The sequence below is a fragment of the Eucalyptus grandis genome, chromosome 6, assembly GCF_016545825.1.
Source record: "Eucalyptus grandis isolate ANBG69807.140 chromosome 6, ASM1654582v1, whole genome shotgun sequence".
NCBI lineage: Eukaryota > Viridiplantae > Streptophyta > Magnoliopsida > Myrtales > Myrtaceae > Eucalyptus > Eucalyptus grandis.
The window spans coordinates 19,347,916-19,482,176 of NC_052617.1; the positions used below are offsets into that span (position 1 = coordinate 19,347,916).

The window sequence follows — 134,261 nt, forward strand, 5'->3', positions numbered from 1 at the left end:
ATGGATAAGTTTGTTGTGGAATCTGACTGCTTGACCATTATGGATGCCGTTGATAATCCTGCCCGACGGCCATGGGAACTCAGATCGATTTTCAAAGAAACCCTGGAGTTGCTACTTTGGTGCCCTAATCTCCAACTTGTACACTGCCATAGAGAAGCTAATGCTATTGCAGACTAGGCTGCGAAGGCCCATCGAGCCTCCCTTCTCCCTCCAAATCGGGTTCTTCATCCTCCTCCTTTTCTGCAAGATATTGTGTATTCTGAACTTAATGTAACTTCTATGCTGAGTCCTAGGATTCTGTGGAAAAAAATCTGGACCATGCGTATAGCTCCAAAAATACAAATATTCCTATGGTCAATATGCCAAAACACCATTGCTTCAAAAGACAATTTATTCAAGAAATATATCATCTCTGAACCTTTATGCCAGCTATGTAAACAGAGACTTCCAGAAACATTAGAGCATTTATTTCTATTATGTTCATAGACTACAGGCATCTAGGATCATCCACAAATCAACATAGATATCCAGACTACTTCGGTTACTCGATTAGAAGTTTGGTTGACAGAAAAGGCTCAATTGCCGAAGAACTTACCTGCTCTGGAGCTAATCGCCAATATTCTCTAGCAAATCTGGCGAACGAGGAATGGTTTCATCTTCTGTGGCCATCCTCTAGATCCCTCTTTAGCAGTGGAGACTGCACTAGTACAGACTCGACTTTATCAGGTTTCGCCCTCTCTCTCTTCAACACGATCTATAGGACAATAGCAACAGAATCAGTTCTGGCATCCACCGAAACCAGGAACTTTAAAATGCAATATTGATGCCTCCTTTCGGCCAGGAAGTACACATGGATCGATGGCTTCGATTTGCAGAGATCAGTATGGTAGACTTACCGACGTTTATACCACTCGATTTTCAACTGCATCAGTTATGATTGCGGAATTCTAGGCTCTTACTTTTGCGCTCAGACATCTGTTGAGCCAAGGGCTTCATCACGCTCCGATCACTCTTGAATCAAACTGTAGTACTGTTGTTGCTGCTGTCAACAGTGAGGGACCACCGCCATGGGAGACTCGTGTTTTGCTTGCGGAGGCAACTCATTCCCTTTCTTTTTTCCCAAACCTAGTTGTTAAGTTCTGTAGGCGAGAAACAAACCCTGTGGTTCACTGGGCTGCTAAGGCCCAGCTTTCCAATTTCTCGGGCCACGATTGGAACATAGATCCGCCTTACTTGTTGCTAAACCTTGTAAATGCCGACACTTTAACGTCTGGTTGTAAGCTTCCGAAGTTATAATGAATTTCTAGTTTTCGACCAAAAAAAAACTTCTATGCTGAGAACTTAATATATGTGCTGTTTCAGACCCAAAAAAAAAACATACGGGGAGTCATTTATGAAATTCGCGAGCTCATCACAAAAGATTTCGTTGCTTTAGGGTGTTTTCTCTTCCAGCACGATGGGCCTGGCATATCTCATTTCTCATCAAAATCAGCATCTACAACCTCTCCTCCAACATTCTCTCCAACAATAATAAATTGTTCCGAAATAGAAGGGCTATTTTCAAGTCAATAATGGTCTATCCTCTTCTCTTTTCGGGTGAACAATGGTCCATCTTGGCGAAAACGTCCTTCTCAATATCGGTCTTATGAAGTGCAGAATGAGATGGCACAGGGGGGATTGGAAAATTTGTGGGTCGTCACCTAATCTCAAATTCTAGATCCCTCCTGTCGTCGACCGGATAGCAAATGCAGCAAACCGACGGGGTACTAATTATATCTGCCTACTGCCTAGTTCTCTTCTTCTTTTACAGTTCTCAGTGTGATAGACTTCTAATGCTTACTAGTCTCGAATCATATCAAATCATAGGAGACATTATTATCAATATTTGACTGACTTTTGCTTTCATTGACCAAATAATACCACCTCTTGAATACTGAGTGAAGCACATGATGCTCGTCCGAATCATCGGTTAAACTCGTTTCCTCTTTTTCATTGCTCTTGTGTTGAATGTAGAGATTGTTGGGCAGGGATGAAGAACTTTAAATATTATTTCTCAGGAGAAGAAATCTTACAAATGAAAAAAAGGTTGCCTCAGTCGTTATGTATTAGAATCTTGCCAGTCATTCAAATCTAACTCGCTCGTTCTCTTACGCACACACAGCTGATGTCAGCGCGCAAATGCACCCATCTCACTCTCTTGGAAATGAAAGCATCATCCTCTTAGGGAAGCTCCAAGCTAGAGGAGTCCCAAATGCACAAGGCTGAGAACGAGTGTCTTTGCTATTCAATTGAAGGCCAACTTTATTGAGAGGTTTACTCCTGCTAGGGAGCCTAGGGAGAAATTTAAGAACATGCAAAGTACCAAATGTTCCGCTCTCTCTTTTCATTAATTCAAGGGCACGGCCACAGAGGCTGGCGGCTAACAATCCGAGGCTTGCGAAGTGCTTTAGCAGGTCCTATAAACCGGTTTAAGGCTAGCTTTCATGGAGGTTGTCTTCCTCTAAGCGTTCATAAACTATGGTTTTGGAAAAGTTCTCTCCTAGTCTCTTTGACCTCTTTTAACATATTGAGAAAGTTGTCTTTATATTCTTGTGAAGTGGGTCAATTAGTTTCCAACAATGTAATGACTGAATGTTCATAGATATGCAATTAACTTGCAATTGGGAATCTCAATGAAAACTGTATTTTTTTTTTTTTTTTATTGTAGTGATTTCGTCTTCTTTTCTTTTTTACAATCGATGGGTATAGGCATGGAGATCCAATTATCTAGATAGTGATCCTGATCTAGAGCAGTTAGCATGAAATTAGTAGAATTTGAACATGTGTTTTCCTATTTTTAACTAGAAATCGTCAACTCCTTAACCAAGTGTGCCAACCCTCGAGATTGAATTGAATTGATTTTTCTTCACCATATGTCAGGGGTATATTGAGGGAAATTTGCCCAGAGGCCAATTAAACTTATAAATGAGTTTATCTACCCCATATCGTGTAAGGGTTTATGTAATAGATCTTAAAGAGACTCTTTGCATAAGCAATCTAGAGAGCCCAGGAAGAGAAAGGAAAGCAACTTGGCTGGCTTCTACTTGCACTTTTTTGGGGTGGACGGAGCTTGGGTAACTACCATCTGGCGCTTACTATATAAGAACTAATAATAACATTTGTATACCTAATTTGGTCTACACTAACGTAGCATAGCTTTCTCTGCATGTCTATGTTCCTGTTTCTAGGGGCCTGGGTCCATTATTTCGTAGAAGGAATCTTTTGTTCCGGGGGAATAATATAGTAAAGCAGTTGTAATTTCTATTTTTCTAATGATTATCAAGCCAATCTTTGAGTAGCTTAAATCCCAGGCTCATGAAAGGCTCCACTTACACCATACCATTCGTAGGTTAATTTATGAGCCCGCTTCCTCCTCATGTATAAGAAGAAAATACAGTGTTAAACTAAATACAAAACCTTAAGCAGTCAACGCTACCATGTTCTCACCAGTTTCTAGTTCACAAGCTAAGCTTACAAACCCAAATATATCGAAGCCTCTAAAACAAAGTTTAACTTTGCAGTCGAGGTTGGACCTTCTCGTCTTTATAGCAACCATCTAGGTAGCGACGAGGTGTGCTATCGAAGGGAAAAATCAACCATACTCAACGAATCTAGAGTTTCGAAAGTCTTACTGTCACTTTGGATCATATTTGAGAATAGGCATACCCCCATGCATTGCACAGACATGCTCTATGCTTTATTTCTGTGCCAATTCTAATTGACGATGAATAAAGAAAATCGAAAGAAGATGAATGGATCTCAGTTTGATAATATAACAAAATGTGTATATAGATCTAGCTCGTTGTTGTTGGCTGATAAATGGAAATCAAGACTTCGTGCAAAGATATACTCCAAAGCCTTGCTCACCAGATTTGAAGTCAGAGAAGAAGTTTCATATCATTTAATCACTGCACAGACTAAACTTGCAGCTAAAAGTACAATTAGTTACCGTACTATTTGTAGAAATCATCAACATATTCTGTTTACTTAGGGACTGCATAAAACAAATTAAAAGTTTATGAATCATATTACACATTGGATGAAGTTTAATGATCATTTGTCTCATTTCCCCAAGTAATAACTATCTTAATAAAGTTATGGTAGCAACAAGCTAGAATTTGCCGTGTTTTCCTCCAATTGTGATCAGAAAAAATTTCTCTCTCACTCTTTAATAGGTGGGTTACATGCGTAAGTACATACCACAGGTAATTTTAAGATAGACATGGTACATAAAAAATGAATTTCCAACCTAACCCTCCAAACACTACGGCACAAATAAACATTACCATAAAGACATCATAACCCAGAAATCCTTTTTTATCTCATGTGTTAGTTGGGAGCGTCACAAACTGCTACACTTAAAGCATTGACTTACGCATCAATGTCGTTTCCTAGTCCAAGAACACACCGTGCAAGTCGAATTCTAGAGGTGACCCCTGCCCTTCATCTCAAACGGGTTATTAATATGGATCGCATGACGCAGCATTTTGTTTGGCGTGGTACTCAGCTAATATCGACACTTATGTCCCTGTGTTGTTCTAATGCTATTTGTAACGAGCTGACCGATTTCTATGGACCAAGTTCCCCTAAAAGAAGTAGTTTAATGTGATCCCTCCGGCTGGTCAAGGCTTAGGAATGGTCAAATGTATGGATCAAGCCATAAGAGCTCCCTCCCATCAGATGTACAACGTCGGGGTATCACACTTGCCCCCGGTGAACGTCCCTCCACCAAACCTGAGTTACTACTCCTCATGCTTTTTACATCCGTCTCTAAACCTTTCTCTCTTGGGTTTGTCTCAGGTCATCGTTGATAAACGATGCAGTCTAGATCTTAGCTTGAGAGATGGAGGTGCTCAAGTAGGCACAACTTATTGGCCCTTGTCCACCCGTTCTCTCTGTGTGACACATTTCCTAACAGCTTAAGTTTTTTGGGAAAATGGTTTACCTAACATGGTATTTGCAACACGGTGCAAAAGGTTCAAATCTCGACACATCCTCTCGTCTTCCTCATGACTATCACTCGCATTATTCTGCATAGTAAACTATACTTTTTTATCTGTTTGATGAGATGACATCCACATCTTATATGTCAAGTAAGTGAGAAGGACCTGCGTTCGCCCCGGAGGGAGTGCTAACAAAGAGACATGGTATAAATACATTAATGACACCTTTCCTATTCGTTTAAGGTTTTGGAAAAACCAATTGTTCGATTACACACATGAAAACTTAACCTAACGAAAATTTGCCATCCATTAAAATGACCCCAATCCTAACTCCTTTGCTTTCTTCTCTCTTTGCCTTCTACCGCAATCGCTCACAGCCACACCGATCCATACGCCGCCGGCCTTTCCCCGGCACAGCGGCTAGGGCCAGCTCTGACAAACGCCCACACAGACGACAGACTCCCAAATATTTTCGCCGACAATTAAACAAGAAGAGCTAAAGAAATTCAATCAAGCATCATCTCTCTCTCTCTCTCTCTCTCTCTCTCTCTATATATATATATATATATATATATATAGATAGATAGATATAAATAACATCCGAAACAAAATCCAGTTTTTCTAGGCATGGCAAAACGACGTGCAACTTCCGATGCAGCACAAGGAAATAACTGCAAAGAAAGCGAGGTGGTCATTCTAAAGCGCGACGTCTTCATCGGTTTGAGGTCAAAAGTAAATGTATTGACACAGACATTGCAGCGTTACGGATCGTTCCCACAGGCTTCACGTATCTATCCACGTTCTAAATGTAGCAATCTAGGAAGGGGCCATTAAAATCCCTACCCTCATGGCTCTTCTCTCTCTCAGTCTAGTCACGATTCCAATTCAACATGCCAACATGCACCCAATTCCCATTTTTCACAGAGAGAGAGAGAGAGAGAGAGAGAGAGATGTTTGAACACATGATTATTGATTATCACCATACTAACGAGGACTTTCATTGAAGAATGAGAGAGAGTGGGGGGTGATTTTGAATTCATTGCGTGGCGAAACACGAGACCTAACCATGCACATCTCATTCTCATCCGGCAAATGAACGGAGAAACTGGGATAAAGTTGCTTCGAGTTCAACACCAGCCAGAAAGCAGAACTTAATTGTCGATTGATTACCCAAGAAAGAGAAAATCGACCATAAAGATGCAATATATCTAATGCACCGATCGGCTTTTGATACCGTGGAACGAATTAGTGGTAAATTAAAGGCGCTTTAGGCAAAGAAAAATGGCATCATCATCCATATTTAAACATGAAATGAAGACGTTACACTGCTAGAAAGTCAAACTTGAATCTACTTAAACTAAGAACGTTACAATAGAGTCCGGACAAGGACGAATGCATGAGATAATCATCAGATTCCGAAAGATTATTCTTGAATTTTTTAGGAGTTTGCCTCATCTAATCAAAGTTCAAACTCATAGGTATAAGCTTCGATGCCATGGTAGAGTTCTGCAATTTTCGCCGTTGATGGATCTAAAATCTCGAGACTTTTGGATGGAAAAATAGTCGATAATGCTGAGCGATGAACCTTCCAGTAATTACCTTGGGGGCGGGAAGAATTGCGTGCCGGCCATGAAAGCATTGAGTGGAGTCGCATAAATCGAAGGGTCCAGCAATGTGGTGGCCAGGTTGCCTGTGGCAGCGGCGGTTGTGGCTGCAGCAGAGGTGGAGCCTGGCGCGGCTGTTATCAGATTAAGAGGCTGATGAGATCCACCGCCGCCACCAGAAGAACTCTCACCTGCCGAACTGAAGCGGCTCTCGGGCCCTTGATCATAGAGAATCCCCCTAAAAACATGCCCTCCAATATTGACAGCCGTTTGATAAGCGAACTCCTCGTCGGTGTCATCCATTGCGCTTACTCTCAGGCATCGGAAAACGGCGGATGAATTGATCTCCGGAGGGAGTGCCTGTCCCACTTCCAACCCTAATTATATCACACACATTCAAGCATAGTGTCCACAGTTAGAAATTCGTAGGATCGATCATAACAAGAGCAAGGCTCGATCGCAATCATCCTTATTTTGAACTTTTCTCGTAAGTTTTACCAGCAAACAGTAGTAGAAGCTGAGAACAATGATTCCACAGGCTCACATGCAAGTAGGGTTACATGATGAATACTTAAGTAAAGCTAAAACTTCTCAAAATTGACCAAACACTGACGAAGTTTTTATTTTTTATTTTTTTGTTCTTTTACCATCTAACAGAACTGGAATGTTAAATTTCTTCATGGATCCTTCCAAGATCTAATCCCCAAATCCTTAAATACAGCATGGCGTAATATCTTCCTTGATCGGCAAATCTGAAATGAGCATCGAGCATACTGCAAGATCAATACTTAAAACATTCATTCCCTAGTATCGGCGCAATGCTTCTTGAAGTGCACTTTATCTAACAAGAACTCGGATAATGCTGGTGCAAAATGTGTATGTGTTCAAAGATCACAAATTGTTTCGAATCGCAAAGTATAAAAGAGAAAAAAGTCAAGAGCTCTTGCTATGGGAAAAAAATCCCACAAAATCTCTGTTTCCCTCTCGAAACCAATAGAATTACCCGAGGTAGCGATGGGGAACGGCGGGGCAGCGGCGACTTCGCCGTCTCTCTGCCTCTTGAAATAATGGTCGAGCTGAAACGGCTGCTCTTGCCGCAGCGGCTGTTGCTGCTGGTGGTGGTGCATGACGGCGGCGGTGGCGAGGTGCTGCTGCCGCTCGCGGCGCTTGGCGGCAGGGACCCACGTGCTCTTGACGTGGGTCGGGCATTCGAACCCTCGGCTCTTGCAGCAAGTCCTGCACCTCAAGTGGACACAGTCCTTCTTGGCTTGATTCCCGCAATCTTGGCAATTTATCCCTCCTCCTCCTCCTCCTCCTTCTCCTCCGTGCCTCATCATCATCGTCAGTAGCTCCGGAGATCGCGAACTAGGGCCTGCTCCAAGCGAAAAGAAGCCGTCCGCGCTCTGATGGTGGTGGGGCTGGTGATACCACTGGCTCTGCGGCCATAGCTGCAAGATCTCCTGCTCCTCCTCCGCCTCCTGATGGTGGTTGGACGGCCCGTGCAAGAGGGTGTTCGTATCCTCCACCGGTTCTTGATCCTGGTGAGCTGACGGGGGTGCTAGCTGGCTTAAAAAGAAAACCTCAGCCATTTCTTGCACGTAGTGGCGACGGCAGAAGCTGAGAGCGATGATGATGATGATGGTGATGATGATGATGGTGATGATGATGATGATGCCCTCAAAAGTGAGAGGCGATCCATGACATACACACACTCACACAGAGAGAAGAGAGAGAGAGAGAGAGGGAGAGAGGGAGAGAGAGAGGGGAGGGGTTATTAAATGGGTGTGCTTGAGCCCGTGACTAGAGAACAGCGATGATCTTATGAAGTTTCTTAGGTTGTTGTTTAGCCTGGTTTAGGTTTCGTTTCGCTGGTTTGTTGTGGGATCGGTCTTGTTGCGGTGGTGGTTGCTGTTGTTGCTGTTGTTGGGGTTGGGATTGCTTTCTGTTGTTGCAGCTTTTTGGGCGAGTGATGGCCCCTGTTGGGACATGGGAGGAGGGTTTTTTAAGGTGCAGACAGACAGAGAAAGAGCAAGAATTTGACTTTAGAGAGAGAGAGAGAGAGAAGGAGAAGGTGAAGGAGAAGGAGAAAGAGGAGAAGGGGAGGGGATCGATGCAATTATGGCACGGAATTACAGCCTGCAAACGCCGCCATGGCGACTCTCGCAGCCCCCACTCTTCGCTCCCTCTCTCTCTCTCCTCCGCACACTCTCATTTATTGCGACTCCAGAGACTGCCTCCCCCTCTCTCTCTCTCTCTCTCTCTCTCTCTCTGTCTTCTCTCTCTCCGCGTTGAAAAAGGTTTGGGAATGAGACAATCGGGAGCATGTGAGGGGGAGGCGAGAAAGGAAAAAGTGGGGGATGAACAGTGGGTTTGCTCCCGAATGGAGGAAATATCCCTCGCCCGCCTCGGACCATGCGAATTCAGTATTCTCATGAAAACGGGCGCTCAAATGCGGGACGATTCGCACATGAAACGGTGCTGTGGTGGCTATCGTCCAGAATTGCCATGGAATTAGTGTATCAACAGCGACGTCTATGTGACTATCTTGGGCATTACCCATTTTATACGACGGTCCAATAAACACCTAACGTGTTTTTTGGAATGTTGAAATAAGTCGGTCTGAGAAGTATTTTCGGTACTAGTGAATCTTTAATCTTTAGGTGGGGAACAATGAATTCCTTTGCCTCAAATGAGGAAAACTTTTTCCATCTTGGTTGTGTTCTCTTATTCGATTGTCCATCATAAAATATTATAATAAAATATCGTAATTTCATTTTCTCGGATTTATTCAGCTACAGTTGCTATCATAATGTCACTTTGCTAAATACCTCGCCATACTTTCAGCACTGTTGATGATACCTCGGCCACCATCACCAACCCGGCCTGAGTTCCCCCAATGAGACCTTTGAACCAATATGAGGTCAATGTACTTGTATCAATGATGTCGTACTTTTACGCACACGAAACAGAGAGGAGGTCGGCGGTAGACATGGTCATATTTCAAGTACTAGCGATTAAGGTAGAAGCAGCCCCATCAAAATCGGCAGCAACGACGGAAGTGGCCTTGACGTTAGAAGCGGCGGCGATAGGCGGTGTCGACGGTGAGAAGGGACAAATGATCACGAGGATAGACACCGATTGACCACCTACAATATTTGGTCATTTCAGACTCCATTTGGTTCTTAGAGAGGGGAAAGAGAGGTTGTTCTAAGTTTTTTCCTTTGTATGTATTTCATTGCTTTTCATGATTAATACTCAATACCAAATAAAGGAAAACGTAAAAAGTTTATTTCCTAGTCAATTGATACTCAATATCAAATGAGGGAAAACCAATCAATTAATTAAACAAATTTCGTTTAAAACTATATATTTCAACATAAACTTTTCACGAAACAAATATATATGCATTTAAATTTGAATACATACATAAGCATATACTGAATATTGGAGATGTAATCGAGTGGACCCAACAAAGTAGGAGAGTTCGACATGGAAATTGCGTAGGTGGTTGCTACTCGATTCAGACACAAGCTCGACTAAATGATCTCACATGAACAGATTATCCCACCACACGTCGGCGTCGAAATTCCTACGCTAGAAGCGTTACAATTATTACCGAAATGGGTACGAAAAGGATAAGCAAAAATCAATGAATATGCTTGCTATATGGAGGCATATCGGAGTTTTTAAACCATCTATTTCTTCTCTGGGCCGGAACTAAATCAAGCTAGCTTCAATTATTGCAGCCAAAAATGCCAGCATTTCGGCCAAAAATGCCAGCATTTCGGCTTCACGGTCCTTTACCACCTAATAAACCATACTATATACACTAGTCAGAAATTCTTGGGCATGCTTTTCGGAAAACTAGCATTGCACTATGCAAAAAGGCTCAAAGAACTCATCGCGAGACGGTTTATGAGTTCGAGTGCACCTCAAAGAAAAGGTTATCTCGGGGCAACTTAGTAGCTCGATTATTGGAGATCTCATTTATGATTTAAGAGATTGATCCATTCAACAACTGGTCATCCTTATAGAGAAAAAAGCCACTAATATAATGAGCATATCCTCAATGAATAAAGAGGGTGAAAAACACCAAAACTGATAAAAGACCTAACTACGAAATCGGCGTGGATGCAGTATTATGGTTGTCTTTTTTCCCTTGACATGTCTACGTTAAACCTAACGATAGTCTCGTCATCTTCAAAAGGAAAAAAAGGAAAAAAAAAAAATTACTTTTCTCGGTCGTTTTCTAGTTGAATGAAAGACAGGGCTCTTCTTTGTCAAACTGAGGTTTAGGGTTTGTAGGTCATGCTTCCGGAACTGGTTGACAAACCCTAGTCTTTAACCAAAAAGAAAATTTAGAAATTCGAACGCTGCGATAACAAGAAAGCTTGTCTTGTCACAAGAGAGAATCTTGCGGCTAAGATGGTGTGCGATTGAGACTGATTGAATAGTGATCAACACGAGATATAGCATAGGTTGATGATGATCATCGATGGACCTAGGCGAATCCTACTAAATTGATGGTGCTTTGCGTAGCAATAGCATAGTTGAATTTTAATAAGAAGCAGCTGCCCTCGAGTATTCTTGCGGTTCTTTACCATTGATTCGCACCCTGTACTAAATCAAGCCTAAAGCCGAGATTTTTCCATTTGAATGAGACGGTCCGATGATTTTTCATTGTTCTTTTTTTTTCAAATGTTCTCTCTTGGTTTGATTAAAGGATACCGAAGGTTAATTAGAGAAGCTTTAATTAAGATGTGTCCATGGCCTACATGATGTACACATTTTTAGGGCCATCGCCTACGTATTCCTGTGCTTTGTTCTTGAAAGTAATTAAACTCAACTTCAAGTTTTCTCAACCGAAGAAAAAGTTCCCCCAATGTCACTAGAAAATCATATAGGCAGATGTGATGAATCGATAATAGAGTGATTAGTTGCAATATGTTTCGTTAGAGTGTTGAATTTGACATGGTCTTGCTAAAGCATATAAACATATAATCTATGCATTCATCTATAACAGCTAAATTTTTGGTGGTGATGTAATTTCGTAATCTCTATGCTATGTTTGATGTACAGCGTTTTGCACTAGAATTTCTTTGAACCAGTTAATTACGTTCTCAAGATTAATTCCCTTACGTCTGTCTTAAATCAAATCTTAACTTACCTATAAGGAGCATTGGAGGATATAAATGTTGACCTAAAATTTGATAAAGATGAGCTGGCTATGATTAAGCCCTAATGTTGTCATGTATAGCTCATGTCCTTTTCACCTCTCCAAGAACGATAGACATTACAAGGTCTGCACGCAAAACAAGTTTAACGGGTCATTTCTTGAAATGATATTGATTGTTGAATATAATTCGCTTATTGAAAGGTCGAGCAGCACGGTGTTTGTCAACCTGAAATTGCTTATCCTTTTTCAATTATGGCTTTCTTTTAAGTCATATTTTGACCGTCGATCAATGTAATAGAAAATTCAAGAAAAAAAAGTGCTACAGGAGTGAAAAGGTAAGGCTCTCGACACTATCTGTGCATCAAGTAGCAATGTTACTATGGTCACACTGATCTTGATGGACGCACTTTATATCAAGTCCATTAAGATTCCCTCTGGAAAAAACAAAAAATAAAAGAGCTCCTTTGATTTTTCCCTTCACGAAATGTGACTCCGGGAACATAATGATGATTTTATACTTCCAATTCGAACGGTTCAAAATCTCTGCTTTAGTTTACATGATTAGGAATATATATTATAAAATTCACTTTCCTTTTTTTCACCTCTTCTGGTAAGGTTCTCCTCCTCATTTCAAGTGAGCAACTGTCTTATCAAAACTTTAATTTCCAACTATTTGAGTATGATGCGGAGTACATTCATAGACAATTTGACATGATGAGAAATCCCGAAGCACGCAAACCCTATTTTATGGGCCCTTCAAAGCTTATAAAGAAGGAAACATATAGCTGGGTATAAAGGGATATGGGTGAAATTGAACTCGAAATGTATGATTCTGATACTAATTTAGTTCGAATATAGGGTTTTGGCCTGCAAACGGAACTCGGACGGTTCTATTGAGAAGATAAATAAGATGTTCTAGAGAGATTCAAATATATGATCTCCTACTCTAGTACTATCTAAAGTTGAGGGAATTGTTCCTCTTCTTTGCATTATTAATAGAACTACCATTTTAGACCAAAAAAAAAAAATTTTGAGGGAACTGTGTTTTGTCTAAAAATTTAAGTTAACTGAAAATATCACGCGAAATATATTTTATGCCTTGACATATCCTCATGTATTCAACTAAACAACATTTTAGTTACTCTTTCTCCATTTTTGCTTCTAAATGTGCATTATGTTAGGGGAGTAGACTCATAAATGGCTTGATAGAGTTGATCACAATTAATACACGAGTTTTGTTTATGGATCGTAGATGCGAATCCTGCTTTTTCTTACTGCATGATTAACTTGATCTAGTAATTCAACCAGATAACTTTTCTAATTTTCCTTACTTAATGTGACCTTCATTGTGGCCATATTACAGAATCGTTAACATAGGGTTTTTCACCCAAAAAAAAGCACTAACTTTCCTTCAGAGCGAATCTTGGCCCCATCTTCTGAGTATGAAAAGCAATAAATTTCACGGGAAGATAGCTTGGCCTAAACTTTCAAGTGTTTTGTAAAGAGGGACAAACTTTTTGGTTAGGGACAATTTTTGCCACGGTTAGAATTTCGGTCAAAATTTTCATACATAACACTTGAGGTGACAAAAGAATGCTGACATGGCAAGGCGAATACCATGTTAGCAGAAGTGGTTTCATAAACCATCAAAATGATGTCATCTTCCCTCATATAATGTGAACATTTTTTTTCCAACCAAATGAGTAGAACGACGTCGTTTCTAAGTTAATTAATGGGGCTTCAAAAGCCCGCGGAGAGACGGAGGGGCGCTTAGGGTTCTTTACAAAATTGGATGGAAGATGGCATCGGGGAAGTTATTGTAAATGTGCTCTGATTTTGAGAAGAACCCATAGCTCGAATTCGTGTATCCCTTCTCTTTCAATCCAAGTTGAAGTCCTATCATTTCACTCAGAAAAGACATCATTTTCATTATATGAGAACGATGATGTCGTTTTGATTATCTATGGAAATCATGCCTGTTGACATGGCACTCGTTGTTTGCCATGTCAATGTTTGTTTTTTCACCTCAAATACCACGTATTTACATTTAATTAAATTTCTAACAGTGGTCGAAATTGTTGATGCCATTTTATGTTTCATTTGATATTTGGGTCAAACTTGGTCCAACAATTAAAAGTTGGTTCTTTTTTGTTTTCTTTGTTTTGTGAAGAAGCCCTTTTTAACATGTGCTCTAAAGGCACTAATTAACGTGAGAGAGTATCTTACAAGATAAGTTTTATAGTTTAATTTGTCATTACTCATAGGCATAAGCTTAAAGATCAACTAGATGCAAGTCCATGGAACATCTTACAAAACCCTTGGGCCGATTAAATACAGGCCTTTTGCTTGTACAGATGATCCTAACGTATAGTGGTTCACATATAGTTAGATTGATTCGAATAAGTGATCTCTAATTCTTGAACTAGAAATCCACCGATACCCCGGGTCATCCAACCCTGCCAAGCTGGGATTGAAAGCAAATCTATTGCTTACGCATTAAGCAAAACACGCGATTAGTCAAGCGTTATATGCCACATAAAGAAAAACTTACCTTTATTGATTTTGAATATGAAAATAAGCACCTCACATGTAAGTTTTGGGGGGCGATGGGAGTGTAATAATAAGATAAAGATACCTCCTCAAATAATGAATAAAAGCCATTATTATCATCGCCGAATTTCATTCCAAAAGCAATCACGTGACCAGCTCTAATTATTATTATGGGCACAATAAACTATATATCGGCTTGTCATTACGTCTAAACATTTGTACGGACTCCCCACCAAAGTCTAATAATTCCGCCGCACGAAAGGCCTTGAAAAATCTGAGATTAACCCGTGGCCTAATGACTGATTAGCCTTGTAATTATGCATATACTAATGGAAGTCCGGTCAAGCGAAAGAGGGAATCATTTGAACTTTACCTTATGATAAAGGGGCAATATTAGGGGCCCGAGGCAAAAGCAAAAACAAAAGGTCCCTTGTTGACCAACCCACATAGTCGTATGTTCAATAAATAAATAAATAAATAAATAAAATTACCATCTAAAGAAGCGGCTCTTAGAGTACTTATCATTATTAAATCTTATCTTACTCCATGAGTCAGCAAATTTGTATAATATATATCATAGTTGATGTTGATATAAGTTGCTTTTTCGAATGTTAAATAAATATGTTTGTTTTTCGACGGTTTAAACTTTTTGGAATGACTATTTGTTTAATATTGCTTTTAAAATATGGGTCATGATCTTTTTAGCGTATGATCATTTGTTGGATATATATGTATATGTATATGTATATGTATATGTGAGGTTTGACTTACAAGTAAGAGAAAATAATTAGTTGGATGGTTGCTTAAATTCCCTTGATTAGCATAGCCCCCACCCCTAGATTTTGAGAAGTTACATGTATTATTCCCTAAAATTCAGATTTTTTGTTGAAGTGGCCAATTTTGCTATATTCACATAATCATTAAATGTTGCGTGAAATGGACACACTTATCTTTTCTGACCTCCATAATCTATACTTTATGGTTACTAAAATAAAATGAAAAAATAGAGAGGATGCATGATTGATGAAGTCGATTAATAAAATTTAATAGAGGCTCATTTGATCAAGAAAACTAAATGGTTAGACAGAAAGAAAAAATAGTGACTGTAACAAAAATCAAAGTTTAAAGGTGTGATCTACAAATTTCTTAAAAATTCTGGACAATTGCGCGATTGTGCCAAAGTTGGCAGGATTCTTCGTAAATTTCAAAGCACTGATGTAATTGTGCAGCCAAAGTTTGGGGAGATTTTGAGCAAATAACCCTGTCGAGAAATATGCGTAATATATATCGCCCCAACTTAAATTTTGCACGAAAGGCCTCCTCCCGGATGTTATCTCCTTCGAATTTTCGATCTCAAATGACGTTATGTTATTAATAATAAAGTGTCTTTTCATAAGAAAGTAATAATAATAATAATAATAATAATAATAATAATAATAATAATAATAATAATAATAATAATAATAAAGTGTCTATGATCGCAAGCTTTTCCTCCCAACATTTAAAGAAATTAGAAAAGAGGTAATTGCAAGACCATAGCATACAAAAGGCAATCGTCAACAGTCTTTTCCTCTTTTCCTCTATGAGGAGAAAGAAAATCCCAATGGAGTTGCTTTAACCTTGTAATTGCATTATATTTGCCTTTGAGCTACCTACTCAGCAACCCGTGACTTCTTTATGTCAACTCTCAATTTGCCACGTACTCGTGATTCTATGTAAAATTTTATGGGATCGTGACTAATAGCTCTAAAAGCTTAAACTAGTAGATAATGACATGATTAATATTAAATGTTTTGGCATGCCCTTATATGTAGACTAAACTTGAGATTACGCCTTTGAATTACATATTTCAAGGGGGGGAAAATGAAGGGTTTGAAAAGATTTAAATTCAAAACCTCTCATTTTGATATCATATAAAATTTTGTGAAATTATTGTCCACTAATCTGAAAGCTAAAACTAGTAAATACAATTAATATTCACTTAATCTGTCATTTTAAATGATTTGACCTATGAGAGTTTGTGTAGGATTGTTAGAGTCTCGGTGTGATTTTTCTAATAATAAAATTCTTCACTACTTTAGGGGAAATAAGAAAAAGCATAGCATAAAAGCATCATGGATTGTTTTTTTCCCCCTTCTTTTGTCGTAATAAATAGATAATTGACGAAACTATTCAACTTTTTTTTGCTGGTTTTCGAGTTCGGCTTGATCTGGATTTTGACCCGGCCCAACAGGCCTGTTTGGTTTAGTTTGGTCATGGTACAAAAGAAAGTCGTTGGCTACCAACGCACTTTCTCACTGTCATGTCATGCATTATAATAAAATGATGCTAAATAAATCAGAAATTGACCTATTAAAATAATTTGTAAATTGATGCGATGGATTGTCGTTATTTGTTGCTACTTAATTTGCGAATGCTTCTGTGAAATAAAAATGTAACAAGTTCTTACTTGCAGACCTATGTTTGTCTTATCATTTCGATAAATGATTGTCCTTTTTTTTTCATGACACAAAATTTAATTTCTAATACCCTCGTAGTTCAAAGGGATTTTTATGCAAAGATGCCTATTTGGTAATCATTTCAATAGATTTTCATCGCAACAACATTAATTAATCTTACATCAACTTATAGTCTAGAGCAATTCTATGAAAACCTCAAAAATCTAATTAAATAAAGCGTTTGAAGAGATTCCATCCAATATGTCAACAACGTGTGTATAGTGGAAGCGGTAAAGGGACACCGATGTGGTTTTTCTTGGATCTGAATTTTACCGGACATGATTTGGACTCCACCCGACTACTAAAAGACCAATACAATAAAAAAGCAAAGCGCCTAGGCACATCAATCGTGCGTTCCTAAGGTTAATGCGTTGCACGAGGTAATTCACAAAGTAAAGATCTAATGAGGCAAAAAAAAAAGGAAGAAAAAGAAAGGACAGATCTCTCAAATTGAGTGAAAGTTTAATTTTAATATGATTGGATTTACTTTCCCAATAATAAAGTGCTAACATGTGGATCGAGCCGGTGCCGAAAGCTTTGAGAGGACATAAATTAAAGAGGATGAAAGAGAGGAAAAAAAATCATAGTAAAATAAAAATAAAAAAGGCCCAAAAAATGTCGTGTGGCTCTTTTTAACTCTCGAGCCCTGAGCTTTGCTTTCTATCCGCCGAGAATCGAAGGGCCCAAAATTTCCTGTCGGAACTCTCTTGCTAGTGTCATTACTTGGTAATTGTTAGGCATGTTCGTTCACACGTCTAAATATATAAGAAATTTGTTTTTCTCTTCTTCTTCTTCTTTTTTAAACTTTCCCACCAAAATTAAAATATTATTTAAATTCCAGAAATTATTTTATATATATATAAAAAGAGCGTTTGCGAACCAATGTACTCTTTCCAGATACTTGTTTGACACTTCATAGTCATCTAGTTTCAAGACCTATATTTTGCATCCTCTACTTTTCTTTTTCAAGTTTGCACTTCAAATAATGAAAGTTAAACAATTTATACTATTGCATCTTGTAGATGCTATAGATCTAAAGTTGCAGAGTTTAACTCTTTTTATTTTTACTTTAATGATCAAAACATAGCTTTAAAAAAAAATGTGATAAAAGAAAGCATGTATTGCGATAAAGTCGAGGCTGCCAGTTAAATTTACCCTCTTAAATTAACTCTAAGATCTAGGCTAATCTATAATAATGTGTATGATTAGCAATCAAGATAGCTAGTTAGCAAGGCCCTATCCATAGACTCAACTATTCTCATGCAATAGATCCAACTTTAAAATTTGATCAAGTCGATTGGCTATTTTATTCTTTAAGAAGAAGCGCAAAGCTCTTTCATTGTAAAAATGAAAATGGGGAAGTAATTCGTCTTCATTGAGGAGGCCAACTTAGTTGATATAAAACAACAAAGATATAACTAATTTGAGATATTTTTTGACAGCCAAATAAAAAATAAAAACACAATATTAGTCCTTTTAAAGTTCAAAAAGCAATGCAATTTAGTTTCTTCTTTCAACATCATCGGCCTAATCTGACAAAAAAAAAAGGTTATCAGCCCAAAATAATCATTAATGAAAGAGACAAAACCAATGAAAATTTTATGAAGTTTTCTCAATTCAGCGGTGGCAGACTAAAGGGGGTCAGTCATCGCCCGGACCCCATCTACCAAAATCTTTTTATATCGTTAGCAAACAAAGATTTTAAAAGCAATTATTCCAAAAAATTTAAAGTTAACAAAGTTCTTTTCTCGCTTTCAAATCTCAAATTCCTGATCCGTCGGGCGGGACGGCCAATTGAGGATCGGGATAGGGACGAAAATGAAATCTCCTTTAAAAAATCCTAAACAAAACGAAAACATACACACCAAAAAAAACTTGTCTTGAAGCTAAAATCCCCTTCAAAAGCAGGTAGAGTTTGGTTTGGCCTTTACTAGAGAGATTGGAAGCATCTTCTTGTCCCTCGCGACAGCACGTCTCGTATCAATTCTGTCTCTCCCGAAAGACAAATCCGATCCTTAGAAAAATCAGGTGTTGGGCTCCTTTCCTCTGATTTCGAGCCCACGATGATGTTTGAGGAAATCATTGAGCTAGGCTAAAAATTTCGTAGCTCCAAGGGCGGGCTTATGATCATCTTTTAGTGCCATTGTCGGCACACATGATTGTAAGATTTGTGAGCTCTAACTTTACCATAAGTACATGAAAATCTTTTTTAAGGAATTGTTAATTTGACAATAATGATATATTTTCATGAGTTTATGTTACGTGGGTGTTTTTATTTCACGGAAAATTTCATGATAAAGGGAAATTGTTTTCGTAAGAACCATTTTCAAGGGAAACGGTTAATTTTTATTTGTTTGGCAATTTAGGAAAGTGTTTTCTTTCTTATCGGAAGGGAATTTTTTTTCCAATTTAAATTTGTTGTTTTCAGTTTATGAGAGACGTTTTTCCACAAACTGATTAGTTTTCCGTCGTCCAAACACCGAAAGTCAAAAAAAATCTCTCGGAAATAGTGAGTCAAAATGAGAGCATAGGGCTACAAGTGAAAAGAAATCATATGAATCATTGGTGAATCTAACAAAATCTGACTGTCTGATCAATGGACCATAATCCAAGCAAATATTTTTAGCCCTATTGAACCCATGGCAAAGCCCTTTAGATCACATATATTAGCGTGCAATACTATCTTGCACCAACTCATTCGATTGTTTTAAAGTAGTCTTATATATAGACTTGTCTTAAAACACATGATGCCCTAGAGGAAATCGCCCTCGGTCCATAATAGGAACAGCTTCTGATAAGAACAAACTTAGCTGCTGAATAGGATGACATAACAAAGTCCTAAACTTCGACATACCAATGAAGTCAGGATTCCAGATGGAATCGGCCCTTAGACAGAATGAATAGACAATATGAGGACGTCGGAAGGGTTTCCGACGCCTTCGTCTCACTCGAGCAAAGGGTAGGTCGTGATCTCCGATCCTCCTCCGCTAGTAAGATTGGGCTGGTCCGGTTGCAGGCGCAGGGTGTACAAGCGAGCGGCGGCGGCGGCGTCTGTATACCCGATCACAGCCTCGTAATCCCTGCCGTTGTCGACCATTCCGAAGTGCGGGTCGTCCTCCCTCAGATGCTTGATCAGATTGGTCTACACAAAAGAGAGAAAACTGATCGCCTTCAATCATTTTTCCATCAACAGAATCAGTAAATGAAGACGGCTGATTCATGTAAATTGGCCGTTTTCGGACATAACTAGCAGGTGTTTCTACAGACAACGAAGAAAATAACATCATCAACCAGGTTTATATTAGCCAGGAAGCTTTAATTACCCAGTCTTGCAGGAGACTTTTGTTTATTTCCTCAGCATTCTTTTTCTGCAGTGAGCACCAACCAAGACAGGATCAGGCGAAATAATCGCTTATATATCACAAATGACTAGTTATCAATTCTAGGAAGTAAGAAACTGTACATCCTTGGACATATGTTTCTTTAGAAAAATCGATCAAATTGGACCGATAACGGGAAGATTAGCATGATCTTTCCGCAAAAGAGAGACGCAAATCGGCTACTCAGGAGAATATAGGGCTTACCTTCTTCCTGGCGGTGTCGATTTGATTGCCGAGCGTCTTGTACTGTTTTCCACGAACAAAAACATTTTAGACCTTTAAGCAATATGAATTCAAGGGAGGAGAAAAGGCTAATAGTTGCATCATGCAATATCTGAAATTGCTACTTCAATCCATTACGACCTATTTTCAAAATTTTAACTAACTTATAATTAATCCAACCCACTAAATATGAGCTTAAAAGTGAGCCTATGACTCATTTTGCTACCTCTAAAAATTATAATGACTTGTGATCCGACATCATCTTAAAATGACCATTTTCTTCTCAAACTACAAATTATTTGGAATTCGGTCCACAATGTATACACAATAGAACATATGCCGTGATACTATCACCGGAAATGAATAGTTTCGTATATAACATGACAATGCACATTTGACGATTATCGATTGGTTACTTTAACAGTGAGGTTCATGCCTGCATGGATTATCCAATAGGTGAAAGCCTAATACTTGGTAAAGTAATTGACTTTTTCAATAATATGACTTGGTTATACTCGATAAAAAGATTGCATGATTAGTAGATTATGTAAACCACGTCTATCTTCATCATTGATAATGTGAGCCACATAATGAATCCCACACAATCGATGGTTGAAATTATATTGATTTACATGATTTATGGACCATACAACAATCTTGTCCAATATGCTTATATAACATTCTCTTCATTAATTAATTGCTTAGTTTTCTGAGGTAGTGAGTTATAGGGACAAATAGCATAACACGTCCTTTGTGAGTTTCATTCTGGATTTTACCATCGTTTGACGCATCAGCTCCTACATCAAACAAAAGTAATCGCAGTTTCTCTTTTTAGCTACGAGGTATGGCAACAAGAAATCCAAATCTCAACTCAAACATCGCAAATCGAAAACCCGTTACGAAACGTTTGCATTATAGTCACTCAGCAAACATGGTTTCTTCCACCTGGGTCCTTGTATATATCGTCTAGACTCCAACACAGTCCTTTTGATAAAAGAGAGAATCGGGTACCTGACCATTAAGTTTTAGCCAAAAGTTGAAAGATCACCCACAAATTTTGCCAGGTTCCATTTCTCATTCTCTCTCTCTCTCTCTCTCTCTCTCTCTCTCACACACACACACACACACAACGCTAGTCAATTAATGGATAATCACCGAATGTTTAACGTCCAAACCAGAAGGAATTAAATAATAAATATTAATGAGTTAACTGACTAAGCATGCAACGCAAGCCTTTGCTTCCTATGCTGCGTGAGAATTAATTCTTGATGAGAGAAATTGGACAAGCACGCTAGAATATAGGCAAAGCAAACCAGCTAATGACCATGTCAGTGAAGTAGCCCGTTTGGAGCTCTTTGAGCACCCGACGTGATAAAAATTCTGAAAGCCAAACCAGCGATTTTAGGGTCAATCACGAACCTTCCGTTCACGGATCAGGCTAACGGCGTTGTCCATATCTTGCTCAAGACCGCACAATTCCGATAAGCTCATACCATTCAGTCCTTCCCCGAACCTCCTCCTGCGCAATCATTTTTACCCAACAAACACAAACACGGTTAACCCGTCAATGACAAGCTCAACCTCTAAAAGTTACGGGAGAAAAATTTGACTAAGGTAAATGGAACAGGATCTTCTTTTTACCTGACCTCCAGCTGAAGCTTCTTGTTCACCTCCTTCAGCTTCCTCAGGTTCTCTTGCATCTTCTGATGAAAGTGCAGAGAATGCGATTTAAAACAGACTTTCACAAGCAAAGGAATCGAGCTAACAGCCCAAGTACACATGCATGTGAATATTTGTTCTGCATATTTTAAGAGGGGGAAAATCAGCAAGATCTAACCTCATAGTGAGAGCTCCAGAGATCAACCTCGAGCGCCTGCTGATACTGATCGTACATCTTCTTCGTTCTAAAACATTACAGCAGGAAAAAAAGAAAGAAGGAAAACCAAAAGCAAAAGCAAAAGGTCAACATCTGAGTCAAACAAATCTAGGGTTTTTTTGTTCCTCAGAAAGAGATGACTGAAGGAAGAAGAATCAAGAAAAAGAGTAGGGTTTTGTACGAGGTGGAGGGGCTGATGTACTCGTGGAGCTTGCCGGTGCTGGAGATCATGATGATGGAGACCTTGGCGTCGCAGAGGACGGTGAGCTCGTTCGCCTTCTTGAAGAGCCCGTTCCGTCGCTTCGAGTAGGTCACCTGCCGGTTCGTCGTGTTCTCTATCAGCTTGATCTGGATCTTCCCCCTCGCCATCTCCCTACCTCCTCTCTCTCTCTCTCTCTCTCTCTACTCTATCTCTTTTCTCTCTCTCTCTCTCCTGCGACCTCGAAATGAAGAAGAACAAAAACCACCGAGCTAAAAGAGAGAGAGGGAGTTCAGAAGAAGGAGGGGAAAGGGAGCTTTCTTTTCTTACCGTAAACGGAAAGGGCCACGCCAAATTGGTGAAAGGTGGTGTACGAAGTGACGAAACATAGTAAGTGCCATGTTTGCAGTTTCCGGGCTTCCTTGATTTGAAACGCATTTCCACCTTCACCGCTGCCCGGCCGTCCGACCCCAGACCCAGCTGGCGCATCGCACGGTTCACGGACCATGTGGGTCTCAGACCATTCCCCGCCGTCGATCCCGCGGGTCTCGCCTCGGGGATCATGCGATCGACGGTCCGTAGGGTCTGAAAATTCGGTGCAGTATATTTTTTTTCTCTCGATCACTGAATAATGGACGTGTTTTCGTATGCCTCTTGTAGCCTTCCTCGTAAATGCATACGGTTGAGAATAGAAAGAGGGTTGTGTTTTGAATTTTTAGAACACCGATTACATTCTTTGCAAGAAAAGCTAATCTACCGATAATTGTAACACTTTTTTTTTATATGATTGCTTAGCAACAAATTTGTCAACATACTCCTAGACTATACCGGAGGGTTTCTTAATAACTCGAGAAATTGTCTCTTGGAATTTGGTGATTCTTGAACGACAAATCACATCAACTGTTCATCAGGAACTCTTCAGACATGGCTCCGTTTGTTTGGTAGGGATCATTAAAAAAGCCCCACGAAATCCTTGGTGGAGTAACTTGATGCAGTTCAACTTTTTGCCTCCTCCTCGTCCTCCTTGTTCCTCAGACAAAAACCTGGATGTGATCGATGTTGTAAGCTAATTCCATTTGTCTGTGGGATTTTGATTTGACATCATTTCCTTTTGGGAGTTGACAGAAACGGCGGACCAGAAGGGGGGAGAATCGGGAACCCCAGTTACCAGCCGAGGAACACCTCTCCGTCGTCTTGTGATTTTGTGGGACCTGATCCTTAGCCCTTCATCCAAACTTTTCCATTTGATTTTTCCAGACTTCCGAGAGCAAACCCTATCGCGACTATAGTAGTCCAGCTATTTTCTTTTTTGTATTTCAATACGACCTTTTGTGAGATTTTTTGAAGCTTCATTAACTTGAACTTGAAGCTCCTTCAAAATCTTAATCCGCTCGAGTACAGAGATATCTAGTCAAGACCAACGAGGTCGCTAAATCTTAATATTAATCTTGATAGATGGGCAGAGTTATTATGACACAAGCTAAACATGTCATAAATTAAATGAGACCCTTATAATACGCCTCAATGTGGTAGCTAAATCGACTAAATGAGTTAGGGCTCCAAACAGTTGGGTTTCTATCGAAATTGAAGCCTAGTCAAAGCATATCGAGCCTTTTGTCCAATGAATAGTGACTGAGGATCAAAAAATAAAACGATAGGGAAATGTTTAAAACATCGGAAACATATAATTACCGTCTCGAAGGTCCGTAATTACCAAGACAAGTGAAGTGAAGGGGCTTTTTCCTAATCATCCAGCACCATCAAAGCCAAAGGTCTGAAGCACCGGGAAAACAGTCGGTCCTACAACTGCATCAGCATCGGCAGTCCACGACCATCTCCACGCGAGGTAACAATGCCAAAGAGCACGAGCTAATTAAAGGTTTGCTCTCTCCATGTCTCGAACTCATGATCACGTGACCGACAAGACAAGCACACGACCGCACAGAGCAATAACATTCGGGGGACAATCGAAGGTGTCCACCCATCTCCATCTCTGTATCTTCAGCAGGGCCCTAGCTAATTAGCAGCAGGGCAACTTAAGCAGCATATAATAGGCCTCCGCTGTCGTCCACATCCTCTTCCAGGGTAAAACCGGACCTGCATGCCATCGGTCCATGCATTCCTGAAGCAGAAAGCTCCCTGGGGACTTGAAGGCTAAAGAAACAGCTAAAGCCTAAAATTGTCAAATGGGCAAATAGCCTGAAGGAGTAGCTGTAGCAACAATGCCTTGGTTTTGGCGCATCGTACGAACTCGGTTTTGCGACGGTGTTAACGTTGTTTAGTATGGAAGTGTAGTCATTTCGCCTCCGTGCGTCAAGTCTAATCGCATCCTCCTAAGCTCTAATCACAAACTGCGCCCATCAAAAGAAGATAGGGGATAAAACAAAAGGTCTCGTCGCCAAGTTTTGAAGCCGGCTTCTCACTTTTCCCCTCGAAAATAAAGTCTCTGTCCAAGCCCAAGTGAGTTTACTTGCCGACTGTCGAAGCCCAGTACAAACATCGTTCGAATTGTGGTGAAGTTGCGACCCAAAAGCTTTGAGCGCGGTGAAGTTGCGACCCAAAAGCTTTGAGCGCGAAATGCGTTTTTGTTCAAAAATTGTCGGCAGGGAAAAAATAGAAAAAATGTTTCTGTTTCGAGGAACAATTTTTACTGAGAAAGATGCGTTTGGTAAATTTATTCGGGAATAAAAAATGAATAGAAACACGTTTAGTAAATTATTTTTTTTGTTTCTTTTAATTTTTTAATATTTTATTTTATTTTTCATTTTTTCCTTTCTTTTTTTTTTTTTTCTTTCACCGGTCGGCAAGCGCCTAGCCACGGCTGGAGCGCCCAGCCACGGCGAGGCTCGGCCTCGCCCGGATCCGGTGAGGCCGTGCCTCACCAATGGCTAGGCGAGGCCAAGCGTCACCGACCCCCGGCGAGGCTCGACCTCGCCGGATTTGGGTGAGCTCGAGCTTGCCCGACCATGGCGAGGCTCGCCGGGGCCGGCGACGCTCCGGCGAGGTCGCTAACCCTCGACGGCGGCGTCGCCATGGCCGAGGCCGGCGAAAGAAGCCAAAGAAGAAAAGAAAAGAAAAAAAGTGTTTATGGAGCAAGAAACAATTTTTTTTTGTTTCTTATTTATGTTCTTTTTGTGTTCCAGGAACAAAAAATCTGATTTTGAACAAAAACGCAAATAAACGAGTTTCTATTCTTTTTTTGTTTTTGGGAAAAAAAAAATTATGTTCATAAAAAAAAAAAAGAAGAAGAAGGAAAACATGCAGGCCCTTTGCTGCTCATCAGGCCCATTTACCAAACCGAGAGTCTACTACAGATCCCTCGTAAGACCCCCACGTTGCGTTGTGTTGAACTCTGTTAAGAGTTAGAACCGTTAACGTTAAACCCCGTAGAACGCGAAAGAGACCACGTTCGCTTTCCGGTCAAACTCCAAAGGAAAACTGCTCCCAAATCTGAAAATCGAAACTTGTCGGATCGTACGGAGCAGTCAGCCTAGAATCAGGAATCCGACTGACCATCTCACCGCCATCCCTCTTGTACTCTCTCTTACCTTGATCCCGATCCAAGTTCATGCACGAGAGATGTCGCCGCATTCAAGCTCACTCGTTCTCTTCCTCCTCGTTCTCGCGCTCGCGCCGTTCTGGCGAGTCTTGATTCCGGTCGATTCAAGAACTCATCCCGGAGACGTTCGAGTCCTCCAAGCTTTCAAGGCCGCGATCGACCCGAAGTCCGTATCTCCCGGATCCTGCGTGAGCTCCTGGGACTTCTCCGTCGACCCTTGCGACCGCGTCTTCAGCGACCGCTTCACCTGCGGCCTCCGTTGCGACCTCACCGTCTCCAACTCCTCCCGCGTCACCGAGATCGCCCTCGACTCCGCCGGCTACTCCGGCTCCCTCTCCTCCGTCCCCTGGGACGGCGGCGTGCCTTACCTCGAGACCCTCGACGTCTCCTACAACGCGTTCGCCGGCTCCCTCCCCGGCTCCCTCGCCCGCCTGACTAGCCTCCGCCGGCTCCGGCTGTCCCGGAACTCGCTCTCTGGCCAGCTCCCCGCCTCGCTCGGCTCGCTCGCCGCCCTCGAGGAGCTCAGCCTCGACGGCAACAACTTCCGCGGGGGCATACCGTCGAGCTTCAACCGTCTGGCGAGCTTGAAAAGGCTCGAGCTCCAAGGGAACAACCTCTCGGGCGAGCTGCTGTCCGATCTGGGCTCGCTCGAGAGCCTGCATTTCCTCGACGCGAGCGACAACCGCTTCTCCGGCGGAGTCCCGGCGGCTCTCCCTGCGTCGCTGGTGGAGCTCTCGCTCAGGAACAACCGCCTGCGAGGAGACCTCCCGGAAATCGTCGGCGGAGCGGCGAGGCTCCTGCAGGTGCTGGATCTGAGCCGGAACGAGCTGACCGGTGCTGTGCCGGCGGCCCTATTCGAGCACCCGTCCCTTGGGCAGCTCACGCTTTCGCATAACAACTTCACGTCCTTGCACGCGCCGCCCTCGGCGGGTGCGAACAGCAGGTCTGCCGATTCATGTTGTCGTATGAAATTTGAATTTTTATCATTTCAAAATATTATACCTTCAACGCGCTAATCAAAAAGATATTGAAATTCTTCCTTTAATTTATCAATATTTATCTAAAAAATTCGATGTCCCTACTGAATAGCAGGCTGGTGGCCGTGGACCTGAGCTACAACAATCTCCGGGGGCTATTGCCGGGGTTCATGGCGGCAATGCCGAGGCTGTCGGCGCTGTCCCTGGAGCACAACATGTTCACGGGGATGATACCGTCGCAGTACGCGCTCAGGGTGAGGGAGGCCGCCGCCGGCGGGACGACGGCGATCGGGAGGCTGCTGCTGGGCGGGAACTACTTGTTCGGGCCTATACCGGGCCCGCTGGTGGGCCTGAGGCCCGGGTCGGCGAACGTGAGCCTGGTGGACAACTGCCTGTACCGGTGCCCCGACGAGTTCTTCTTCTGCCGGGGCGGCGATCAGAAGTCCCCGGCGGATTGTAAGAGCTTTAGCCCCACCATTCCTTAGACAAAAATCAGAGTCTGATAAAAGATTGAATTGGTAGATTTGGGTTCATAAGTTGGTGTATTCGATCGGGGATAGTTCATACGGCTTATATTTTGCAATATCCTGGTTGATGGGTTGATATGCAACGGTCACCGACATGTCAGACACGGCACGTGAGCCCGATCCGGAGTGACAAGCACGTGCGTTCTTGCTCGTAGATAATTATTGTCCTCTCTGATGGATCTTATCAAAGATATACGTATTTTTAAGACGGCGTCGTATCTACTCATGGAAACTCGAGAACGCATTATTATAATTATTGTTGTTGTTAAGTCCCATGTGCAGCATGCTTGCATTGCCGGTGGGCGACCTCATCGCATTTAAGAGCCATCACATGGTCCATTTATGTTCTCCGATCCGACGGTCAAGAAAATCTTCCGGCTGCAAGGGAGTTCACCGAAAGACTTCTCTCAAAACGACGAGGCGTCGATGATCATAGGCCGTTGATCGCGGGGGTTTTAGTTTTGCCGTCGGGCCCATTGCAATGCAACTATAAGTTTATGATTACGTTCTTACATACCTTGAGAAGAGGGTTGCTTCTACGATTAATAATGATTGTAACATAACTATTTTTTGATCCATTTTGCTCCACCTGTCCATCCTCCACCTCATGTAGATAAACCCCTAGCTCCTCTCTCTCTCTCTCTCTCTCTCTCCTCTTTGCTTGCCCCGCTATGACACTTTGGATTAATTAACACGGAAAATTGTTTGATTCAGTCTATCATATTCTGAACATACTTAGTATTGGAGTTCTAATGCTAAACAAGGTTGTTCCGTTTCAAAATATGTCTTGTGAGTTAATTTCAGTTCCATACATATAATCTAGGAACATTTGCTCCCTTTTGGGTGTGCAATTCAATTCATTTCCACCCTGTTTGCCAGTCTAGAATCCTGCCGGGAGTTGCACATTGTTCGACCCTCTCATCGTGGCGATTACTCCCCACCCTTGATAGTCTTGGATTTTACTCTCAACCTCAACTAACCCGCGTCGCCGCTTATAGTCTCGGTATCATCCGCCATCTGAGTTTGAGATTGGTAAGCTTACGACCGCAGTAGACACGAGCTCACTGAAATACCACAACTCTGCCCAAGGTTGGCGTGGCTTTGCTGGTTCGAGTCTCGCAGCAAAATTCATGCAATGCGAAGCGCCTTCTGAAGCCTGATCGCCCAAAAAGGCGAGAGGCCTTAAACTCAACAGCCCAGAAAGAAATCCAAAGCATCTAGGCCCAGACTAACTTGACAGGGCCACGTCTTCCCGTTTTCTGAACTTCCACTCGATTGCTTAGCAATCAATCACTTGGGCTTAGGCCCCCATTTGGTATACATGAATGAGGTGATCGAATTATAAAAGAAATCGGAATGAATTACAACGTATCGGAATGAGAATTAATGTAAAAAGTATTGCAATTGGCAACGCCTCGAACTAAAAAACTTGTCTTATTATGGTTTCAGTTTTAATCTTTCAAATTGTTATTTTTGATAGCTATTACTGTATCCAATTGTTCTATCAAATTTTACCATATCTCGAGATTAAATAATAATCCACTGGTATGCTTGCCTTCATTTTATCCATTCCCATGGATTCTCACTCATTCCCACCTCTCCCATATTAGTGAAAATGCAGGTTTTACATCGATTTTCATTCTCAATTTCTATTTTCATTTTGCCTCGTTTCAACTTGTCAAATGGTATCAAGAAAGGGAACGGGGCTTCCATTAACATTATGACAATTTCATTCTCAATATCCAAATCTGTTTTACACATAAGATTGTGCGGATCAAAAGGATTCAAAGACCTCTGGTGGTTTTTTATGGGTGAGTAATTTTTAACTAACAATTCCATAAACTTTTCTTCTTTCTTAACGCAACAAAGCATTTGCAAGTTGCTTCGCCAAGTTCAAGCAAGTATCAACCTAAAAGCTTGGTGGGTTTATTCGATCTCAACAAGATCTAGCTTCATCCCCCATCTTAATAAATCATTTTCTAGGTCGAAAAATGAGAGGGTTACACGTGCAATATAGTAATGTTTTAAGGCATGGTTGTCCATATTATTGGGTCCCCACGGAGAGACGTGAAGGCCATGTCCCGTATCAAATGCATCAATTTCTTGAAGCCCATGCCCATCCCCATCTTTTGAGGAGAAATTGGTCATCTTTCTAGGAGTTTCCTCTTGGCAATTTTTTTTAATGAAATCAGAGTGCACGTAAGTGGTCCATGAAATTGGTCAGGCTGATCCGAAACCCAAGCCATTATGGGCTTTGACCACTCAAAGTTAGTGAAAAACAAACTTTTAAGTGATTTCGAAACGCGTCATTCCATTAATATAAGATAATCCTTACATGTTGGTACTATGAGTTTAATTATTTTTTCATAGAAAGATAACAGCTCCCGTTTGGTAAATTGATTTGACAGACGAGAGTAGATAAATTCTTTAGACGTCTGCAAATCGGATTTCTTTTCGAATATTCCTTTCTTGGATTTGCTATTTTTCTTGCGTTTAATAAAGAATAATATCCACTGGTGAGAATAACACACAGCGCGAGGTAATGAGAAAGGTGTTTTGTGCATTGATTACACTACCGATTGATATAATCCACTAATCACATTATCCAAGTTGATGATGTGTCTAAGTTTTAGAAATTCTCAAATTTAATTGATCAAGTTTTTTCTTGGCTATCCAACATTCAAGGGATAGAAAAAAGGAAAAAAAAGAGAACGATACATTTTCAATCATTTTCAATCCATCGCTAGTAGTCACCAATCACGACCCTCCATTAAGAGTCGGCCATTCCCAGACTTGGAAAACCATTGACCAACTAATAATGCTTTCGCCAAACATAATCTCTTAATCCAACTTGAAAATGAAAGATGATTACACATTTTATGTATCTTAAAAGAAAAATCAATTCCAGACACAAATCATTGTGACTTCTAAGTTCTAACTTCCGAAAAGGTTGCTCGCTCATTGAGATTTATAATGATTTCATACCTTATCTTAACTACTCGACCTTAACACATCAATAAATATCTAATCGAACACAATAGAAAAGTAGAGTCACGTTCGCATCATATTGACTGAGCTTCGGTATTCATTCATTTTGTACGGTCGAATGTCTCATCCGTACTAAGCAAGATCTAGAAGTGGTGACGCAATTAATCTTTTGATTAGTTAAATACAGAAAAGGGGTCATGTTGCATAAACCCATTACTAGAAAGTTCAATTTGGATAATCGATGTCGAGGTAATCGAGATTTACATGGCAAATGCAAAACACTCACCTTTTCGCATTTAAAGAAAGCAAAGGACAACTTCCTTCCTCTCTCTCTCTCTCTCTCTCTCTCGAAGTGGTAGCTGGGACCTTGTTGTCGTTAAAAAGGGTTTTCCATCCTCTCAATCCAACGCATCCTTAATCCGCACAATTCTTTTTATTGTTATTATTATTATTACTGAAGATAACGAGGTAGCTAATTGCTTGCTGGCTCCAAATTATTTTATTGCCACTTAGACCATGAAAAATGCTATAAGTAATTTACTTATATACCTTGCAATCTGTCCCCTCCATGATGCAATTATTGGACCGTCGTCGAGGATAGCCGAGCGTCGTAATTTAATATTTTTTAATTGAATACCTAGAGTATCCTAATTCGTGATAAATTATTTTAATTGAGTGCCCAGAATAGTCTAATTTCATGTGCTCTCTGCTGGGGTGTATGCAGGGTTGCTGCATCTGAGCGCCCATGTCTATCCTCTTCAAGTATGTATATTTATATTCATATATACATATAGGGGCTATTTTAATTTCTTTGTTTTATGGAACAACATGTATGCTCATGACCCGTGAACTTCCTTTTAAAATAGTTACTTAGTGCAACTTATTCAAGAATTTATGATTGGAATGGAATGCGGCGGTTGATTTTGGTCAACGGATATCATAGATATTAACCTCTTTATAAATGGAAGCGCTCGCCAACTTTACGTCTTTTCCAAGCATCTTGATAAATACATAATTAGCAGCTTACCTAGAATAGTTTGCACATATCTCCGGCTATGTTGATCTTCCTTGATTTTGTTGGTTCTTAGGAAATTTTTCATCAATTGAAGACCATAGGTATATAGATAAAAAAAAAAATAAGGGAGGGACAAGGAGGGCAATAGAAAAAAAAGGCCTTCAAATGCGATAAGAGTTGAATTAGATACATTGCCAATGATGACTATTCTACGTAAGTTCATCATTAGGTTCTTTTCCCGGGGTAAAATCCGATGGTCATGGTGCAGTAACTGAGTGGAGCATTAAGATCATTGAATGTACCGACAAGCCAAAGCAAATAACAAACTAGCTTAAGCATTGTGGTCTTATATTTGCTTTGCACGCGATCTGGTCATCATTTTGACCAATTATTCCAACTAGGATTCACATTGGAGAGATTTTCTTTATTCAACGCTATGACCTATGGTGTCTACGGTCAAAGCGCATTTAGGGCTATTGATTACGATATTAAAGAATAATTCGAATCAAGAAGCAAACAAGGCAACACGTAACACAATGTGATAAGTGCTCAACTTGCACAAAAGCATGGGGTTGATTGTGCTTATAGGATCGCACATATTTTTGCACGAAGCAAACCTACCAACTGATAAAATAAAAAAATTACCGGAAAAAAAAAAAAAAAAAAAAAAATCTGGTCGCACTTTGAAAAAGCTGGGTAACTCAGATGATAATAATAATAATAATAATAATAATAGGAAATAAAATTGATATAATAATAAGATATTCCGTCCATTATTGCTGCCGGGAGTGGACAGTGCGATGCCGACTTCCCCTTTTTTCAACCCCACTACCGCTCCTCAGATCTTCTGAAAATCGTGAACGGAGGGAATCAATCACGTTCACATCCATCTGCTGCGGTCACGTTCAGATGACCGAAAAAAGCGATTTTCGTCTTCTTGCGGAAAGGGGATGGGGCCCACCACTTTGTTTATAATTCTGAGATTAGTGGATTTGAAGCAGAAATCTGCCCCCGATAATTTCCCATTAATTTAATCATTTAGCTGTACCATCATCCCCCGTTTTTCTTCGCAAAGCGAGAGGACTAGGTGGCAGCAATCGTTTCGTTGCTTGTACGAAGCTAACAGGTTTTTCCGCGTGTATACATCGTGGAAAGCAGCTTAATCGTGTGATTTAATTGCGCAAATGGTACGTCCAAGAATAGATTAGTCAGCAAATGATGGTACCACATGCCCCTTTCTCTCCAAATCAATGGAGCTATTGGCTACGGAATGAGGACCAATGTGATGCCCCGAGGGGTTAAGGTGGCATGACGAGAAGGGCTGTTTATGACTTTTGATTATGGTGATTAATGACTTTGTTTAATTGATTAGGTAGGGCAAAAGGACTAATGAAAGATGCTAGCAGAGGTAATTGAGTTGAATTGACCGATTGATACCTACTATTTTGTAATAAACCACGTGATTTCAGCTCTCTTTTAACCAGTTGATTCGATGTCGGCAGAACAGAAATCAAAATTAAAGGGTAGTGTCTCCATTTATCTAAAGAAATCGTCAAGAGAACACGAGTGCCATGTTTTAAGAATATCTAACAAAGTAATCGAAAGAAGTGACAATTGACAAGTCGGCAGTCCGATGATTAATTGACGAGACATTTACATGACTTGCTCCTTCAAAGTAATGATATGTGAATCACATCATCATGATGATACGAATAAAGTCACTAACATTGTGTTTCGTGCACAAGGGTTTATATCTTGAATGATTTATGCCTTGTAATCCATTTAATCAATTTGGCATATTGGAATTTTAATATTGCGACATGATTATCAAAATGTTTTGTGCCGGGTTTCAACCTAAATTTGACACAACGAAATGGTGATACGAAAGCACGAATTGCCGGTGAGTATTACCAAATCCTCACCTAAGTGGTGCTCGAGCGACGCACATCCCATGCACCCCCGCACACAGGTGCACGTACAAAAGTGCGCGCTTTCACGGGGACTCAATCGAACAAATGAACAAAATACATGTGCAAAACGGGGCGAGAAGAGAACGACGATGAGTCATATCTTGTACGCGTCCATAAATCCCGTCAATTATGTTTAATGGAAGGAGGGTATTCGTGCGAATTTTTAAAATTTCAGGGAGTGCGTGGAAAGTTTCAACAACTAATCAGCAGAAGGAGAAAAAAAATTGCAACTCTGGTAACTTAGGCAGTGGAGGGCCCCGTCTTGGCCAATTTGTCCTTTCTGTTTTCTATCCTACTTCGTAATTCTCATCGAGAATTTGCTGGAATGTAAGAAGTAAATGCACGCTTTCAAAAGCGGCGAGGGTTGCTGCCCCCATATCCGCCATTTTAACTTACTTTTGTATGTACCTTTTATAACCCTTTTCATAATTATTCCTCTATTTGCTCAGCAACGAGGAAAAGACAGTAAAAGTTGGTCAAAGATAAAGGACAAGAAGGTTAAAAAAAAAAAGGACAAGAAGGTGAAAGAAAGAATTTAACTATTCAATTTCCATCAAGATGTTTGACCAGAAAAAATTCCTTAATTATATAATCAACCTCATCTTCATTTTCTTTTTTGAATTGTAAATAGATGTCCAAGTTATCTAAGAATTAGATTCGACGCTTACTTTCTAGGAAAGAATCTGTGTATCGTGAGTTTTATAATCAACTTATAACGTTGCATTACGAAATGAAAATGCATGTGGATGGAATGCAGCGTCGATTATTGTACGCATCGAGGATTGACGTGACCTTCATGAACAATAATGCTCATCGATTATTGTAGGAATTAAGTGATATGAGAAGAGGCAGGAATGGTGTTTCTATTGGCTCTATGGGGGCCTGTGATCGAAATGCAGCCTTTCTTTCATGTGGGGAGGAGGAGCAGTTGGAGTTCTTTTATCAAGCGTGGTACTTGTCACAACTCGAAAGAGCTTGAAGGGAGTGAAGCCCCCATGTGGGGTTGGTGCTGTCATGCTTATAGAACTGGCACTGAACAAGTTCGAGGTTAAGAGGAGGACCACAGGGTTGCTTCTTTGCTTTGATGCGTAACTTAGGAGGAGAAAGGAAAGAGAGAGAGAGAGAGAGAGAGAGAGAGAGAGAGAGAGGGAGGGAGGGAGAAGATGGGATGGAATAGATTTATTAGGAATCTGATGCAACACTGTCTTTTGTTTGGACGGATTTTGGGCGGCAATCATGGATTTCGAGGCAGGGAGGGAGGGAGGGAGACCTTTGGATTTTTGCGAGATACTGAGAGGAGTTCGAGATGGGAATTGGCCAAATAATGGAGGGGCAGCACCAGATGGTCCCCCCAGACAAAGGAGCCTGGAAGTAAAATACCTTAATAAGAGGAGTGGATTCACTGTACTACTACCACTAGGTAGGTATGGATTGGAGCCCTCTGGATTTAAGAGTGGATTTTCCATTTTGAAACTTATCCTTTGAGAAATTGACATTTCCTTATCAATGTCGTTTGGTCATGGAGATTATTGTTTACTTGGAACAAACCTGTTTTTGAAAAATTGTTTTCCAGCTTTCCGGTATTTTAATAATGAAAAAGTAATCGATCGTTAGAAAATGTTGCCCGTAAACTGAAAACAACATACTCAAATTGGGGAAAAACGACTTCCCTTTCTAGCAAGAAAGAAGTCACTTTGCCTAAATCACCAAATGAATAAATATCAACCATTTTTCTTGATAATGATTTTCATGGAAGACATTTTTTTATGTTGTGACGTTTTTAGTGAAACAATAAGGAGAACTATTTTTGAGAAATTGTTTTCCGAATTTCTAGTATTTGGATGACGGAAAACTTAGTGATTGATGGAAAATGTTTTCCATGAGCTTGGATTGAAGGAAAAAGACTTCCCATTTTGGTAAGAAGGAAATCAATTTCCCAAAATCACCAAACAAATGAAAATTAATAATTTTTCGTGGAAAATATTTCCTTTATCATAAAGTTTTTAGTGCAATAAAAACACTATTTTCCTTCTCATTTTCATAATAGTTTGCCTTAGCAATTTCTCTCTCTCTCTAACCAAGCTCCTAAGTCACGAACAGACCAAGCCATGATCACCCACATAGGATGACTCACTCACTGTGGGTGTTGTCACCTTGTGTTGGGGACCATACTAGGTTCGCAACGCTGAATTGACGTCGCTCGGCAAAGCCCAATCTAGTGGATCGATTTGGCAATGCTCAAGGTTGATGCTAGCTAGGTCGCGACCCTTAAGTTCACCCTTGCCCTTAATGAGGACAAAGGAAGAAGAGATGATTTATGGGTTTTGGATCAAACTTCCTAAATCTTTAGGGTTTTTAAATCCAAAGGAATCAAGTACAATTATCCATCCAAAAATAGAGAATTTCAATTTGATAAGGTTACAATTTATATTGTCATTGTGTAATAGTTTATACTTTTCTTGAACTTAAAATTTTGCATGATTCCAGTCACTACAAATCTTTTGATACATATGATCATTGAGATTTAAAGTCGTGAATCTCTTTTATGAAACAATTTTGTAGTAGAGACCTTCGAGCTGTGCCTCATTCATCTCATAAAATAATTTTTTAGTAACTTTATTGTTAACGTTAGTGGGGTAGTTAACTGCAAGCTCGCCCCCACAAGTTCCCCTTCCACACTTGAATATAATTTCTCTATCTTCAATTAAAGCGGTGCACATGGTCGTAATAATAATAATAATAACAATAATATAATAATTTATTATGATTATAATAATAAAATCATTCCCTCCATCGTACGTATGACATTACAATTTTATTCGACACTTACTCGTTAAGAGAATATTTTATCTCTAAAGTATATTGGATATACCGGAGATGGACACCAACTTCAAAAGTTAATTTTAGTTATAATATAGATAAACTATATGTTACATTGAAATTGTATAAAAGGATACCAATTTGTTTCGAGCATTGCAATGATACTATCTAATCCTCATCTACATGAGACTTTTATTCCTTTAAGTTGTTCGACGACACCCATTAGGATACCTTCACTAGTCTTCTTTTATTGTTCTAACTAAACATGATTTTAATAAAACTTCTGTCTCCCGTATGTTTATTGAATTCATGATGCTTGTTTTCTTTTCAACAAGCCGAATCATACACGTATAAAATAGAGGAAGTGTTATAATTAGATAAGAATACTTCAACTATAAGCTTGTTTCATGTCATTTCTTCAATCAATCAACGACATAATGTGGTTAGAATCATTTATTTGCCAAAATATAATTATTTTGTTTTGTGCTATAAACACAATATTTTATTTGATTCCTCATTAGCTAACACCAATTATTGATAGAAACTTAGCTATTAGACATGATATTTTTGTAAAACCTTGTGCTTTAAATAATCTCACTAAAAAATGTAAGCATTTATTATTAATGATACAATCGATGTAAAATCCTGGTAACAAATCCTTTGTTTAGAGAGATAGTAAGATGTGAAGTCATCTGTACTCATAAGTTTCCTTAGCCTTTTAATAAGTTAAATGAGAGAATTTACTGAATTCATCATGTTTGCCAAATGAGAGTGTACCACGAAGATATTAATTTACACGGACCGTACGAGGTTAACATAGATCAATTATAAGGCTATGTACATAAGAACTGGCATTCAAATAAAGATAGGCTTTATATAGTGCGCATAGGATGACGATAGACCGATAAAGTATTGTAACCATAAAGAGCCATCGAATAAGGAATAAGATCACCATGTGATTCATACAAGCATATAGTTATTCTAACCTTATGCACAATCTTTTGGGCATTTGTTGGTCGAAAGTAACCTTCTCGGTTCCTTTGATTTACCAAACACGACCGATCTCATTTTTCTATATTCGACATAAGATTTTTTTTTTTTTTAAGGAGAATATTTTTTCGCTTTGCATATATTAACCAACTTGCCCTCCATCGCCTGAATCTTGATCCATCTCCTCTCTCTCTCTCTTGCATCATTCCAGTTCTTTTTTCTTTCCCATACCGTTGAAAGGCCACTCTTTTATTGTTCAACTTCAAGCCCGCAACCCTCTCTCTCCAAACCCATTTCCATTTTCTCCCTCCTCCTTCGTCCCACTTTCAACGCCTCTCTCTCTCTCTCTCTCTCTCTCGCAGGGTCAAATTCTGGGAAGCTTGAAGGAAGAGAGGGAGAAGAAAAGATCAGGAGGAGGAGGACCAGATGAAGATCCTGTGCGACGTGTGCAATAAGGACGAGGCATCTGTGTTCTGCACCGCTGACGAGGCGGCGCTCTGCGGGGGCTGCGACCACCGTGTCCACCACGCCAACAAGCTCGCCTCCAAGCACCAACGGTTTTCCCTTCTCTGTCCTTCCCCTAAGGAATTCCCTCTCTGTGACGTCTGCCAGGTACTTGCCTTTTTTGCCTGACCTGCTTTGCTGCTTTTTTCCTGTAAAAAGCCCGCTGTTCCATGGAGCAAGTTTTGCTTCTTCTTTTTTTGGGTTCGTTCCGTGGCCTGTTGCTGATTGCGGCAAAAATGAAAAAAAAACTGGTCTTGGTTGGTTGTAGGAGAGGCGAGCGTTCTTGTTCTGTCAACAGGACCGAGCCATTCTCTGCAGGGAGTGCGATCTCCCGATACACACGGCCAACGAGCATACCCAGAAGCACAGCAGGTTCTTGCTCACGGGGGTGAAGCTCTCCACCACGTCGGAAGTCTACACGTCTGCCGCCAGCAGTGCCTCTCTGTCCAACGGATGCGATTTCGTCCCCGACTTCAAGTCCGAGGCATCGTCCTCGTTCAAGAAGCCGGTCTCTGTTTCCGCGGCGATCTCGGGCCCTCGAAAGGCGGCGGCGAGCGCGGCGTCGGCGGCGGCTGCTTCCGCGGCGGCGGCGAACAACAAGGATGGGAACAATAACGGCATGTTGGCCAGCCAGGAAAGTGGCTCCAACGGGTCAACGAGTAGCATATCGGAGTACTTGATAGAGATGCTGCCAGGCTGGCACTTCGAGGACTTTCTTGATTCCTGCTCTGCTTCCTTTGGTTTCTGTAAGGTTTGCATTGACCCCATCTCTTTCTTTGGTAGTTCTGATTCATGGTCGGGAAACTTTTAATTCTTTTCTTGCTCTCTTATCAAATCTAGGATAAGATTTCTAGAAACAATAGTACTTTGGAGTTGACAGCTGGTTTTTATGATCCTTGGGTTTGCAGAAAGATGATGGTTTATTGCCATTCACGGACAATGATAACGTGAGTTCCTTCTCATCTGAAAGTTTGGGAATTTGGGTCCCTCAAGCTCCAACCCCTGTGCCGTGTAATCAGTCGCCTTACCTAAATGGTGGGATCATCGGAGGATTCAAGCAGACAAAAGAGCCCGCGACCACGAGGCCCGGCAAGAGGTGGAACGATGATGTCTTCGCAGTTCCAGAAATCAGTCCTTCATCAGCGGGATTCAAGAGATCTAGACCCTTATGACTGTGAATTTAGGAAGTTGGTGCTATCCATCTTGTGAAGAAGGAGGAGAAGAAGAAAGCCTCAAGCTAATATTTTTCCAACATGGCTTTGAGTTTCCCTCTACTTTTCTAACCTGTACCTCCATGTTTGATCTGTTTTGAAGTTTGATCTTCCCCTTGGTTTCTCCTTGCGAATGACCCTTCCCGGGTCCGGTCAGGTCTCATAATTTTGTCCCAATGTTTGGCTGGCTCTGTACTGGAGAAAATGCTTGTAAATAGTTACCGAACTTCTAACTCTTGCTTTTCTGCCAACTAGTAGGAAATCTCTCTCGTTCGGTATAGCCCGAAAGTTTTTTCTGTTACTCTTTCCTCCTCCTACCTCCTCCTCCTTTTAGGGGGGCCAAATGTCCATTGTCTGATTCAAGTACATTCAAGAGAATTCAGGACTAGGAAAGGTGATGTGCAATCATGACTACAAAAAGAAGTAATGAGGGACATGCCCATTTCCTGTTTTTTGGTAGGGTCTTGTTTGTATTATTAGGGGATGTCACTGTTTGTAGTGGAAGAAGATGGGATGGGATTACATTGGAAGTGGTGATCATGGTGGTGGTGGATGGATGGTTATGATGGGGGATCAGACAGAAAAGACCGGAAGGATGGAGGAGGCTGAAAAGTGGAGGTGTGAGGAGAGGCTTTTGTCTGCATTTAGAAGAAGAAACTCTTTCCGTAGCAGTCGTAATTATCTTGGCCCTGCCATTTAAAGCACGTTCCTTTAGAGGGAGATGAGGTCAAATTTTGCTTTATTCCCCCTCTTATTTTGCCCCTTTGATTGCCAAGTCTCGAGCGTTTTTTACACGTTCAAATGATTAGCATGGGAGATTTTTTCGCCCGCACTTATTTGAGTTCATACACTTGAGGTCGTCTTTACGCTATTTGTTTGTCGTGTGAAGGATAATAATAAGTTTTTATAGAATGCGGTCACAATCACATTACCTTTCAATATCTTTGACAGGCTTTGTGAAGATTTCTGGATCTTTTGTATATAAATTCATTGGCGAATACCCTTCTCTAACTTCGGCTTAATTAAACAAAACTACACGCTAAGTTCATTAGATCTAGTTTCCTATTTGTTCCAGTAACTTGAAAAAGGGAGGAGCGAGCCTTCTTGGCCCAGCCAGCTCATTGATTAAGCTTATAATAACAACCTTAACAACTGGCTTAAGCATATAATCATGGGTTATCATTAGCTGCCGGCCTTTGGAATGGAAGAAATATCATCTCGTGGTCTTTTTTTAATTAACTGTACTTGGGGGCATCTTGAATCGGCTGCGTGTGCCAATTATGTACATGGCGGGTTGACTCTTGCACTCTGAATTCATATGCTGCATCCTATCAATGGAAAACCAAAAGGTGAATTTGACAGTCAGAACGATCACACCCAATGTATATGACGATAAGAGAATATCATCATGTCGTATTCAATGAATGCCCGGAGAGTGAATTTTACGGCTGCCCACCTTTTTACGTCCTTCTGCAAACCCCAAGGTTGCTAAGACCTGAACCCAAATCGCAGATGAGAAGTCGCTTTCCTCCTACCCCACAATCTCTCTCTCTCTCTCAAACTTGTGATTGAAGGACTTATTTAAACTTAAGAAAGCCCTGGTGTTAGGTCCTAAATCATGATCTGAGATATTTAAAGGTGGTGTTACGTCTGCTCATTGTCTTAAGGCAGAAGATCGTATCGCCAGCACTAGTGTGGCTGTCGCCTTCAAATGGTTCTCATCAGCCTACTCTCGCCGGGCAATTCCATGGGATTCCTTCAATCATGGAATCGACGGATTTATGTCATTCGAGTGTGTGCACGAATTGTTGACATAGCCTAGCTCCGCATAATCTGCCGGCAATTTGGTATTCATCGTCGATTTTCAAATACCGGGATAAAAAAGAAGGATGTTACTGGGATAAGTCAGCGGCAACTTTTACTCGGGAAGAAAACATCCGATTCGGCTTTAATCTCCTGGTTGGCGCAACTGGGTCTTTAGATGAACGTGGATGCCAAATTGCAATTTTGTATTTGTCGAGATTGGACATGTCGGGCTCACATATTCTTGGCCCACCCTCTCGTACATGGCTAAGCCGAACTTATTCCCCCCACCTCATCATGTACATCTGTGAAAGGGACGGTGAACGATCATGGGGGATCATTCCTCCGGCGTGAATCCAGAATCCTCGTAATGTTTTAGACAGTTCTTGGGGTATGTTTGGTTCGCGGAGGCGGACAAATAGAGTCAGTAACATCAGGCGAGAAGTCATTGATAATCAATTTGTGAAACGAGGAGGTAATCATCCCGTAATGGTCATTCCCTTGATCTGAACATTCGACTAGAATTTCTACGCGACGCTATCCTGGCATCAATGAAAGCCAACTCAGCTCTTAAAATTGTCCGGATCTTCGCTATCTTCCTATTGTCCAGTTGAGTAACTCTTGCTAACGCAAAAGTGAGAGTCCCCAATAACACTTCCATTTGTCTCTTTGCCGAGATGGTCTTAAGAGTACCACTAATAAAACTGTCGCTCCTTCTGATTGCAAAAGCGACTGATCCGAGCAGCCTAATCAGTCATTAACCCGAAACAGCATATTTCTGATTATGCTAAACCAAACAGCTTGTTTCTTTTCAGTTGCAGCTCAACGGAACAGGAAGTAGGTTGGGGAAGAGGGTGCATTAGCTAACCAGAAGGAATCCAGAACAAGTTTCGATAGAAGGAAGCGAAGCTTCACCTTCAATGGTTCGATGACCTGTCAACGCCATGGCCAGTGATGGAATATGAATAACGTAAATGTTTCGGTTCGGCTGTCTCAGCTGTACATGTGAGTGCATATGGCAGACTCTTAGAGTTTGGGTACGCGATACACGGCTGTTTGCTCATATTCGTTTGTTTGTGTTTTTGGTCGGGTGAACCCAGCTATTATCATCAGATGCAAATAATGGTGAAAACAGCATATATGCTGGAGTGTTTGAGCAGCCTATTGATGGTACCAAAAAGAAATGAGCATCAAGCTTATTGAGAGGCCTTATTCTGCGCTTCGAGCTACCTGGAACATAACAAATATCTCGTGTCAGCAAATTCCTACTGTTATCGTGAATCTTATCCATATTGACCCCATCCAATTTGTCTCGGATGAGCATTCCAACCTTCATCAATGTATCTGATAGAAAATATAACTTGACCTGCCAACTCCGAGCCTGCGAAAATGCAGTTCAGGCCGTGCAAATCCTAAAGAGACATCCTCGTGGCCCCACGGTGGATCTTGTGACATTTTCATCTCGGTCAAAAGTTTGAAACGTGATGAGAGTCACATAAAGGAGCTGAAGCTGTGCAAATCCTAACGAACGAAAAGATATATATATAACAAAAATGAGCTACGACTTTTTCTTACACTGAGACAAATAAACAGCACCACAACGGAGAAAACACTACGGCATTCTTTTTTTCTTCTTTTTTTTTAACTGTTACTGACGTCAATGAAGGGGAAACAAAAATAAGAAACAAAAATAAGGACAAAATACAACTCACTCACACCGACACAAAGCAGTATCAGGTGACAATCCATTTCCCAACTACCCTCGCATACCACATGCAAACACGAAGGGAAGGATTCTACCTGAACAATTTAGAATACATGTGCCATCTTGCTTGCCAGAACACGTTCCCTCCTCTCTACATAATCAAGTGGGAACCAACCGGCTTTTCCTTTGCATTCTCCCTCGGCCCAGCCGCTGTTTGATACCTGCATTAGCATCGAAAGAATTGAACCACCCTCTCATTATATAAGAGGAAGAAAATGGAGTATTCTTTTTTGTAAATGAAGCAACAGCAGTCGATATAGATACTGGAGGGAACTGATGCAAAATTCTCAATCCACTCAGCACAGAAACTTGTGGGTGTCATTTATAACTACCCCAATCACTTTCAAAGCTCATAGCTCCATAGGTCATCAAGGGTTTGATTGGACCAAAGAAGGCAACTAATTTCTAGTTGAACAAATCAATCTTTCCTAAAAGTTTTGAAAACAGTGGAGAGGTGGAGGATATATGTAGATGTTAGTGATGTGATGGGGCCATGATTACAATAAATGATCAATGAAGGAGGTGGTGGCAGCAACATGCAGTAGGTGATTTGGTGTTGATATATTGGAATAAGTGTTTCGATGGTAGTAGTCGTGGTGATTTAAATCTATAGGATGCAGTCACCAAAATCCCTTCTCTCATACACGTGTGTATACTGTCATGTTGATTGACTTGCTTTTCAGATATTATTGCCTTATATCTTGTTGGCAAAGTTCTAGTGTTCCATTGGCATAATCACAAACATACTGTCTGTGGTTGGTAAAATGTAACGCGTATTAGTGAATTTAATATCCTTTATAAGAAAATAAGGTTACCGGCATATTAGTTGTCCGTCACATATTAGTACTAAAATTTACCAGCAGAGTGATTGTAAGTTGCTCAAATCAAAGTTGGTCAAGAGTTGGAACTTTAACGTTAGTTGGTAACATATTCATACAAAAGTCGGTTAGTTTTCGAAATTATAGTCATTAATTTGATGAGTTCTTAATTTCAAAACAGTCGGTACCTTACTCAGACAAAAATCAGAAACTTATTCAAATAAGAGTTGTTAATTTAATACTAGTACTCATACAAGTTACGAACTATTAAAAACTAAGTTGAATAAAGATCAGCGAGTTACTCAACAAGACATTCATAAACTTTTAACACTAGTTGGCAACTTACTATCAATTTCCCGGCTAAACTATATACCAGTTAACAATTACCAACACTTTCACAGATTTTTAGGACATGTAACAATGGAATCATCCATCTTGATGACCAAACAACTGACAGATTTTTCTCCATTCAATGTTAATACATTCTGTCATCACACAAAGCATCACTAGTTTATCCTAGTTCCAAGTTGTGCATCCCTCACCATGCAATCTACAATTTACGGCAACAAAAGATTCCATACAACAGCAACGTTAAACTAAGTACTATCCCTCTAAATGAAGTCAGCTAAAAATGACAAAACAAGCATAGTTAGTCAGCATAAACCGGAAGAGAAGCTTCGTAAAAGAGAAAATGAGAACTGAGTAACAACCTTACGGACAACAACATAGTCCCCTGCTGATAAACTTAACTCCACATCAGATACTCCTCTAAATGGGTGCACAACCTGATGATTCAGACAAAAGATGATTGGACGCTAAATAGTTACATGGCATATATAACGAAGCAAACCATCAAGCAAAATACATTGTCCAAAATAATTCACCGAGATCTACCTCTCCCAAGAAATAGTCAATGGTATCTGCAGTTTCATCATACGTCTGAGAAGCAAATGAACCATTGATCTCCTCATACGGCGGGGGAGGAGGAACAGAGGTATCAACAGATACACTTGGAGATGCTTCAATTCGTTGGCGTTCTGACAACAACTATAGAAAGGGAAGAAGATTTTCAATTGAAACCAGAAGTTAGCAAATGACCAGAAAAACCGACTATAAAAGTGAAGGTGTATCTTAAGGAATGCCAGAAAAGCCATGCAAAAAAAAATTCAGACCTCGCCTTCAAGTTGATCAAGTATCTGTAAGACTCTTTGATGATAGGTTCTTTCTGATTCGACCTATCAAAAAAAAAGTAAATCTTCCATTATCCTTTAGGAACCCAAATAACTACAACCAACTATATTTGGAAAAAAAAGAGAAAAGAAACGAGAAAAGAAGGGTGGGTTGCATTACCATAGCAACAAGCCGTTGAAGAGTCATTTTCTGTTGTTGGCCTTCTACAGCAGCCATTGCAGCTGTAGCCTCTTTACCTAATGTTGCCGTGTTTGTCTTCAGCTCCAGAAGCTTGGCCTCAGCAGCTTCTAGTTTCATGACAATATCAGGATTACCCATGGAATCCCTTACCCTAGCTTGGCGCCTAGAAACATCGATACCCTGTCTCGGATAATATCAGTATGTAAGGCAACCTTGAAGAACTAATAACACCTCAAACTTGAGAAATAATCATCTTCCATTGCAAGGAATTCTAGCATTTTTTCTTTCAAGCCATTCAATGCTAATATCGTGAGAATTCGTCAAAATCACCCAATCTAGGCACACCGAAAAGACTATCATTTATCAGGTATGTCTGCGAACTATGCTGACAATGTTTTGGACCCCACAACTAAGAGCTGGATAGAATCTTTATGAGTCTCTCAGTATCCTAGCATGAAGGAAAACCTCAAACATATTGTCAGGCTTTTCAGTTCGCTCTCCGTATAAAGTTGGCCTTCAGAGCAATCTGCCTCCTTTCTCTTGATGGAATAACCACAAACTATCCGCTGACATGTTCTTAGACTCTTTCTTAATGCATGTATTTAATTTATTGGAGTAACATTAAGAAGTTTAGCCAAGGGTTAGCTACGAAGGGATGAATGCTCAAGTAAGAACTTCGACCAACTCTGATCACATGCAGGCCCACCGCACGTGCACACACAAGAGAGACAGTTGCAATTTAGAACGCCAGAGATTTTAAAGGAAGAATAATCAGGATATGAAGATCTTAAGTTGTCATTGTATGAGTTTTTCTAAGAGAGCTAAGCTATGCATACCCTTTGCTAAAGAGAGAGTATATAATTGTAATGAGGTGCCTCAACCCAGCTGGCAGAACCTAAGCTGATGAAAGGATAATTTTGATATGTATCTACAGAAAAAGTATGTCTTAGAGCACTACAACGTCTTCTTGGTATGTAATTTTGATACTCACCAAATGGATTTTAGTTGTTTGACATTCGCAGATAAAACGATGGACACCAGGTCCCAAAGAAAGGCCTAAGTGAAGACCTCAAGATCAGCCTAATTCCATTACCCAATTTAAATCTGCTTCTAGTTCTACTCCAAAATGATTTTAGCCCAAAACAGGAAGAAAATTTATGAGGAAGTATCACTCAATATTAAGCTTCAGCTTATGCAGGATACAAGAGCACTTCAGCAATCAATGCAGAATCAACCACACGATATGACAGAATTAATAGATGCAATTTATCGCAGGCCAAGCGAGTTGAGCTTTGACTTCCCTAAAATGGCCCAGCGACAATTAAATTGCATACAGATAAAGTGAGCAAACTCAAATAGTGTCACCTGAGCCTCAGCCTCTTGACGCACTCTGTCATATCTTTGGGCAAGTTGCCTAGCATCCTCCAAGGGAGCACCCATCACCATTGCTCTTAAAGGCTCTGCTACCTGATGAGACCACTAGCTAAGTCACGGTGATAATTTGAAACTACCATCCCTATAGTAGCATTGTTAAATAGAATAGCTTAGAGGCCAATCGAGTATGATTTTGTCAATATACAATTTCTTGTCATTGGAGTGCTATTGCTCAGTTCCACAACTTAAATGGTCAAATAATTCAGCCGAAAGTACATCCGTTATCCACTACACCATATACACACAAGTGTAAGTGTGTATTTACACGTGTGCATGTGTGCGCTCCCATGTACGTGTGTGGACATCCTATCAATGCAGGCAAACTCAACCCATCTCTTACAAAATACAATATTCCAAATAGAGGACACAAGATGATATTTCATGGAAAATGAAGATCATTCATCTCTTTTTGAAGGGATTCTAATCAAAAAACAAGAAACTGTGCATTGAACTTCTATTAATTATCAGCATTCGGTCAAGGTCCCTGAAGGTCCAACAAGGTCGTTGGATATTAGTTGCAGCACATGAAACCTCCCCTTATCATAAAAACTTTCTACAAGCTGTGGAATCTTAATCCTCAACCCTGTTAACCATACTGGTAGACCAGGCAACATAGAAAACTTGAAGTTAAAGCACTTTTAAGTGAAAAATTTGGAAAAAGTGTGACTGCAGAACTGTGACAAGTTGCTGCAACTGAAGCATATCAACTACAGCAGCATATAAAGATATGGAAGTGAAAGAACGTGTGATAAGGCAATGTATTCGACTTAGGGCGATACAAGCACGTGGACTCAACGGTGCAAGACTTACGTGGGTTTAGCAAAAGGCAAGAAAAGGGGGATAAAAAGGAAGGCAGGGTGGCATAAGACAGCAAGTGCAAGCCTGCTTCTATACGTTTAATGTGATGTTTTAGATGAGGCAAACATTAAGAGAATAGGGGCTGAGAAGTGAAACAAATCAATAGCCATCCCAAAAAAGGATCAGACTACAGTATGCTTGAGGTATCGCAAGTTGTTTCATTGGCATGATAATCCCCAATCTAACATAAATGAATTAGTGATAAATGAAGATACACTTCCCACATGATAAGTTTGCACTTAGTGTTCATCCCATACAATCAAATCAGCAGTGAACAACTCACATATAATCTACCAGTCATATATGAAGTTGGGTTTACCTGGGTTCCAAGAGTTTTCAATAGATTTCCACGCTCTCTTTCAATTTGAGCACGAGCTCTTGAAAAATTTAAGGCAGCCTTGGATAAGGTAGTGCCAGTGGTACATGTATTTTCAGCACCATATTTCCTACAGTCTTCTGACAACTTGGTTCCTGTGAATGAAAAACATGAAGAATAAAAAATGACAACAGTGAACTCAAAACCCTGCCATAGCAGAACAACATTAGCCACGAACTCACCTATTTCAACTTGCTTGGACCCGTGAACTATGTAACCTTCCACACCACGAACTATATCCCTTTGGAAATGCTGGTAATTTAGATTCTCTGGTTAATAAATAATAACCAACATAAGTTTCAATCAACAAGAAGAAGGGGATTAACCTTGCCAGCACGAGTTGATATATAAAGCTTCTCGAGTCTCTGATGATGCTGAAGTTCTGTCTCATCAGCTATGACATTATCTGAACCATACACACCAGTAAACTGCCTAAAGACAGCCTGTGACAACATTAACAACAATCTCAAAAATCTAACTAGAAAGATGAATAAGCAAAATCAAATATCTGACACAACAACCTCTACTGTGGGGGTGGAAACCAGCTAAAACACTCCCAATGATGGCTCCTAGAAACTCTCTTAGAACGGAGAAGAATGTAAAATAACCTCCAGAAAGAATCTGGAGAAGGGAGCTATCCATGCAGTGTGTCACGCTATCAAAACCTAAACAAATAATCGCAGACGAAGTAGAACAATTGGCACACGGTTGTGCCATGAATGCTAGCAGTTGGCTTTAAAAACTTGAAAGCAGGCGGATCCTTCACCTCCCCAAGGTCCTCTTTACACAGTTCACTCTCCTCCTACATCAATAGATAAAATGTACTGCAGAATGTCCTTTCACATTGGATCCCGGAGCTGTATTCGCTTTGGCTCCGATTTTTTTTTCCTCCTATTAATGTTAACAAGAGATTACAGTGAGGAGCACATGTAAGAAGCTCTAATGTCCGAACTCCTCTAATCTCACCGATCTGTGAAGCTGCACCGATAAGGGTCTCGGCACTCATTCCATAGGTAAAATCTAACGGCGGATGGTGAATTTACTATATACGATAAATTCCAAAGCTGTGTCTGATTATTCTCAGATATCATCACAGGTGAGGCGCGCCGCGCCGCACCTGATACACAGGAACAAGACAGCCACCAAATCCAGAGGCTTTACCGACGGTTGACTCGCGAATTAGCCAAAGACAGACAACGTCCATCAAACACGATCGCGACCGGGAAACGGATCTCTCCCCTGCCGCTACAATCAATCTCAAACGTTCACGATCACCGTAGAGAGAACACGAAACCGCCGCAACATGGTCCACCAATCCGATCGATCGATAAGCGCGGATTACACGAGCGGCGACGACCGAATCGAAGGCCCCGATCGGGGGAGCAACGAGTCCGGCGGCGACATGCATCGCCGGGGGGGGAGACCACGGGACCGATCTGAATCCATCCCGTAGGGTTCGAGAGGAGGGATGGTACCTGCTGCTGCTTAGCGACCTGATCTCGGAGCTTCGTGGCTTGTTTCCGAATGGCTTCCATGGAAGCCGGAGCCGCCGCCGCCGCCGCCGCCGCCGCCGCCGAAGCCTGTGGTTTGCAGCCCTGCGGATTTTTTCAAATCTCCGAAGCTCGGATGATTTTTCAGGTAGAGATGTCGCTCCTGTTCCTTCTGGAGGCCGCCCCGTTCCAGCAGTTGAATTTTTAACAGAAAGTGGAAAGCGAACCGGCGTTTGGGCCGGGCTCGCGGACTCCGACTCCGGTCCGTCCGGATGTCCGGCCGAATTAAGAGAGAGAGGGAGGGATGAATGTTGGGTAAGCTTTCGTTTCGTAATCCGCGTGAAATGAAGGAAATTGCAAGTGCAACATGTTCCCCACGTCTCCAATTAGGATCAGGGTCGGTTCTCTTTCCTATGTAGGTCAACATGCCACATTCCTACTTTGTTTGTCTTCTTATGTGCCAATTGAAATAAATCAATAAATTCACAATGCTCAAATTTCTTTTTTAACTCGAAATTCAAACCACTCTTTAACTATGTCAAATAGGGATGTGCTGTAGATCCGATCTAACCCAATAGCATGACCGAACCGACCTAGACTAACTAGTTCAAGGCGATTTTAGGAAGTTCAATTCTTGATTTCGCAAACATAGAACCAGCCTAGACCGATTGGTACCTAGCAAAGTTTGTTTGAGTGTGTCTTCTCTCTTTACGATCTTTCTATCTAAACTTCAATAATTATTGAGATTCCAATGCAATTATGTCTCCAACTTCCCCACATTTTCATGATTTTCTCCATCTCCATGACTTTTGACCTTAGAACTAGTTCTATGTCTTATATAACTTTCTCTTATCGCAAGCTAATTAAAATCCATATCAATTCTCCCTCTTAAATCAAGTAGATCAAGACGCCCCTTTTTTACTCGGATCAAAATAACTCTTATACACTTCAAGTTGAGATGAAACAATGCACGTCCTATGTTAAAGTTAGGTTAGATAAAGATCAAGGCCAAATTTGATATGACTCGACCCTTGTATTTTGCTATTTTTTCTCGATCTATCTTTACGTAAACCTTATCTTGATGTTTGGACCATAAATTTACATTGCCAACACTATCATAAATGAAAAGCATGTATTTTAATTGTAGGAAGGAATTGAAAATATATATTGTAGTCACTAGTCACAACATAAATTTTAAGCTACCATCACTCGGACACATTAAAAACCGTCAGCATAACCGAAGCTATATTTCCCCACCTCAACTGTCATTCCCAAGAAACACGGGAACGAACGTTGTTTTGTTTTTTTTTTTTTTTTTTTTTTTTTTTTTTTTCGGGCACAAACGTTCAAATGCATTCATTTCTAGGTTGTACACGTAAGTAGGAATACAGAAACAACTGTGCTAGACATGTCTGCAACATTTCCACGTATACTAGGGACCGGAATTCGGCAATTCTCCAAATGTAGTCTTCTCAAATCTGTTACAAAACATAAATGACAATTTAAGATAAAATCTTATAAGTTGTGAATCAAGAGATTTCCAACTCAAGAATACGAACCCACTGAGTGCATGCAAATTGCTCCATATCAGGTTTACCTGCACAAGCAAAGGATTGGACTTGCCTACATTTAGCCAAATTTCTATGCTCCTACCCCTTCATTAGTTTAAAAAAAAAAAGATTCTCTCTCTCGGTAAATATAAATGATATTGTAATAATATTGATTTCGTTAATGGGTCTTGTAGTAATTTGTTGAACATCAATTTAAGGAAAATTTGTAAATTCCAATGTAAAATATATTTTTATTAAAATACTTAACAAGCGTTTTGAGAAAACACGTTAAAAGAATCTAATGAATATCTTTTGGCATATGAAGGCTAAAAACAGCTCCGAAACTGTAAGGTTATTGCATATTGGCGTCCTATCTACTTCCAAAGAGATTTTTTCTTCGAAATGGTTGTAATTGCTTCTCTTTAAATCTACGACAGAACTTTTCAGACACTCTTAGGTCAGACGATGGTGGCACATAGCTTCTCACTCATATTGTGGACCCGATAAAGTATAAATAGACACATTTTGCAATGATTGTAATCTCACATGCTAACCAATCAATAGCCACGGCTGTAATATTCAATGTCTTAAACCGACAAAGTAATGATGAGAAATAAGACCAGCGTGGACCAAAATATGTACCTGTCTCAATTTTCAGTTGTCGTGTTCGTCGCATTAAAACACAAAGTTGTGACGTTTCCTCTAGACAGAGGAAAGGGTACTCACCCTGGCATGGCCACCTTCGCTCGGTTAACCTTTTCTAAACATTAGATTTTGAAGATATCATATGGTTTTAATTAGGAGTAATCGATTTCGGGGTAGGCGGTTCCTACCCTAAAGATGGGAATCGCTTATTAAGTATTGATTCCAAAAAATGAAAATTAAGAATTGCTCGTTAGTTTTTTACGGATCACCTCACTAAAGATTAGTTCCAAAAAAATGAAATCGACAACCGTCTATTGTCCAGTTCTCAATGGGTCTATGAAACTAGTCGAAATACCCCCACTTCAAAAGAGGCATAAGACTTGAGAATGAGTGATGAGGTTGGAGGCTAAAGGTGACCAAAGGCGAGAGTGAGAGGGAGCAACAAGACTAAAGGCAATATAGAGTGAGAGTGAGAGAGGGATCAACAAGGCCAAAGGCTATCGAGAAAGAGAGAGAGAGGGGGGCGCAAGTCTGCGAGGTGAGTGAGGCAAGAGAGATGGAGAGGAAACTAGAGTTTTAATTTGAAAAGTTAAAACTTGAAAATTCATATATATATATAGTATAAATTCAATTTGCGTGGGCAATTCTACGCCTAGATTTGAGAATCAGACAAATACTCACTTATTTTAGTAAATTGGAACCGAAAACTAAACTAGTCGCTAGGAACTGTCAATTCTATGCGGATCTTATCTGGTACGCAGACAGACAAAACGGATGAGATTGATGCTGATGCAATTACTCACCCTAGTACGGCCTTCTTCGCTCGATTGACCTTTTCTAAGCGTCAAATACGACACTAGAAGGTATCATATGGTTGCAGCAATGCACACAGACGAAATGGATGAGATTGATGTTAACGCACTGCGAGATGGTGCTGCTACGCATGGTCCTTTGCGGGAATGGAAAGTTCGGTGACCCAGAATATTTACAGAGATAACAGTTGCCCTATACATGAGCACGATAAGCGAGTTCCAACTGCGCAATGCATTAACCTATATGGATGGAAATGAAAATAAAGACAATTCAAAATTAGAAATATTTGAACAAGATCAATTTTTATTATGATTTGAAAAATAAAAAATAAGAAAAATGAAAAAAAAAACTATATTCTTATAGAAAATTTGTTCAACATCTTGCATTGACCATCATTACGGGAATGTGCATGCAATAGAAAAATTACACCAATCCATTGAGGTATAATAGGATACAAGTTAATATTTGTGATAATAAATTAATCGTAATTTTTGGGATGGACCCCTTCAATCCAGTCCATACAATGTCTTTTTCGAGAGCAAAGGAAATGCAGCTGAAGTACACCAATTAGTAGGTATGAAAGGATTAATGTGACATTCTCAAGAACAAATAATCGATTTACCCATTAAGACCAATTTACCGGAAGCAGCCACTGAAGAGACCAGATCGGTCTTCCAAATGATAAATAACTTAAAGTCATCTAAGAGACTAGGCAAACAAATCAGGGAAAAGGTGTCATTGGGGAACAGCAAGACATGACAAATTGCATGTTCAGTCTAAGATTAAGCCGAAAGGCATCTTGCTATTCAGAATGCTTCGATCCCTAGCGTTAATCCAGAATGCTAACTATAGTTCCACCCAGGTCTCTTCGCATGTCCGAGCTAAAACAAAAGGATCAGCTTATGAAGGACTGGAGGAGCTTCACTATAGTCTATTAAAGATGCTGGCACTATTGTTCAATGATGTGCCGCAGGCACCAGACCGAGGAAAAGAGATCATTATTGTCTATTGATGTCCTGGAAGGTGAGTTGTCAAACTCAGAAAAGGAGTAAAAATCGATAAAGGATGAAATGAAAAGCCAACCAGAAAATGAAGGTTGCTTAGAGGAGTCAGGCTAAGGTAGGAGAACTCTTTTCATCTTGAATCTTCGTACTGGTTTTAAAAACGGGTGAAGGACTATCCAGTTCTTGCTGTTTCAAAATTTGTTTTGCCATCCAAAGGTACGATGAGTGACCATCTATCAACTCTGTTACATCGACCTGCAAGATAAGTTGATCACAGGCTCAAAACAACGGGACAGTTATGAAGACCATGAGGGCAAATTAGCATAAAATTACTGCAAAGCAAGTGTAAAAGAGAGCTTACGTTCTCCATGCCAGGAACATTAACAGGTTGAATCCCGGCTAACCCCTGAGAGAACAAACTGAAGACAGTGAAGCGGTTAGTCCAGTGAGATACAAATAAAACCAACACTGAAGAAACGACCACTTTTGCAGAAAAGGAAAATTAACTATATTAGATATCCTGTAAACCCATCACTATTTTGGATCAAAACCTTTCGCAGTTCAAAAGGTAGGTTTACAACCTGTATGAGGCACCTTGTGCCTTGACTAATGGAAGGTACAATTAATGACACTTTCAAAATAAAATCAGTCACCGCTGAATCATCTACTTCTGGATGCTCAAGAGCTGTAATGTTGCAGATTAATATAATTGCAGTTTCTGCTGAACACTAAAATTTTAAGATGAAAAAATTATTTCTGTTTCAGCATTGACACTTCACCTTTTTTGCCCAGATGATATTCTATCTGAATTGTTGCTTTTACCTTTTTCATGGTTAACTATATATTTGCTTTCCCGAGTTTCGGCTTTACATCCCTCTTCCTTTCTTTCCCCTAAGTTCTGCTTCAAGTTACTTTACTGGCAATGCCCTGTTATGACTTAGCTCAACGGAGTCGAAAAGAAGAAAGTGAGAGAGGCACTCTCTAATCACTAATAGTAGATGGAATGAAAAAAAAAAAAAAAAAAAAAAAAAAAAAAAAAAAGCTAGAGAGCAAAATGACCCTTAACATAACCTCAAACAACAGGCTAAAACTGTCTATGACTAATACTGCTCTCCAGTAATTCAAGAGAATTTCATTTTGAGCATTAATATTCTCCATCATCTATGGAAAAGAATAAACAGGTGACTTACATACCACTGCATAGGCAGCCGGAAAAGAAAAATACTCATTCATCCGTTTTTGTGAAAAAACAAAAATTCACACCTGGCACGGAAAGCAATACCAAGGGTCCAATCATTTGTTGAATATGCATTGACAAACCTTCCGGCCACCATCTGCAAAATCATATCAGGGAATAGTAAGAACTAAAATGGAGAAGACTATATTTATGAAGGAAAGAATGAAAAATAGAGAGTTCAGTATACCTTTCTTGCTGTCTCCCAATTTTCATCCTTGATTGAAATTGGTGCTCCAAGAAGAACCACCCTTTCAACAAATTTAGCTGCAGACAGGAAAGGACAAAAATAAGCATATCCCTGACCAACAAAGTTATTACTGAGTGAAACGTAAAATCAGAACCATATGATATCTACCATTATCTTCGCTTGCTTCAGCCAAAAACTGAAGACACTTGAAAATTACTCGGGCACCCAAAGAGAAGCCAATTAGAGTGACAGGCCTACATGATGTTACAGAGACAGTCAGACAATGCCCTGGAGAGAAATGGAAAGGGGAAAAAGGAGCTGCCTTTGGTCCATGGAGTTATTTTGCAGACCTGCAGAAAGCAACAAGAATGAGCAAAGTCAAGCATACAAGTTGACCAACCTGTTACCTTGCAATCCCTTCAGTAACACTTCAGATAGCAGTTCTCCTGCTTTATCTGATCTGCAAATTATGATGATACGAATGGCAGAAAAAAAGGCATTAAGTTGACAAGAAACCACCGCAATTTCAGTCAGTTTTATTTAACCAAAGAAGAATGGGAAAAACAAGGTAAGATTGCCAACTAGCTAAAACTGGAGATACAGGGTTTAAGAAAAGTCAGAAGCGACACGTGGGATAATGACCGGATCAAGGAGGGCATTGCTAAAGAAGAAGAAAATTGGAATAGCTCTGTGAACTGCTTCCGTATAACAAGGAATCTTATAAAACAATCAGTACTAATAGATAGATTAACAATATCACCAAATAGATACTGTGTAAACACAACTTGGTTAAAAGGAACATCTATAAGGTTCAAAACTTCTGAGAGATTCCATTAATGTTGTTTAAATCTCAAGGAGCTTCACAAGTCGTAGAAAAGTCCAGAAGACAAGAATGTCAAATGAGGCTGTACGATGTTGTAGAATGAACTCGAGGGACCAGCTTGTGAATCCCTAACTTGACAGGTAAGAATTCAGAACTTGCACCAAGCTAAAGTATGCTAGTTGGAGTCCTAGGGCTTTGATAAATTGCAAGCTGTATATGTTTTGTCTTATGATTCAGAAGCTCTGGGTCTGAATGTTAATATTAGTTTTTCCAAAGAAGAAAAATGCTAATTAACAATCTTAACCTGTCAATAGCAACAGCCCATTTACTGTCTATGATATCAGATGCAGTAACCAGAGTTGCTGGTAAAGCTAATGCAGCCACAAGCGTGCTCAGAACAGTCATCATTGCACCTTCTTTAACTAACTCCATAGCAAGTCCTGCCAGAGGTCAATTAAAGAATTAGATTGTGCTTGCTACACATGCTATGATGCCGTAAGCTTGTAAGGTTGTGGGGATTTACTTGAAGTAAGCCAGTCCTGTATGGCAGTGCTTAGAGCAATCAAATTCTTAGACTCCCATTGCAGTGCATACCTATATTTCGATAACAACAATAGCAGACAATCTGAATGAATCAAAACAGAGCAGCTGCTAAAAAATTTGAGCAGACAAGTCAACACACACTTTAAATGTTTTTGAGGGAATTCAGCTCAGCTTCCACGAGTAAGACTCAAGCAACCTCATAGTTTCCTTTACTATTCTTCCCCTCTTTAACAATTGGTGTCTGTGATATGTATAACTCAACTCCCACGAGTTTGGCAAAAGAACTCAAAAAGGCAGTGACCTCCACTCTAAGGTAAGCTTAAGTTCTTTCTTGAGAAATAACCCAACTGAATTGGGAGAAAAGGTCCTTTCATCACAGTGGGCAAGGTGAGAGAGAGAATTTCACCATTCATCTTAGATCATCTGAGCATGTGGGCCAAGCAAAATAACACATACATTGCATGAAATTCTTTGTTAAGAACTCCAATCCCTAAGCAGACCATATTTCTAAGTTGAAGCGGTAGAGATGCTAAAAAATCAGAAGTGATTATGTATTACTCAAGGGTCCTACCACTGAATTTTCTACAACTGCCTACGATGTGCATTATAACAAACAAAAACTCAGTAACATTTGCAACTAATAGTTAACTACAAAACCTTAAGCATCTCGTCATATCAAGTAGGAATGGAAATAACAGGTCAGTACCGTGAAATGTGTCATCTATCTAAATGATACCCAATGAACGACATCAGTGACTGCTGTCAAGTCATGTACTAGTACATGAAGTTAAGAGATACTGACACCAGGTCATCATGCATCTTGTAGGTTTGATTTACGAAAGTGGAAGACATGTCATTTTCTCTACCTTTCCACGTTACTGTCATAACCTTCCCATGGCCTTACAAAATCCTCGCTCTCGAAAGCAAGTCCAGAAACCAATATCTCAACTGCCAATTGCTGATAGAAAAAGATTTAGAATGCAACATTGAGAGGTCATGCCCATAAGATCGAGGCATTACGTAGAGCTAGCCTTCCCATTTTATGAGTACCTCCCCTTCAGCACAAATGGTGAAGCAAAATGCAATATGCTAAAACTCACGCCTTGGTTGTGATTTTCGCCTATCGCTTTGAACTCGAATTCCTCAATGCCTCCAATTCTTCTGGCCATTTTACTTCCTGTAAGGCCAGCTCCGGCAACTGAAATGCATAGAGTCCTTAGAATCTTCTAAAAACTCAGGGGATCGAAGAAGTGCAGAGTTGCAAAGAAAGTAAAAGATACACCATTACATCTCATGACAGAGTAGGAAAGCTAATAGCACTGTGATCCATTGAAGACATATACTCTGTCTAGTTGTTATCCTTAATTTTGGCAAAGAATAGTATTAGTCCAGCACTATTGCTTGACAGTATAGTAGCCTAAATTGAACATGAAATGGAAAAGCGGGAAAAGTCTATAACTGATCTTACATTATAGTACTACTTGCTTCAAATGCAAAGAGAATGTCAATGAAACGTCAATAAATAGCAAATCCAGAAGATTAATACCTCCAAATGATGCAGCAACTGCAGCAGAACCTGCAGCAGATCCTGTAGCAGTTGCTGCTGCCCCAAAACCACCTCCAACAGCAGGGATCACACTGCCCAGGGTCGGAGCCAGGGCTCCCATTCCCTCCGCAATAGCTGGGGCAGCTAGCCCTGTGAAGAAACTACAGTTGACAAGTCACTCAAAACAAGTCTCACTTACTATACAAACTTGTTTTTGTGAACTACGAATTCCTAATGAAACAAATGAATTTTGTACCACCGGTGATGGCCATCAAGGCCCCTCCACCTAAAGCAGCTGCACCAATAATTCCTCCTCGCTTCCACTTAGCCCAACGGTTTTCTGCGACTTCAGTATCTTCTTCCTTCGCACCTTCTGCTTTCAATGAAGACATCATAGAGCAAGCAACAATCATCTCCAAAGCTTCCTAGAAGACAGTAGTTAGAGCGTCATGCAGAAGTTGCTTTGTTTAAACCAGAAATACTTGATCTGCAGGCACGTGGGTTGCAGTATCTAGCATACTCAATGAAACTGTAGGTTAACGAATATCCAATGGGACAAACCATTTCCAACCATCTAATTCCAAGCCATGTTGCCAGCAGCCTTAAACCAACGCGATGTCTAGCATCATAGCCCTTCCTCCCAGGTGATTTGCTCTCGTCTTCAGGGCTGTCTGCTACACAAGCTGAAAGAAGCTCATATAGAACTGCAAGTTTTCTCTGACGACTGATCATCCTTCCCTCTTCTACAAATTCCTCAGATGTCCCGTGAACTTTGTTCGGAACATCTTCTCCAGCAATTGTCTCCGGACCTGCCGCCCGAGCTGTTCCATCTAGCTTCACCACTTCCTCAGATGATACATCGGTCTGTAATTTGGAACATTTCTCCTTTTCATATTCACGACTCCTTTTATCCTCTTCATAAACAGGAGAAGTTTCCACACTGAGCACCATGGCATCGACAGCCTTCGCCAAAGCAAGCTCCTTGTCTGTTCTTTCAGGACAAGTTTCCTCGCCATCCTCCATAAGCAGTCTCAGGAACTGAAATAGGATCAATATCAACATGATATACCAAGCAACCACAGAAAAACACTTCTCATAATTTGGATGATGAGAACAGATTTGGGCAATGTGAACTTGTCCTGCTCAAGTAAACTCAAATAGCACACTAATAGTAGATTCGAATAGCACAGTAACGATAAAACCTCGAGCATTCATCCTCAGCAAAATGCACGTAACGAAGATATAATCGTGAAAACAGCACCAGCTACGCGATACACACCGCTCCGACGTGATGCCTAACTTGCGAGGAAGACCCTGCAGTCTCCTTCAAACCATCCCAGGACCGCTCATCGACCTTCAAGAACCTGCCGACACGAGCCACGATCACCTTAATCTCTCCTCAGCTTCTACAACAGAAATCGACAAAGAGAGAGAAACCGAAAGCTCGGGGACACGCACCTGAAGACGGGCCGGAGAAGGCCGGAGCCCCCGTGGATCCAGAGCTCGGGGCGCTCCGACGCCGAGGCCCCGCGATCGACCGACACGCCCCGGCCGATCGGCTCCTCCTCGAGAGGGGCCAAGGCGTCGGAGGGCCGCGTCTGGTGCCTCTGGGAATGGTGGAGGGCGAGCGCGAAGAGGCCGGCCGCCGCGTATCTCTGCGTGGCGGTGAGGATGGAGGTCTCCATGGGGGCGGCGACGACGGTCGAGGGATCCGAAAGCGGCGGAGCGAGCGGAATCGATTCAGGCAATGAACGAACTCACGAGAGTGTAAAGGAAGCAGAGAACGAGTTCGGTTCGTTTCAGAGAGAGAGAGAGAGAGGGCTTTTCAAAACTGGAGGGCCGATTTTGCCGAGAGGAATAACGGGAATTTCGTCTCGAGCGGACACGCGGGAACGCGGAGGAGGCTGTACGTGGAGGCACGTGATTGTAGGTTGGCGAAATTTTTTAAAAACTGTTTTAGTGAAAAATAAAATAATTTAACATTTATTTTCTTAAAAATAATTTCGTGAGCGATAGAAATATTTTACATTCATTTATTTTCGAAAACTATAGAAGCGATTGATTTTAGGGAAATGTTTCCAAAAAATTATTTCCAAAAAATTATTCATTTTACGAAAAGCAAACGCATCTTTAAGTCATAATTATTTTATACCACTTGTCAAAGGTTCATATGGTTGTCATCACATCCTTACGAAGATGTTAGCAATTAGGACATCTTTTCATACGAGATATCATAATTAGGTAACGTATTACGAGCCATTTTAGATTTTCTCGCAACATGAGTCTAACAATGACTAAAAATGAAAATAAACCCGGCGAGTCGAGTCTCAAGGCATTTTTTTGCCCCAGCCTGAGCCAAAGTAAATCATAACTAGCTAGGGGGTTTTTTTTTTGTGGTCCTTTTCTAAATTAAAAGAATTAGTTATTAAATTTTTGGCCTCGAAATTCACCTTTTTAAATATATTTTCAACTAATTTTTTGAATTCAACCTATATTGTCACATCAGTTCTTCGTTTGGTGTTATATATGTTCTTTTTACTTATTTATGGCTTCATTCAAATGTTTCGAGCTTAAATAACGTCTTTCTATTACTTTCGTATTCTATTTTCATACTCTATATTTCCAATGTATTCTTTTAATCTTCACAAACGAGTTCAGAACCGGTCCATGCTATTTTGGGCATGAGCATCTCAGACTCACGCCAACCAGCTTGAATTAAAAAAGAAAAAGAAAAATGGATAGGCTAGAAAACCCGGCCCAAGCCCATTGGGGCTCAATAGATAGGGCCGGTTCAGACTGTTGGGCTCTTAATTTGTTTTGCTCAACCTTACTAATGGGCTCCCAAACAAAAGGTGACTTATTGACAACTAGATTAATCACTTTGATAACTGCTTGAATTCACCTTATTTCATTCTAATTGACTCATCCAGATTAACCAAACGAGACACTCACTAAGTACACATGATAAGGAAATGCTCAATTCTAAAGTACAAACTAAACAAGTTGTGATAAAAGCGCATCAATAGCTAAAAAAATTCAACATTTGACAAAAGTGTCTGGAAGAACGATTGGTACAACTACCTTTTGGACGTTATTATAAGATAAAGCATCCTATGAGATGAAAATTACATAAGGTTAAAAGAAATATAAATCAATGTACAAGAAATGGTGTAGAACAGGGTAAAGCCTACTACCCCTCGAGAAAAGAAGGTGCAGGCTTAGTTCTTAAAATTTACCCACCAACACATAAGTTTTTCGAGTCCCTACAAGCAATTTTCATGCAAATGGTCATCCTTCTCACGTCTCCCACATGTGAGAAGTCCTTTTTTTTTCCTTTGGATAGGTTCAATTTGGACCGCCAAAAACGGTGGGTGACAAGTGAGTCCACAAAATCCCACGGTCCATATTCATTTTAATACATCCATCGACTTTAACTCCCGCAATTATCTATTTCTTAAGCACTAAGAGAACTCTTAAATTTGAACATTATGTTCGTGGGAGGATAAATGATCGAATAGGATGGATAAATTTGAAACACACCCACTACTTTTAAATAAGACAACAAACTCATATCTATTACGACTCATTTGAAAGATATGAACATTATCATTGATTAAGCATGAGGCCAAACTAATTCCATCCGGACACCGCGCTTGTCATTGCAGACACGACTTTCAAGCTATGGTGAGTTAGTATATTTAAACAAATGCTAGTCATTTAAAATTCATGGTGTGTGAGAGACATAAGCAGAGTGATTTAAGTCGTCATTTAGGGTCATTTGATTAGTGATGAGTCAATCCTCCAACTCAACTCAAACCACAAAACAAATCACAGGGATTCGATTCCCAAGCATGACGACCTCATCGTCTGTTCCAATCTTGTGCTTGATGGCCGTGATGGCCATAACGATAGGCACCGCGACAGCTCGTGTGGAAATGATCGCACGACCCTCCGTGCCCTTGCCACCACAATTCGATGCGTTAAAAGGAGAACGTGACGACCATTACGGTCCGATGAGATCGGCAATCATGGATGACTACGGTGGATGGGGACCCGCACCGGACACAGGAGGCGGTCAGGCAGCTCCAATCCCTCATCTCGCCATCTCCAGCGCTGCTAATTCGAGACCATATGATCGGGCAGAACCTACTGTTCGGAGCTCGAAGGGACGAGTGAGCGTTTTGGATACTGAGTATCGTCTCTTATAGATTATGCACGACGAGTTTCTGGTGCGCACAATTCACAGGCCTTTTACTCGCTATTTATGAAGAAACATAAACCAATAAAGATCATGGAAAATCTTCGTACTGACGAAGCAACAGCATCATTTGTTGCATGAACTAGGAAAAGTTAGGACTGTCTTAAACATTAGCGCATTGTATGCAGGCTGCAGTATGGACTTGTATATGAAAATTAAATCATACTCATTATACAGTTTTAATATTCAGCTTCTACAAGAAGATCAAAAAGCAAACGGTAGATAGAGAGATATGCCTGAATTTCTGCTCCTTGAAAATTTAGGATTTGCTAAATCTCAATTCCCCTTAAGAGTGGCGCTTATGGCTGCAGAATTTGACGGCTCAAAAGGAAAAATAAAATAAAATAAAGAAAAGACAAGGACCCCAAAAAGGATAAAGATGGTGAAGAACTGAGAGTGTAGTTTACTGCAAAAAGTACTAATTCCGTTGCCGGGACTTGAACCCGGGTCTTTCGGGTGAGAGCCGAATATCCTAACCAACTAGACTACAACGGATTGATGCTAACAGCGTGATCTTTTTCTTTATATTTTGATAATGCTCAGCCGAATGAGCAATATACATATTATATATGCATTCCTTAAACTCACTCACTCTAAATTCTCTCTCAAAATGGTAAAATTAGATACGTGAGTTCCTAAAGTACATCTCTTTTTTTTTTTTCTCCCAAAAACAAGTTTGTGAGAAGGAAGCTTGAACAAAGGAATCTCCGACCGACAATGTATGCCCACCGCACTCCATCATGACACTGGCAAAGTTCCTACCTACAGGGCTTTGTCTCCTTTTTAACCCCTTTGACATTGACACTGACGGGAAGGGTAAATCACGCCTTGAAGAAAGGAGATCACGGATTTGATTCCCGGCCTAAGGCCAAGACACGCACGGACATGGACATGTGCGCCAATCAAGCGGCTTTATCGCATCATGATGTGGAGACCGACGTGGAGATAAGAGTTTGCCAGCCAGAAACGAACCAAGAGACGGTTTCGGAGACCGTCGGTCATTGAGATCAGGACTTTCTTCGGCGTCTACTCTGGAGAAAAATCGGTGCCTCCGTCCGGCTAGTCCACGGCGGTGTTTTTTCCTATCCGTCAATGGCGGAAGAGGAAGGAGCCGACGTAAACAAGACTCCATCGACCCATCTCGAGTTGGTCAGTTTTCGCTTTGACTGGGAAGTCTCGAGGGTCCCCAATTCAGCACGTGAAATCCTTTCCCCTCCACTCTGATTGATTCCCTTTCTAACCCGTTTGACAAGAGGGGAAAGAAAAGCTGATAACCTATGCCTCAGCTACTCCGCTGTCACCGCTGTCACCGCTGACACATACAGTTTCAATAACATGGCTCGGTCTTTGACGAGGTCGGAGAACCACCGCAGAGTAGCCGTGATTTACGCCGTGAGGCAACTTGCAGGGCAGCAGCACCACGCACGCGAGTAAGATCTACCCGAGTAAATACACAAGTATATGACGTTCCTGACCTCCAGAAGAAAACTCTAAGCAGTCGCCAACGTTCGTGAACACTAGTAAAAAGATTGGACTTGTTTGCTGGATGGGATAGCACTGAAAAGTCATTTCGACTCAATGGCATGACTGTTGATAAAATTCAAAGAGTGTTGACTTCAAGTAGACATTTTCATCCTAGAAGAGAGGTTCGGCATGGTTTAAGATCAGTCGATCTTGTTTTCAGGCACGAGTCTGTAATCTAATAGAACCAAAGCTCAAGTCGAGACAACAGACCGGGAAGCAAAGCGTTATGAGATAGAAGGTGGCTGGCTGGACGCCGTGCAAAGAAGAAACGAGAGAGCTCTACAGCTACCATTTGAGAAACTTTAGATAAGAAAAGGAAAGTAGAACCAACAGTGACTAATTACAAGGGCGTGATGCCGAACTAACACAATTAACTATATATTCCACACCGGTCAAACAGAAAGAACGACGCACAGTACATTATAAACAAGCAAAAAAGTTGATGACCGCTACGCTAGGATTCCGTTTTGGATTGCAAATTGAAGCACATACACTTATCTTTCATTGCGTCTGCCTCGCTCCCGTACTCTTTAAATCTGTACTCTTCCTGCTTATTCGCAGAGGGTACCTTTCCCTCGCTATAGCACTGATTACACAAACTAAAATGAGATTTTGTTTCCTTGAATCGAGATCCGATGATCGGATAGCGGCAAACGGAGCAGATGTGGTTGCCATGCCTATTTCTATCCCCGTTTTCGAGCTTTATCAAAGTAGAGATGATACCAAAACCCCAGTCTCGATCATCAAACATTTGAAGGAAGTCCGATAAAGATACCGTTGAAGAATCGATCTCTCCACGTACCTCGAGTCGTTCACTGATCCCACTCGAAGGAATATAGATAGCCCTTAGCAATTTGATGTATGAGGTAGCATCAACTTTTCTTATCTGGGATGGAGAAGCGCCTTCACTTATGCATCGCCACAACAGTGCATCATAAGCAACCCGCTTTCGTTTTTCGGGAGAGCCACCGCAAACGGGAGCGAGAACTGCATAAAACATGCCCAGATCAACCCTACCTGAGCCATTCTCGTCTAAGACAGAAAGAATCCTCTCATTTATGGCTTTGACAGCTCCTTGAAAGGTTTCAGGCTTTAAAAAATTAAGTAGCCTCCGGAGGATTTCTTCCAAAATTGGCTTGCGTATCGATTTCTCCGGAACACCAGTTCCAGAATAGGAAACAGGCACGTCTTTTTCCTTCATTTCTTTACTTAAAAGCTCAACATCGCAACGGCCAAACCTAGTCACCCTCTGAAAAGCTCTAATTTGCAGAGCATTAGCCAAATCCTGCCTCACTGTAGTCTTCTCACCTACAGTCTTAAACTTAGAAGCTTCAACGATCAAAAAGGCTACTTCTCCATTGGCACCTCCATTACTCTTAACCTTCTTCTTCTGCAGCTGCTTCAGATGGGCTATCGCATCATGCAGTTCCACTCTGTTGGTCATCTTCAGTGCTTCCTTCAGTGCCTTCTTCGCATCCTCAGTCTCACCAGCACCCAACAAGGAGACAGCCTTGTTCAATTGCGCACGCCAATGAGTGGGCCACACAGCCAAAACCCTAGTATACATTTCCGAAGCCCTCTGAAACCTACCCAAGTCCATATAAAGGCCACCCAGATTATACAAAGCATCTACATGACCCGGTTTTAAATCAATAGCTTTCTGGAACACCTCAATCGCTCTCTCATCCTCGCCCATTGAATGCAAAGCCGAGGCCAGATCACAATGTGCATCGGCATAGTCAGGTTTCAAGAAAATAGCCTCTTCTAAGGCCTTCACAGCTGCCCTATACTCTCCTACCCCAAAAAGGGCACTCCCCAAAAGCTTAAGAGCCCTAAAATGAGTAGGACAAAGTATTGCAGCTTCCCTATAATACTCACAAGCGCTTAGCACCATACCTTCACCCTCAAGCGCAATCCCCAGATTGACATAAATCTGAGGAAGTAAATAAGCCCATTGGTTCCCATCAGCCTCAGCCGCATCGAGAGCCAGCAAGTACTCTTCTTTAGCGTCTTTGTACCTGCCAAGAACATACAGGCAGTTTCCAGCCCTGAAATGCGGCCTAACATCCACCGGTTGCAACTCGCAAGCTCTCTTAAAGCTCACCAGAGCCTCCTTAAACAGCTGGTGATCGTACAAGACCCTACCTATCGCCATGTGCCCGTCGAAAGCCTCCTCTCTCGACCTCGCCCCGTCGGCCCGGCTCCTCAAAACCCCCAATTCCTTCACGAAAAGGGCGTAATCGTGCCCCGATTCCTCCCAAAACACCCTTTTATCCGAAATGTCCGAGGACGGCCCCAGCTCCCTCGACCAACCGGCATCCGAGAACGCGTCGAAATTGTCACCCTTCAGTTTCCCGTCCTTGGCCTGCTTGGTCTTCAATCTCTTCACCAGAATCTCCAAATCGTCCACGATCTTCCAAGTGTCATCGAACACTATCCCATGATTGGGCGACACCGCCCACGCCGCCGTCCTCTGCTTCTTCTGCGTCTCCATCGCCCGCTCGTCCGCAATCGACGACGACACCTCGTCCGACCCGGACCGCACCTCCTTGTTCTTGCCGTCGTCGGGGCTGAGCTCGAGCCCCAGCGCGTCGAAGTCGCGGTCCACGTCGCCGGCGCCGTCGTCGTAGGTCCGCAGCAGGCCCTCGTAGGTGAGCCCCTTCTCGCCGTCGATGTACTCGCCGTAGGTCTTGAACACCTCGTCCAGGATCGCGTTGATCTGCTCGTCGCTGAACTTGACCCGGGGGTTCACGGCGACCACGAGCGCCGCCATCTCCTCCCGGTTGAGCCCCCCGTCGCGGTTCCCGTCGAATTGGTGGAAGATCCGCTTCACCTTCTCCGATCTGCTGCCCCTGGACGCCATTGCAGCTCCCTAGGGTTTCGCCGGAAGCGGGAAAGGAAGGATTTTTTTTCCGACCCAATCGACGGAGATCGACGGAGACGGCGGCAATGCGGCGATCGGGGGCTAGAGCATCTCGATTCCGTCGCGGAGAAGGAGCGAAATTTGAGGGAGTGGCGAGCTATGGAGGCTCTCGTTTATGGTGGTTGGGACGAGAAGATATGGAACTGAGATGACGATGATGATGGTGATGATGATGATGATGTATGGATTCACAGGGAAGACTGCACTATAAAGGAAGTCGCTTTTTCTATTTATTTCTTCTTCTTTTTTGCTTTATTTCATTCCATTTAAAAAAAATTGTTTTGTTCATTTCGAGTTTTATTTTTTTTTTTTTTAAATTTGAGGGGATTTGTTAATTAGTTGGCAGTTGGGGATTGACAGTTGGCATGGTGGGTGCCATCATTTCCCCTCCCCCTCAACCATCCTCTTTCTTTTTGACGGGCATTTCCTAATGATAGTCCCTAACCTGAAATATAATGCGATTAAAACGTTTGGTGGGCAGTAAGGTAAATTCCTGTAGACTGTAGTTTATTCATCTCAATTTTCTGGTTGGATGATCATGACCAAAATATGTAATTTTTGGATGATTGGAATTCATATTGAGGTGGCTGCACTATGTGATGTGAGATGGGCTATAATTGCGATAGGCTATAATTGCAAATGCATACGGGAATCCCATATGCGTTAAAAGTCACGTTGCCCATAAGTCAAATTAACCCAAGCGGAAAAAAAGCATCTGGAAGATGCTAAAGCAGTCAGACGTTTGCAGAGCCCCTTATTATCGCTCATATCAATTTCTTTCCCAGGACTTCTCATCGACTTCACATAGAACCCCAAATTCTTTTTCCACAAGTTAAAAGGATGGGGAGGAGCAAAGGCGTCGCTCGTGCTTGTTGCAAAATGTCCGATACATGAAGGGATTTACAGAATCGAGATGTCAAGAGGTGCTCATGACAAGAAAAATGTCGTTTTATATTTAAAAAAAAATTATCAATGTACTCTTATTCTATCACTCACTCTCAAATTTTTTTATCAATTTTATTCTATTTTTATTCTATCAAGCTTTTGCTCTATCTCCTTACAAAACGTAAGAGTTACAATCCGTACCTAAAACTAAATCGTCTCCATCTCAATTTTCCCTAAACCTCATCCCAATTTTACATTAGAATTGATTTCCACGGTTTACAATTGCGCAAGCAAATGTGAAATGTGAGGTCCAATGTTTTCTTTTGGTTGCTTTTTATTTTTTTTTCTTTTGTTGGGTTTTGGAGTCGACAGGGAATTAATTTTCAATCCTTTTATTTTTTTTTTAAATTAGATTCATTGACTTTAAAATGATGGGCCAACTTTTATAACGGCATGAATGGCGATCCCTGTGGACAAAGGGAAGCGCCAATAAGCGGATTTGATTCCGCGATGACCTTTTAGCTTTTCTTTTGTAGCTTCTCTGTCCGGTAGAACACGGCGCTTTCCTTTGCATGTTAGGTGTGATGGCCCATTCAGAGACCGGTTTGGAAAACTAATTATTGAATGTATAATTGTTACTCGATATAAATTAATTATTTCCCAGCATCATCAGCATAAAATGCGATTACACTGCCAGACGATACAAATGTCTCTGGAGCCCATCATTGATTATAAAAAGAAAAAATCGTGAGTTTCGCACAATCTCGAATGAAAAATGAAAATCCAATTTTGGCTTTTTGCAAATCTTGAGGCTTGCACTCGCGAGTTATCTTTTCAGCATAAAGTGTCTAAAAGCACTTTCCAATGTTTTAGAGGCTTAAAATGTCTTTCAAATTCAAATCCGGGAAGCGAGGGAGGTTATAATATAAAGTAATTGCAATAAATGGTTTTTTCTATGCGATCGAATTATATTTTAAGCGATTTACGATGAAAAATGTGAGGACGAATAATTTTTTTACTGACCCAACGATTTTGCAAAAATGACCTATTGACCCCTTTTTCAAAGCATCTGCTACATCTACATCCTGTAAGGTCTCAAGTCGATCCATGGTCGACCGCCAGCCTCTCTGAACAGAGCATGCCCTGCTTATCTCGGCCGACCCAAGCCTCGCCCTTTCCGGCACTCCTCTCGGACTCGCTCGTCCGATGAGCGGCGCCAAGCCATGACTATTGACGATCCCAATGAACCCCGGCAGCGCACCCGACGTCCGAGCCATCGCCACTCGCTTCGCCGCTCAGCTCCGGCGATGCGGCCCCGGAGCACCCGCCTCCCACTCGGCGGCCCGCGCCGTCCACGCCCACATGATCGCCTCCGGGCTGAAGCCCCGCGGCCACATCGTCAACCGCCTGATCGACGTTTACTGCAAGTCCTCGAACATCGGCTACGCCCGCCACCTGTTCGACGGAATTCCCCAGCCGGACGTCGTCGCCAGGACGACGCTGATCGCCGCGTACGCTGGCGCGGGGGGTCTGAAGCTGGCGAGGGAGATATTTGACGGGACCCCATTGGGCATGAGGGACACCGTTTGCTACAATGCCATGATCACCGGCTATAGCCATAACAACGATGGCCATGCGGCGGTGCGGCTGTTCCTCGACATGAGGCGGCATGGCTTTAAGCCTGACGACTATACATTCACGAGCGTGCTTGCCGCCGCGTCACTGGTCGCCGATGGTGAAAGGCACTGCCATCAAATGCATTGTGCGGTCGTGAAGTCTGGGACTGAATGTGTTACTTCCGTGGTGAACGCGCTCATCTCTGTTTACGTCAAGTGCGCGTCGTCTCCTCTGGTGTCGTCCCCGTCATTGATGGGTGCAGCGAGAAGGTTGTTCAGCGAGATGCCCCAGAGAGACGATCTAACATGGACAACAATTATTGCAGGATATGTGAGGAACCATGATCTTGAAGCAGGACGCGAGTTTCTTGACGCGATGGCAGAAAATTCAGGAGTTGCGTGCAATGCGATGATTTCAGGTTATGTGCACCACGGAAGGTTTGATGAAGCACTGGACCTGTTCAGGAAGATGTATTTATTAGACACTCACTTGGACGAGTTTACTTACACAAGTATAATATGTGCCTGTGCTAATGCTGGACTACTGGGCCATGGGAAGCAAATTCATGCCTACATTCTGAAAACAGAATCTAGCCCTACACAACATTTTGCTTTGTCAGTGAATAATTCATTGATCACTCTTTATATGAAATTCGGGAAATTCAATGAAGCACGGAAAGTTTTTAATGCTATGCCTGTTAGAGACATCGTTTCGTGGAATGCAGTTTTATCTGGGTATGTGAATGAACGGCGACTTGAGGAAGCAAGAACCCTTTTCAGCGAGATGCCAGAGAGGAATCTCTTGACATGGACGGTGATGATATCAGGATTAGCTCAGAATGGGTTTGGCGAAGAAGGTTTGAAGATGTTCAATCAAATGAGGCTGGAAGGTTTCGAACCATGTGATTATGCTTTTGCAGGAGCAATAACTTGTTGTGCCGTGCTTGGAGCTTTGGAGCATGGACGCCAGCTCCATGCTCAGGCCATAAGTCTAGGACATGATGCAAGCCTCTCTGCAGGAAATGCACTAATCACAATGTACGCACGAGGTGGTGTCGTGGAGGCAGCCCATCGTGTTTTCTTGACTATGCCATTCCTCGATTCGGTCTCTTGGAATGCGATGATTGCAGCGCTTGGGCAACATGGGCACAGTTCTCAAGCTATTGAACTGTTTGATGAAATGCTGGAGGAAGATATAGTCCCCGATCGGATAAGTTTCCTCACAGTTCTCTCTGCCTGTACCCACGGTGGTATGGTAAAAGAAGGCCGACGGTACTTTGACATAATGAGCAGTGTTTATGGCATCACGCCTGGTGAGGATCATTATGCCCGTCTGATCGACTTGTTGTGTCGAGCTGGGAGGTTTCACGAAGCAAGGGAAGTAATCGAATCGATGCCATCCACACCCGGCGCACCAATTTGGGAGTCATTTCTAGCCGGCTGCAGAATCCATAATAACATGGATTTAGGGATTGAAGCCGCAGAAAAGCTTTTCAAATTGATTCCTCAACACGATGGAACCTATATACTTCTGTCCAACATGTACGCAAGTGCGGGTCGCTGGAATCAAGTGGCCGAAGTAAGGAAATTGATGAGGGAGAGAGGGGTGAAGAAGGAGCCCGGATGCAGCTGGGTTGAAGTCGAAAGTAAAGTCCATGTCTTCCTGGTCAATGATGCCATGCACCCCGAGGTACGGGAAATATATGCCTACCTGGAGGAGCTGGGGCTCAAGATGAGGAAACTGGGATACGTCCCCGACACAAAGCACGTGTTGCATGACATGGAGGCCGAGTACAAAGAGCATGCGCTGGCCACCCACAGCGAGAAACTCGCGGTCGCGTACGGGCTCATGAGGCTTCCCCGGGGAGCTACGGTTAGGGTCTTCAAGAACCTCAGGATCTGCGGGGATTGTCACAGCGCGTTCAAGTTCATGAGCAGTGCGGTGGGGAGGGAGATTGTGGTGAGGGATGGAAAGAGGTTTCATCATTTTAAGGATGGCGAGTGTTCTTGTGGCAATTACTGGTGAAGAGAAGGTTATTGTATTGAATACCATTAGAAGCAGGTAGATTGTTCATTTGCTCCAGAGAGATCCCCAAGTACAAGAATTGAACTTACAGCATTCTTTTTGTAATCTTTTTGTGGTTTAATGATAGCTTCTGAAATTCTTTTTGTTGCTCATTTGCTTGGGAGAGATCCTCGAGGATTGAACGGTTGTGACCCGTCAAACTGCTCAGCTTCATATCGAGCACATATACAAGCATGCACGCACACGGACATTGAATCTCTTTCAAGCCTGTAATGGAAAAGGAAGACGGGAGAAGGAACGGTCTTCGGAGCTAACTCTCGCCATCTCTTATACGCCGATAATCAAATGAACAGTATATAAAAAACTACAGTAAAAATTTACAACGCAAACCAGTCAAAATCATTTACGATTTAAGGACAGCGCCTTCAGTAATTTTCCAATCTGAATCGGCATGGGACATTTCATATCTAGTGGTGTAGATCTTATTGTAAGAGTCATTTCGCTCTGGATTGTTAACATCAGTTAGGCGGGCTGACTCTTCGAGAGTAGCCTCCACCGTTGCATGCCTTCCGTCCATGGACAGAATCACACTGTCGATGGTCAGACTAACCAGAGAGTAATCCCAGAACCAACCATTATGGGCAATTTCAGCAGCACGATTCGTCCAGATTTTTAACATCTGACCATCCAGCACCTGCCAGAAACGTCAAGTTAGTTACAGACTGCACATACTTCCTTGACGTTTAAGAAACAAACTGCGAATGTCAAGTTACACGACAGAAATTTGAACTTCAACTTTCAATCCTCTGGCTATGCTTGAACCCAGTAACGAAGATGCTAACCACAAGGTTTGAGCATTCCCACGGCTCTATGGCACAGGCATAATCCATTTATCCATCCCGGATGGAATGCAAATCATATGGTGATCAAAGTAATGTGATAGGAGGCACACAAAAGCACATTTGTGCAGATTGCAGCCTACATAATTTCACAAGCAGAAAATGCTTCATATATATTCCATTTGGGAGACAAGAATACCGACAATGTCCTGAAAAGGCTTAATAGAAGGAAAACTGCATATGCATAAAAGTCAAAATTTCAAATTCCATCTTATTTGGATGTTGACCATCTGAACCTTAATTTTTCCTAATCTCCCTGTGAGAACGAGCATGACATCTGTTCACTAGATGCTCAGCAAATATCATCAATCATTAATGACATTAAGAATGTCTTCACTAGATTCTCATCAGCCAATTTATTTGTTTCTTCATGCTTTTACCATTAATCAAGGCAAAATCTGATGTCAATTTATAACATTCCTTGGCACATTAAGGGTCAAATGAAACCTTGCCTCTTGCTATCCTACCCCCATCAAGGCATATAATCTTCTTGGAGACAGATAAAAGATACTACCATATCAATTAAATACCACTTTAAAGGATGAATATTTCTTAGTCGCCAACTAGTGGCCAGCATTTATCTATCAGAACAACACAAGTCAGAGAAAAGCATAAAAATGAGGCGTAAGACAATCATCCAGGCATGGGACTTATTATCATTGTCGCTGTCAAGGATAGGTGGCTCATAAATGTTCATGTTGATGGAGCAAATGTCCAAGATCAAGATGAAGCATGTAAACAAGGAATTGCCTCACCTCAGATAACTTTTCAAGGCAATGATCAGGTCCTAAGGCCTGTGACTTAATGAACTGCCACTTGCGAACAAGAGATTCTGCAAGCTTTGTATCCATTCTAGGTGAATCCTCAGACAGTACATCCATTGAGGACCCTGCACAGTGATACAAGTATTAACTGCAGAACACGTTTACCCAAGAGTGAAGGACCTCAGAGACATTGCAAAATGCTTGAGGATCTAAGGCTATGTCATAGAACGTGGTAGTATGAGCTCTTCCATCAAAAGTACTAGCAAATGAAAAAAAACAAATTCCCAACATTTTAGTGGAACACCCAAACTCAAACTCTCCAAAAGGCTCAAAAGAAGTACCAAAAGAGAAGTTCATGAGAAATTTCAGGAAAAAAGTGTCACAATTAAACTTTAAAGCTTTATCAGAGGCATAATATTTAAGGAAAAGTACTTTTAAGTTTACACACCTAATGATCAAATCTTAAGGCATGACTCATTTTGAGCGATCTTAGGACTCGTTAACAGCGAAAAAAAACGAAGTCCTGACAAGTAGACTTGATAAACAAGGTAACTTGCAAATGCTACAAGAGAAACAGGGTAAGAATGATAAATGGACAACAGTGTGCATTTTTCTAAAGGTAATAAATAGTGAGTTTGACCAGTCAAAATTAGCAGCAAATGTAGCTCAGATCATACCCTCACAATCAACATCAGATGCCATTGCCGAGCCAACTTCTTTATGAAGCACGGGTGAGCCACTCCTAGCTGAAATACATTTTAAGCCAACCAATGTCATTGCCCCAATGACCAATCCAGCACACATGATCTTAACACTGGCATCTTTGATTCTGTCTGTCATCGAATATCCATCTGTTTCTGACACTGTATCATCTTTTCTGGAAGCCTCACTTATGTTGGCAATATTGTCCCCATCAGGACTTGTGAATGGCTCTGTAAATTCTGAAGAAGGAATTGAGTAATCTGGTCCCATATCCGCCTGAAGTCCAGTGACCTCTTTGCTATGACTCAGAGGAAACACCTTCCTCAGCGCCTGGATAGCGCTATCTTTAACATTATCAATTACTGCAGAAGCTTCAGCACCAATTTTTGCAATAGCTGCTGCTGCTGCTAAGGGCGAACTACCACCTCCTTCAAGCTTCTCCAAGTATCTGAGAACAGTAGGATCATCATAGTAATCTCCCAGCTTGAACTGGATATCTTTGGTATCTCTAAATCTAGGAAAAACCACTTCCATCAACCATGTCTCCAACAATTTACAAAGGCCAGGAAGATCGTTGTCTTCATCATCCTTTGAGTTTTCCAGGACAAAGTCTACAATGGATGGATCTCTGAAAGGCGAGTTCACATTGTCCAAGCCCAACCATGAGCGACAATCATCAAGCTCCCCCACAAGGAGTGAACAGAGACCCCTTTCTAAAGCAAAGTCTATCTCCCGATTTTCCCTTGGAATGTAGACGGAGGCAGCATTCCCCAAAGCTACTTTAGTCTGCTGAAGTTGTTGGAACAAGTTATCGGCATCTTGGATGAGATGAGGTTTCTTACCAACAAATGCATTAGCCACAAGTGCAAGTGCCACGCCGTACACTTCAAAACTTTCAGCTGGAATGTTACTGGGTGTGGCAGCAAATAGATCCACCTTCAATTGGAGGTAAAAGATACAAACAGAATTAATATTTTACCATAGGCGGAGAAACTCAAAGACATCTGAAAGAAAATAGCAACAGAAACAAGATTATTACCTGCTCAGTAGCAGTCATTCGCAGAAAGGCCTCATTCATAAAGTATTCACGGGTGAATCCGCCAGCAATTGCTGCTGCCCCACCTCCCCCGACAGCCCATAATATGTTACGCACGCCATGAAGTCCCTCTTCCCTCCTTCTCTTGTACTCATCACCAAGAGGCAATCCTAGAAGTTCCAAAACACACCGTGGAGTAATCTCTTCCAGCGTCTCATCAATCTGCGCTCGTAAGTCCGGCGCAAGGCTACTTGCCCCTTCCTCCTGTACACATGAAATGTAATAATCACATCAAACAGCAAGTAAACCGCACCCAAAACAATTCCACAATAATCTCCATTGCATTGATATGATAAAATCTTCCATAAAAAACCATCGCCTAGTACCTGCAAAAGCTTCAGAGCTCTCTCCAGCGCCTCGCATCCGCCGATGAAATCTGGAGGGTTCAATGCCATGGCGTCCCTCGACATATCGACATAAGCGAGGGCCATCACCAACACGACGTCTTGCTTGAAACCCTTAGGCAACCTCTCCTTCAACAAATCCTCCCCAATCCGAAGCACCAGCTCGGCCTCCCCTGACTCTTGCAGCACGCACAGAGCTCCTGGAACCTAACACGATCACCGCCAAATCCCACATTCAGCAAAAGCAACGATCATTCACCTCCTTGGCAAGTAAAACTACAGTCACATTTCTCCCGAATTCATCGTCGAATTTCGCTTTACCTTATCCCAAGGGACCTGCGTGAGGATCGTCTCCTGCGTGTCCTCGGCGAGGCCTTGGTTGTAGTCCCTCCGGGAGCTCGGTTTGGCGAGGGTCTCGCAGGCGGCTTGGAGGATCTGGCGGCGGCTGATGAGAGCCTCCGAGCTGAAGCCGTACGGAGGCGGCTTCGAGGCCCTAGCCTCGTAGGCTCTCCGGATGCCGTCGCCGAGGAAGTGCGGCTCGGCGCCGAGGACGCGGTAGAAGTCGATGGGGACGGGCACGTAGCGCTCGGGCGGGGCGAGCTGGGGAGGCGCGAGCGGAGGGGAGAGCGTGGCGGCGGCGGATGAGGCGGAGGAGGACGAGGCGGCGGAGTAGTCGGTCGTGGTGAACTGGAAGTCGGCGAGGAGGCGGTCGGCCCATTTGCTGGCAGAGCAGGCGACGGAGGGGGCGGCGGCGTGGTGGCGGCGGCGGTGGAGGTTGGGGGCGGCCTGATGCGGCGGGGGAGCGGAGGAGAGGGCGGGGCGTGGAGGCCGATGCCGACGCCGGCGTGTCGGAGGGCGACCATTTCGAAGGAAGCTCCGTCCGACGAAAAAAAGAAAAACAAGAAGAAGAAGAAGAAGAAGAAGAAGCTCTGCGCTGGGCTTAACCCCTTCGGCTTCTGCGACCATCAGTCCATGCTAGTGGGGACACTGAAAAATAATATATTTTTTATATATTAACTTGTTCCATCGTTATCGTCAATCCGTTGTAGTCTAGTTGGTTAGGATATTCGGCTCTCACCCGAAAGACCCGGGTTCAAGTCCCGGCAACGGAAATTCTTTTTTATTTTTTCTCCTTTGACATTTTTCAGAGAAAATATTCTGTCTCCTAAATTATGTTAGGTTCTGCCTGCGATTGCGCAACAATCAAAACTAAGCAAATGGATCAAAGAGTAAATTCAGATTACCTAATTATGTAGCAAATACAAAACTTTGTTAATATTTTGTTGAATGCGCTTTTTCCCTATACTTTTAATTGTTCAAAGCATTGTTCTATGTCAATTTAGCTCATGTTTTTCTATTTTCTTAATCAGGTATCCATTTCAATTCAAAATTTCAATTGTTCGTGGAAGTAAGGAAATCATACTAGAATAAGGATGTAAATGTTGCTCTAAATATTGTGTTAGAGCTAAGTACAAACGTTGAGATTGTCTTAAATTCAAATTACCTAAGTCGAAAATTCAAGAAAAACCTTCCAAATTCAATTAAATAAATAAAAAAGCCGTCGTCACAATCTGTCTCAGGTCTCTCTCTGAGGTCTTCATTGACACTTTCTTCGGATAAATTTTGAAATGGATTTCTCTAGTCACTGAAATTTTGACAAGTTACATGTTGTCATACCAAACGGCTTTAAGATGGGCACCCACGAAGTTGAGTCCATGAATAGAGAAAACCATCGGCTTTGATGTTCTAAAGTGGAAATTTTTCTAGCGACGGAGGTTTCTGCACAAGTTATAAGTTGTCCCAAATGACTAGATTTGGCGATCGAGAGCTAAACCGATAAACCAAAATTTCATTGGGCTCGGCTGTTGAAATAGCATTACTAGCAAAAATACTATCGCGCAAATTGTGAACTGAACTTACCCTAACTTATCCAAATGTTCAAAGCTGATAATTACAACAGAGTGAACTTAAGTCCGCCGTTTCTCAAATGCAAGAATCTCCTCAGCAGATTTTCGAGCTTATCGGATGGAGCACAGACTTAGTGATGCAAACTTAGTGTGCTGATACATTGACAAAGAAAGATCGAGCGCAAAGGATAAGCGTACAAAGATTTTGAAGAACTACCGCCAGAAATTTTTGCAGAACCTGCATCTTGATATCAGAAGCTGCTGTTTTCTCGGACATGTTAGGACAACGTAAGACTAGCTTTGTTCTTGGGACTCGGCCCTCTTTGTCGTACCGAAAAGAAAAATGAGCAGTGTATCTGTTGGTCGAAAGAAAAGCAAGCCAAGGTGCAATGCATTGCCGTATAAGCTGACCATAAAACCTCAGGATTATTGAACATTGTTTGCCGTACATAAATGAAGAACAAGCGGCAATTCAACCAACGTGGAATTAATCGTTACTTATATGCTATACGGTGGAGTTCAAGAAGACCGAAGCCCAAAGTTATCAAAGCCATACCTCGGTTTGTAGTTGGACATATAAATACAACCAGAAGAAAACGAGATACGCGCCTCTAGAACCTTTATTATACAGAACTTCTGTACATGTTTTTGTTAATTTAATGTACAGACACTTACAGTTTCTGTGAAGGAAACCATTCATCTGGATCATCGATCTTGTGCTCGAAAAGAATGTTAACACTTTCCTCAACTAAATATATCTAAGAAACGTAACATCACACGTTGACCTGTAATGTAAATCTCAAACTGAGATGCTGAACAACACTAGAGACTTCTCTATGCAGAGGTCAAACCTTCAGGCAAAGAAACACGGTCTGGGTCAGGCGACAGAAATCTCCGGCAAGCGTGGAACACTGCAGAATGGAACCCTGTGGGGTTATCAATGAAGACAAAGTGCCCGCCCTGCATTTAGACAACCCAAAAATCTTAACAAACTATGACATCATATGTGAAACAGAGAGAGAGACAGAGAGTGAGAGAGAGAGACCTGGGGGACTCTGATGATTTCACAAGGGACCTCCATCTGCTTCCGAGCTTTTTGGGCGCCTTGGTAGTCCATCCAATCTTGAACACCATAAATGAACGTTGTTGGCACTTTCCACTCTGAAGCTCTGTACAGAAAGACCATATATGACACCAGTTCATGCTACCTTATGTAGCGACCATTCGACTAATTTGCAAATGAGGGCACACGAAGATCACACTCATTACAGAACATGATTCCCATTTTCCAATTTTGGGGTATAAGATATTTCTGTTCTTAATAAATTGCGCAAACAGCAGCAGACTGTGGTTTCATCCTAGCAAGCAGCAATAGAATGCCAATCTTATGTATGACAAAATGAATGTCACATTAGCTGTTGGATCAAAGAACGGATCAGAATACCATCAAATTCTGTAAGGTGTACTACTGTTGACACCAGGAAAAAATTTAGAAGTTCACAAATGTTACCTGTGAAGAAGAGGAGACCTAGTAAATGCACCAAAGGCGAATATATACTTCAAGCAAAGTTCCCCGCTAGCTTTGGCAGCCAATGTATGGTATACATAGTCTTCACACCACAAAAAAATTATCAGGAAATCCCAATTTACTGATTTTTCCCATCAACTATGCTATAGACTACCATACCTGTCAGTAATTTCGATTCATCTTCCATCAACACACTCCCTTCTGCATAGGAACCAAATCTAGCACTTGTGTATCTGCGGACAAGATCTGGACCCCAAGGGCCTAGACCTCTACAAAATGGTAAACTGTAAGCGTAACAATGATAATAAAGCAACTAGATGCAATTACACTTCTAGCTTATCACAAAGACTTAAACACATTGTTAGAAAAAATCGAGGTGATGAATGTCAAAGTACAAGGCAACAAGGGGAGACTGGAAAAGTATACTACATCATGCAAATGCATATCCAGAAATATGAAAACCTAATTCTAGAACTGATTCGGTAAAGACTTGCATTAATTCTTCAAGGACAAACCCTTTACCTCACAACCTTTTGAGGAGTAAAATTAGACTCCCATAAATGGTTCATGATAGCTCCTTTCCATGTTTTTCTAAATCGCATCAACCACTCAGATTTGGGATCAGTTTCTGAAGAGAAACCAGCAGGTCCCACCAATATCAAGTGCTGAACATGCTCAGGATGCTGCTTGCATGAAAGGAAATGGAATGAGGTACATTCTCAATCAGTTTCATATAGACCAAGAATTGTACATTGATAGGAGACCATTGATGATGTACCTTCATAGAATATTTAGCTGCAACATATCCCCCAAAAGAATGTCCAAGCAATATAAACTTGCTAATGTTTTTGGCTTTCCGCCATTCCTCAAAGGAGTCAATGAACCATGCCTCAGTCTCTGCAGAAGTATGTATTCAATCAATTTCGGACCTGCTTGTTACTTTTCAGCAAAAATAAAAAGTACTTTTTTTTGCTTTCTTGCCAAAATTTAAAATATTCTCCAAACTTTAAAGAATTATAAAAACATCATATGTGACTCTGTGTCAAAATTCACATATTGTGAAATTTTCAGGTACTGTGTGACAAAAATTTCTAAGTGTGTGCAATGCAAGATTTAGATTACACAAAAGTGTATAAAGTCAAAGTTAATCTAGACAATCATTGCTAATACCAAGCAAATCATTAAGGCCCTATAATGCAACAAGAACAATCAAGCGTCATTGTAAGATAAACGTTAAAACCAACCTTCAGTACTTCGGCAAGTGAAATCAGGCCTGCTTGATCCTCCCCAACTGACAAAATGTAGAAGCTATTTATTAGGCTTTAAGCAGATATACAAAAGAAAATGCCTTTACAACTGTTGAAGGCATGATAATTATCAAATAGTGAGTCCTGTGATGTGATTTTGTATAATGAAGCCCAAGCCCCAAAAGCTAATTTGAAAATTCCATACTGAATGTCCTCCATTAAAAAAAAAAATCGAACAATTAGATGAGGGAAGTGAGATCATATAAATGTAAATCATACAGCTAAAGATGTCAATGCATTGGACAGTTTGATGTAAAACTTTTTTTGCCATAAAAGCAGACATACATTGTCTCCGAATGTAACAGCCAATATCATACATATGCTTTTGCTAGTGACTAAAGTGTACAGACGGTTCTCCTCTTGTTGATTTCAGTTTCTTAGATTTCCCACAGCTTGGAACGCGTGACAAAACATACAAATCAGCATCCAGCAAAACCCAATTTTTCTTAACCATTTTGAGAGGGGGTTCCTGCATAATTTTATAAGGAATTTTCTATCATCATAATAGCTTAACCAGAGACATGCAAAATGAAGCTGAACTTTCACTTTTATTGTCTTGACTGCTGTATAATAATTATTCTATAATTTATGTCCAGCATCCCCTAAAACTATTACAGTCATTGAATATATAGATACTCCCCAATATCTATACATTTTGTCTAGGTAATCTCTCATTAAATAATAGTCTAAAATCAAGATTCGTTGCTCCTTGTGCACTTTCTTTAACAATTGCCAACATAAAGAACTTATTCTCAAACTACTTACTAGTTCCTAAACATGAATGCCATCATCATGGGAATTCGTTCTGTCAAAGATATAATGAAAGACCCATTAATTAAGTTCCATTGTGAGAGGAACAAACTGTGCACCGGCAATGCCCCCAAAGAAGCACAAAGAATACAAGAGCTTTAACAAAGCTTGACTAATTCCAAACTCAGCTGGCTAATAAAAACGATGACAAAGAAGACTCTCACAGAATCTTGCTGCGGTTCATGCCGATTCTGTGCTGTAAAATCAGCAGACATGGATGCGGCGAATGTTCAAATCATCATCGATCGCAGTTAAAGCATAATATCAATAGACCATGGAAATGTGGCAGATAAATTAGATGGCAATTGGACGAAATTGGACAGAAATCAGCGTGAGGACTGAACAAAATCCGTTCTTGTCCCGAAAAACACATACAGCTCTAGGCCAATAGGAATCCACGTGCGATGAGGGGCTTTTTACATACCCGAGCTGATCGATGGCGATGACCCGGAAACGGCTCGCGAGGGCGTCGAAGTTGCGGAAGAAGAACCCTTGCGAGGCGCCGTACCCGTGGACCATGACCAGGGTAGGCGAGTCCTCCTTGCTCTCGAACTCGATCGTGTTGATGAACCGCGGCTCGTCGCTGGAAGATCGAAACCACCTGACCTTCGACCCCGGGGGCCCTGATCCTATGTTGACCTTCTCCTGAACATACGGAGTCCTGGAATTCACCGCCAAAAAAAAACCATCACCACCACCACCACCAGATGCCAAAAATCACAGAAACGTTGACCTAAATCGCGATTGTAGAGGGAAGTACTTGACGAGGGAGAGGAGACGCTTCTCGGCGGCGATGATGTGGTCAGTGGAGGTGGGGATCCAGCGGAGGACGGAGGGCCAGAAGGACCGCCCCTTGGCCGGCTTCTCCTCCACCGCCGCCGGCCGGAGCTCGGCGTTCGCGACATTCTCGGCCATTCTCCCGATCGAGCTCCGCCAACGCAGGCGAGCGAGGTTCATGCAAGGATCGGAGCGAGGGAATCGATGATGAACGGAGAGAGAGAGAGAGAGAGAAAACGTGGGGAAAGCTCTAGATTTTCGACGGAGTCTCGCGGATTCGTATTTCTATATATAATATGAAAAATGGCTGCTTCAATTGTTGCCCACGTAAACGTGGGAAAGTGCGAAACCGACGGCCTCTGATTTTCGATTTTTCTTTTTCAATAAAATGAAATAAAATACGCGTAGTTTTCGTTTACGGAAGTCGGCGAAGGAGACCGTGACGCCCTGTTTGACCAAAGTGTGGCGAAAAATAGATAATTCGATGTTTTCTTTAAAAATAACTGCTTAAATAATTAGTCCATAAAAATATTTCATTTTAGTGCTTAAATATTTTCAAAAATGATGGATAATTTAACATTGTTCAAATTATTCTACTTCCGTGAATTAACATGCTATTTCGTAGCAGCATTTTTTTTTAATTTTATAAAATTGACTCATTTAGTTTTGTGATGTTTTATTTTTCAAAAATATATTTTGAAATATATCTTGAGTAATTTGTGGCACGATTGCAATTCAGTCACTACGGCGCATTGGAATGTGGACCAGACCGAGTGATTCGTATGCTCTCGAATTTTGTGGCCAAGAAAACATTTGAGAATGCATTTAACGGGATTTTTCGACTAAAATTCATGGATTAAAAGTACTACCTTTTTATGTACAAAGTGGTGAGGATGCCATTAAAGAAAAGCATTTTCTTTTCGGGCTGGTTCCAGGAAAGGTCTGGAAAGTGGGGGTAGAAAATTGAAAAACCTAAAAAAGGTTTCGGGTGGAGGGAGAGAGAAAGACGCGCGCGTCATGAGTTGAACAGTAAGACAATGGCTGCTGCGATGACGTCAGCACTGACGCTACTTCTCAAGTCCAAAATGAAATTCTCTTGTTCACAAGCTTCCGAAAAAGTTGGATGATTAAAAAAAAAAAAAAATTAAATCAATCGTTGTATCATTTTAAAAAAGGAAAACGCTACCGAAAACTCAAACTTTATTTAGTGTGACAAATTTATCTTAAATTTTTATGTGACTTAAAATATCCCAAACTTTGTAAATTTTGACATTTTTTCCAATTTTTTTTTGTGACACATAAAATCTTAAACTTATACTCGCATAACAGATTTATCATAAATGATAGGGCATTTTTGTCTTGTGCTTCTTTTTCTGGTTTTTCTTTTCTTTTTTCTTATCTCTTTCCCTCCGCCAGCCACGAGGGGAGAGGGAAGAAGAAAAAATGAAAAATAAAAGATGAAAATGCCTTTTAACCATAGAGTTGGAGGTAAATGTGTCATACTTGACAAAATTTAAGATTTGTTATGTCATAAAAAAGTTTGATGTAAATTTGTCATATTGAATAAAATTTACTATTTTTTTGTGACTTTTCCCCTTCAAAAAATGAACATGAGAAAAGTATTTTCGTCATTTATGAAAACATTAAATATAAATTATTATTATTGATAATAAAAAAATCATTAATTAATTATTTTAAATAATGCAGACGATTATTATTATTTTTAAATAAAAGGAGTATCTAATATTAATGCTTAGGCCCACTTCCTCTTAGCCCTTTGGATCGAAGCTCGTTTAGATCAAAACCCTCCCATTTGTTTCCGTCTTCTCTAACCTGCTCAACCGGTTGCCCGTGGAGAAAGGTCATTTCCCATGTTTTCTTTATTCACAACCCAACATCGACCCCGGACAGTACAAAGGGGGTGTCGTGATGTGGTCCTCTCCGTTTGGTATCATTGATTGGACAAATCCAGAATCTTTACCATAGTGTCATCACTCGTAAAATTTTTCAAAACAAAAAAAGACTTTTTGGCATTACATGTTACTTACGTACATTTCAAATACAAGGAGACCAATATGCCCCCTTCTTGTGCAAGAAAATTCACAAAAAAATGGCTTATCTCCTAATGAATATCTTAAAAAAAAAAAAAAGCATCGTATACCATGAGAATGTGATTGTAGGATTCAATGTACTAAAATGAAGATATCGTACCGGAATGTGAAAAAGCATATGGTAAAAGATATCATTTTGCGGTAAACATGTCTTCAATTTCATAATAAATCTCATGTTAATGGTCGAAGGAAGTAGCATCATGTTGTTGTTAGCATGCTCAAGTGCAACAAAAAAAAATCCCAAACCCTTAATTTCGTGATAAATTTAAATCAAATAAGGTAAAAGTGTAAAATTAATCAAATAATTCTCACGTGTCAATCATGATAAATAAAAACCAAATATGATAAAAAGGCTCGTGTTATAATAAGCATGTCACGTGCGCGGTATACAACATAAAAGTCATGGTACGATGTGCGAGCCCTCACTTGTGGTAAATCATGATGAATATGTTGGGTAGCATATGATGGCTGTGTCTAAAAGTATAGGTTGGGCGTGCCTAAAAGTTCCATTACATGCTTGATGTTTTCCATTATTTTCAGAGTGAGATGAGTGTGGCATAAAGCTTATCATGCTAGATTCTTCTCTATTCATTATATAGCAAAATAAATCATTTCACAGTGAATTCACCCTAAATGTTGGTAAAAATGAGAGACGCGTGTTAATAATTTGAGGTGTTTCGCAGTGAATTCATCCTAAATATTGATAAAAATGGGAGACACATCTTAAAAATTTAAAACGGTAACAAACATTTAGACATTCCAAATGACTAAAGAACATAAGAAATTCTTCCACAAATCCCAACCAACAATGGACGTGGATGTGTTTCTAATACGGTAAAGGCCTCTCAGATATGATAAAGAGACTCAACTTAAGTACTAACCAAAGTATAATCTAGGTAGAAAGAAATAAGTACAATAACACCAATGATCCCTAAACTTTTCCTCATAATTCAAACTCACTCCTAAACCCGCCTCTTTTTCTTTTCAATGTAGCCCCAACCTTTAAAAATTGGCTCTATATGGTCCTTCCATTAATTAAAAGGCCATGCCGGCACCAAGGCGGACTGCCGGGTTCTTTTTTGTTAATCCGAAAGCACTATCATAAATGGCAAACTAACCGAATGTCGATTGGGTGGATTACCAGTTCTGCAATGATTAAGCCACAATGCTATTTTTGCCATCCGGTCGGGTATAACGCTTGAAACATTTTCGGAACACTACTCGTGAAACATTAATCTCACATTCGAACATGAAGCTGTGACAAAAGTTTACTGAAAAGCAATGTATTATTTGCTGTACATACCGAAAAGGGAATTTTTAAGAGACTCAAATTGGGTTCTTGCAAAGAAAGAACCCAATCAAAGATTCGAGACTTGATGCAATGTACTAAAGCAAAATGAAGACGAGAAGGCAAAATCGCATCACACTGGCAGAATAAAAAGGCAGTACTTCGAGAAAGATTTTGATTTGCATCCACAACATACAGCACATGGCACGACAAGGAACAATAATTACTAGTTCACATGATGGAAGACGAGGTCCGATTGTCATAAAATTGAATATGAAGGGGTAATGACATCATATATCTGACCAAAGCATAGACAAGCACGGCAAGAATTATATGGAGTTAACTTCCACCTTAATCAAAAAAAAAAAAATACTGATGAGCCTCCTGAAGCACTACACAAACCACACCATCAGAACTCATGGCTAGCCCTCGTTTAGTCGGCTCTTGATTGACCTGCCCGAGAAGATAGAATGATGCCGACAATAAGGCCATAGAGGGCCAGTGCTTCAGCAAAGATAAGGATAAGGATCATTCCCACAAACAGCTTAGGTTGTTGTGCATTGGCTCTGCAGAACAGAATTTAGCATGTTAGGAATCGTCATCTAGAGACTTAGACAGGTAATAGACAGTCTTGAAATAATTCCAATAGGGTGGGCTAAGATCCCAAATCAAGAACTTATAGGACACTGATCAAATAAATAAAACTACATAGAGAGTGATCTGGAATCCATCAAGTCTTTCTATACAAAGAGTCAAAACAACTAAATAGCTGCAGCTTAGCTTCTTATGATGTGGGCAGAGAAAGCACTGATGCCACGTTATTACATCATAAGTTGTAAGCAGTAGAGATCCTAGTACTCACAGCAAGTAATACTAAACACGGTGAAACCTGAACCAGCATCCAAATTATTAAACTAATATATCAATAACTTCTTAAACGATTCATACAACTTCAGATTCATGTACAGCATAATTAGCTCTATACCTATGGCTTGGGGAATATAAAGAAAACAAAGACCATATAAATGTCTATTTGAATTGCCCCTTAAATGTTAACCTGCCCTAAAAACCCAGAAGTCAAATCCGCACAGACCAGGAGTTCTGTTTAGCCAGAAACATAGGTTAAGTTCAGCCTCTCAATTGATCTTAGGACTAAAAGCAGCCAAGTATGGAAAAAAGTGGCAGCAGTGCTTCATATAAATGTTTTTAGGTTTTGCGGTCCATCCCTTAGTCTGTACGAAGAGGCTCCAAACTAGCATACAATGAGATGCAAGTATAGATGGCTGCTCTCACGGTAAAGTGTCAACTAGCCGCTCTTGTGCAATTTCGATCCACCCAAAAGCATAATGAGTCAGTATCAAACAATTATTAATATTTTCACATTCTTTGGGGAACCTTTACAATCTTAAAATCCCCGATCCAATCTTAAGATCTATAAAAGCTCCAGTCAACCACGGCTGCAACTTGACAAAACATCAATCTGGAAGGGAATAGCCAATTGACCATGGCCAATCCAACAGTAGATAAACACAACATTACCAGCAAAGCCTCAACCACAGACTCTAAAAGCCGAAGCATTCCTACAAACGACATTAACAAGGATTGGCAAAGTTTTTACTCTCACAGTTCACAAATCAAACTCGCTGAGTCATCAAACAGAGCACGTTTATTCACCGGACAAAGCAATTGACATCTTCATTGGGCATCAGAATTGCGAATACTTCCAGGCGACAATCCAGCTAAAACAACCTAGAAATCCAGTAATACCAGCAAGGAAAGCACAAAAAAACACTCCACCACTACAAAATCGGACACTCTCCATCGCATCAATCCCACAGAACCAACGAATCGCCCAAACGCAAGCAACCGATCGAAAAAATTACCTGACGCCGGCATCTCCGACGATGCCGATCGCCATACCGGCGGAGAGCCCGGCGAGGCCACAGGCCAGACCGGAGGAGAGGTGCGCGTAGCCGTCGAACAGGTAGTAGGACTTGGCCTTGGGGTTGATCCCGGTGCTGATGATGACGGCGATGATGAGGCCGTAGATACCGAGCACACCGGCCATGACGACGGGGACGATCGACTTCATCACGAGCTCGGGCCGCATCACCCCCATCGACGCCACGCCGACGCCGCTCTTGGCGGTCCCGTACGCGGCCCCCATGCCTGCGCGACAACAACGAAGAAGAGGATGAGATTTCCCCCCCGCTCAGATCGTCAGATTAAAGACACCAAAAAAGGAAAGAAAGGAAAGAGGGGGGCGAAGGGGGGAGCGCAGATCCGGCGAGCGCGCGGCGGAGGATCGGGGGAGGAGGAGGAGGAGGAGGATTACAGGAGAAGACGAGGGCGGCGGCGGCGCCGAGGAAGCCGAAGAAGGGGGCGGTCTCGTCGCCGCTGAAGGTCGACATCTTCGACGGATGGACGGATGGATCGAGCGCTGGAATTGAGGAGCGGGAGAGGAAGGAGGAGGAAGGAGGAGGAGATGCGGTCGGTAGATCAAGATGGGATGGAAGATCTGAGAGGCTTTTCGCGACTCCTCTTTTGTTGCTTTTTTTTTTTATTTTTTTCTATTGGAGTTTTTGGGGTCACGAGCTCTTTTCTTTTGGCGTCTTTCTGCAGGAAACCTCTCCCTCCTGCCCTCTCCTCTCCCCTCCGCCAACGTGTCTGAGATTTATTATCTCTCGGCCGAGAGCGATGGGAGGCCGGAATTACGTCTCTACCCCTCCCCAAATGATGCAATTGCAGATGGTCGGTCTGCTTTTTTTAACTTTTTTTAATTGATCGACCTTGAACTATTCCGAGTCCCTGAGCTTTTAATTAATTCGATTTTTGATCCCTCGACTTTCTATAAAAAAAAATTGAATCAATTCTCCAGCACTTTTCACGAGCTTTCGTCCGGTAAAAGTAATCAAATTATAAAAACCTTAAGATATATCATTTGCATGACTCGAATTAACAACAAAATACCATTCCATATAAATTGCATCCAAGTAAAGTTTAGAAAAAAATTGGACCAGATCGATCGTGGCAAACCATCGATCGACTTAACTTTGCATATTTTTCGGGCAGATGGACTAATTTTGGCCGATTCTTACTCCACTTAACCTCACCATTCGAAGTCTGACGCGATTTTCAGAAACTTAGGCTCGTAATACGAGGTTCGTGGTTATCATTTTCTTCATCTTTCATATATCAAGTTTAAAGCATTACGCTTCCAATCGATATGTTGATTCATTCTTAGTGCATTCAGCGAAAGTAATGACAACTATACATTCAACATACGCTGCAAACTCAAAACTCCCATCTTCAATGGTTAATATCCACGTAACTCTTGGCATACGTATAACGAGCTAAAATCTGCAGAACGGCCAATTTTCCCTTCCGTACTCATCTATCGTAAAGGTAAGCATGTTGGGTGAAAAAGGACAAGAGCTCGAAGCGAAAACCGAACGCGAAATTCCTTTCACTTCAAACTAGGAATGAAGCGCTGTCCAAACGAATCGGGCATTCGAGCATTCGAGATAATTACATCAATGACTATAGTTGCCAGAAGTAACGATGACAAAAGAAAGAAATTCAAGTACATCCACACATAAAAGGGAGGCAATCACAGCCTGTAAACACCCATAAATCAAAGAAACTTGATAAGCTACATTAACCGCTATACAGGTTTTGCGACCTCAAGCAAGTAGAGCTTTTACACAGCAGGTCCAAGGAATTTCTGTACGTATTCTCTGAGCACAAATGTTCCAGGTCGATTTCCGAGAGTATGGCCATGAAAGTAGCAGTCAGCAGTCTAAGAAGCCGAGCCAGTTCTTCTGGTTTCGCACACGACAACCTGAGAGTTTACACAAAGCTGATCCCTAGTTTTCACTAGAAAAAAGAACTTGCACTTGCAAGCAGTTTAGCAGCTGATCATTCAAGTTACAGATGAGAGCCCGAGATTTCCTTCAACTGGCTAGATTATTCGTATAGTATGGCACGATAGAGAATTCCTCCCTGGTACAAGGGTAATCAGGGTGAGGTTAAAAACAGACATAACTAACAGTTAAAAACGCATATTCTTGGGACAGCGATCATCGATAGATGATCTCTCCTCTCAACTGCTTGCAGTGACCAATGGAGATCAGACAAGTCACATAAATTAGAGTCCCTTAACGCGTCAACAAAGATGCTGCCCAATGTGCCAACCCTGCGCCATTACATAGTGCCTTCGGCAAAGTGGAAATATAATTCACAATCCCACAGAAAAGACACTCGACTCTTGTCCAGTCTTACCTTTTTCGCTTGGACAAGTAATTCGTACCAAAGTATTCTTGATTGATCTCGGCACATAAAAACTGCAGGACATATAAAATTGTTCAGATACATGCATGATCCACACAAGCAAGATACTGTACTACCAATAAGAGGACAAATTTCAACAGAATAGAAGAGGATAGCAGTTCATGAATAGTATGGCTGAGCAGGATAATTCGTCAATATATACAGTCACATTGAGCATATGAACACAGACATACATAGAATCAACAGGTCAACATTGAAGGAGCCCAAAATCATACCTTGCAGGGACAGAAGCAACAGGCTCGTCCATAAAACCTGGCAAAAGGTAGTGAACAACAATGAGTATTGTGCACCAAAAACATATTCACAGAAAGGCTGGCTTCATGATGTGAATCCATGGTTTCTTTCCAAATAGATACCACTTGCTTGGATGCTTTGCAAAGCCTCTATTGCATATTGCAACATCAAAACTTAATTCTCAAGCAACATCTGTGCTGGTTGGTAGCTAACCACTACAATGATGCGGATGAAACAGGTTTACCTGCACACAATCCAGAGGAGACAATAGCAAAACTCTAGATAAAGATGCTAATCCCAAATTTCAGATATGTGAACGTCCAATCTTTCCAGATGCCTCTGCCAACAGTACTTGAACAGCTACCAATGCTTCTTGGGAACCATTGAAACTCCGAATATAGGACTTTGGTCCATGTTTTTTTGTTCAACTTTGGAAACAAGGAAGCCAAGAAAAATAAAATAAATAAAAAGAAAAATGATGTCCAATGGAACACAGCAGTGTGTGTAAACACTTGAATATGTTGAAATGGTAATTGATTCAACTTGCATATAAAAACATTCAGCGCTTTGCGCACAGAATGTGATTCTTCTATAGGGTCAATTGCTGATAATATCCTACAATGTACATATGTTATCAAATAAAATAAAAAACATCTAACAAAAAGTCTCTAATCTAGGTGTATCCCTTGAAAAAAATGGGTTCCTCATATCCACCTTGGAAGTACAAGCTGCATAAAGCTAAACCGATCACATCAGAATTTTCCCAGCCAATCGAAGTCAGTCTAAAATGTTGCATCACAAGATAACTTGCTTTGGTGACCGAGGACATTTGCAAGAAGCCACCAATTTCATCAAAGCACCACATGTCTGAGCCAAAATAAGTTGAACAATATTCACCACTCTATGGCAGATCCTCCACGACCAGCAAACTTGGACCTTCTTGAGAATTTAGAGCAAGCAATCCTTTCAATGCCTCTATCATTGACCACCATCATCAAAGGAAGTCAACCAGTATGAGTCAATATTCCAGGAAGACAGGCATAAACAATGAAGGACCAGAAAGTCCTATAGCCTATCATGGTTTCATAACTGGTTTAGCCGCCATATGCTTCTCAATCAATTTGTCCACAAAAGCACGGATCTGCATGTTGAATGCATCAAAGGAAAGTTTAACATCAGCAAAGACTTCCACCGAAACTCAATCTTAAAATATTCTGACATTCTACATAGTAGGACGCAGTGTTTTGTTATGAACTGCACTGTGTGTCTGTGTACTTCTCCACACAGATACCAATAAAGGAACCTGGAAAGGATTGCAGAGACAGTGATAATAGCCAATCATACATCAAAAGCAAAGTTCATGAAATTAAAACGAGTATAGTCCACACCTTATTCCGACGCTTAAAATCAAGAAACTCTGCTACTAACATTGCTTTCTCTTTATCTGTAGCTTGCTCCATGACCTGTCAACAGAATATAAATAATACATTCCAAATAAAGATAGTTGCTACGCAAAATATAAGTTTATGAAGATACTGAGGGAGATAATGCTAAAGACCTTTGTCGCTGTTTTCTTCATTATAGACTTGTATCCCTCCCTATCAATTTTTCTGGCTTTATAAAGGGGCATGAGCAAAGTCCCAACATAATCTACCACTGCCTGTTTAATTCGATCTGCTCCTCGATGCTGATTCTGATTCGAATCTTTGTTTACAGTAATCTGCGATAGAGAGCTCTCATTAGCAAGCCCATCCCGCTTACGGGCCGGTGGTCTCGGGAGAGAATTTGAGTCCTCCTCATCCTTTACATGCATATTTGGTAGGAAGGCATCAGACTCCGCAGCAGCTGCTTGAGATTGCCATCTTTCAATGGCATGATAATCTTTTCCCTCCACACTTCCAGACGCATTTACCCACGCCTGTGTATATATGCTACTATCTACTGCCACACTTTCTCCAGAGTTTTCTCTGAAGTTCAAATTGTTCGCAATATCATTTGAATGGCTCTGATGCGATAGGTTTTCTGCTGACATTCTTGAACTTTCAAGGTTAATAAAAGGAGGGAAATCAACAGACCAATCCCTAACTCTGCAATTCCTAGAGTCTATTTCAGATATGCAATCTTGTCGCCCTAAAACACCACCAGGCCACTTTCTCTGAAGTTCGGATTCATCCATCTGAGCATATTGCTCCCTTCGAGCAAATCTGTTAAATGAGGGTATCTTGGGGAGCTGCAACATTGTCCTCCACTTCGCTTCTGAAGATGCATATGCCTGCAGCACCCAATAGACTGGTTATCCAATTTCTTCCAACTAATGACAGTAATGATGACACAAGGGAATGGGACTGTGGCAGCCCGCAGCACACAATTCATTGACAAGTATGAAATCCTAGAAATAATGTAATCCAACACCAAACAGCCAGAAGATGTGACAAACCCAATTTGGTTGTATCAAATTCTCTAGCAAAGAAGAAAAATGAACTTGAGTGTACAGCTCAGTGCCTTTCATGACATTGATGGAACGCAACCAACAGGGAAAGTGGTGAAATTACAAAATTCTGTAAGTAAACTAACACATAAATGGAAATTGCTTGAAGTAAATGAGGTCCGGCAGCTAGTTCAAGTAAAGGCAGAGGAAGGACTACATAGCAGAAACTCGTAGCATTCAGAACACACTGGCAAGCAGCTTCAATAGGCCAAATACCACAGTTCATTGATATCTATTGAGATTGCTCTGGGGTACCCCAAAATCTCCTAAACAAACAATTTCGACAAGACAAAGAACCCTTCTAATAAAGAACACAGCCCGGCCCATTAAAATAAATAAATAAAATATTATATGAAAGAACTAACATGATCATCTATTGTGAGTAAAGATCCAAGAAAAACATACCTCGGCAGCTGCCAGTGCTGCGGCACTGGCTGCTTCTGCAGCAGCTAAAGTAGCCTTTTCTTCCTCAGACATGACCATCTTTTCATTCCCAACCATAATTCTATCACGTCTCTCCACTGACCCTCGTGACCTTGACGAATTGCTTTCCGATCTTGAGTCGTTTTCTAACTTGGCTGATTTACTTTTCACTTTTTTAACGTTTGTAATAGAAGGCGACGCATGTGTGTTTCCTTTAGCATCATAACCACCGAGTTGGGTCCGCACAGGTAGCCTCCCGGCAGAAGGATCTCTAACAGATTTACTCTTCAAAGAAGCTTTTTCCTTGCGAAAGACTTCAAGCCATACATGAACCAGTTGACTCGCTATAGCTCGTATATCACGGCTCGTATGCACGCAGACTTTCTCCTTCACAGTTTTTCCAATACCTGCAACACAACAAGATCAACCAAAACACATTAAAAAAGCCACAGAGAGAGAGAGAGAGAGAGAGAGAGAGAGAGAGAGAGAAGAGTGGCAAGACTATAAGTGGATATTCTAAAGAAAACTTAATATGCATTAGAAGCAGAATTTTTAATAGACATTGCCAGTATGAAGAAACGCCACCTAGAAGTATATGACCGCAAATTTTGAAGGCATCGCAAAGCAAGACTAAAATGATAGCTCAAACTGTGAGGACACAGAAGGCAGTCTTGCCAAATTTCCCATATAGCCACAGAAGAGCTGAGTTACTCAAAAAGGTAGTAAGTCAATATAGCTAGTCACCTATCATGAGACTCCCCTTGGGGGCACATCCCCTAATTTTGCACTGGACTTAGAATTGATGATTGATGGCAAGTGCAACAAGAAATCCGTGAAAGGTTCTAGCATTTTGACAGATATGTAAAACCTTTTGTGCACAAGTTAACCTATATCTGTAGCATTTCTCCTACCTTCCAAGAAAGACCAACAGAATCGAGAAGTTGTATTGTAGGTAAAAACGTTCAAGTTTTCTTGAACTTGCTATAAATTTCTTGAGACAGAAAAGGGAACTCCATACCTGACAGACGCACTGCAAGAAGATCAGTGGACACAAGAACCAGAAGGCGAACACAGTGACGCAGGAGTTGGGTCCCATCCTTTCCCATTGAGTCCTACCACAGAATGCATGTAAATTATCATCAATATTCATATCAACACATAATTTCATACTGTTCAAAAGAAACTTTGACCATAATGATACCAGTATCCATGAGTTAAGTGTGCTAAGCCCTTCTTTGGTGCCAGCAAATGACTTCAAGGCTTCAACGGGAAGGCGTAGAAGTGCCTTTGCCACATGCAGTCTTCCAGCAGTGGCTTTAGTGTTGAAAAACAACTCCTGCAGCAAACCTTCCCTGGAAAGGATATAGTCACCTTCCAAGGAGTTCTTGTAACGGTAATTCGAGATTTCAACTGCCTCAAGCCTCTTGATTATGTCCCTGACTTCATCTCTTTCATGGTCAGATTGCCTTTGTGCAGCTTCCGTGGCCTCCACTTCTGCCTTGTTATCATTTCCAGTACTCAATATGTCCATGATTCGAACAGCCTCCCTAAGTCCACTCATCATTGCACCACCAACAGTATCAGGATGCTCCTTACAGGTGGCTTCACCACCAAAAAATAAACAGTTATCGACAGGTTTGCCCAGAATGTCATAATCTGCTCCGGATGCTCCGATCGCAACATAGGAGTAAGCACCATAACTAAAAGGATCCCTACCCCAGTCAGTGACAACAGATGCAACTGGATCAGGAACAGATGCCTCTCCAAACAGTTTACGAAGAACCATAACAGCATGACCTACATGGTCAGGTGAGGTCATACATTGACCATCGAGTGCAGCCTTCCCAACCAATAGGGCTATAAGAACAGGAGCTCCAACAGTTTTCTTGACATTCCAGAACATGAAGCACTGCCCTCTGCAATTTGTTTCCTCTGCAGTTGCTCCAAAATAATCCACAGTGTCATCCCAAAATACTTCCGTGAATTCTAAAACTATTTTATTGAGGACTCCAAAACCAAGTTGCTTAATGGAAAGCTGTTTCCATTGAGGTAATGGAGGATGAAACTTAATGGTCTCAGCTTTTAAGCACCCAAGGGGTACCGTCACCAGAACAGCATCTCCTAAAAACTCATTGCCATTTGAAGTGGAAACCTTAACTCTGTAAGAGTCTCCATCAATTGAGCCACTCTCGTTGGTACTATAGGAAATGTCTGTTACTATATGATTTAGATGTATATTGAGGTCCTTTGCAAGAGACTCAATGACAGTACTATAACCCCCTTTTATCATACAGTGAGCTCCCCCAAATCCTCCATATATGTCATCTTGATTCCAATGCGGAAGGGAAACTTCCTTCAGCAATGCAGCGCAACCATACTCCAAATGGGCAAAATGCCAATTCATCACCCTTCTTTCAAGGGGACTCAATATGTCCTCCTTTAGAAAACTATCATCAGGAACTCCACTGTTAGTCCTAGTTTTTAAATTGATAAGTGAAGAGTTCTGCAGTTCACTTTCTCCAATATCTGTTCCTACTTGTGCCATTCGGCGCCTCCTAAGTGCATATTCTAAACCATCCTCAAGTGACATTTGCATGGCACGTTCCCCATTTTGTGCGACGACCAATACCATATCATCTAGAAGGCTGTTGTATTCAGCTTCCAAGGTTTCATCAAGATCAGTAGGAACCTTCTGACCCGTTACAATATCATAGAGAGGGCAATCACTGTTTAACACAGTCAATTTGAGGCCCAACTGCGAACAGATCAATGAAGAAGGATCTGGTCTTCTTTCAGTGTCCATATCAGCTTCAACGCCAGTAATGATGCTTGCCCCAAGATCAACGGGAACAGAAAGAGACGAACGGTCAGTGTGAACTCGACCACCTAACCGACTCCTAGCCTCAAGCACAGTCACTGAAAAACCCTGGCGGTGCAAATGTCGAGCAGCTGTTAAGCCGGCAGGACCTGCTCCTATAACTATTATCTTCTTTCCAGCATCCAAGCTGCATTTCAAATGCCCTGCCTGAACATTTGAGATGCATTTAACAGAATCAGGACACTCCACTGATTCTGAAGCCATAGCAGGTTCCAAACAGAATTCCATAGCTTTGGAGGACTGATCAGCAGGTAAAACATCTATATCTGACTTCTTTGGAAAATCTGTATCAGTCAAATCGTTTCCAGAGTGACGGTTGTCCAGGCAATTAGCTTTTGTGTCACAGGGTGACTGCAACATCTTTGAATGAAGGCTCTGGCACTCCAAGATTTCTGATTTGGAACTTTCTTCACTAATCATTACTACACTGCCATTTGCCTCCATACATGTTTCAGAGCTCTTGAACTGACCAAGTGCAGCAGAAAACTTGCCCACCGTTTCAGCAAAAGACACCCCACTGATCTTCTCAAGATTTTTTTCACCTGAAATCTCATCATCTGGTTCAACACTTAATTTGGCTCTCTGCTCATCTGGAGCAATGGACACCCCACCAATCTTTTCAAAATCCTTTTCACCCATAACCTCATCATTTTGACCCGCATTTGATGTGGCTCTCTGCTTAGCTGTTGAAACTCCAGTATTGATATAACCCTAGCATATATACATAATCACATGACATTACTCATTGACTGAGATTCACAGACAATAGAACTCCCCAGCCATAAAAATGCTTTTGAATAGAAATAACAGAGCAAATTAGGAAAAGAGTTTTTGCATGTGAAGCACACAGAATTTTATGTTAGGATGTGCAGTGACCAAATCAGTGAAAATCTCTCTCATGTCTAGAGACTGTTGACGGTCAAGGGCCAAGGGTGTGCAGAATGTTACGATACTATACTGTAAAGTGACTGCGATGACTTTCTGAGAAGATGATCAAGCATAAAGTTAAATGCATAATCACATTTGAATAAATGGACATGACATGAAATCTACTGTAACCTTCATCCTGATTGTGAAAATGATGCCAACAGAAAAAGCAGGATGAAGAGTTCATGAATGCTAAAAGTTTATTGTTGAGAATGAAATGACTTGACAGTCAATTACAACTTACATTCTGATCGAGAAAAACATATATTTCTCTAATTAATGAAGCTCGAGCTGGTTCATTGTCTGAGGGAGATTCTGCAACTCCGCAGTCCGCAAGAGACAATATATTGCTAGCATCTTTGCTCCAAAGACTTAAGATCCAATTCCTGTATTATAACAAGCGACAAGTTATATTGAGCCAGTTTAAAGCACGGAAAATAGAAGCCTGCATAATATAACAACAGACCAAATACCCTAGCTTCAGTTTTACAAGGTGAGGGAAAGCATTCAAACTTTGCAACTCGCAATGAGTTTGGATGAAAAGTCCCACTGGATATCATTAAGAACTTTCAATTGGGTTATATGAAGTGCAGAATGTGATCAAATAACATTTGTTCCAGCCAGTATGATAGCTTTTGTGACAGCACTAGATGCAAATGCACATGTAGGCTTTGGTAGTAGGATAAACCTGCAATCTAGATACTCATGAAGGCTGCCTTTTCGTTTCAAGAACTCCTTGAATTGAATCTTCTCGAATGGACCAGCTGCTCGAGCTCTTAGTCCTACTGACACTGCTACAGCACCACCATTTGAAGACAAATCAGGCTTCCCTCTGCTTCTATATGAACGGACAATACCCCCAACCCGATGGTTTTCAAGAAAACCTTGCCCATCCATTAGAGTCTCCCATTCAGCATCTCCCTCATAAGCCATGTCTCCATGCCTATGCTTTCTGACCTTGCGTAGTAAACGCTGCATAGCTGAGAGCTTAGTGTCTTTGCTGCTTGAATCACGATTATCTTCAGGATCATTGTCCTTCTCGTCCTGAAAACTAGGGATAAGGGATGCCCTCGTAGTCAATCCTTCAGTTGAAGTATAGTCCCGACTAGGAAAGGGAGTTCCTTTAGAGGTGTCACGAGATGATGAGTGAGGCTGAGTATGATCGGACGTAGACTGACTAACATCCGAACTGATTTTTGACACAGCGGCTTCTTCAATCCCTATACGGCTCTCAGGTGGCTCGCAAGATATCAACTTTGAAACATATCCGTGGTTACATTGTTGATCATCCTTTGATGTATTTGGAAATAAGACATTTGATACTCTGTCATTGACTGAAAGCTCCACAATTTCTTCTCCAAGCCTCGAAATGGAAATGCCCGCTTGGTCTCCACACGATACATCAGTAAATCCTTTAGTGGATTCAACCCGACCCATTCCATAAGTCTCTTCCTTTGTTTCTGTGACAGACAGAGTTTTCCATGACCCATTGATATCCACCACCGAAGTGCATGTCTTCGCCATAGAACAGTGCTTTAGCCCATGCTTGATGGTTTCCATTTCCAACACAGCCTTTTCCACAGGAGCTGAACTGACGTCATCGACTTGAGCACTCGTCAAGCATGCACCGGCCTCCTCGCCCAGTTTGCTCATCCCACAAGCATCAGAGGAAGGTCCAACTTCAGCTGAAAAGAAACTGACAGCTGAGTTATTTCCTTCTTCTATGCAGCTAGATGCGTGATTCATATTTTTACTAAAGGGCTCATTGTCTACAACGTCACATTCATCCGAAGCTGAACCAGCATTCAGACATGTTCTATCTGTGCATTTCAGGTTCTTGGATAGAAGTTCCATTGAGAGGTGAGCAGTATGATGTTCTTTAACTTCTGCAGCAGCATGAAAATCTCCGGGAACACCATCAGACTGGTGACTGCACCCATGATCTGTAGTATGTCCCCCCATTTTCTGTTTAAAACCAAGATCACCAGATTGTGCCCCCCTGAAAAATGATGATATTGAGTCTTCCAACAGGCCATCCGCTAAATCACCAGGACCTTTTCCTGGAACATCTTGATGATTGTCTTCTTCTAGTGAATCATGCCGAGGTTCCAAATCTTTCGAATCATCACCGTAGGACTTATTTTGGTCCTCAACCAATTTCACGGTTGGATCGAATTTCGGCCTCTTTGCTCTTCCCTTACTTTCTTTTCCAGCCCTTTTATGAGATCCATCGCCACCAGCCTCTTGACCCTTTTCCACAACCAATTCCATTGAAATTGAGTCCGCAATCCTATCATCCATGTTTTCTTTAGCAGAATGTTCCAACAGCTCCACCGCATCTGAAGAAACGCTGCTTAACACCGAGCTCCTGCGCTCTCTCTTTGGACCTTTTAATTTCCTCTTAAAGCTCGCCAATGTATCGTCCATGCCCCCCAAATCCTCCACCAGCAGCGGTTTCTCTTCACTAGCCCCACGTTTTCTACCTTCTTCCCCGAGATCATCCAACCCCAACTTAACCCTCTTGCTCTTTCGCGACTTCTTCAACTTCAGAAGTGACCCGATGGGTTCATTGTCGTCCGAATCGAAATGAACCTCCAACTTCTCCTTCTTCCTAGCACTCGAGCTCCTCTCCTCCCGAGTCATCTCCTCCGCCGATAAAATCCCAAATCCCAACGGCAACCCTATCCCAATTTCACCCCCCGCGCCGACAACCCGCGACCCACCACCACGCAAGGCATCACCTTCCACTTCTCAATCACCACGAAACGGCAGCGCATGGCCGCCGAAACAATCCCCCACCCCCACAAGCCGTGACCCGCCAACTCTACAGCTAATCCTCCTTCCCCCCCGCAACCTGCTCCCGGACACCAGATTGACCCCCGCGAATCAATCGGAAATCCAATGCCCGGCGCGGCCGAGCTCACCGCATTGCTTCCATCCGGTCCAATCCCAATTTTCGGAATTGACCTAGCGATTGGGAAACAGGAAAGAAAAAGAAAAAAGAAAAGCCGGGCAGCGCTACCGCAATCACTAAATCAGTCGGATGGAGAGGAGAGGAGATTGAGGACGAGCACCGACCTGCGCGCGCGCGCGCCGGAGGAAGCGCTCGACGGGCGACGGATTCGCCGGAAAAGGACGGGAGACGACGAGGAGAGTGAGAGGTGCGGACTGTCTGGGAACATAGCGTTGTGCGCTAAACGAAAAGGAACAAAAGGACTCCTCTTTATTTTTATTTTTTTGCTCTCCCCTTTTTCATAAGGTGCCCTTAATATACTGCACACGTCGATAGGGAACAGGAGTCAGGAAAATTACCAGAAATTTCCCATGAAAATATATATATATATATATAAAACAAAAAGAAAGAAAGAGCAATTTCGGGTCAAGATGTGTACGAAAGTTCGGACGAAACGACGCACGGACACGCCCGTCGTTTCGTCCGAGGCTCGAGGGGTTTTTCCGTTTTTGGTTCCGGTCCGAAGCGATCCTCATCGTCCATTAAATCGAATTCTCTGTCTTCAATTTCATATAAATATGTTGACGTTGTTTGGGAATGGCGCATTCCGAATGGGATACAATTGGTTCTATTTTGTACAACTAGGTCGAGCGAAGGTATTTGATTACCGATTTACCTCGCTTTTCCTTTTGTACGATGAAAGGGCCGTTAAGAGTAAAAACGTATGCGGTTGTTAAATAAGGTGGAAGTTTAGATTTCCGTTTTAGGCGATATTGGTATCTCGAGATCTTGAAAAAAAAAAAAAATATAATGCATACAACTGCGATTCTCTCACAATTTACTGATAGATGCCGAAATCTATACTAGCTTAATTTAAATATGGTAGGGGACATGCGACGGCCCTTGGAATTGATGACCATAGAATATTGGGAATGTGTTATAGGTGGGGGTGTTCGGTTTTAAGGTAGGTTGGTTTCCACTAGACCTATTAAACAAGTGGGTTGGATTGGATTTAGGTTAGTTCATAAATAATCGAACCCAAATTTATCAATTTATGGGACCCATATATTATAATGCAAATGTCTTGATTCATACTTGACCACCCATGTAACCAAATTTAAGACAGCTTGTTTCTTTTTTTCTTTTTAAATTTGCATTGTTAAAATACTTTCATGCAATATAAATTTAGTGGCCAATTTGTATAATTTTTAAAAAATCGAGGCTTTGTTTTTTTTTTTTGTGAAAATTTCCAATAGATAATATTTTTTAGTATTTGAGAAAACATTTTCTGCCATTTGATAAGAAAAGTCTGATTTCATTTCCTTCATGGACTCCTTTTAATGTTTTTTATTTTACTCATTTCTTATTATTATATTTTTTTCCTTTTTCTTCGGCCAATCACTGGCACCATGTTTGGTGATCAGTCATAAGCAAGCTCAAGCTTCACCCCAGGTCAACAAGCTTGACTTCGCCAGTGCTAGACATTAATGAGGCCTCGGCCTCACCTAGTTGATCACTGGCAATCCCCATGGCCGGCCACAAGTCATGGCTGGCCACAAGTCAAGGGAGATGGAAAAGGGAAGATGGTAGGAGGAAGAAAATGGGAGGAAAAAAAAATTATAATTTCAATTTTTTAAATATCTTTATAAAGCTGGAGAGGGAGAAAGAGAGAGTGCGTATGCGTCCAATGTGTTGGAAATGGTTTATAAACTCAATCCATTTAGACTCATTTATTTTTAGACTTTAAATTTAAAACTTATTTAAGGTAAACTCTTCAAAATTGAAGTAACTCATATATGACTCATTCATGAGTTTAAAGCCCATTTTGACAAGTCTAGTTCCCACCTCAGAATCAGAAACTAGATCGAATAGGGTTAGTTTCTAGTTTGTGGAATCAAGAACTGACTTTGTTAGCCTTAGAATCAAACCAAATCAGTCCCAATCCAATTCTCGAGAATGGTGATGCTATTATTTTTTTTAAATGATTTATGCTATAAAAAAATTAAAATAATTTATTTTGAGCCAGCTTGGTCTATTTAATATGATCAGTACGAATCCTCCTCAAGAATTAAGAACCACCTAAAATTAGTCAGTTTGGTTCGATTTCCATATAGGATTGGGACTAATGCACACCCCTTATCATTGGTATATTGACCTTAATTGTCTAATTGTCACTTTATGTGGGAGAAGGTCAATGGACATGCTTGCTATCATTTTAGGACTTCAATTTTCGCTACTATTTTTTTAAAATCTAGAGCGCTTGTGACATCCATTTTGTCCAATCATTGCATCTTTTATTATTTTTTGTTATACAAGATCTTGTTGGTGTCGTTGGTAGATACATCTCGAATGTACAGCTGATCTGAACTTTGTAACTAGTTCAAGTGAATCTTCGTGATTATTGTTTACCTTTTAATTCAATGATGCAACTAAAATATGTTTATCTAATAAATAAATTAAATTCTAGCTTTTGCTTTGGACATGACATCTCAATCTCGAGATAATATTCTATATGAAGATATGAGTATCTCACAAGCTGAAAAATGCCTCTATAAAAAGTTGAAGTTTAGCTTCCACAATAGAAAAAGTCACCATCTTTATATGGTGACTTATCGTAAATAGTTAAAATCATAATTACCTTATGATTTATTAATATAAGCCAATATCTTTACGAACCTAGTTAAGTGCGCTCAATGATATTAATTGACACTCAAAATGAATGACCACAACATTTGACTTTTATTTAGACTTTTCATTTATATTCTCATAAGAGTGAAGTTAGATTTCTTTATTTGGCAAACAAGTGAAATAGACAACCAGCATTGACCGTCTACTCTTAGCAAGATTATAGCCATACCTATTATGAAATGTTTAATTTCCACCATAACCGCTTAGCATCATCCAAATCACAAAAAGGCCCAAAGTTTGTCCTACCAACGTGTTGGAGCTCTCTACCTTGACGAGGTGGCAACACTCAAGAGCACAAATAGTTTCTAGTTCATGACATTACTCGAACTTCTAATCTCATAGAAGACAGATCGAACACGTGATCACTGAACCGACCATGCTCTGGATTCCAAGTACAAATTTGTACCCAAAGCTTAACATTGTGGCCTGAAGTCTAAGACTTAAACCGATTTGAACTCGACACGAAATTGGTGCTCGCGACCGGTATAAGATAAAAGGCGTCAGAGAAAAAACATGGAGGACATGGTTGGGGGTTGCTTACTGGGCCCAGCCCTCCTATTGCTGTTTGACTTACGTTGACGATAATTGATGGGCCAATAGCGAGGCCATTTCCAAAGAGCCAGCCCATTGCTGATGGGCCATTTTGAAGCCCAGTTCATGTCTTCGGCCGAATCATCCCTGGTCCTTGCTCCATTCTAAAGCAACTCGTCAACCGTAAGGGACATTTTTATTTATGGACCAAAGCCCACGTTCCTAGCTTAATTAAAAGTAAGGCAAATGATCCTTGACATGACTAGCTTTACGATACGACACGATACGATACGACGACAATCACTTAACTAAACAGATTTGAATTTGATGTAAATGGGTGTGTGTCATAAGCAGGCCTTGTTTATGATGAGAAAGGTCATGTTTTACATGGATTGATCTTCTTAATCCGTTTAGAAAAGAATCTACGCGTCAAAACTTTTTATCCTTAAAAGTTGATAGAAATAACATCCATGCTAAAAACAATGTGAAGCAATATTATAACATTTTTAGGGATTAAAGGCCCTAGGACATAAAAAAAACAACTTAATGATACAATTTAGACGTAATATGAAATCAAGATCATGTTATTTGGAGAAGGATTCAAACGATGCGTTAACACAGGTTTTCATGTATTAACACGTTCTAAGTGTTTATCATATATACATGTCAACATAACATTTATAATTAGATTAGTGTATCGGGTCACATCATGTCTTGTCACATCATTTATAGGCATATTGAAATCTTGTGATATGTGATCCCAAAAAAAAAAAAAAAAAAAATGACACCGTGATATATGTCTATTAAATGCGTTGTATCAAAGTTTGGCATAACTTTCCATGGGTTATTTTATTTGGGACGGGGGTTGTTACGAGTCAATACCTAAGATCCTGTGCAAGTTTTTTTTTGGTCTTCCAACGTGGAACCGATTTATCCTAATAAGAATATTCAATGAAGTGCTCTTACACATTAGAATCACTTTGCTCATCACGCTACGTTGACGAACAGAAGCCTGAACAGCCACATAGGTGGCAAATCTCAATTGTCGGACGAGGACAACATACAATCGATTGCTGTCCATTAGGAACCTACTCGCACGTTCTGGCCTTTGTGTACGAGAATGCTAAAAGGCCAAGAGGGCCCACGTCATTATGCGGGGTTGTACTTGGCATTAACAGGCGTGAACATGGGGAACTTCCATCGTTCACATCGTGGACTTTGCATTATGGAAAGTTTGGAAACCCAAAGCATCTCATTCCTTCTCTTTTGGCCCTCTACAAATCACATTCCACCTCTCAAATCCCCAAGTGCCGTGTATTTTTCGCATAGGAGAACACAAAAATAGTAAGATATCCTGCTTTTTCGTGGTCAGACGTATCTGCATTTATTACTCGTGTATCGAAATCGATAATGAAAAAGATGGGGTGCGCAAAAGAAGAAGAAGGAGAGAGAGAGAGATGTGCTTAGAAGGCCAAGGAATGAACAACATCTGCCAATCTGGGGAGCGCAATCTCTCTATCTTTAGAATTTGTCAGAAGAGAGGCACTGAAAGGAAGGGAGAATTGAATGGATACAGCCTTTGCTTTGCTCAACACAGCTCTAAAGAATATACTTCCCACCCACCCCCAATTTTTCTTCTTAGCCAAGTCTTTGAGCTGACTCTTCTTAACTTTTTACTTTTTATTTTTCTGGTGATAATCGACGAGAAACCGACTCAATCGATGGTGACAACATTTGATAAACAGCGAAAGCCATGCAAATCTGTTGATATATTCTGATATTGAAGCTCTTTTTAGATAGACGTGGCTAGATAATAAGAGACGTGAAATTAATTATTTACTTGAATCTCGTAACCTCTAATGAATCAACAAAAAAGCCTTATTATCTTTCAAGTCATGTACCTTAATCATAGTTTCAAATATCTCATTATCAATTAAATTTTGGCATTTATCTTAGTTGTAATTTTTAGAAATCACTATCAATTAACATCGTATTTTTATATCATTGCACCTTGCTATTGATTAAATTATGACAAAACTTTTTATGTCATCGGACTTCATCATTGATTAAATGATATTTCATTGTCTATTAAATTCTGGCAAAATGGTCCCGACGGACCTACCATTCGTGTCTAATGTGGAAAAAAGTGATGTGGACTTAATAAGGGGGGAAAAAGTGAAACCCAGTCGTGCAACGATTATTATCTTTCAAGTCATGTACCTTAATCGTAGTTTCGAATATCTCATTATCGATTGTGCGGCGGTCGTGCGGCAATCGGCAGTCGTGCAACGATTGTGCGGCAGTTGTGCGGCGATCGTGCGGCGGTGTTGCGGCGATTGTGCAGCCGAGGCCTTCCGGCCGCCCTACCTAGACTCGGAGCACTCAAGCTCCCGCCCACGGATAATCTACCCGACCTCTCAGGCCAAGATCAGGTACTCGCAAAGATTCTCGGTCTAGTTTGTAGTGGCGGGGAACGTGTCCCTCAATGCGGTGGCGGTGACAATGGTGGCGCTGCCATTCAACACGCACTCCTTCTGATGAACCAGCAGTTGCTGGTGATCGGCGGCGGTACGGTGGTCAAGGTCAGGAATTCAGCTTACACGGCATAGGCGGTGGCTCCAGGGTCACGTAATCTGGCACCGGCGAGATATTACATGCTATTCGTGGTTCACCAAGGGATTCCGAGCGAGGGCATTTGGGTCCAAATACAGTAATATGCAACAGAGAGAGGATTGAATTTTTCTTCAGATTTTTTTAATACTTGCTGTGTAAATAATTATATTTTTTCGATATTTATTTTCTTCTCCCAGAGGAAATTGGATGACGTCATTAAGTAAGTGAATTCTATATTTTCTCATGAAAACTTTTTTAATGGGGAAGTTTGGTTGGTCAGTTTTATTTAGCAATTTTTCTCTTTATTTTTTTCAAACGGTCATACCGTATATATGTATTTACAGACTTATCGAAATTCTTATTATATTTATAAAGATCTTATCATTGGTGTTGTCTTTTGGATATCAAGCTTGCAATCAATAGGATTCACATATTGGAAATTTGACACGGTTTATATATATATCCACTCGTTAGTCCTAACGTCTAAATTCTAATTACAATTGTCAGGACACAAGTGGTCATCAAATAAATAAATAAAATCCTAAGTCCTTAATTGATTTAAACATCATTTGACCGAAACAAAACCTTAAATCCTCGTATGATGGGAAAAATTCGGTGTACTCATAATTCTTTTCATAAGGAAAAGCTGATACTAAATGGCATGCTATTTCCTTTGCTATGTGGGTGATAGAGCACATCTCCCGCAATCTGCAGCAATTCCATTCATAGAATCAATCTTCCACGATTTGTGCAATTCCATTAATGAAGAAAATAAATTCCATTGATAGAGTAAATCTTTGATAATATTATAGATTCTTATCTTTTGTAAAATCTTTTCAATTATGATTTTTCTGCTCATGTACACATTGTAAATATTGTACAAACCTCCACAACAATTTGTGCACGATCAAATTTCAATTCGTAATTCGTGGTATCAAAGTTTCTCAAATTTTTTCTTTATCATATTTCTCTTCTCCATTACAATGTTTTCTTCCCCAACTCCATAACCATTACTGCCTCCAACAGCATATTTGCCACCATTGCTACTAACTCTCCGTCCTTGTTTGCCCTCTCCGATCCATCCTTTGCTCTTAGCAATATACCTCATGTTCTTCAAATCAAGCTAGATTGCAACAATTAAGTTATGTGGAAGCACAATTTCTTTCTTTATTTCGTCTTCATAGGTGCCTTCGGTTTGTGGAAGATGCTCTATCTTGGGAGATTTGCTCTATCAAGTTCATTTTACCGAAATCGATTGCAATATAAATATCAAAGAAAATAATAGATTTGCTAAAAAAGAAAACTAAGAGACATGGAATAAAATGTTTGGCTTCACCATAAGTTGGCATATATATTGTATATTTAGCATTTCAATTTGCAAAGTCATGTTTAAACTTGTCAAATCACACTTTGCTTTAAGCTTATTGCGCATTTAACTATTTAGAGGATTTATATTTGGCCAACGGCAGTCGGCGGCCATGCGGCGATCGTGCGGCGGCCGTGCGACGATCGTGCGGTGGCGTTGTGGCGATTGTGCGGCCGAGGCCTTCCGGCTGCCGTACCTAGACCCAGAGCACTCGGGCTCCCGCCCGCAGATAATCTTCCCGACCTCTCAGGTCAAGATTGGGTACTCGCAAAGATTCTCGGTTTGGTTCGCGGTGGCGGGGAACGTGCCCCTCAATGCGGTGGCGGTGGCGGTGGCGGTGACAATGGTGGCGCCGCCATTCAACACGCACTCCTTCTCAACGAACCAGTGGTTGTTGGTGATCGGCGGCGGTACGGTGGTCAAGGTTAGGAATTCGGCTTACGTGGCAATCGGCAGTTGTGCAACAATCGTGTGGTGGTCGTGCGGCGGTGGTGCGGCGATCATGCGGCCGAGGCCTTCCAGCCGCTGTACTTGGACCCGGAGCACTCGGGCTCCCGCCCGCGGATAATCTACTCGACCTCTCAAGCCAAGATCGGGTACTCGCAAAGATTCTTGGTCTAGTTCACGGTGATGGGGAACATGTCCCTCAATGCGATGGCGGTGACAATGGTGGCACCGCCGTTCACCACGCACTCCTTCTCGATGAACCAGCGGTTGCTGGTGATCGGCGGCGATACGGTGGTCAAGGTCGGGAATTCGGCTTACGCGGCACAGGCGGTGGCTCTGGGTCGCGTAATTTGGCACCAGCAAGATATTACATGCTATTCGTGGTTCACCAAGGGATTCCGAGCGAGGGCATTTGGGTCCTAATACAGTAATTAGCAACAGAGAGAGGATTGAATTTTTCTTCAGATTTTTTTAATACTTGCTGTGTAAATTATTATATTTTTTCGATATTTATTTTCTTCTCCCACAGGAAATTGGATGATGTCATTAAGTAAGTGAATCCTATATTTTCTCATGAAAACTTTTTTAATGGGGAAGTTTTGTTGCAGTTTTATTTAGCAATTTTTCTCTTTATTTTTTTCAAACGGTCATACCATATATATGTATTTACAGATTTATCGAAATTCTTATTATATTTATAAATATCTTATCATTGGTGTTGTCTTTGGATATCAAGCTTGCAATCAATAGGATTCACATATTGGAAATTTGACACGGTTTATATATATCCACTCGTTAGACCTAACGTCTAAATTCTAATTACGATTGTCAAGACACAAGTGGTCATCAAAAAAAAAATCCTAAGTCCTTAATTGATTTAAACATCATTCGACCGAAACAAAACCTTAAATCCTCGTATGATGGGAAAAATTCGGTGTACTCATAATTCTTTTCATAAGGAAAAGCTGATACTAAATGGCATGCTATTTCCTTTGCTATGTGGGTGATAGAGCACATCTCCCATCTCCCGCAATCTGCGGCAATTCCATTCATAGAATCAATTTTCCACGATTTGTACAATTCCATTAATGGAGTAAAGAAAGTAATTCTTTGATAATATTATAGATTCTTATCTTTTGTAAAATATTTTCAATTATGATCTTACCGCTCATGTACACATTGTAAATATTGTACAAACTTTCACACCAATTTGTGCACAATCAAATTTCAATTCGTAATATTTCGTGGTATCAAAGTTTCTTAAATTTTTTCTTTATCGTATTTCTCTTCTCCATTACAATGTCTTCTTCCCCAACCTCCATCACCATTACCACCTCCAACAGCATATTCGCCACCATTGCTACTAACTTGTTAGCCCCTCCAAACCACCCTTTCCTCTCAGCAATATATCACACGTTCTTCAAATCAAGCTAGACTGCAAAAATTACCTTCTGTGGCAAGCACAACTTCTTCCTTTATTTGGTCTTCATAGGTACCTTGGGTTTGTGGAAGATGCTCTATCTTGGGAGATTTGCTCTATCGGGTTCATTTTACCGAAGTTGATTGCAATATAAATATCAAAGAAAATAATAGATTTGCTAAAAAAGAAAACTAAGAGACATGGATAAAATGTTCGGCTTCACCATAGGTTGGCATATATATTGTGTATTTAGCATTTCAATCTGCAAAGTCATGTTTAAACTTGTCAAATCACACTTTGTTTTTAGCTTATGGCGCATTTTAATATTCAGAGGATTTATATTTGGCTATTTTAGTACGTTAATGTATTTGAAATTAAAATGGTCAAAAGGCGAGGTTTTTCTGGATGAAACATATTTGCGTTTTCCTAGTATTCTAAGGAAAAAAAAAATTACTTTCTTAGGTCCTATTTCTACCGGATACAAAGCACGCATAGTCAAAATTGACTGATGATAGTCACGATCGTTAAACATTGCTTAAATTAAGATTTTATGAAACTTCTCTTATAAATATTGTATTAAAAAAGAGAAAAGACTCATCTTTTTTATGGCTATTTTATTGATTCTACTTGTCAATCTTGCAATTTTGGTAACACAAAATCTTGTTGAAAACATGCATGTCTAAATATTTATGAAAAAAAAATATTTATGAAAGAATAACTTTGAAAATCAAATTTGATTTGAAAAATCGATCCAAATCATTGCAGGATGAGGGTCATTTAAATTGAATTTTAAATTTTTGAAGGATTGAGATCCAAATTTAAGTTTATTTTCTTTTAACTTACTTTTGTAATGAAAATTCATTATTCATTCGATCATAGTTACAAATAAAAATTTTGGTAAATATTTAAGATGGAAAACAATCATCTCCTCCTTTTTATTTCGCTAACAAAGTAAACTACCTCGAGGACCTGAATATGTTATAAAGCTGCTTTGTTTAAACTCTGCATGTAAAATTTGGGGATATTCCCAGCAGAGAGGGAACAAAAACTTTCTCTTCAATTGGGTTGCCGGATTGAGCATTGGGTTGCCGGACTTTCACTGGAAACTCCTGTTGGAAGCTTGCTTCTTACTAGTTAGATAGTGTCTAGAACCAGCATGTCTAACCAGTACCCCTGATTCTAAACACTGCGAAGAGTAGACACTGCTACTAGACACGTGTATTTTAGGAAGATGGTAAATGTATACACAAAGAAGAAGAAAAAAAAAGTAAGTAAGTAGGATAAATGGGAGAGGAAGTTTTGAATGTGAATTCTGAACACATGCGAGAGAATTCATGCTGCTTGAATCAACAAAATTAATTGATAAAATTCGATTACCATTCCCAAATAATGGCTGGACTTGCCTACTCGGAATGACTTCGTAATTTTACGAAACGTTGAAATTTGCACGTGTATAACGTAAATTCACATGCAATGTTTCTTTTTTATCATAGTTTTCTGAAATTAAAATGATGTATTAAATTTCGGCCCTTCTTTTTTTGTTGCTTACATTTCATCGCAAATTAATATTCAGTTAACAATACCCGACCACCTAAAAAGCTCATCTTCGTGACTTGATCATATTTATCAAAATTTCGTAACTAAACATATAACTTAGAGACAAAGTGTGAATGAGTTAGTGACTTCATCTTCTTCGTTCAACACCCTTCCTAGACTTTTTGGCTCCGTTTATTTTATAGAAAATGATTGATTTAAAACATATTTTCTTAAAAATGATCACTCATGTCTCTTAAAAAAACATGAATGAACGCAAAATATTTTTATTATCAAAAAAACATTTGGACATAAATTATTAACAATAATGATAATTTTTTCCATTACTAATTATTTAAGTGGCATAAGCGATTATTTTTATTACATTTTTCAAATCATCTATTTTTCGCAAAACAAACGAAATCTTTATTAATCTGCATAAGTACAAGACATTTTTACTTTATTAGGAAAATCACTTGATCAGGAGAAAAACGAAATAAGAAAAAAGAAAAAGAAACAGGACCTTCCCTAGATAGTGACAAACCTAATCTATACTCCATTTCCATAATGTCTACAATTCCTAAGGATTTAGCTAATCTTTGAATATAAATATGTTGGGTTATTAAATCGACGTATCTTGCTCTTTTTAATAGAAACTTGGGTGCAACTTTAGTGTAACTACTATTCCTTCCTAAAGTGAGGCGATACACATCATTTTCATGTTAAGAACGGGCTATTTCCCCTATCTCTTAAGCTACCCAGCTTCACCCTTTGTCTCTCAAAAGTAAAAGGCTCGATACCACTAGATATTCAAAATTGACGCTTGCGAGACGCATGCATCTTAAGCTAATTTTCGTCTTGCCAAAATTCCCAAACCGTTATCCCTATAATATGACAGATTTCCCCGAATATTAGTTTGCGTGAGGGGATACAGGGTCAGGATTTTTCGCGACACGAAATCTAGTTTGAGCTACAAACATGCATCGTGGGGTACCGTTTTTTGACTGTTTACATGACACGGAATTAGATTGGGACATGAGCGTCGTGGGATGTTAGGTTTGGATTATTAGTGGTATTAACCTAAAACGAGAAGGAGGCGGGAGATGCGTGCGGAGGGAAAACAGATTTTGATTGATTGATGGCTCACGACACGTCGCAATCAATGAAGCGAGAGCGAGGTCGAGATCCGAAGAGAGAACTGCAATGTCCTTTTGCGTTAACTTCGTTGCATGGACAACTCATTCAAGACTCGTTTCATACATGGGCATGTGTACGTAGGAATGACTCGAATCGAGAGCACGCGAAGCTTCCGCTGCCTATTCGGTTTTTTTGGGTTCTTTATCGAAAACGAGACTCGCTTTCCTTAGCCGCCCTCACCAAAAAAGGAGAAAAGAAAAAGAAGGTCGTGATCAAGAATAATTTAGGCAGCTTTCAACTCCTCTTCTCATTTTCTAACTATTTTTCTGTGCATATATAAATAAAAACTTTGGCCTGCGCCTTCAGCTCGACAACCTAATGAGTCCTGCTCGACAGCTTTTATCCACACACAACATGTCAATTCATCGGCATTGCATCATCCATCAAACATGTCCAAAATCACGTCCGTTTCAATGATTATGACATGATTAGTGGGCTTACTCATTTATTTTAGCCAATTTCGTACGCTTCTCTTCTCTCTACGCTTAATGTACTTTCGTTTTGTTCATCGCCAGCTGTTCCCAAATGGATTATTGACAAGTGACATGCCTGGCCTGATTACAACATCGATTCGTTCGCTTTCCCTGGCCTGCATTCTTCACGACCCTCGGAGAAGAAAAAATGGCGATTCTTGAGTTCCATAGTGTGTTCGAGATGAAGGCCACGACCCCACGTATGCACAAGTTGCCATGAGAACGCAAGGACTCTTCCTCTTATCGGCGGAGATTCGATCCGATCTCCCGCGGGTTCTCGTGGGAATTAGAGCTCGACACTGTGCGACGGCCCATTCCAATCGTCTCCATCATCCTATCCTATGAGGTTTAAGGAAATGGGAGTGGTGAAGCGGAGGACCGCCGACTTCTGCATCCATCATTTTTGACTCTTCATTAAAGTGTTTAATAGATCGCCTTTAAATAAACGTAACGTTACAATGCAGAGTCCTAGTACAAATATGCAATGTCTGGATTGCTTCAATGGCGCCACTCAATTAACAGAAATTCCCATTTTGATGTATTATTAGTAGGGGTGAGAAGTTCTAAGTTCCACCAAAAACTTACGCATCAAAATAAGTTCCATAATTTTATTTATTTTTAAAATTGGAACTTACTCTACATACTTAAGAACATTGAACCCACCATGTCACAGATTTTAGTTAAGGTCTATCCATATTCTACCTATACTCTTAATTAAATAATTATAATGCATCATCGCATTTTCAATCCACTAATCACATTTCATATTTAGAGACATAAATATTATGAAATATTACCAAAGTAAAAATCTTAGTTATGGATATCGTCAAATATGAAAGTTCAAACTAATGGTTTTAAATTTCACACTCATCATTATATGCTTAGAATGCCATAAGATTGCATGAAAATATAGAACAAGAAAAATATAAAGATTTATTTTAGGTTATAGATTCTTTAGAGCTTATCCGTCAAAACAAGTTTCTCAATTTTTGAAACCTAAAACTTACCATGCACATCCTAGAGCTCGAGAACTGGACTAATAAAGGTTATTAGTTCTAGCATGGGCGATCCGATTTTCGAGTTCTTGATTTTACTCTAAAATCATGTTCATCTCTAATTATTAGATAATCAATCGCTTGTCTTTGGTAATGTCACGTCGGGGTGTTGACTATTTAGGGCAGTTTCGGATCTTCTTCGTACCCGAATGAGCAGAATTGGCAAATCTCCAAACTCGATGAGCGATCACGTGAAATCTAAAGATGGAGGGAAACAAGAAGGGGAAAAGGCCTGCACGATGGAGAATCGGCCTAGAATCGGAACAAAAGTACCGAGTCACCTAGCAGTAGGGATGTCTGCAGATGCTGCTAATCTGCTGTTCTTCTGTGAAGGGCACAACATTCACCCTGCTGGTCCCACGAAACAATGTCGCTTTTATTCCCGGAATCATCGAACCCGTGTGCCTAGGCACTTGTGTCATGTGACTTAAATGATTCCTAGTGTTTCGGAGGCGCATCGTTAAAGCTACCAATCTAAAAAAAAAGTCTGCGATGGCTCGGATGCGCCGCGTCTCGTCTCCATGGCGTGCAAGCCATGTTTGGGGACCTGAGTCATCAGCCTTGCCGGCGGTGTGAAACGGCGGTGGGGGCTAGATTCTGATTGACCTGGGATTTGGATTTTGTGGGCAAAAGAAGGGGAGAGAGAGAGACATGGTTAGGCCCGTTTGGTTTGACTTTTTTAAAGAGCTTTGGGCCCCAAAGTCCCTTAGGAAAAAAAATTGTGTTTGGCAAATGTTTTTTGAAAGCTCGTTTCTCAAATGTGAGCATTCTCAATGCTGAAAGGTGAATGTTAGAGAAGGTGCTTTGGGCATTGGGCATTTTGGAAATGCAATTGCGTTTCTGTTCATCGTCTCTTCCCCTTTGTCTTCTTGTCTTCCCGGCCCATTTTCTTCATTGTTCATCTTCTCTTCCCGCCCATCGACTTCTTCATGCCTCGCCTCCGTCGCCTGGGGTTGCGTGTGCCGGGTGACCACCGCCTAGGGTGGCGTGACCTACGACCTAGGCAACATCACGCGACCTTAGGCGGCGTCGCTTGATCCACACAAACCTCAGGCGACCGTTGTGCGGACCTTGGGCAACGTCGCCTAGCGCGCACGAACCAAGCAACGCCATGAGTGGCTAGATCTGGCTGCTAAGGCCCAAATTTGACCACCGGGAAGCCTCGCCTGAGGTTGCGTGACCTCAGACGAGATGGCCTGAGGTCAGGCAACGCCGCCTAAGGTCAAGCGACCTAGGCGGTTGGGTTACGCGACTCAAGGCGTCACCTTAGGTTGCCGACCTCAAGCGAGCCGCCACCCCACCACCACCACCACCACCAGCTGCTCCCCCACAATTTTCCCCTCTTCGGCTGCATCTCCTCCTCCCTTTTCTTTTCTTTTCCTTTCCTCATTTTTCTTTTCACCTTAAAGCTACTTTGCAAAATATACACAACCAAACACACTTACCTTCATAGAATGCCCCTTCACTCAAAGATACTCGGGGAAATGAATTTGCATCTCCCCAAAGTTGAACCAAGTAGGCCTGCCAATCTGGGGAGCGCAATCTCTCTTGAATGCGTACAGCCTTTGCTTTGCTCAACACAGCTCTAAAGAGTATACTTCCCTCCCACCTCCCATTTTTCTTCTTAGCCAAGTCTTTGAGCCGACTCTTCTTAACTTTTTATTTTTTATTTTTCTGGTGATAATCGACGAGAAAACGACTCAGTAGATGGTAACAAAATTTGATAAACAGTGAAAGCCAGGCAAATCTGTTGATATTTTATGATATTGAAGCTCTTTTTAGATAGATGTAGCTAGATAATAAGAGACGCGAAATTAATTATCTACTTAAATTAATTATATATATATATATATTCAATTTTTTGAAATATCTTTATAAGGCTAGAGAGGGTGAAAGAGAGAGAGTGTGTATGAGTCCAGTGGGTTGGAAATGCTTTATAAACTCAATCCATTTAGACCCATTTATTTTTAGACTTTAAATTTAAAACTTATTTAAAGTAAACTCTTCAAAATTGAAGTAACTCATATATGACTCATTCATGAGTTTAAAGCCCATTTTGATAAGTCTGGTTTCCACCTCAAAATAGAAACTAGATTGAATAGGGTTAGTTTCCAATTTGTGGAACCGATAATCGACTTTGTTAGCCTTAAAATTAGATCGAACCGGTCCCAATCCAATTCTCGAGAATGGCGATGCTATTATTTTTTTAAATGATTTATGTTTTAAAAAAATTAAAAGAAATCATTTTGAGCCAACTTGGTTTATTCAATCTGATCGGTACGAATCCTCCTCAAGAATTAAGAACCACCTAAAATTAGTCAGTTCGGTTCGATTTCCATATAGGATTGGGACCTATAAACACCCCTTATCATTGGTATATTGACCTTGATTGTTTGATTGTCGCTTTAGGAGGGAGAAGGTCAATGGACATGCCTCGCTAGCATTTTAGGGCTTCAATTTTCGCTACTATTTTTTGAAAATCTAGAGCGCTTGTGACATCCATTTTGTCCAATCATTGCATCTTTTATTATTTTTTGTTATACAAAATCTTGTTGGTGTGGTTGGTAGATGTGTCTCCAATGTATAGCCGATCGAAACTTTGTAACTAGTTCAAGTGAATCTTCATGATTATTGTTTACCTTTTAATTCAATGGTGCAATTGAAACATGTTTATCTAATAAATAAATTAAGTTCTAGCTTTTACTTTGGACATGACATCTTAATCTCGGGATAATATTCTATATGAAGATATGAGTATCTCACGATCTAACAAATGCCTCTATAAAAAGTTGAAGTTTAGCTTCCACGATAGAAAAAGTCACCATCTTTATATGGTGACTTATCGTAAACAGTTAAAATCATAATTACCTTGTGATTTATTAATATAAGCCAATATCTTTACGAACCTAGCTAAGTGCACTCAGTGATATTAACCAACACTCAAAATGAATGATCACAACATTCAACTTTTATTTAGACTTTTCATTTATATTCTCATAAGAGCGAAGTTAGATTTCTTTAATTGGTAAACAAGTGAAATAGACAACAAGCCTTGACCGCCTACTCTTAGCAAGATTATAGCCATACCTATTATGAAATGTTTAATTTACACCATAACCGCTTAGCATCATCCAAATCACAAAAAGGCCCAAAGTTTGTCCAACCAACGTGTTGGAGCTCCATCCTGACGAGGTGGCAACAATAAATAGCACAAATAGTTTCTCATTCATGACATTACTCGAACTTCCAATCTCATAGAAGACAGATTGAACACGTGATCACTGAACCGACCATGCTCCGGATTCCAAGTACAAATTTGTACCCAAAGCTTAACATTGTGGCCGATTTGAACTCGACGCGAAATTGGTGCTCGCGACCGGTATAAGATAAAAGGCGTCAGAGAAAAAACATGGAGGACATGGTTGGGGGTTGCTTACTGGGCCCAGCCCTCCTATTGATGTTTGACTCACGTTGACGATAATTGATGGGCCAATAGCGAGGCCATTTCCAAAGAGCCAGCCCATTGCTGATGGGCCATTTTGAAGCCCAGTTCATGTCTTTAGCCAAATCATCCCTGGTCCTTGCTCCATTCTAAAGCAACTCGTCAACCGTAAGGGACATTTTTATTTATGGACCAAAGCCCACATGCCTAGCTTAATTAAAAGTAAGGCAAATGATCCTTGACATAACTGATTTTACGATACAACACAATATGATATGACGCCAATCACTTAACTAAATAGATTTGGATTTGACGTAAACAAGTGTGTGTCATAAGCGGGCCTTGTTTATGACAAGAGAAAAGTCATGTTTTACGCAGATTGATATGCTTAATCCGTTTAGACAAGAATCTACGTGTCAAAACTTTTTATCCTTAAAAGTTAATAGAAATAACATCCATGCTAAAAACAATGTGAAGCAATATTATAACATTTTTAGGGATTAAAGGCCCTAGGACATAAAAAACGACTTAATGATACAATTTAGATGTAATATGAAATCAAGATCATGTTATTTGGAGGAGGGTTGAAATGACGCGTTAACACATGTTTTCATGTATTAACATGTTCCAAGTGTTTATCATGTATACATGTCAACATAACATTTGTAATTAGATTAGTGTATCGTGCCGCATCATATCTTGTCGCATCATTGATAGGCATGTTGAAATCTTGTGATATTTGACCCAAAAAAAAAAAAAAATGAAACCGTGCTATATGTCTATTAAATGCATTGTATCAAAGTTTGGCATACCATGTTGGAGACTTTCAATGGGTTATTTTATTTGGGAGGGGGGTTGTTGCGAGTCAATACCTAGGATCCTGTGCAAGTTTTTTTTGTTTTCCAACGTGGAGCCGATTTATCCTAATAAAAGTATTCAATGAAGTGCTCTTACACATTAGAATCTCTTTGCTCAATCAGGCTACGTTGACGAACAGAAGCCTGAACAGCCACATAGGTGGCAAATCTCATTTGTAGGACGAGGACAACATACAATCGATTGCTGTCCATTAGGAACCTACTCGCACGTTCCGGCCTTTGTGTACGAGGATGCTAAAAGGCCAAGAGGGCCCACGTCATTATGGTAGGGTTGGTAATCGCATTCAATCGCGCTCTCTCCGCCCGTGGTTCTTGCTGACAGCTCGTACTTGGCATTAATAGGCGCGAACATGGGGAACTTCCATCGTTCACATCGGGGACTTCGCATTATGGAAACCAAAAGCATCTCATTCCTTCTCTCTTGGCCCACTACAAATCACATTCCACCTCTCAAATCCCCAAGTGCCGTGTATTTTTTGCATAGGAGAATACAAAAATAGTAACATATCCTGCTTTTTCCGTGGTCAGACGTATCTGCATTTATTCCTTGTGTATCGAAATCGATAATGAAAAAGATGGGGTGCGCAAAAGGAGGAGAGAGAGAGAGAGATGTGCTTAGTAGGCCAAGGAATGAACAACATCTGCCAATCTGGGGAGCGCAATCTCTCTATCTTTAGAATTTGTCAGAAGAGAGAGGCACCGAAAGGAAGGGAGAATTGAATGCATACAGCCTTTGCTTTGCTCAACACAGCTCTAAAGAATATACTTCCCACCCACCCACCCTCCCCCGATTTTTCTTCTTAGCCAAGTCTTTGAGCTGACTCTTCTTAACTTTTTATTTTTTATTTTTCCTTGTGATAATCGATGAGAAACCGACTCAGTCGATGGTAACAAAATTTGATAAACAGCGAAAGCCATGCAAATCTATTGATATATTATGATATTGAAGCTCTTTTTAGATAAACGTGGCTAGATAATAAGAGACGTGAAATTAATTATTTACTTGAGTCTCGTAATCTCGAATGAATCAACAAAAAAACCTTATTATCTTTCAATTCATGTTCCTTAATCGTAGTTTCAGGTATCTCATTATCAATTAAATTTTGGCAATTATCTTAATTGTAATTTTTAGATATCGCTGTCAATTAAAATCGCATTTTTATGTCATTGCACCTTGCGGTTGATTAAATTATGACAAAACTTTTTATGTCATTGGGCTTCATCATTGATTAAAATATAGTTCTATCCAGAATTTCCACAGACCCCATCTCCTATTGAATTTCAATAAATGATATTTCATCATCTATTAAATTTTGGCAAAATGGTCCCAATGGATTTACCATCAGCGTCTAATGTGGAAAAAAGTGATGTGGACGTAATAAAGGGGGCAAAAATGAAACCCAGCAATTTTTGGATGCTCCATAAATTGCGTGAGGTCGGCCCACATCTTATAATTAGAATTTGAGAAACGAAAGCAGGAGCCATCGCCCTGGATACACGTTACAAAGTCCTGTTAATTTGACTGTATGCAGACTTAATTATTGGGAGATTTCGTGGGATCACATCGAAGAGTTTCTGTCGAAAGCTTAAGGTCTCTAGACTAAGCCTAAAGCCTCTAGTACCATGCGATATATTGCGAGTGCAGACCATTTTGAAGGTCTAAACCGAGACAAATGCGTAATTTAATACTTAAATTATTCTAACATTATATACTAGAACAGTGTCCGAACGCGAACGGTGTGTGATCAGACAAGATAAACCCCGAATCCCAAACATTCCCATTAGGGCTTCGATGTCACCTTGACCGTGCCGGCACGGCTTCCGGTCCCCGTGCTGCCGGCGCAGACTTATCTATCGGGGCGCGGACAGAATGTTATAGGCGCGTGGGCTCTCACAGCACATGACGCGAAACAGCAAAAGCAAAGATGAGAATTTTTATATTAAAAAAAAAAAAAAAAAAAAAAGAAAAAAGGATCGACCCGTCAAATGGGTTGGGCGGGGAGACAGACAACATATGCTTTCTTCCCCAGGACAAACACCGAACCAGTGGAGATTGGAGAGGAGCGTCATGTTTCTAGTCCAAAGAAGATTCGAAGGAAAGTCGATGTTTTTTTTATTCAAAACCCAAAAAAGAAGCAGCAAAATATCAATTTTTTAAGCCCTTTTCGGCCACATTCAATGAACAAAATCTAATCAACGCGTAATGTCACGTGGACCACCGACACTCATATCAGTAATTTCTAACTTAAATTGGTTAGATAGACTAAACTCGTACCAATGTGAACAGATTTAAGATTCAATTGGTCCAATTGAAAGATTTATAATTAAATTTCTACTAATGCAATGAATTTATGACTTTTTTTACACTTTTCCCTAATAATTCTAAAACTTCTATTACCATATCTTACATTGTCAATCTAGACTATTTTAAAGGCCTACATTACTATACGAATGTGTAATTTAATATTGAAATATTTTAACATGATAAAATCGAGTAATATCTGAATGCAAATGATGTGTGATCGGAGGAGGTATACCCGACACCCTAACAATCCCACCAAGGCTTCGATGTCACATTGACCGCGTCGGCACGACTTCCGAACCTGTCCTGCCGGCGTGAAAGTAAGCGAGACTTATGTATTTATTGGGGCCTTTGACATTACGTTGAAGGCACGTCGATGAGCAGTGACGGAAGAAACCCGTGTGGGGGCTCTCGCAGGACACGACCCGAAAGAGCGAAAGCAAAGACAAGAAAAAATGATTGACTCGCCAAATGAGTTGGGCGGGAGACGGACAACATATGCTTTTCCCACAGGACAGGCATCCGACCGGCAGAGGAGAGCGACATTTTTCTGGTCCGAAGGATAGTGATGCCCCCATGGAATGAGAGATCTTTTTGATTAAAACCCAAAAAAGAAGCAGCGAATTATCATTTTTTTTCCTCATTATTGGCCGCCAACAAATAATAGAATCTGATCATCACGTCCATTCAATTAACAATGTGGGGAAAAGAATAAAAAAAATTAAAAAAATTCTATTAAACCCTATCAACCTCAAAACTGCTTGCATTATGCAGAACGGCTAGTTGATAAGTGTCCACATTAGCGATTTCCATGTCAAAATTAGTTAAATTGACTTAGTTGGTAAAGCGTGAAAAATTTTGTGATCCAATTGACAAAAAAAGGTTTATGACTAAATTAATAAAAAAAAAATAAGTCTAGGATTGTTTGGACAATTTTTTCTTTTTTTTTAATGTAAAATGTAACTTGTAATTTTGTTTTGGAATCTGTATGGCGTGTTCATGAGAAACAGAAGGACAGCACTTACATCTTGATCTTGCCTTGCAGGACGACATTACCTCACCGACATTACAGTAAGATTTTAGAGAGAGAGAGAGAGAGAGAGAGAGAGAGAGAAGAGGAAGAAGAAGAAAGAAGAAGGAAAGGCCAAGAAGAAAAGGGGGCGGGCAGATAGACAGGAGACGTGATTCGAGATCGGGCCATGTTTCTTTTGCTAAAGCCCCCCTTTCTAGCTCGTGGCCCTTTTTCAAAGGTTTTGGACGCGGTTTCGTTTTCGCACGTGGGGAATAGATTCTTTGCTCTCTATCTCCCTATAGTCTCTCCGTTTCTTTTTCCCTTTTTAACATCGGCACATTGGTTTGGAGTTTTTCGACCGCCCGACTAGTCCGCACCGGACCCGATGCTGCCCATTTCAGGCAACCTGATGTGCGGAGGAGTTCCGATTTTGAACGGCACTAACCTTTCACGTGCAATTTATAACGGCATTTGCTAGAATCGATTGTTTCCTTGATCTATGCGTCCACAAAGTGTCCTTAGCATTGTTCTCTCGACTTGGTCCCCGATGATGAACCATCGACGACGTCTGGAGCGAAATCTTCCACTTTGATCGATGTCCTATCTATTAATGGTAGAGATTTGTCGAGACATTGGTAAAAATACCGAACATAAATAGAGAGATTCTCGCTCAAATCTTGAACTTACTTTATTTATCTTTTCAAAATGCTCATCTTTTAAATTATCACCTCTCCAATTACGCGGCGCTCTTAATATCCAATGCAATCGTCTACTTTCCTAACACGCTCATCAATATAACAAACTGAGTGTTTTTACTCAATGAGCCAGGTCAAATTTCTTGTGAATTGATCTTACCCATATCTCAAACTTCAAATTACCCCAAAAATATCAGGCATGCGAGCTCTAACTAAACCGTGACTGTTCACTAGTTTCGTCCTTTTCCTCCCCTTCATTTCGGCATAAATAGTGTCTACATCTTAGTTTTTAACAAGATACGCAACCAACCACCGATGTCCATCCGTCGAGACTAATGAAAAGTCAGGCGAATCGCTTCCCCATCTTTTTTGTCCTAATTTGACATTTGCACCAAATGTACCCACCACGAAATCGATTCTCCTCGATAAGCAGGAAGGGGAATTCGAGGGGAGCATTAATCATCCGGGCGGTTGCGGTCCTCGGCGGGTTATTCAATTCCGAAGAAGGATATGATCATCATTCAAGAGTAAATTCCTCGAACCACCTCCCCTTTGGTCTAATCGTTTTATGGTGCCCAAAAACTCGTCCGATGACCCACGACCAACCAACCAATTCAATACCATGTGCGTCGAAAAGCCAAAAGCCAAAAGCCAAAAGCCAAAAAAGCATCCCCCACCTCACATAAATAATTAAATAACTCAAGTTCGATTACGGGTTTATTCGACGTATCATCCTAAACAATCTCCTCCTCACGTGCCAATGACAGTATGCCGAGTCTATAAATAGTCTTCTCGCCCCATTCAAGATCATATCCATCATTTATTTGATGAATTTATCGGATTCGTGTTTCGAATTCGAAAAATCGCAATAGGGGTAGCTGTTGGTTGAATAAATACGCATTGATCTAGGAATTTCTGGTGAGCGAAACCTTTGTTTCAAGTCTTCTCTCCGTCGCTCTCCGTCGCTCTCCCTAACAGCTTGAAAAGACCCCATGCAAATCGAGATGACGTCTCCCTCTCGTGGTCGCGCTTCGAGCCTCCGCTTGACACTGTGCTGCTTCTTCCTGCTCTTGGCCACCCAGCTGACGCCGCCCGGGGCCTTCACCGCGGCGGCGGCGGCCACGGCACGGTGGCAGCTGCTGCAGAGCAACATCGGCATCGTGGCCATGCACATGCAGCTCCTCCACAACGACCGCGTGGTCATCTACGACCGCACCGACTTCGGCAAGTCCAACCTCTCCCTCCCGGACGGCAAGTGCCGCCACGACCCCTCGGAGGCCGTCGTCGTCGACGACTGCACCGCGCACTCCGTGGAGTACGACGTCGCCTCCAACAGCTTCCGCCCCCTCATGGTCCAGACCGACGTCTGGTGCTCCTCCGGCGCCGTCACGTCCGACGGCACCCTCGTCCAGACCGGCGGATACAACGACGGGGAGCGGCAGGTCCGGACCTTCGCCCCGTGCTCGGACCGCCGCTGCGACTGGCAGGAGATCCGGAACGGCCTGGCGGCGCGCCGCTGGTACGCGACCAATCAGATCCTCCCCGACGGCCGCCAGATTGTGATCGGCGGCCGGCGGCAGTTCAACTACGAGTTCTACCCGAAGAGCTCCTCTGCTCCGAACGTCTACAGCCTGCCGTTCCTGGTCCAGACCAACGACCCGGGCCTCGAGAACAATCTCTACCCGTTCGTCCACCTCAACGTCGACGGCAATCTGTTCATTTTCGCGAACAACCGCGCGATATTGTTCGATTACGTGAACCAAAAGGTGGTCCGAACGTACCCGACAATGCCCGGCGGCGACCCAAGATGTTACCCGAGCACGGGCTCGTCCGTGTTGCTTCCGCTGAAGACCGCCGGTCGACCCACTGGAAATGTCGAAGCTGAGGTGTTGGTCTGCGGCGGAGCTCCGAAAGGAGCTTTCAAGCAGGCCTCGGGTGGGAAATTTCTCGGGGCCTTGAACACCTGCGGGCGGATCAAAATAACCGATCCGAACCCGCAATGGGCCATGGAGACGATGCCCGGGGCTCGGGCCATGGGCGACATGGTGCTGCTTCCGAACGGCGACGTCCTGATCATCAACGGCGTGGCAGCGGGGACCGCCGGCTGGGAGTTCGGCCGGAACCCGGTCCTCAACCCGGTCATCTACAAGCCCGACGGACCAGCCGGCGGGCGCTTCGCGCTCCAGGACCCGTCGGGGATCCCGCGGGTGTACCACTCCACGGCAGTGCTGCTGCGGGACGGGCGGGTGCTCGTCGGCGGGAGCAACCCCCACATCTTCTACAACTTCACCGGAGTGATCTTCCCGACGGAGCTCCGGCTCGAGGCCTTCCGACCGCCGTACCTGGACCCGGAGCACTCGGGCTCCCGCCCACGGATAATCTACCCAACCTCTCAGGCCAAGATCGGGTACTCGCAGAGATTCTCGGTCCGGTTCACGGTGACGGGGAACGTGTCCCTTGATGCAGTGGCAGTGACAATGGTGGCGCCGCCGTTCAACACGCACTCCTTCTCCATGAACCAGCGGTTGCTGGTGATCGGCAGCGGTACGGTGGTCAAGGTCGGGAATTCGGCTTATGCAGCACAGGCGGTGGCTCCGGGTTCGCATAATCTGGCGCCGGCGGGATATTACCTGCTATTCGTGGTCCACCAAGGAATTCCGAGCGAGGGCATTTGGGTCCAGATACAGTAATCAGCGAGAGAGGATTGAATTTTTCTTCAGATTTTTTTAATACTTGCCGCGTAAATAATTCTATTTTTTCGATATTTATATTTTTCTCCCAGTGAATTCTATATTTTCTCATGAAAACTTTTTTAATGGGGAAGTTTGGTTGGTCGGTTTTATTTAGCAATTTCTCTCTTTATTTTTTTCAAACGGTCATACCGTATATATATATTTACAGATTTGTCGAAATTCTTATTATATTTATAAAGTTCTTATCATTAGTGTTGCCTTTTGGATATCAAGCTTGCAATCAATAGGATTCAAATTCGACGTGGTTTATATGTATCCACTCGTTAGTCCCAGCATCTAAATTCTAATTATGGTTGTCAAGACCCAAATGCCCTCGCTCAGAATCCCTTGGTGAACTACGATTCTACGAATAGCATGTAATATCCCGCCGGCGCCAGATTACGCGAACCTGAAGCCACTGCCTGTGCCGCGTAAGCCGAATTCCTGACCTTGACCACTGTACCGCCGCCGATCACCAGCAACCGCTGGTTCATCGAGAAGGAGTACGTGTTGAACGGTGGCGCCACCGTTGTCACCACCACCGCATCGAGGGACACGTTCCCCGCCACCGCGAACCGGACCGAGAATCTCTGCGAGTACCCGATCTTGGCCTGAGAGGTCGGGTAGATTATCCGCGGGCGGGAGCCCGAGTGCTCCGAGTCCAGGTACGGCGGCCGGAAGGCCTCGAGTCGGAGCTCTGTCGGGAAGATCACTCCGGTGATCGTATGATGGGAAAAATTCGGTGCTCTCATAATTCATTTCATAAGGAAAAGCTGATACTAAATGGCATGCTATTTCCTTTGCTATGTGGGTGATAGAGCACATCTCCCGCAATCTGCGGCAATTCCATTCATAGAATCAATCTTCCACGATTTGTGCAATTCCATTAATGGAGTAAATAAATTCCACTGATAGAGTAAATCTTTGATAATATTATAGATTCTTATCTTTTTGTAAAATCTTTTCAATTATGATTTTTCCACTCATGTACACATTGTAAATATTGTACAAACCTCCACACCAATTTGCGCATGATCAAATTTCAATTCGTAATCTTTCGTGGTATCAAAGTTTCTCAAATTTTTTCTTTATCACATTTCTCTTCTCCATTATAATGTCTTCTTCCCCAACCTCCATCACCATTACTGCCTCCAACAGCATATTTGCCACCATTGCTACTAACTCTCCGTCCTTGTTAGTGCCCTCCGAACCACCCTTTGCTCTCCGCAATATATCTCATGTTCTTCAAATCAAGTTAGATTGCAACAATTACATTATGTGGTGAGCACAATTTCTTCCTTTATTTCGTCTTCATAGGTGCCTTCGGTTTGTGGAAGATGCTCTATCTTGAGAGATTTGCTCTATCGAGTTCATTTTGCTGAAGTCAATTGTAATATAAATATCAAAGAAAATAATAGATTTGCTAAAAAGGAAAACTAAGATACATGGAATAAAATGTTTGGCTTCACCATAGGTTGGCATATATATTGTGTATTTAGCATTTCAATCTGCAAAGTCATGTTTAAACTTGTCAAATCACGCTTTGTTTTTAGCTTATTGCGCATTTAAATATTCAAAGGATTTATATTTGGCTATTTTAGTACGTTAATATATTTGAAATTAAAATGGTCAAAAGGCGAGGTTTTTCTGGATGAAACATATTTGCGTTTTCCTAGAATTCTAAAGAAAAAAAAATTACTTTCTTAAGTCCTATTTCTACCGGATACAAAGCACGCATAGTCAAAATTGACTGATGATAGTCACGATCCTTAAACATTGCTTAAATTAAGATTTTATGAAACTTCTCTCTTATAAATATTGTATTAAAAAAGAGAAAAGACTCATCTTTTTTATGGCTATTTTATTGACTCTACTCGTCAATTTTGCAATTTTGGTAACACAAAATCTTGGTGAAAACATGCATGTCTAAATAAATATGAAATAATAACTTTGAAAATCAAATTTGATTTGAAAATCGATCCAAACCGTTGTAGGATTTCGGTCATTTAAATTGAATTTTAAATTTTTGAAGGATTGAGATCTAAATTTAAGTCTGATATTTGTGGGGATTTCAGAAATTTCCTTATAGTTATTCAGATTTTCTTTTAACTTACTTTTGTAATGAAAGTTGATTATTCTTTCAATAGTAGTTATAGATAAAATTTTCGGTAAATATTTAAGATAGAAAACTATCATCTCCTCCTTTTTATTTTGCTAATAAATTAAACTACCTCGAGAACCTGAGTATGTTATAAAGTTGCTTTGTTTAGACTTTGAATGTAAAATTTGGGGGTATTCCCAACAGAGAGGGAAGAAAAACTTTCTCTTCAATTGGGGGTAATGCATGTGGTCACTGGCACATTAAAATAACAAATGCATTCAAACTAAGCGCTGGGTTGCCAGACTTTCGTTGGAAACTCTTGTCGGAAGCTTGCTTCTTACTGGTTAGATAGTGTTTAGAACCGGCATGTGTAAACAGTACCCCCTGATTCTAGGGTAGACGCTGCTACTAGACACATGTATTTTAGGAAGATGGTAAATGTATACACAAAGAAGAAGAAAAAAAAAAGTAAGTAAGTAGGATAAATGGGAGAGGAAGTTTTGAATGTGAATTCCGAACGCATGCAAGAGAATTCATGCTGCTTGAATCAACAAAATTAATTGATAAAATTCGATTACCATTCCCAAATAATGGCAGGACTTGCCTACTCGGAATGACTTCGTAATTTTACGAAACGTTTGAAATTTGCTCGTGTATAACGTAAATTCACATGCAATGTTTCTTTTTTATCATAGTTTTCTGAAATTAAAATGATGAATTAAATTTCGGCCCTTCTTTTTTTGCTGCTTACATTTCATCGCAAATTAATATTCAGTTAACAATACCTGACCACCTAAAAAGCTCATCTTCGTGACTTGATCATATTTATCAAAATTTCGTAACTAAACATATAACTTAGAGACAAAGTGTGAATGAGTGAGTGACTTCATCTTTTTCGTTCGACGCCCTTCTTAGACTTTTTGGCTCCATTTATTTTATAGCAAATGATTGATTTAAAAAATGTTTTCTTAAAAATGATCACTCATGTCTCTTAAAAAAAAATGAATGAACGCAAAATATTTTTTCCATTACTAATTATTTAAGTGGCATAAGAGATTATTTTTTTTACATTTTTCAAATCATCCATTTTTCGCAAAACAAACGATATCTTTATTAATCCGCATAAGGTACAAGACATTTTTACTTTATTAGGAAAATCACTTGATGAGAAGAAAAACGAAATAAGAAAAAGGAGACAGTGACAAACCTAATCTATACTCCATTTCCATAATGTCTACAATTCCTTTGGATTTAGCTAATCTTTGAATATAAATTTGTTGGGTTATTAAATCGACGTATCTTGCTCTTTCTAGTAGAAATTTGGGTGCAACTTTCGTGTAACTACTATTCCTTCCTAAAGTGAGGCGACACACACAGTTTTAACGTTAAGAACAGGCTATTTCCCCTATCTCTTAAGCTACCTAGCTCCACCCTTTGTCTCTCAAAAGTAAAAGGCTCGATACCACTAGATATTCAAAATTGGTGCTTGCGAGACGCATGCATCTTAAGCTAATTTTCGTCTGCAAAAAATCCCAAACCATTATCCCTAATATATGGCAAATTTCCCCGAATATTAGCTTGCGTCATGGGATACTGGGTCGGGATTTTTCGCGACACGAAATCTAGTTTGAGCTAAAAACATGCATCGTGGGGTACCGTTTTTGGAGTGTTCACATGACACGTAATTTAATTGGGAGATGAGCGTTGTGGGATGTTAGGTTTGGATTATTAATGGTATTAACCTAAAACGAGAAGGAAGCGGAAGATGCGTGCGGAGGGAAAACAGATTGATTGATTGATGGCTCACGACACGTCTCGATCAATGAAGCGAGAGCGAGGTCGAGATCCGAAGAGAGAACTGCAATGTCCTTTTGCGTTAACTTCGTTGCATGGACAACTCATTCAAGACTCGTTTCATACATGGGTATGCGTACGTAGGAATGACTCGAATCGAGAGCACGCGAAGCTTCCGCTGTCTATTCGGTTTTTTTGGGTTCTTTATCGAAAACGAGACTCGCTTTCCTTAGCCGCCCTCACCAAAAAAGGAGAAAAGAAAAAGAAGGTCGTGATCAAGAATAATTTAGGCAGCTTTCAACTCCTCCTCTCATTTTCTAACTATTTTTCTGTGCATATATAAATAAAAACTTTGGCCTGCGCCTTCAGCTCGACAACCTAATGAGTCCTGCTCGACAGCTTTTATCCACACACAACATGTCAATTCATCGGCATTGCATCATCCATCAAGCATGTCCAAAATCACGTCCGTTTCAATGATTATGACATGATTAGTGGGCTTACTCATTTATTTTAGCCAATTTCGTACGCTTCTCTTCTCTCTACGCTTAATGTATTTTCGTTTTGTTCATCGCCAGCCAACTGTTCCCAAATGGATTATTGACAAGTGACATGCCTGACCTGATTACGACATCGATTCGTTCGCTTTCCCTGGCCTGTATTCTTCACAACCCTCGGAGCAGAAAAAATGGCGATTCTTGAGTTCCGTAGTGTGTTCGAGATGAAGGCCATGACCCCACGTATGCACAAGTTGCCATGAGAACGCAAGGACTCTTCCTCTTATCGGTGGAGATCCGATCCGATCTCCCGCGGGTTCTCATGGGAATCAGAGCTCGACACTGTGCGGCGGCCCGTTCCGATCATCTCGATCGTCCTATGAGGTTTAAGGAAATGGGAGTGGCGAAGCGGAGGACCACCGACTTCTGCGTCCGTCGTTTTTGACTCTTCATTAAGTGTTCGATAGATCACCATTAAATAAACATAACGTTACAATGCAGAGTTCTAGTACAAATATGCGATGTCTAGACTACTATCAACGGCGCCACTCAATTAACAGAAATTCCCATTTTGATGCGTTATTAGTAGGGATAAGTAGACCCAAATTCCACCCGAAACCTATTCATCAAAACAAATTCCTCAATTTTTTTTTTTTAAATTAGAACTTACCCTACATACTTAAGAACCTTAAACCCACTATGTCACAGATTCTAGTTAAGGTTTGTCCAAATTCTACCTATACTCTTAATTAAACGATTATAATGCATTATCGCATTTTCAATCCACTAATCACATTTCATATTTAGAGACATAAATATTATGAAATATTACCAAAATAAAAATATTAGTTTTGGATATTGTCAGATATGAAAGTTCAAACTAATAGTTTTAAATTATACACTCGTTCTTAGACGCTTAGAATGCCATAAGATTGCGCGAAAATATAAAACAAGAAAAATATAAAGATTTGTTTCAGGTTCTAAATTCTTTAGAGCCTATCCGTCAAAATAAGTTTCTCGATTTTTGAAACTTAAAACTTACCATGCATATCTTAAAGCTCAAAAACTGGACCGATAAAGGTTATTAGTTCTAGCATGGTCAATCCGGTTATCGAGTTCTCGATTCTACTCTGAAATCATGCTTATCAGTAATTATTAGATAATCAATCGCTTGTCTTTGGTAATGTCACGTTGGGGTTTTGACGTATTTAGGGCAGTTTTGGATCTTCTTCGTGCCCTAATGAGCAGATTTGGCAAATCTCCAAACTCGATGAGCGATCACGTGAAATCTAAAGATGGAGGGAAACAACATGGGCAAGAGGCCTGCACGATGGAGAATCGGCCTAGAATCGGAACAAAAGTACGAGTCACCTAGCAGTAGGGATGTCTGCATATGCTGCTAATCTGCTGTTCTTCATGTGAAGGGCACAACATCCACCCTGCTGGTCCCACGAAACAATGTCGCTTTTATTCCCGGAATCATCGAACCCGTGAGCCTAGGCAACTTGTGTCATGTGACTTAAATGATTCTTACCGTTTCGGAGGCACATCGTTAAAGCTACCAATCTATAAAAAAATGTCTGCGATCGCTCGGATGCGCCGCGTCTCGTCTTCATCGCGTGCAATCCATGTTCAGGGACCCGAGTCATCAGCCTTGCCGGCAGTGTGGAATGGCGGTGGGGGCTAGATTCCGATTGACCCGAGATTTGGATTTTGTGGGCATGTGTGGGCCGGAGGGATGGCGGTTAGTGGTGGTGTCACGGGATGCTGCGCAGCTGCAGTACAAAAGAAGTTCACGGGCGTTTGCCTCATAAATTGAAAGCACCCAAATCTCCCTTAAGTCCCATCCCTCTCCCTCTCTCTGTCAATCTGCATTCCGGTCCCTCTTTGATCCGTCTTCGAGGGCGCTTTAGACCTTAGGGATGTGAACGAGAGGGAGAGAGGGGTCTTTGGAGCAAAAGCAAATACGGTCCGCGAAACAAAGACCCGATTGATATTATCACGGTCCGGATTCAATTCGGGTAGCTGAAAAATGGACCGGGAAATGGAAGTTGGATAGGTGACCTCTCGACTCGAACGTTGCTAGAAACGAATCCAATCCACGATCGAAAGTCGACACTTAAACTGAACCCGACTTCGATTCCGGACACCAACCCCTGCGAATCCTGACGGGAAGTCACGAGCCTATGAAAGTGCCCGTGATCGGAATCGTCACGGGAAGGCACGAGCCTATGAAAGTGCTGCTGTTGTTCATGCTTCTAGCCTGCCGCTAGCCCCTAAAATTAATGTTCCCGGACAATCATGTTTTGGACTCTTGCGAGGCCTGATCAGCTAGTGAATCTCCCTCAGGTCAAATGGGCATGGCGCAACAACGCTCTTTCGATAATTTCTGTCTGGCCGATACTACAACAACACTGTTTTGAACGAGAATGAATAACGGTGCGAAATGGATGTGGAAAGGAATGTTGTCGAGCCGAGTTGATACAGTGTTGAACTTTGAGCTCCAATCGTCAGCTTGGTCTTCGACTCGAGCTCGATTGCACATCAAATTTCCGGCTTGAGCTCGACCTGCGTAGAAAATTGAACGTAGTTTTTAACATTTGGTTGTCTATTCATGCGACACTTCTAATATTTTTTGCAAAAGAAATAGCAAAAGCTCGACTAACTTCCAAGTTTGTCGAGCTGAGAATTAACATTTTAACAAGTTTAAGCTAGATATTAAGCGAACGATGTAGTTCTCAAACTCGATTAGACAAGATACCAGAGTAGCACAAATTCGAATTCAAACGGTTTAAGAATGAATTGGCAAAAATGTATTATATTTAAAACTTTTTAAACAATTTTCACGTTACTCATGAGTACATTGGCCTTGACTACATGATTGCTCGAGGTCGACTCATTCGTGAATGAGAATGATAATTTGGGCCACTTAGATTAGAAATTGACCAAAAAAAATGAAAAAACCCTCAACTGTAAATTTGATAGTCATTACTTGAAATGAATGCACGTGATAAGTCTAGCTACTTGTCCGTACCAAACACATCATTTGTTTTGAAAACTTCTCCTGTCTATCTATCAAGCTCAACGGTTAAGTTCAAAAGCTATTAGCAAATGATTCTAGGTACAGTACAAAGAGAAGGGAGAATGGATAAAACTCATTGCATCTTTGTTTTATGGAAATAACTGCTTCATTGGAATTAAAGGAGAGGAGAACAGTTGTCACAGAGAAAGGTTCAAGCTTATGAGAGGGATTGAGGGGAACTGAACTAGAGAGGATAGGAGCAGCACAGCCTCATTAGCAAGTTTGTGGGTCGTGGTGTGACAATGCAAGACAACATTGAGACAGTCTCCTTAAGAAATCTGAGCAGTGGCTCCTAAGTCCAAGGCATGACGAATCGCAAGTTGGAGAGCAAGGGCTGCGGCTTCCTCGGCACAAGAGTTCCTTAAAGCAACATCCAAAAGCTAAGTAACAACATTAGTATTGGGGGTTGGAGGAGGCTAGTCACCGGGTGGACTGGGGAATTCGATAGGTCAGGTGGTTCCCTGGAGGGGTCTTTGAGACCGAGCGTGTAATTATTATTCAGTGTAAGTATTCTGAATTGGGCTTATAAGTTACTGCGGAGAGGCTGGGGTGGTGTTATAGAGAAAAGAGTTCGTGCTTATCCAGATAGTTCAGCAAATAAGAGCTCAGCTCGTGATGAAGAGATTTTGGGAGTCCTGGGGTGACAATTAAAGAGGGGAGACAGGTCAAGGATGCAACCGAGCGAATCTTTTATGTCCGGTCGGAGAAAAGAGGCCAACTAGAGTTTGTCCACATAATTTGGGCTATGTAACACTCGAAGAGAATGGGATGGAGGGATTCAAAAGAGTTGCGACAAACGAGGCGATTTGGGTTGAGACAGAAACTCTAGTGGAGAAGTTCGTGTCTTGCTTGGATTTTTAGTTTTCAGATGATTTTCCTATGTTCCAAAACATGAGGAGAATGAGAAGGGAAACGGTGAGAATAATCAGGCAGGTATCCAGATTTGACGGAATAAAAGCCTGATCTAGAAATGACCCAAATAAGAGGATTGCGGAGTATGAGGGAAGGAGGACTGAGTATGACCAGTTACAAGTGATCGGAAAAACGAAGTCACTAACCATGAGGTCACCGGTAGAAATGGGCGAAGGAGCAGCACAAATGTGGTCGTAGGATGCTAGAGACCGAATCCACGGGTCATGCCAGATGCTTATGTTGTACCCATCACCGACTTGGCAACGGACGCCTCTGCGTCGGAGATCTCTAGAATCAACAATACCATTCCAAGCCCAAGATCCTCTGTTGAGAGAAGGGGAGGAAAGAAGGTCGAGACTCCGAAGATATAATGATACGAAGGTCGAGACTTCCTCATTTTGTGGAAGAGACCAGCCTAGTTCAACAATAAGAGGCACATTGAAGTATCGGAATATGCGGTTTCCCAGCCCTCCAAGGCTTTTAGAAGTGCACATTGTACCCAAAAGTTAAGACAAAGTTCTTTGCTGCCCACCAGAATCTGAGAGCAATGGAATCAAGAGTGGAAGTGACTGGTGTGGGAAGGAGAGTGCGAGACACGTTGTAAGATGGAATAGAGCACAGGACAGTATCGTGAGGGTCTCCATCCAGCACAAGAAAGAGTGGTATCTTTCCAAAAAGCAAGCTAGTTGGCGATTTTTTCCACAATTGAAGCACGTAGTTGAGATTTCCTTTGATGATTGAATAGTGGATTACCAAGATAAGTAGCTGTGATGGGAAGATGGAGCTTGTTGCCAAGTAGATTCGCAAATGGGGGAGGTACAGCTTCGCTGAATAGATTCTACATTTCTGAAAGTTGACTTTCTTGCCAGACCGAGAAAAGCAGATATCAAGAAATTTCATCACAGCTTCAGCATTCCTTCTTGATGCTTTGCAAAAATTGATTTAGTCATCGGCATAGAGAAGGTGAGAGATGGAAAGACAAATTCTGGTGGGAGTGATGCCCTGAATGTTTTTCAATTGATCCTCACAGAAGAACATCGAGAGTGTACCTCTGAGCATAGGATGCATAAAAGGGGACAACAGATCACCTTGCCTAAGGCGTCAGGAAGGTGCGACAGAACTAGAGGGCCTGTCATTGATGAGCAAAGAGAAAGCGAAAATGGAGATATGCAGGCGATTGAAATTGCAAACTTCAGTGTCGAACCTATAACACCAGAGGATATGGAGCAGAAAGGACCATTCAACTCAGTCAAAAGCTTTCTCTATTTTAAGTTTGATGGCCATAGAGTGGGTTTTCCCTTTGGAGCTTGCCAAGTAGGAGGTGATTTCTGAGCCTAAGGTGGCATCATGTGTAATCTGTCTAACCCTAATGATAGCTGTTGCCGAGGAGAGATTAGTCTAGGGAGGAAGATTTTGTCTGTTGGTAATAATCTTGTAGATAAGTGCACAAATGACATCTGGAGTCCGGTTCTTTTAGCAGGTAACTGGTTCCGAAGAAATGCTGAAAAGTTATTTGTACTCCAAGAACGCCTGAAAAACACATCCTCCAAATTGTTCCATAGATTCCCTTACTGGATGGAATTGTTTCAACGAAAATGAGTTTTACCGAATATGAAAGATCTTTCATCAAAAGTCAGATATCTATTTATTTATTTATTTATTTTTAATGAAGGGGATTTTATAACTATTTTGGATAGGAGCTCACTCGGCTGAAAATAAATAGCGTACTAAAAAGTAAAGGACCGGAAAAGAAAACAGTGATGAGAAATGAAAGGACAATAATTAATTATCTAAGAAAAGTATATTGAGAATGTGTATTAGTGATCCCCTTCCATGATTAACCATCACCACTTAAATAAACTATTAATTACAATTGAACACCCTAAAATTTCAAGAGTCCGGACATCTTAGGACACGTTTGGCAATTGCCAAATAATAATAAATTCTATTCTTTTATTTTCAAGAGTAGATTTGAAATAGAAGTTCTTTTAATAATTTTTTTGTTTTCAAAAACAAATTTGTTTCCAAAAATATATTTGGAATAAAATAAAAAAAAATAAAAAGAAGTTACTTCTCTATTCTCGAAAACGATTCCAAAATCAAGCAAACCTAAATTTCTTTTTTTCTCTTTTTTTTTCTTCTTTTCTTCTTGTTCATTCCTTCTCTCTTCTTGTTCCTTCCTTCTCTCTTCTTCTTCCACTGTTGTCGATCAATGTTTGATCGATTAAGCGAGGTCCAACAAGTTCACCGAAGACTGATCAAACCAGGCTAAGCGAGGCTCCCGACTCAACCCGATCAAAGATTAGCTAAGCCTCACCCAACTGTTAACTAGACTTGACTAACGTTGTACAGCCTTGTGACGATGCTCCCGCGAGGTCACCAACCCTTGTCTAGCCAAGATCGTCGTTCATCTTGAGACTGGCGACTAGCCAAAACTTGAAAAAGAGAGAAAAGAAAAAAAAACTATTTAAAAAATTAAAAGAATTAATTTGCATTAGAAATTTTAAGAAATGTCAAACGCATTGAAATACTTAAAAGTTATTCCCGAAAGTAAAATAAAAAAGAATAATTTGTTATAACAAATTATTTTCGAAAATAGAATGATTATTAAACGCACTCTTATACGATCTTCATCCGCAAACTACTACTCCTTCAATAGCCATTGGACACTCTGGACGACTCAACCGTCGCTTGGTCCATGCCTTCAATTTATATCCCTACCCTTGTGTTCTCCCCTTGTGTTTTCACCTTGGATTCCAACATTAGCCAAATTTTAAGATGGGCTTAACCCCTTTATCAATGACCCTTGTCCATAGATATCAATATCCACCCTACACAGTTGCCAGTTGTTCAAAGACTACTCTTTTCTCGCACGACTAAACCAAAATTTTCGGTGCAAACGGAACAAAAGACACTTGCATCCTCGCCTTCCATGACGCACGCTGGGATACGGCCCCCGTAATCAGCTGGCGAATTCGGTTCCACTAAAAGCAATAGCCATCCGCAGACTTAGAACGTAAAAGTAGATTGACATGCCGCACTCATGATTTTTCAAGATCATTCTTCAGTGCGTTGGAATATCGCGTACAGCGGGGGTCTGGTCCAATACTTACCCGAGTGGCTTAGCAAAGTCGCGAGGATTTTTATCTTATCGATACTGAA

General features: G+C 41.1%; 13 protein-coding genes and 2 non-coding genes across 17 annotated transcripts; 5 read left to right on the plus strand and 10 right to left on the minus strand.

Annotated features, from left to right (window-relative positions):
• Positions 1-6,256: 6,256 nt before the first annotated feature.
• On the minus strand, positions 6,257-8,919 carry LOC104448800 (protein SHI RELATED SEQUENCE 1). Its single transcript, XM_010062711.3, has 2 exons — positions 7,590-8,919; positions 6,257-6,963 (listed from the first exon to the last, which is right to left on the minus strand). Exons 1-2 carry the CDS (start codon positions 8,173-8,175, stop codon positions 6,578-6,580), a joined length of 972 nt encoding a protein of 323 aa, XP_010061013.1. The 5' UTR covers positions 8,176-8,919; the 3' UTR covers positions 6,257-6,577.
• A 10,547-nt stretch (positions 8,920-19,466) lies between these two features.
• On the minus strand, positions 19,467-22,830 carry LOC104448801 (floral homeotic protein DEFICIENS). The gene is made up of 7 exons (XM_010062712.3): positions 22,470-22,830; positions 22,250-22,316; positions 22,054-22,115; positions 21,832-21,931; positions 20,395-20,436; positions 20,134-20,178; positions 19,467-19,952 (listed from the first exon to the last, which is right to left on the minus strand). Exons 1-7 carry the CDS (start codon positions 22,655-22,657, stop codon positions 19,755-19,757), a joined length of 702 nt encoding a protein of 233 aa, XP_010061014.1. The 5' UTR covers positions 22,658-22,830; the 3' UTR covers positions 19,467-19,754.
• Positions 22,831-25,885: 3,055 nt separating this feature from the next.
• LOC104448802 (probable inactive leucine-rich repeat receptor kinase XIAO) lies at positions 25,886-27,819 on the plus strand. Its single transcript, XM_010062713.3, has 2 exons — positions 25,886-26,989; positions 27,139-27,819. Exons 1-2 carry the CDS (start codon positions 26,067-26,069, stop codon positions 27,506-27,508), a joined length of 1,293 nt encoding a protein of 430 aa, XP_010061015.1. The 5' UTR covers positions 25,886-26,066; the 3' UTR covers positions 27,509-27,819.
• Positions 27,820-37,496: 9,677 nt separating this feature from the next.
• On the plus strand, positions 37,497-39,762 carry LOC104448803 (B-box zinc finger protein 21). Its single transcript, XM_010062714.3, has 3 exons — positions 37,497-37,945; positions 38,106-38,588; positions 38,746-39,762. The coding sequence occupies exons 1-3, from the start codon at positions 37,760-37,762 to the stop codon at positions 39,007-39,009; spliced, it is 933 nt and encodes a 310-aa protein (XP_010061016.1). The 5' UTR covers positions 37,497-37,759; the 3' UTR covers positions 39,010-39,762.
• A 2,608-nt stretch (positions 39,763-42,370) lies between these two features.
• LOC104448804 (SH3 domain-containing protein 2) lies at positions 42,371-49,211 on the minus strand. Its single transcript, XM_010062715.3, has 10 exons — positions 48,949-49,211; positions 47,800-47,916; positions 47,656-47,725; positions 47,417-47,568; positions 46,171-46,272; positions 44,785-44,985; positions 44,607-44,669; positions 44,329-44,481; positions 44,145-44,219; positions 42,371-42,777 (listed from the first exon to the last, which is right to left on the minus strand). Exons 1-10 carry the CDS (start codon positions 49,006-49,008, stop codon positions 42,661-42,663), a joined length of 1,110 nt encoding a protein of 369 aa, XP_010061017.1. The 5' UTR covers positions 49,009-49,211; the 3' UTR covers positions 42,371-42,660.
• A 3,481-nt stretch (positions 49,212-52,692) lies between these two features.
• On the minus strand, positions 52,693-59,108 carry LOC104448805 (transmembrane and coiled-coil domain-containing protein 4). Its single transcript, XM_010062716.2, has 15 exons — positions 58,770-59,108; positions 58,591-58,675; positions 57,873-58,349; positions 57,568-57,736; positions 57,312-57,461; positions 56,866-56,963; positions 56,632-56,723; positions 55,746-55,816; positions 55,527-55,662; positions 54,800-54,859; positions 54,568-54,653; positions 54,400-54,476; positions 54,239-54,309; positions 53,337-53,394; positions 52,693-53,230 (listed from the first exon to the last, which is right to left on the minus strand). Exons 1-15 carry the CDS (start codon positions 58,994-58,996, stop codon positions 53,081-53,083), a joined length of 2,007 nt encoding a protein of 668 aa, XP_010061018.2. The 5' UTR covers positions 58,997-59,108; the 3' UTR covers positions 52,693-53,080.
• A 2,883-nt stretch (positions 59,109-61,991) lies between these two features.
• TRNAE-CUC lies at positions 61,992-62,064 on the minus strand. Its single transcript has one exon. It is a non-coding gene; the product is annotated as a tRNA-Glu (tRNA).
• Positions 62,065-63,379: 1,315 nt separating this feature from the next.
• On the minus strand, positions 63,380-66,199 carry LOC104448806 (uncharacterized TPR repeat-containing protein At1g05150). Its single transcript, XM_010062717.3, has one exon. The coding sequence runs from the start codon at positions 65,954-65,956 to the stop codon at positions 63,548-63,550; it is 2,409 nt and encodes an 802-aa protein (XP_010061019.1). The 5' UTR covers positions 65,957-66,199; the 3' UTR covers positions 63,380-63,547.
• A 1,627-nt stretch (positions 66,200-67,826) lies between these two features.
• On the plus strand, positions 67,827-70,695 carry LOC104448808 (pentatricopeptide repeat-containing protein At1g25360). The gene has a single exon (XM_018876247.2). The coding sequence runs from the start codon at positions 68,144-68,146 to the stop codon at positions 70,541-70,543; it is 2,400 nt and encodes a 799-aa protein (XP_018731792.2). The 5' UTR covers positions 67,827-68,143; the 3' UTR covers positions 70,544-70,695.
• Positions 70,696-70,846: 151 nt separating this feature from the next.
• Positions 70,847-75,314, minus strand: LOC104448809 (protein ACCUMULATION AND REPLICATION OF CHLOROPLASTS 6, chloroplastic). The gene is made up of 6 exons (XM_010062719.3): positions 74,670-75,314; positions 74,331-74,555; positions 73,948-74,208; positions 72,884-73,844; positions 72,198-72,331; positions 70,847-71,237 (listed from the first exon to the last, which is right to left on the minus strand). Exons 1-6 carry the CDS (start codon positions 75,312-75,314, stop codon positions 70,947-70,949), a joined length of 2,517 nt encoding a protein of 838 aa, XP_010061021.2. The 3' UTR covers positions 70,847-70,946.
• A 73-nt stretch (positions 75,315-75,387) lies between these two features.
• TRNAE-CUC lies at positions 75,388-75,460 on the plus strand. Its single transcript has one exon. It is a non-coding gene; the product is annotated as a tRNA-Glu (tRNA).
• A 1,372-nt stretch (positions 75,461-76,832) lies between these two features.
• On the minus strand, positions 76,833-80,948 carry LOC104448810 (probable 1-acylglycerol-3-phosphate O-acyltransferase). The gene is made up of 9 exons (XM_010062720.3): positions 80,661-80,948; positions 80,325-80,561; positions 79,028-79,074; positions 78,562-78,680; positions 78,306-78,466; positions 77,943-78,052; positions 77,766-77,865; positions 77,301-77,424; positions 76,833-77,215 (listed from the first exon to the last, which is right to left on the minus strand). Exons 1-9 carry the CDS (start codon positions 80,855-80,857, stop codon positions 77,090-77,092), a joined length of 1,221 nt encoding a protein of 406 aa, XP_010061022.1. The 5' UTR covers positions 80,858-80,948; the 3' UTR covers positions 76,833-77,089.
• A 3,279-nt stretch (positions 80,949-84,227) lies between these two features.
• Positions 84,228-86,716, minus strand: LOC104448811 (V-type proton ATPase subunit c1). Its single transcript, XM_010062721.3, has 3 exons — positions 86,412-86,716; positions 85,960-86,245; positions 84,228-84,642 (listed from the first exon to the last, which is right to left on the minus strand). The coding sequence occupies exons 1-3, from the start codon at positions 86,485-86,487 to the stop codon at positions 84,510-84,512; spliced, it is 495 nt and encodes a 164-aa protein (XP_010061023.1). The 5' UTR covers positions 86,488-86,716; the 3' UTR covers positions 84,228-84,509.
• A 990-nt stretch (positions 86,717-87,706) lies between these two features.
• Positions 87,707-98,181, minus strand: LOC104448812 (lysine-specific histone demethylase 1 homolog 3). Of its 3 annotated transcripts, XR_005552248.1 has the most exons (10): positions 96,065-98,181; positions 95,621-95,762; positions 92,773-95,160; positions 92,590-92,683; positions 91,554-91,978; positions 90,219-90,932; positions 90,049-90,123; positions 88,642-89,801; positions 88,358-88,419; positions 87,707-88,271 (listed from the first exon to the last, which is right to left on the minus strand). XR_005552248.1 is itself a non-coding variant. In XM_010062722.3 (8 exons), exons 1-8 carry the CDS (start codon positions 98,017-98,019, stop codon positions 89,736-89,738), a joined length of 5,859 nt encoding a protein of 1,952 aa, XP_010061024.2. In that variant the 5' UTR covers positions 98,020-98,181; the 3' UTR covers positions 87,707-89,735. The 3 variants fall into 3 exon arrangements, 1 of the variants encoding a protein (XP_010061024.2); XR_726428.3 differs by having other exon boundaries at positions 87,707-88,419; XM_010062722.3 differs by having other exon boundaries at positions 87,707-89,801.
• Positions 98,182-120,733: 22,552 nt separating this feature from the next.
• On the plus strand, positions 120,734-122,930 carry LOC104448813 (aldehyde oxidase GLOX-like). The gene has a single exon (XM_010062723.3). It carries the CDS (start codon positions 120,974-120,976, stop codon positions 122,669-122,671), a length of 1,698 nt encoding a protein of 565 aa, XP_010061025.2. The 5' UTR covers positions 120,734-120,973; the 3' UTR covers positions 122,672-122,930.
• The last annotated feature ends 11,331 nt before the right edge of the window (positions 122,931-134,261 follow it).

What these genes read in the sequence shown, in the direction of transcription:
- LOC104448806 (XM_010062717.3), bottom strand. Translation starts at nt 65,956, where the DNA reads ATGGCGTCCAGGGGCAGCAGATCGGAGAAGGTGAAGCGGATCTTCCAC.
- LOC104448805 (XM_010062716.2), bottom strand. Translation starts at nt 58,996, where the DNA reads ATGGAGACCTCCATCCTCACCGCCACGCAGAGATACGCGGCGGCCGGC. An exon ending in GAATTAGATGGTTGGAAATG is followed by an intron (nt 57,737 to 57,872) that starts GTTTGTCCCATT and finishes ACTGTCTTCTAG; the next exon opens with GAAGCTTTGGAGATGATTGT. An exon ending in AGTTGCTGCATCATTTGGAG is followed by an intron (nt 56,964 to 57,311) that starts GTATTAATCTTC and finishes TATGCATTTCAG; the next exon opens with TTGCCGGAGCTGGCCTTACA.
- LOC104448810 (XM_010062720.3), bottom strand. Translation starts at nt 80,857, where the DNA reads ATGAACCTCGCTCGCCTGCGTTGGCGGAGCTCGATCGGGAGAATGGCC. An exon ending in ACTCCTCAAAAGGTTGTGAG is followed by an intron (nt 78,053 to 78,305) that starts GTAAAGGGTTTG and finishes ACCATTTTGTAG; the next exon opens with AGGTCTAGGCCCTTGGGGTC. An exon ending in TGAATCGAAATTACTGACAG is followed by an intron (nt 77,866 to 77,942) that starts GTATGGTAGTCT and finishes TGTGGTGTGAAG; the next exon opens with ACTATGTATACCATACATTG.
- LOC104448802 (XM_010062713.3), top strand. Translation starts at nt 26,067, where the DNA reads ATGTCGCCGCATTCAAGCTCACTCGTTCTCTTCCTCCTCGTTCTCGCG. An exon ending in TCGGCGGGTGCGAACAGCAG is followed by an intron (nt 26,990 to 27,138) that starts GTCTGCCGATTC and finishes ACTGAATAGCAG; the next exon opens with GCTGGTGGCCGTGGACCTGA.
- LOC104448803 (XM_010062714.3), top strand. Translation starts at nt 37,760, where the DNA reads ATGAAGATCCTGTGCGACGTGTGCAATAAGGACGAGGCATCTGTGTTC. An exon ending in CTCTCTGTGACGTCTGCCAG is followed by an intron (nt 37,946 to 38,105) that starts GTACTTGCCTTT and finishes GGTTGGTTGTAG; the next exon opens with GAGAGGCGAGCGTTCTTGTT. An exon ending in CTTCCTTTGGTTTCTGTAAG is followed by an intron (nt 38,589 to 38,745) that starts GTTTGCATTGAC and finishes TTGGGTTTGCAG; the next exon opens with AAAGATGATGGTTTATTGCC.
- LOC104448812 (XM_010062722.3), bottom strand. Translation starts at nt 98,019, where the DNA reads ATGACTCGGGAGGAGAGGAGCTCGAGTGCTAGGAAGAAGGAGAAGTTG. An exon ending in CACTTAACTCATGGATACTG is followed by an intron (nt 92,684 to 92,772) that starts GTATCATTATGG and finishes ATTCTGTGGTAG; the next exon opens with GACTCAATGGGAAAGGATGG. An exon ending in TCTTGCAGTGCGTCTGTCAG is followed by an intron (nt 91,979 to 92,589) that starts GTATGGAGTTCC and finishes GTTGTGTTGCAG; the next exon opens with GTATTGGAAAAACTGTGAAG.
- LOC104448804 (XM_010062715.3), bottom strand. Translation starts at nt 49,008, where the DNA reads ATGGAAGCCATTCGGAAACAAGCCACGAAGCTCCGAGATCAGGTCGCT. An exon ending in AGGTCGCTAAGCAGCAGCAG is followed by an intron (nt 47,917 to 48,948) that starts GTACCATCCCTC and finishes ATGTTGTCACAG; the next exon opens with GCTGTCTTTAGGCAGTTTAC. An exon ending in TTGACTATTTCTTGGGAGAG is followed by an intron (nt 44,220 to 44,328) that starts GTAGATCTCGGT and finishes CTGAATCATCAG; the next exon opens with GTTGTGCACCCATTTAGAGG.
- LOC104448809 (XM_010062719.3), bottom strand. Translation starts at nt 75,314, where the DNA reads ATGGTCGCAGAAGCCGAAGGGGTTAAGCCCAGCGCAGAGCTTCTTCTT. An exon ending in GAATGACTGCTACTGAGCAG is followed by an intron (nt 73,845 to 73,947) that starts GTAATAATCTTG and finishes CTCCAATTGAAG; the next exon opens with GTGGATCTATTTGCTGCCAC. An exon ending in ATCTGATGTTGATTGTGAGG is followed by an intron (nt 72,332 to 72,883) that starts GTATGATCTGAG and finishes ATCACTGTGCAG; the next exon opens with GGTCCTCAATGGATGTACTG.
- LOC104448808 (XM_018876247.2), top strand. Translation starts at nt 68,144, where the DNA reads ATGAACCCCGGCAGCGCACCCGACGTCCGAGCCATCGCCACTCGCTTC.
- LOC104448800 (XM_010062711.3), bottom strand. Translation starts at nt 8,175, where the DNA reads ATGGCTGAGGTTTTCTTTTTAAGCCAGCTAGCACCCCCGTCAGCTCAC. An exon ending in GTTCCCCATCGCTACCTCGG is followed by an intron (nt 6,964 to 7,589) that starts GTAATTCTATTG and finishes TGATATAATTAG; the next exon opens with GGTTGGAAGTGGGACAGGCA.
- LOC104448801 (XM_010062712.3), bottom strand. Translation starts at nt 22,657, where the DNA reads ATGGCGAGGGGGAAGATCCAGATCAAGCTGATAGAGAACACGACGAAC. An exon ending in TACATCAGCCCCTCCACCTC is followed by an intron (nt 22,317 to 22,469) that starts GTACAAAACCCT and finishes GTAATGTTTTAG; the next exon opens with AACGAAGAAGATGTACGATC. An exon ending in TCGACACCGCCAGGAAGAAG is followed by an intron (nt 20,179 to 20,394) that starts GTAAGCCCTATA and finishes TGCTCACTGCAG; the next exon opens with AAAAAGAATGCTGAGGAAAT.
- LOC104448813 (XM_010062723.3), top strand. Translation starts at nt 120,974, where the DNA reads ATGCAAATCGAGATGACGTCTCCCTCTCGTGGTCGCGCTTCGAGCCTC.
- LOC104448811 (XM_010062721.3), bottom strand. Translation starts at nt 86,487, where the DNA reads ATGTCGACCTTCAGCGGCGACGAGACCGCCCCCTTCTTCGGCTTCCTC. An exon ending in CGCCGCCCTCGTCTTCTCCT is followed by an intron (nt 86,246 to 86,411) that starts GTAATCCTCCTC and finishes GTTGTCGCGCAG; the next exon opens with GCATGGGGGCCGCGTACGGG. An exon ending in GTCGGAGATGCCGGCGTCAG is followed by an intron (nt 84,643 to 85,959) that starts GTAATTTTTTCG and finishes TCTGTTCTGCAG; the next exon opens with AGCCAATGCACAACAACCTA.